The 144,179-nt window shown below is 43.7% G+C and overlaps 4 protein-coding genes across 26 annotated transcripts; 1 reads left to right on the top strand and 3 right to left on the bottom strand.

Moving 5' to 3' along the window:
• Positions 1-24,139: 24,139 nt before the first annotated feature.
• On the bottom strand, positions 24,140-44,935 carry UTP25 (UTP25 small subunit processome component). Its single transcript, XM_083433030.1, has 12 exons — positions 44,424-44,935; positions 42,884-42,923; positions 41,206-41,458; positions 40,914-41,120; positions 39,622-39,710; positions 39,015-39,425; positions 37,665-37,884; positions 32,436-32,638; positions 30,607-30,789; positions 28,729-28,841; positions 26,478-26,723; positions 24,140-24,968 (listed from the first exon to the last, which is right to left on the bottom strand). The coding sequence occupies exons 1-12, from the start codon at positions 44,528-44,530 to the stop codon at positions 24,722-24,724; spliced, it is 2,319 nt and encodes a 772-aa protein (XP_083289156.1). The 5' UTR covers positions 44,531-44,935; the 3' UTR covers positions 24,140-24,721.
• A 124-nt stretch (positions 44,936-45,059) lies between these two features.
• On the top strand, positions 45,060-56,860 carry LOC310674192 (uncharacterized protein). 5 transcript variants are annotated; one of them, XR_014509422.1, is made up of 8 exons: positions 45,060-45,240; positions 48,178-48,269; positions 49,767-49,859; positions 50,482-50,613; positions 51,615-51,746; positions 52,089-53,788; positions 55,450-55,527; positions 56,648-56,860. XR_014509422.1 is itself a non-coding variant. In XM_083433218.1 (6 exons), the coding sequence occupies exons 2-6, from the start codon at positions 48,190-48,192 to the stop codon at positions 53,720-53,722; spliced, it is 447 nt and encodes a 148-aa protein (XP_083289344.1). In that variant the 5' UTR covers positions 45,061-45,240; positions 48,178-48,189; the 3' UTR covers positions 53,723-55,884. The 5 variants fall into 5 exon arrangements, 1 of the variants encoding a protein (XP_083289344.1); XR_014509423.1 differs by having other exon boundaries at positions 52,089-55,527; XR_014509424.1 differs by having other exon boundaries at positions 51,615-51,856; positions 51,898-53,788; positions 55,450-56,860.
• Positions 56,861-59,909: 3,049 nt separating this feature from the next.
• Positions 59,910-64,602, bottom strand: MRPS10 (mitochondrial ribosomal protein S10). Its single transcript, XM_083433196.1, has 7 exons — positions 64,487-64,602; positions 62,951-63,009; positions 62,782-62,854; positions 61,942-62,081; positions 60,791-60,899; positions 60,354-60,443; positions 59,910-60,087 (listed from the first exon to the last, which is right to left on the bottom strand). The coding sequence occupies exons 1-7, from the start codon at positions 64,562-64,564 to the stop codon at positions 60,001-60,003; spliced, it is 636 nt and encodes a 211-aa protein (XP_083289322.1). The 5' UTR covers positions 64,565-64,602; the 3' UTR covers positions 59,910-60,000.
• A 2,264-nt stretch (positions 64,603-66,866) lies between these two features.
• On the bottom strand, positions 66,867-143,386 carry TRERF1 (transcriptional regulating factor 1). Of its 19 annotated transcripts, XM_083432955.1 has the most exons (16): positions 142,621-143,385; positions 110,404-110,502; positions 95,618-97,288; positions 93,336-93,388; positions 92,064-92,217; positions 91,018-91,335; positions 87,413-87,782; positions 84,815-84,881; positions 81,327-81,466; positions 80,164-80,267; positions 78,161-78,236; positions 77,720-77,808; positions 75,895-76,008; positions 75,337-75,534; positions 74,275-74,483; positions 66,867-71,825 (listed from the first exon to the last, which is right to left on the bottom strand). In XM_083432955.1, the coding sequence occupies exons 3-16, from the start codon at positions 97,028-97,030 to the stop codon at positions 71,504-71,506; spliced, it is 3,627 nt and encodes a 1,208-aa protein (XP_083289081.1). In that variant the 5' UTR covers positions 97,031-97,288; positions 110,404-110,502; positions 142,621-143,385; the 3' UTR covers positions 66,867-71,503. The 19 variants fall into 19 exon arrangements, with proteins under 19 accessions (XP_083289081.1, XP_083289087.1, XP_083289070.1 ...); XM_083432961.1 differs by lacking the exon at positions 110,404-110,502 and having other exon boundaries at positions 92,064-92,214; positions 93,336-93,385; positions 142,621-143,386; XM_083432944.1 differs by lacking the exon at positions 110,404-110,502.
• Positions 143,387-144,179: the final 793 nt, after the last annotated feature.

Raw genomic sequence — 144,179 nt, 5'->3', positions numbered from 1 at the left:
GTAGGGCGTGAGCACCGACCTATGGAATACTGGGTGCATTCTGGATCCTTCCGGAAGTGTCAACCGGAAGGCCACCGGATTGATCTGTGCCTCAACCAGGTAAGGTCCTAGCTGCTTATGTCCGAGTTTCTTTTTAGCTAAGGATCTGGTCGGCACTGCGTGGGCCGCTAACCACACCCAGTCTCCCACCTGTATGTCTTCACCAACCCTCCTGTGCTTGTCAGCCTGCAGTTTGTATGCGTGCTTTGCCAGCTCTAACTGCCTCCTAAGCTGCTCGTGGACTTCCTGCAATTCCGCCGCCAAGACTTCCGCTGCCTGTGGCTCCCCCTCCCCCAGTCTCTCCAATCCCGGGAAGGTTCTGGGATGCCTCCCGTTGTTGGCGAAGAACGGCGTCACCCCTGTGGACACGTGCTTCGTGTTGTTGTAAGCGAACTCCGCGAGCGGCAGGTAGTCCACCCATGTCGTCGGCTGTTGATTTGCGTAGCATCTCAGGTACTGCTGCATGACGGCGTTGACGCGTTCCGCTTGTCCATTGGTCTGCGGGTGTCTCGCCGACGCTAGGTTGATCTTGACGTTCAGGAAACCCATCAGCTTCTGCCAGAAGCTCGAAATGAACTGGCGCCCCCTGTCGGACAAGATAGACCGTGGCAGTCCATGCACTCTGAAGACGTGGTCTATGAACAGTTTGGCGGTCTGTTCTGCCGTGGCGACCTTCGCGCACGGAATGAAGTGGGCCATTTTAGTGAACATGTCCACCACCACTAGCACTGCCGTTTTACCCCTTGAGCTGGGTAAATCCGTGACAAAGTCCAGGGCCACCCTCTCCCACGGTTCGCTCGGAGTCTGCAGCGGTTCGAGCAGTCCCGCCGGAGGTTTGTGGACTGACTTGGCCCTTTGGCAGGTGTCGCACCTCGAGACGTACTCCGCGACTTCCCCCCGCATCTTGGGCCACCAAAAATCTCTGGCAACGAGTTCTGCCGTCTTCTCCTTGCCAAAGTGCCCGGCGGTGGGTGCGTCGTGTAACTGCTGCAGTACTTTCGCCCGGAGGTCGTCTCCCGGTACGTAGAGGGCCCCTCTGCGGATGAGCAATCCGTCTCGTACTTGGAACTCGTCGTCCTTCACCGTGCCCTTGTGCACCTCCTCCATCTTGGCTTGTGCAAAGGGGTCCCTCTGCAGTGCTCGACGGACCGCCTCCAAGTCCACGGTTGCTGCAGCGCACGCCCACGCTTTCGGAGCGAAAATGTGCTTGGCCGCTGCTGGTGCCGCCTCTTCGAGGTATTGCGGCTTCCTGGACAGTGCATCCGCCATGATGTTGTTGTCGCCTGGGATGTATTCTATCCTGAAGTCGAAATCCGCGAAAAATTCCGCCCATCTGATGTGCCGCTGGTTCAGGAACCTTGCCGTGCGCCAGTACTCCAGGTTCTTATGATCCGTGCGGACCTGCACGGTGTGCTTGGCCCCGACGAGGAAGTGTCTCCACGCCTTGAATGCTGCATGAATGGCCAGCAACTCCCTGTCCCAGATGGTGTAGTTTTGCTCCGACTTGCTGAGCTTCCTAGAGTAGAAGGCACACGGTCTCCAGTTCCCATGCGGGTCCTCCTGCAACAGTACGGCGCCCACGGCTCTGTCTGAGGCGTCTGTTTCAACCCTCATCGGTTTGCTGGGATTCACATGCAGTAGCTGCCCTTCGGACGAGAAGAGACGCTTAAGGTTCTGAAAGGACTGCTCCGCTTGCTCCGTCCAGATGAACTTCTTTTTCTTAGAGCTGAGCGTGTCAGTAATGGCCGCCGTCTGCATCGCGAACCCCTTGATGAACTTGCGGTAAAAGTTGGCGAACCCCACAAACCGCTGGACCTCCTTCCGATTGCGCGGGCTCTTCCAGTCCAACACTGCGCGAACCTTGGCGCTGTCCATGGCAAGCCCCTTGTCCGACAGCTTGTAGCCTAGGAAATCCACCTCCGTCCTGTCGAACTGGCACTTCTCCAGCTTGGCATACAGCCGATGCTCCTGCAGTCTCTGCAGAACTGCCTTGACGTCACCTTCGTGGGCCTCCTCCGATTCTGAGAATATCAGGATGTCGTCCAAGAAGCAGACGCATGTCTTGTAGAGGAGACCCGCCAGGATGTGATGCATGAAAGCTTGAAAACAGTGGGCGCCATTTTGTAAACCGAAGGGCATAACTCTGTATTCATATGTGCCCAGGGGCGTGAACATGGCAGTCTTCCACTCGTCTCCTTCCCGTATGCGAATCAGGTTGTACGCCCCTCGCAGATCCAACTTCGTAAAAACGCGTCCTTTCCTCGCCGTCGCCAGCAGGTCATCTATCTTGGGCATGGGAAAGGCCGCGGGCTTGGTTCTGGAATTTAAAATTCTGAAGTCTACCACAAGTCTTTTTTGGGGCGTGTCCCTCTTCTTCACAAAGAATACAGGACTGCCCCCCGCTGCCTTCGACTCCCGGATGAAACCGCGCTTCAAGTTGAGGTCTATGAACTCCTTGAGCTCCTGCAGCTCATCCTCAGACATGGAATACAGTTTCCCGGCTGGCAGCGTCGCTCCTGGCAGGAGGTCAATCTTGCAGTCATATGGCCTGTGGGGGGGCAGCTTGTCCGCTTCCTTCTCGCAGAAAACCTCCAAAAACGCTGCATACTTGCGAGGCACTGCTTGCAGCGTTCCTAATTGTAGCTGCGGGTCGTCCCCTCCTTCTTCCGGGCTAGGAAGGATGCAATGTTCCGCGCAATAGGAGGAGCCGAAGGTCAGTTGGCGTTGGTACCACGCCAATGCTGGGCTGTGCCTGTGCAGCCAACTCATGCCGAGGACTACCGGCGTGTCCGACAGGTGTGTGACATTAAAGCTGATGACTTCTTGGTGATTTCCAATCCTCATCACCATTGGTTGCGTTTGTTGCACCACCTGCCCCCCTAACAAGTCTCTGCCATCCACCGTGACAACGTTCAGGGGCAGCGTGGCTGGTAGCAGTGGTATATTGTGCTGCTGAATGAATTCCAGTCCCATAAAGTCAGCGTTGCTGCCGGAGTCAATGGTGATAGGCACCTCCAGAGCGCGTCCATTGGGCAGTTGGAGAGACGCTGTAAGCTGCACCACTGGTTTGGGTGGGAGGGGGTCTGTGGGTTGCAAAAGTGCTGGGGATTGTTTCATTGACTTGTCTGACTGGACCCCAGTGCCTCTTCCTCCAGCCAGACTCTGTCGTTTAACTGTTGCTGCGTTTTCAATTGAGCTGCTTCAGCGACTGTTGCGGAGGCTGCAGTGTGCTTGTGGAGCCTCTGGGGACACTCTTTCGCCATGTGTTGAGCACTGTCGCAGATGTAGCACTTCCTGTTCCCTCTAGGAGGCTTCGTTTTGGCTGCTCCCGGTGTTAGGGCTCTGTTAGCTGACTGAGCCCTGGCACCTCCTATCTCCATCGGCTCTTCTCCCCCTCCCTGCGAGGGTGTGGAGTGCGCACGCGCTGCTTCTCTGGGAAAGAAGGGAGGTGCTCTGGCTGGTGCCCTTCCCCAACGCCCTTCCTCCCTGTTGCAAGGACGTTCTTCCAGATGCACCCCGATCTCCAGAGCCCTCTGGACTACCTGCTGGGTGCTCCTTGGTCTCTCCCCTCTTCCAATCTCCGCTTTTACATCTGCATTCAACCCCTCCCAAAAGAGGTCTCTGACTGGCGCAGAATCTTTTTCCCACCCCAGGGCATGAACCAGTCCGAAAAATCGAGTATGGTACTGCCGCACGCTGGCTTTGCCTTGTTTAAGTCCATGTATGTCCCTCCTGGCAATATCGACGTCTACCTTTGATAAAAAGCATGAGTCCATTGCTTTAATAAAAGCCTTCGCATCTTGGAGCGCTGGATCATTGTCCCTCCATAGATTCCGCAGCCACGTTTTGGCTTCCCCATGCAAATGGGACAAGATAAACCCCACTCTCTCTCTCTCATCTCTAAAGTCTTTGTCAAGTAAATCCAGCGCAAACAGCAGGTCTGCTCTGAAGTTGGGGTACTGCTGCAAACTCCCGTCGAAATGCGATACAAGGCTTCCTCCCCTTCTCCCCAAACCTATGCCTTCTGCCTTGGCTCCCGTTTGCCCCTCTTTGGAAAGCACGTCCAACCTGGCCTGGAGATCCCGGCAGGAGGTAACCATCTCCTCCTCTCTCTTCCTGGATGCAATTACCTCAGTGCTGAGTTGTGTCACCGCTTCTTGCAGGGCTTTTATCTTCTCTTCCGTCGTCATCTTGCCTGAGTTTTGTGAGCTCTGTAAGCACCCCTCCTCTGTCCTCGCTGCGCCGACTCACGTGGCGAGGTTCTCGGTGCCAAAACTTTAAAATTGGAGACAGAGCTTACTGTCAGGGCTGGCTCCGGGTCCCAGCTCACCAAGGACCAACGCTAGCCGATAGTACAGTATCAAAGTCTTTATTGAAGAATAGTCTCCATTTACAAGTCTCAGCGTCCCAGCCCTACTTCTGGACTCTAGACCGGCGAAGCTCTGTCTGGATCTCCACCCCCCGTGCACCAGTTCAAGACTCTAATCTTACTCCACCTCTTCCTTCTCTCTCTCTTCCTCTGGGTCTTACTACCCCCCGGGGTCTCATTCCTCCTGGACTCTTCCGATGCGGAGCTAGACCCCTCTGACTCCTCCCCCTCTCTTCGGCGGGCTTTAGGACCTGGCTCCTTACCCGGGCTGCCCACCTTGCCGCCCTCCTGTACATTTGAACTTGGCGCGCGCGCGCGTTTTACTTTCCGGATGACCGTTTCCTCGCTCCCTGACGAGGGTGTAGCCACTCCTGCCTCACGCTCTCCCTCTGCCTGCGCGCTCCCTGATCCCGATGCCTTGGACTCCTCCCCCCTACTGCACTCTGGGGGGGACGCTGGTCCGGATTTCCAGCTGCTACTCTCTGAGTCCCCTTCTTCCCGAGGTGTCCCCCTGGGCACTCCCCTTGCCCTGACCATGGGGGCCCCTTTCTGTGAATCCTCCGAGTCACTGGAGAGACTCAGAGATCTTGGACTACTGTCGCCGCTGACATTTCCTTCCGACTCCTCCCCCTCGCTCTCTGTTTCTTCCCTCTCCAGTGACTCTGCTCCTGAACCCCTGACAGTTGCTTAAGATTCTTAAGTAGGTTTTTAACAACTCAGAAGGCATTCAAACCAGTAATGTGGAGGTGGTTTTGGTTTATGTCTGTTATTTATTCATTTATTCTGCTGCATTACACCCTACGTTTCAGCCAAAATTGGCTCCCAAAGCCGCTTACGAGTAAAATGCACATGAATGTACAGATATAATAAGAATAAATTGGGATGTGTTCCACAGAATCGTCTGTTCCCTAGCCGTTGATGACAGCCCATGTTCCAGTTTATTTATTTTTTAACGACTTGTAAGTAGGATAGCTGCAGAAAGAGATATTTTATTAATGCGAGGAGGGTTTACAGGTTTGCGGATGGAGTCAAAACATTGCAAAACCTCTTGGAACAGAATTATTGTTTGAGAGAAAAAATGGTGAGTATACTGTAGCAACTATGTTACAGGTAGGTAGCCGTGCTGGTCTGCTGAAGTCGAAATAAAAAATTCCTTCCAGTAGCACCTTAGAGACCAGCTAAGTTTGTTATTGGTCTTAGAAGTGTGCATGCACATGAAAGCTCATGCCAAAAACAAACATGGTCTCTAAGGTGCTACTGGAAGGATTTTTTTATTATTATTTTTTTGTAGCAACTATGGTTTGCTACCTTCAAGTCCCTGAAAAACTCTTCTGACCACAGATTGCTGACCCAAATGCAAGTCATTTAAAAAGCTAACAGCAAGGTCATGGGGTTCTAATAAACAAAACAGACAAAACAATCAAGCTTCAAGGATGTGAGCACAGAGTCAACATAACAAGACATTGTCCTGGTTTGGATGACATGCTGAGCCAAGGATGAGAAAGTTGTGGACTGTTAGCCAAGTTTGTTTGAGCATGGATTCCTCTTTGGCCCACAAGGCTGTTTTCCCCAAACCATGGCCACGTGCTCCATACCTGACATCATATGTGATAGCAGGTACAGAGACATGGCTCAACCAGCTATTCAGCTCTGTGCCCCATGGGGAACTCAATCACACAGCCGATCTCTGCAGAAAGCAGGTTTAAAATCACTCCAAGTAAGCTTGAACTTTGATAATGCTGCTTGCTTATCTGGATGGAGGTTGTGTGTGAGCGTGTGTAAGAGGCTAGCCTATAGTAAAGACATAAATTTTACATGGACTTATGGCCGATCCCTGGCATGTGACCCTTAGAATGCTTCCCAGGGACAAATGTGGCCCTTGTGCTGTAGAAAGGCTCCTCATCCCAGCTATTTACTGGGGAGGAAGCTAGATTGAACTCAGCAGGATTTACTTCTGAGCAGACATGCAAAGGATCACACTGTTAATGAAGGTAAATGTTGAAATGGAAAAGAACAGCACAGGTGGTTTAAATTAGTCTCCTGTGATTTGGAGAGATAAATAAAAATTATCCTTGGAGTCAGCCTCTCACTATTCAGCACTTCTGGTCATGGATGGTATCTCAGTGGTAACACTTTGCATCTTCTATACATCTTATATAGCTTTTACTGTCTCCATAAATCAGAAAAACAGTTACTTGGAGCCAAATGCAAGTATTCAAAAATATGTCCCTAACAACTGAGGGGACCAATGAACTGTGTAAGGGTGTTAGCTTCCTCTGTTCCAGTCAATAGAGAGATAAATGGATGTTCCATTGGGAAGAGGCTGCAGTAGTTCAGCTCTGACAACATTGCCTTGCCTTATCTCTGTTAGGATATTCATGGTTTCTATGTACAAGTAGAAAAATAATACCAAGAGTAGAATAGTTTCATTTATCCATATCCCTCTCTGATTTTTGTAACACTTTTCAATATATGCTTTACAGACATCTCTCTCTCTCTCTCTCTCTCTCTCTCTCTCTCTCTCTCTCTCTTTCTCTCTCTCTCTCTCTTAATACTAGAAGCAAGGGTCATACAAAGTCAAGGGTTGGAAGATTCTGGCCAGACAACAAAAGGTGCTCCTTTTCCCAAGTAAACTATTTGCAACTACAAGATGTGGCCATGGCCACCAATAAGGATGGCTTTAAAAGTGAGGTACGTTAATTAAGAATAAGGCTAGCTGTGATGGTCGTATACTGCCTCTGAATGCTAGTTGTTAGGAATTACTAATTGCAGAGTGCTGTTGTGCTCAGATGAGATCCTGCTCGGTTGGCCACTGTCACAACAGGATGCTGGGCTAGACGGGCCTTTGGTCAGATCCAGCAGGGCTCTTGTTATGTTCTTAGGTTGTTGAGGTAAAGAAAATGCAATGAAAAAAACATCAAAACAGCAGCAGAAAAGATCCCACCGGGGTGCCAACTTGAATAAAATATTGGCTTCATTGGCTCCCAGCACGTTTTCGAGCACAATTCAAAGTGTTGGTGCTGACTTTTAAAGCCCTAAACAGCCTCGGTTCAGTATACCTGAAGGAGCGTCTCTACCACCATCATCCAGCTCGGATACTGAGATCCAGCGCCGAGGGCCATCTGGTGGTTCCCTCACTGCGAGAAGTGAGGTTACAGGGAACCAGGCAGAGGGCCTTCTCGGTAGTGGCGCCTGCCCTGGCGCCAGCAGATGTCAAGGCAATAAACAACTATTTTACTTTTAAAAGGCCCTGTTTAGGGAAGTTTTTTATGTCCGACGCTGTATTGTTTTTGATATTTGGTTGGAAGCTGCCCAGAGTGGCTGGAAAGACCCAGTCAGATGGGCGGGGTATAAATAAGAAATTATTATTATTATATTATTATTAATGTGGGAGCCCAGGTAAGCCCTGCTCCACATAACCAGTCACATGATGCAGTGCACACACACCATTTGAATGGGAATGCCCCTCAACTTTGTGGGGGCCCAGCCCTCTCAAATATTTTACTGTGGGGACCAAAGCCTGCACGGCCCCTAGGAGTTGGCACCGATGTTGGCCATTGTGAGAAGGTGCTGAACTAAATGAGCCATTAGCCTGATCCAACAGGCTCTTCTTGTGCAAAGCATGAGAAAAAATAAGAATGGTTACTTCTTCAGGAATGGGTAAACAAAATGGTATTTGCTTGGGCCTGAGAAGACATAAAGGTACTAGACTAGCCTTCCTTGGAGTTCCATAAATGGGGCACCACATTTATTGCCCCTCCTTCCAGGGGGCGGGTGCTGGAGGGGACAGGAAGAGGAAGTTCCATTGTGTGCACAGAAATCATAGAATCATAGAATCACAGAATCATAGAGTTGGAAGAGACCACAAGGGCCATCGAGTCCAACCCCTCCAAGCAGGAAACACCATCAGAGCACTCCTGACATATGGTTGTCAAGCCTCTGCTTAAAGACCTCCAAAGAAGGAGACTCCACCACACTCCTTGGCAGCAAATTCCACTATCGAACAGCTCTTACTGTCAGGAAGTTCTTCCTAATGTTTAGGTGGAATCTTCTTTCTTGTAGTTTGGATCCATTGCTCCGTGTCCGCTTCTCTGGAGCAGCAGAAAACAACCTTTCTCCCTCCTCTATGTGACATCCCTTCATATATTTGAACATGGCTATCATATCACCCCTTAACCTCCTCTTCTCCAGGCTAAACATGCCCAGCTCCCTTAGCCGTTCCTCATAAGGCATCGTTTCCAGGCCTTTGACCATTTTGGTTCTTTGGTTCAAAAATCCTTTGCACCAACAGAGCTGCAATATTTTCCTCTGTTTCTCATTTTTGCAATCTTAAATTTAGTTTTCCACATATTTGCAGGAATTTGTGAATTTTCTTTTGAAATAATCCTCATGAAAATTCTTCAGCTTTTTCTCTAAGTAAAACACATTTTTGTATCTGGTTTTGATTACTGAACACATGTTTGCCAGCAATTTCTCCCAACAGAATGCATTTTTGTATGTGATTTTCACTAATATATTCATTCTTATGCACATTCTTACCTTACCTAATATATGCATTATTGCAATCATCGTTAGGTTTCAGTTCTCATAGTGTATCAGAAAGTGTTAATTTGATAAATCTGGCTTTAAATGCAAACTGAATCAAATCCCCCCCCCCATCCCTAGGTGAGAGTTGAGCAAGTGTTTTCCATCCTGTTGAATATTCATAGAGTACAGAAAAACAATCATAAAGGAGATTTATTGTAAATCTAATCCTGGCAACGTGAGGAGAAAGTTCAGTTCCTTCAAGACCGCTTGGCATTTTTATGAGTCAGGTCTAAAAATCAATGTGCCCTTTGCAAGCCCAATCTATATCAAGTCTAGATCTTGAAGAGTTTGTTAACCTTTGGGACTGGACTTAAATTATGAAACTATAATTGACTTTCAAATAGACACGGGTGGGGGGGGGAATTATGGCTGTCAGCTAATCCGAAAACTTTTTAGTTCTGCTGAAGAGCTATGACTTGCCTCAGCAGTTATTCATTAGTACCTTAGATCCTTAAAGTCTTTTGCTTTTGAGAAGTCCCACTGAATTCAATATTTGTACTAAGGGGCTTCTGCCAGGTGTGTCCCTCAATAATGCTGAAATAGGATTGTCATATGTCCTGGATTTCCCAGACATATCTGGAATACTGCACTTGGTAGGGGCAGTGCCGTGTGGAAATAGCAGCTCACGTCGGCAATGCAGTTCTTGCCGATTTTCCATAAAAATAGGCATTTTTTGTGATTTTGCCAAAAAAGCTCAACAACTTTGCTTGAAATATGGCAACCCTACTATTGATAGATGCAGTTGTGTGTGTGTGTGCATGTGTGAAATCTTCATAGGGGCTTCTAAACATAAGTTCTGGTTCAGAACTGTCTTCCTGCCAATAATGCTGTTGGATATTATCTATGAATTTTCATCTGTGTGAAGGCAAAGAAAGGATGTTACCTGCTGCTAGTTCGAGCTTTCATGGACAAATCTCCTTTTCTGAATGGTATTCTACTGATGTATAGAAGTGAGAGCTGGACCATAAAGAAGGCTGATCGCTGAAGAATTGATGGTTTTGAATTATGGTGCTGGAGGAGACTCTTAAAAAAAAAAAAAAATTATTAACAGGCCAATCACATCACATTATCCAAATCACATTAGTTCCAAATTATACATCCAAATTTTAAATTTTGTTGGGGGTACCCATACATCGAGCTCCGAACGAGTCCAAAACTCCGAACGAGTCCAAACATCACTTATATTGCTGCTTTAATTAAACAGTTCTATCCAGTTCAATCCAGATAGTCCTTTATTACTTTCTTCCTCTTCTTGTTGTTATCGTATATCCCTTTCTTTGCGATCTCTGATAATTTTCACAAGCAGATTGAAAACAGGCATCCTCTGTGTGGGTTTTGTACTCTCCAAAGATCATATCACTCAGGGACAGCCTCTGTTCAACGCTTCCATAAAAAAACTTAATCTTCGGTCTGTCCTTTACTTTTCTCAGGCTTGCCAAATAAATCAGGAGGCTCTGTCAGGTCAAGATTGCGTTCCTTCTCTTTCCAATGGTCCTTCTTTCTCCTCCCCCTGTCCTTCTTTCTCCAGTAAGCCCGTCTTGGCGAGACACCTTTTTTTAACTGCGTCATAAAAATTTTCCTCTTTCTCACCGTTCACCAATCCTCTCTCCTGTTATAATCCATCCCACACAGTTCTTGAATTCCTGCTTGTGATTAGTAAAAACGCAACGATCTTATTTCTATCTGGGGTGAAGGGTTATTAATATCACATCGTGCAAAGAAAAAAAGTTTTTTCCTCCACCCCCCCTTCATTCCAAACATACAGTCTCCTAGTGGTGATTCATCAGAAGATTTACTTATCCGTGCATCACTCCCGGTCACAGAGATCCATTAATCAGCAGTCTTATCTCTCGAACGTTACTTGATGTATGTGCTTCAGCTTCATTCCAATCGTATGTTTCCAATTATAATTCTGAGCTGAAGCTAACCAGCACGCGCTAATTGGAATCGACGTCAGGAAGATCTGACTTCACTGAGGGCTCGTGCCAAGTGTTCGGCACCCCCATCTCTCGGATCAGGGGGTGCATTGTGAACACCGCTGGCAAGGCAGCCCCCCCCACCTCCTTGGGGGGGGGTAGGAAGACTGCATACTTCCCATAGCAGCCCCTTAATTACCTCGTATGGGTCAGAGAGATGTTATTGTCGGCCATCTTCCAACGCGCCACCTGGTGGGCCCCCGCTGGAGGAGACTCTTGAGAGTCCCATGGACTGCAAGAAGATCAAACGTATCCATTCTTAAGGAAATTAGCCCTGAGTGCTCACTGGAAGGACAGATCCTGAAGCTGAGGCTCCAATACTTTGGCCACCTCATGAGAAGAGAAGACTCCCTGGAAAAGACCCTGATATTGGGAAAGATGGAGGGCACAAGGAGAAGGGGACGACAGAGTACGAGATGGTTGGACAGTGTTCTCAAAGCTACCAGCCTGAGTTCAACCAAGCTGCGGGAGGCAGTGGAAGACAGGAGTGCCTGGCATGCTCTGGTCCATGGGGTCACGAAGAGTCGGACACGACTAAACGACAACAACTAATTAAGACTGTCACCTGATAAAGGATAGCTTTTATCATGGGGCATAGGAAGCTGCCATATCATATCTTATATCCATCTAGCTCAATGTTGTCTACACTGACTGGCAGTGACTCTCCAGGGTTCCAGATAGGAGCCTCTTCCAACCCTACCTAGTGGTGCTTGGGATTGATCCTGGGACCTTCTGCATGCATAGCAGATGCTCTGCAAGGGAGCTGCAGTCCTTCCCGTCGCAGTCCTTCCCATGGCTACTGAGTGTGGGGATGTTAAGGATAGTAGGAGAGAATATATTGATTAAATATTATCATTCCTTCACTCATGCTAGTGAGTCATGTAGATTCCCCTCAATACAGCAGGAAGCTAGTTTGCAGATTCATTTGAATCTCTTTAGTTAAGCAATCCAACCTGGCTTGCCCAGATTGGATTATTCCTGGTAATTACCCCAATGATCCTTCTTAAAAGAATAAAGACACAAGAGTCTTTCCTTAAAGGTAACAAGAAGTTTACTCACATTCAGTTCACAGTATGATCCCTGAATGCAGGCTTTAGCTTGTAATTACAGAACAAAGTGTGAGTTCATCCCATATGGGGACTGAGAGCCAGCAGACAGCAAAATACATTAAGAGAACAGCACCAAGAGAACAAAATGGCTGCAAGAGAGCAGCATGGCAACAAAAGAAAGATGGCTGCGTGACTTGGCTCTTTTATGGAGTCAGTCAGGGTCATGCCCATGTGCCTGGTCACATGCAGGCGAGGACGCTCCAGACCAGTGGAACAGGAAGTTATACTGGTTGGAGTAATACCCCCCTGCCTGTGTCCACTCTACTGAAACAAGGAATGTTGTATTTAACTGCTCCAATGGATTACACCCCACACTGAGAAATTCCACTGAATTCAAAGAGACTTACTTCCAAGTAAGTGCATATAAGATTACAGCATTAGGGAGCAATTCTAAGGCTGGATGGGGCAGAATCTAAAGGAGTATTTCGGTACATATCAGACTGTCACCATCCCTATTGTATTTGTAGTGCCTATTGAAGTTCTTTTCTTACAAGCCTTCTAAGTTGATATCTTTATCTCAAACAGTACGTGTGTTGGATCTGAAATTGCATTTTACATCCCCCCCCCATTGTTATAATTGTTTTTGTATATATGACATTGTGTTAGCGGTTTTGTTGCTGATGTTTTTATTGTGAAATCACTTTGAGGTATTTTATGGGCAGCAATTAATAAATGGAATTAAATAAACAAACAAGCAATAGACCAGGGCTGAACTACAGTTTCCCAGTTCAGGTGCAACAGGAAACTGTGGTTTAAACGTTAAGCAAACCATGACAGAAACACAGAATTTGATGCACAGGGTTAGGAAGAGAGGGGATATGACTGATGATTGTATTGATTTAATAAACTGGGGTTTAAAAACCAAGACAGAACTGGCTCACAACTCTGCAGCATAACGTATGCTACAGATAGCTGTAAGGATGAAATTGGAGTAATGAGGAAATTATCCACACCTTCCTGAATTCTGCATAAAATGTCTAAAATGTTGCACATTTTTTTAAAAAAACTCTACTTTAACACAGTGGTTTCACATGGCAAGTTAAGACTTCAGGTAATATATTATAGGTGGGCTATTTTGAAATCTATGTGGCAATCACTTGTCATAACATATAAGTTTCCATCCGAGGGAAATTCAGCCCCCTGGGCTTCCTCATTAATTATTATTTTAAAAAATCCTCTGAGTATTATAAAATAATGACATGTGAAATTTAAATTGTGTGGAAATTAATGAGCTGCCTCAGTAGCATCTTGCATTAAAAAATTGTGACAGGTTATAACAAATCTGCCCCAATTGTAACACTTTACCTGATAGATTAATAGCCGCTGCTGCTTCCCAGCCAACCTTTGAAAGAGAATCGGAAGTTGTCAGCTTTATTAAGGCAAAACTCCAAGTAATTTCTGTGAGACATTGTCAAATGGTGCCTTGCTCTTTCATCTTCCATTTCGCACTCTAGTTATTCTTCTCATTAGCTTTAAGAAGGTGCTATTTATTAAGTTGTCACAGCACTGAAGGTAAGTTGAACTTGGACTTATGACACCGAGTTGCAGTCAGAATTGCTAGTGAACCTGAATTATCACTGTGAAGATGGAAAATGCAGGGACATCTAGAAATATCTGTGGACATTAAAAAAAACAACAACTAATGAGGTATCAAGTTTAGCTTTACATATGGGAAAATATGGGTTGTAGCCAATGAGGTCATTGTACAAGCAGAACAACTTCTGATTGGCAAGCCCTAGGCTCTGTGATTTAGACTACAGCGCCACCCACTGCATACCCCAATCTTCTAAAGGTGAGAGATTTCAGGGACTCCAGTGTGTGCCCCAAGGAAGGTTTCTTTTGAAGGTCACTGGAGACTTGTGGCATTACTGTAACATAACCTATAGGCTGCCTCCTGAATAAGCTTAGCAGTCATGTAATAAGAGACATCTGCTTGTGGATCTGGTTAAGAAACAGGAAGCAGAGATACACAAAGATTGGTTCTGGGAACCGTACTTTGCAACTTGTTCATAAGTGGTTTAGAGCTAGGGGTGTGTAGTGAGGTAGCCAAATTTGCTGATGATGGTGAATTGTCAGGGCGGTTGAAACAAAAAGGAATTAGCATAAGACTACCAATGGCTACTAGGCTAAAATGATTGGGAGAATAAGAGGAAACTCAAATCAGAGAGTGTGCAGAGACTGGATAATATTTAAAGAATACTTAAAAAAAATATTGTGGAAATGTAAATCTGACAGGTTTAGATTGAATCCTGAAGATTAAAAGGAAAGTGACAAATGTAGATAATTTTAGATATGTAATAGATAGAATAGAAAGTGTGTATAGGTTAAGAATACTTTGAAAGCACAAGGAGGTGAATCAGAAGTCAAAAGAGTGTGTGATGTTAGTTGATGTGTTGTTAGTTAATGTCTAGTGGTGGTGTTGTGTTTTTGTTTTGTTTTGTTGTCCCAACTGTTTTCTTTCTTATTCGTTGTTCTTTTATGTAAATTGTTTTGCAAATAAAATTTAAAAATTTAAAAAAGAAAGAAATTGTAAGTGTGGAGCGTGCTTTTGTGCTTGGTTCCTTCTTGCGTCTGGTTGGCCACTCTGAGGAGAGGAGTCTGGCCTAGATGGGTCATTGGCCTGAACCAGCAGGCTCTTAGGTTTTTTATGTCTAAGAAACAACATCCTTTTGCACAGAATGCTGTGAAAAGAAAAAAGTTGCCCAGGCACCCCACTCACAATATTTGTTCTATGAAACGGACAGTTCCTCCTTGCACAGCACCATCAGGTCTCTTTCGAAGTAGCCCCTGCTGTTGCTTAGGGCGCCATCTAGTGCTTGTGGCTCTCCTAAGCACATCCGGAAATTCTACTCACTGGTGATTCCTGCCGCGATCACATAAAGTGAAGTTGGGGGGAAATGCTTGTGGACAGCTGATACATATGTGGATACACATGTCTGGGATGCCTGGCTGGGCAAAGCATCCCTGAAACATTTCCACATAAAGATGCATACATTTTTATTATTTGCTTATTAAATTTCTGCTCCACCTGCTTTTGGAAAGGCTCCTCCCACTCCAAGGCTGCCTGGATTTTCTGCAGAAAAACCAGTCATATTGTATAGCCTTTCTTTCCATCTGATGCAATAATTATTCATGGGGGGGCATACTATTTCTGCTTTATTAGAATCCCTGTTCACGCATCATATTGGCAAATACGAATTCCTAGATGAGGAGCAAAATCATCCCAGATTTTGGTCTCCCTTTTTATTTTATTCCCTCCCTCTTTTTCGTTTCATCCCTTGTTTTGTTTTTTATTGCTCCCCTCCTTTGACAACGTAAATATTCACCAGGGTCAGGTGATCTATTCCTTGCTGGAAGTCTTCAAGCAGACAGCCATCTGTTGAGGCATCTGGCTTACTAGCTCTGGATTACTTGCTTGAGCAAGAGGTGGACTTCATGGCCTGCAAAGACTTCCTCAGCTCTGTGATTCTATGAATAAGAGTTGCAATACAATCCTGAAAATATTACACGTGCCCTAAAATATTAATAGTCACCAGGGAACTGTGCCTGTCTCTAGCACCAGATCTGCTTGTCTCCCAGGAACCGCAGCCAAGCAATATAAAAATGGCTCGCCTTTGCTTTTCATCATCTGCTAACTTCCCTATAATGAATAGATCCCGTGTACTTTGAAACCAAAATGAAAGCATCTGGAATGTCTTCCCTTTTTGGCTGCCTAGCAAGTGAGCAGCTGCTGGCAGAGACCAAATAGAAGGGAGCAGTCTTGATCAGATTGCAGCCTTGCGCAGGAAAACTGAACAGAAACAGCACAGAATAAAAGCAAACTGGGTCAGATTTATTTCTGGCACCGCTCCACAAAAATCGGTGATGGATTGATCTGTCTATGTTTGTTAGTGGCGGGCAAGCCATCGCCCTAAGGGAAACCAGGTGAGAAATGTGTGTGTGTGTGTATGTGTGTGTGTTTTTAACAGCCACATCATGTTTTATTTCAATGACCGGCACTTGTTGCAGCAACATAGTTGGACAGGTTAATCTTTCTCAGGTGATATGCATACAGAAGATGAGAGCCGATAGCATCCATCTGCATGTGGATCGGACACTATCAGCGGAACAGATTTCTCTTCCCCATGCAACCTCCTGCGCATACCCCAAATCTGCTCCAGAAGGTTGGGGACTCTCTAGAGCCTCCTGGGGGTGGGGCTGCGTGGGAAAGAGAGGATGAAGAAGTACATGAGCCAGTGTCTATTTGCATAGTGTTGGATGTCATCCAATGCCATTAATGTTTCATTATAGCTTGTGTAAGTTTCAGTCTCTTAAGAGACACTTAAGGCAGTTAACATGAGTTGAAATAAAACAATCCAGAACGATGAAACCATTGAAATGTCGGGGTTTGGAGAGGGGCAGAGAGAACAGCAGGTTTTAAATAAACTCTATAAAACCATCAGATCATAATAAAACACCTGCAAACCGAAAGGTTAAATACTTGTTGAAATAAAAAGGTTTTTCTGAGGTAGTGAAATACTATGCAGGAAAGGGATAGGCAGCTGTTCAGCTGTTCTTAGGGAGGGAATTCCACACTCTGTCCAACTACGGGGGGGGGGGGGGGGAGACTCCTTTGAGTCCTGACCAGATGTACCTCTTGATGAGAAACAGGGAAGAACCTCCCCAGCCGATCTTCATATCATGAGATTTTAAGATCATAAAACTTTTCAGCTTTAAAAGTAGCAGCAGAGGAAAGCAAGGGAGACGCAGATTATTAAGAATGCCAAAGTTTATTGAAACCCAACACATTTTGCAAATATATTTCCCTTTCTCGGGCGCAATCACAGTAATCATAAGGGGGGGGGAGTGTTCAGTGTATGTCTTCCATGAATATGGTCTTACCCAGTACCTTTTTTCTTTAAAAATGTTTAGGGCTAATCTCATTTTGACTCAAGAAAATCACCCTTTTATAGTTTGAATCGGGGAAAATAAATACAGTAAATGGACAAAAGGACAAAGAACATGCATCACCTCATCAGTAAAAGACAACACACCCACATTCCACACTGCTTCATATGTTAAACACTCGCTTCCGTCTGAGACTGACTCAGGAAACACCGTGAAGGGAAATGAGGCCGCCATCAGGGGTAGCAACGGAACTGATGGTTCGTCCCATTAGATTCACAAAATGTTTAGGGGTATGCATACCCCTGCGTATACCCCAGAAAAGCACTGGTCTTAACTGTATGTCTGTAAGTGATTATGCAAACACATGTCAGAAGCAAAGATCAACCGTGTGAAAGCAATGATTCTTCAACATCAACTTTGTTGGACTGGTCATGTTGTTCAGAGGAGAGACCAAGCCAATGCAAACAGGAACTGAGCAGGAAGAGCTAACAGTCTCTCAGGCACCGTGGAGTTCTGAAGGGATAGTTACAGAGACATTTTGCAATGCCACTGAAAGTACAAGGAGGACACACTAGGGTGCCCATGCGTGCCATGGCAGTTACTGCTGCTATAAGACCAAGCAAGATCTTAGCTGGTTGGCAATCCTAACTCAGCGTGAGCTCTAGAGCAATGGGTTTTGTTCCTTCAAACAGCACTCTTCAGCATGTGGGATGGAGGGGGTTGCCCTGGCCCTATATATCTTTTTCCCCTCCTCAACAGCTCTGGAATGCAAGATAAGACAAAGAAAAGAGAATTAAGGGATTCATATTATAACTCTTCCAGTTTTGTCAATTTCCTGGAAGAAAAGATGAAAAAGTTTAGAAAGATGAATCTGCGTTCTGCGGTAAAATGGTACAATTGAGAATTTGGTTATTTATGATATGTGAGTTTAAATTGTATTCAAAGCTCTTATCATTTCTTCTCCAAAGTGCTGTAAATAAATGTAAAAGTTTCCGTAAAATATATAAAAAGTGACAAACTGGTAATTTATCTGCCCACTTACACAAAAATGGCTGTCAAGCACCAGAACTGAGAGATCCATTTGGCAAAACATTAAGTTACTGCAGTGCATAAACCTGGCACGCTCATGAATAATCTCAAGAGTCACCATCCAATTTCTTTCCTATGCCAAGTCAAAAGTGGGTGGAGAGACAACTAGCAATGCTTCTTTGCTTTAAATTATTAAGTGAAATTTTCTGAGGAACGATACAGATTTCTCCTTAGCCCTCGTCTATTGACAAGCTGTTGCCGCTTACTGGCAAATGGAGCCAAATGACATAAGAAGAGGTATGTTGGGTCAGGCCAATGGCACATCTAATCTAGCATCTTGCTCTCACAGTGGACAAACAGTCCTGAGCATGACAGCGCTCTTCCCATTCATGATTTCCAACAACTGGTATTCAGAGGCAACACCGTCTCTTGACAGTGGATATGCTTTGGGCTTTGCTCATCAGAGAGGCTCCACAGACACCATCCATTCTCAAAGCACGCCGAGATTATGCCTAGCAGGCTAAAGGGTCTCGGTTGTGTTTGTAGAAATTATTTTCATTTTCAGCAAACCTGTGTGTCCCTGGTTCATGGCACTGGGGCAGTTAGGTGTCTCTTTGGGAAGTTCCACACATATAGGGCTGGCAAAGCCAGGGCTTTTTTTCAGTGGGAACTTACCAGAACTCAGTTCCAGCCCCTCTCAGGTGGGTGCCATTGCAGGGAGGTGTTCGTGGTGAGTTCCGGAACCTCTTTTTCTAGGAAAATAGCACGGGGAAAAGCACTTCCTTCTCCTGCCCCCATCAAGTGACAGGCAGTGGGGAGAAAAAGCATCAGCTGCTAGTGGGACTGGGAGAGAAATATGTGCTTAATAATAATAATAATAATAATAATAATAATTTATTATTTATACCCCGTCCATCTAGCTGGGTTTCCCCAGCCACTCTGGGCAGCTTCCAACAGAATATTAAAATACAATAGTCTATTAAACATTAAAAGCTTCCCTAAACAGGGCTGTCTTCAGATGTCATCTAAAAGTTTGATAGTTATTTTTCTCTTTGACATCTGGTGGGAGGGCGTTCCACAGGGCGGGTGCCACTACCAAGAAGGCCCTCTGCCTGGTTCCCTGTAACTTGGCTTCTCGCAGTGAGGGAACCACCAGAAGGCCCTCGGCGCTGGACCTCAGTGTCCAGGCAGAATGATGAGGGTGGAGACGTTCCTTCAGGTATACTGGACTGAGGCTGTTTAGGGCTTTAAAGCACCAAACATTTGGCTGATGGAAAGGGGGGAAAGGAGCCTGGTAAAAGCCATGCACAACAAGAGAGGGAAGGAGGGAGAAAGATGATGTACTCCATGCCGGTAAGTACCACTACAAAAATAACTGAAGCAGCAGCAGCAACAGCAGCAACTTCAATCTTTAGTCAAAGCGTTTTGTCCCAGAATCCATAAGAACTCTGGGAAACGGACAAGTACTACTCCATATCTTGACTGAGTTATCACAGCCTACCCCTCTGGCCAACTGCTTCAAAACCAATTGTCATGTGGAACAGGTGGTCCCTTGTTGGGATAACTTCCTTGTTCTGTGGATCAGGCCAATGGTATCGTCAAGCAAGTGCTGTTTGTCACAGATACGGTACATATAATAAAGATCTGTCCCAATTACCAAGACTTTGCTCCACACTTTAGAAAAGACGACCACTTGTAAATTCCTCTTCGCTACATTCCCTCACTGTTCCCAGCACGCTTGATATCATCTGGGTGAACAGATGGGCTTTATGGTTCATTTCAAACTGTTCAGTCAGTCAACCAGCACAAATTGCATTAATTCCCTCACAGTTTGAGAACAAAGAGCCAAATATTCTGTGAACGACACACCGTAGGTGGGAATCAGAGATTCCCTGCCATTAATTCAAAGCTGTTTTAAACAAACACACATCTATATCTATATCTATGATCACCAGGGCATCACAGAAATATTATCTACCACAGGAGTGATATTTTTTTTAAAGACTAAGTGCCACATTCCCTCTTGGGCAGCCCTATGGGAGATGCAATGGATGTGACTCTTAAGATTATATTCTAGCCATGCAATAAAGTCAGGTTTCTAGACAGACAGACAGAGACAAGGGTGGGGGAGAAAGATGATTCAGTTCACTTTTAAAGATGAGCCAAAACCACCCTTTCTGAAACAATGTGCAACGCCACTCTCAAATTCATACTTCTTCAAGTTTTGCAATGCATTTCTTCAACCACATAATATATATACCAGGGCAAAGTGCACATGAAAGTGCATATGTTTGTGGAACTACCTTACAAAAATGGACATTTTATTTGTTTGAGGTTTGTTTTCGTGTCTCTCCCCCTGCCCCAATGTTTTAATAACTGGCAAACTTTGAATGAAGTACATCTTAGGCCATAAGAATGATTGCTTTTGGTCACAGCATAGCGCAACAGGAAGCCGTTCTGAATGTCAATGTTGGCATTGTGATCTAGGAGAATTTTGACACAGCTGGACCTTTCGCGGATAATAGCCAGTTGAAGTGGTGTAGTACCTTTGTCACTGAGTGGATCAACCTCAGCCTTGAATTCCAGCAGGAGACGGACAAACGAGTCTCTGCCATAGTGAGCAGCCACATGCAGAGGAGTCCAGCCATCAAAACTGCTTGCAAAAATGCTAATAGTCAACACTGTATGTATACAAAAAAGTGTTTGTTAGTAAAATGTGCACTAAAAGGCTGGTGGATTTTCATGGGGATCACAAAACCAAAAATTGTGGAAATGTTGAGAAGTGAAATTAAGATTAAAAAAATAAAATAGAAAGTTGGAGAACTGAAATCGACAGATATGTCTGTTACTTATCCAGGCAAGCAAGAGACATTACCATGGGGAGGTGTGTGTGTCACAAGAAGTGTGCCAGTCCAGGGCCAAAAGGAGTGGCCCCTGGCCCTGAGGTCCCCCCAAGCCTGATCTACCAAGACCGTGTGTGCAAAAAAGAAGTGATTACATCAGCCTTTCCAAACTGTCCTTGTAGTGCCTAATTGTTTTCAAGCCTAACAGACCCCAAACTTCTTGGGGTGGGGAAATAATGAGATGAGGTTCCTGACTAGCTGTCACAGTGGGGAAATTCCCAGTGGATGAGAGATACTGGATAGCCCATGGAAACAGACAGTATGGCAGCGTAAGAGTGTTCTCATGGGCAATTTGGGTGCAAATGACTATTCAGCCACCCTGGGAACCTTTTGTTGTTGTTGTTTAATTGTTCAGTTGTGTCCGACTCTTCGTGACCGCATGGACCAGAGCACGCCAGGCACTCCTGTCTTCCAGTGCCACCCGCAGTTTGGTCAGATTCATGTTTGTAGCTTCGAGAACACTATCTAACCATCTCACCCTCTGTCGTCCCCTTCTCCTTGTGCCCTCCATCTTTCCCAACATCAGGGTCTTTTCCAGGGAGTCTTCTCTTCTCATGAGGTGGCCAAAGTATTGGAGCCTCAGCTTCACGATCTGTCCTTCCAGTGAGCACTCAGCGCTGATTTCCTTAAGAATGGATGCGTTTGATCTTCTTGCAGTCCATGGGACTCTCAAGAGTCTCCTCCAGCACCATAATTCAAAAGCGTCAATTCTTCGGCGATCAGCCTTCTTTATGGTCCAGCTCTCACTTCCATACATCACTACTGGGAAAACCATAGCTTTTACTATACAGACCTTTGTTGGACACAACTGAACAATTAAACAACAACAAGATGTCTCTACTTTTTAAAATGCTGTCTAGGTTTGTCATTGCTTTCCTCCCAAGAAGCAGGCGTCTCTTAATTTCGTGGCTGCTGTCACCATCTGCAGTGATCGTGGGAACCTTAAATACTTGTTGGTTTTTTACCATTTCAAATTTGTTGTCTTATTATCTGAGAAGCATTTCACTTATCACACAGCTGAGGAATATCCCGCTTGTTCAGATCTGAATGCCATATATATTCCCTTGGGTGCCATCTGGGCCAACACTCGCTAATTTGTCTCCTTTGCTGTAGAGTTGACTATTCAAAGAAAGGAGCATTAATATAGGCCAGGGATGGGGAACCCTCCAGGTGTAGTGGGACTTCATCTCCCATCATCCCTGATCACCGGCTATCCTGGCTAGGGCTGATGACAGCTGTGGTCCAGCAATACCTGGAGAGTCACAGGTTCCCCAATGCTGGCACAAATCACGCTCCTTCCTCTGAATGGCTGTCTTACATTGTCATTGCTTAATGCTTCACAAACATTTAATTCCAATAATGTGTGCTCTCATTCCGGGGATGAGGGATAATTTCTTGGTGGTTTCCCATTAAGTGTTTTGGACCACAATTTATCTGGCTTTCAACAACCAAGAAATTAGCACACAGCCCTTAACGCTGAAAGCTTTTTACACAGGGCATCATCAGCGCTCTAAGAGGAGACAGTTAATATGGTATTACTTAGCTTAATAGGCTCTCAGGAAACAGAGTAAGGTCAAATCAGCTAAGTCAAAGGGGCAGTCCCATTCCAGCTCAAGCGGAACAGTGGCATGAGAAGATACAGGGAAGAGGGATTAGCCTTTTGACATTTTATATGCAGGGATCTCTCTGAGAGTAAAATGGCTCTAGGCCAGTTCTACTCCTCTGCAACTATAAAATGGTATCTGAGACCTGTTTGGGGCGCCAATTTACAGCCGACAGTAATGTATTTTGTGTGGTGGGGATCCAGACCTAAGCAGCGCTGGTTCCCAGAACAATACAAATGACAGTGTGTGAGCAAGGCAAATGAATTTGCTCTGCTCACACAAGATGTCAGTCAAACAGTATCACAAAACCCAGCTCAAAGGCCGCCCACTCTTCTGACCTGGGCCCATCACTTGGGTGATGTAGTGGTTAGGAAGCTACCATTTCTCAAGTTTTCATTTTAAAACCAAAAGTTATGATCTTTTCAAAAAATAAAATTTAAAATCAGCCGTCGTGAACAGGGTGACTTCAATGACATCCCTGTTGTTGCCAAGAAACTAGAAAGCAACATGCTTTATCTTTCCATTGCTCCCCATCTTTGTTATCCTGCTTTAGGTTGCTCAGACACTCATCTCTAATAAATACATCCTGAAGAGAGGGACAGGAGACCTTTAATCTTAATTTAGCAGCTTGCTTTTCTGTCTCTAACCATGAGTCAGCCTGGGAAGCATGTAGAATTTTAGAAATAAAGTAAGTTAGCCTCTCAGTACAAAAACAGGAACATTCCTGTTAAAGGTAACCTTTTCTAAGAAACCAGAGCCAGTGTGGTGTAGTGGTTAAGAGTGGTGGACTTGTAATCTGGGGAACCAGGTTCGCGTCTCCGCTCCTCCACATGCAGCTGCTGGGTGACCTTGGGCCAGTCACACTTCTTTGAAGTCTCTCAGCCCCGCTCACATCACAAGAGTGTTTGTTGTGGAGGAGGAAGGGAAAGGAGAATGTTAGCCGCTTTGAGACTCCTTAAAGGGAGTGAAAGGCAGGATATTAATCCAAACTCCTCTTCTTCTTCTTCTTCTTCTTTTAGGTCTTAGGTGCAGAGATTCCAAATGACCAGAAGAGACTATTTATGTATGTGACTATAGCTGCCCAGACTTTGTTAGGTCAGAGATGGGAAAGAAAGTACAGGCTCTACCAAGGATGAATGGCAGATAAAACTGATGGACCACACTGAAATGGCAAAACTGACCAGAAGAATTAGGAACCAGGAAGAATAAATACTTGTAGTTGAAAGTTGAATTATGATCTGTTTAAAGATTTGATAAAATTGGAGTAATAGAAGAGAAGTAGGAAAAAAAATGTTGGCATAAGGATCCGCAAAAGGGGAGGAGGGAAGCCAAAGGGGATTTACTGATTATATTTTAATTGTTTTCTTTGTTGTTGCTTGTAAACCTGAAAATACAAAAATAAACTCTTACACACACACTCTCTCTCTGTAAAGGAACATTCCTATATCAATGCTGGCTAATTCAGGGATTGAAATGGAATTGCCTCTTTATTGGTGTTTAGTTCCTGCACTAGAGGAATTAGACACAGTTAATCAGCTTAAAACTAAAATAGACAGCAATGCAATGGCGGAGACTAGTGAACCACAGCTCTATAGGCCTATTTTGACATTTAAAGGACACAATCACTATACAAAGATTTTTAAAAGTTTGACAATTTTTTTTTTAAATAAATGCAATGACAAAACACAAATAGACCACTTTTTTTTTTTTAACAAGACATTTCTCACATGTTTGATGTTTATAGTTATCCAAAGGGCGAGTGACTGACTGGCTGTGTTTTTCTGGGCACCACAGTGTTCTGGTCAGCATCTAGCTTTACTGAAGGTCACATCAAGGAACAGGTGGAGAATGATGAACCAGACCCTAAAGAACAGCTGGCAACCACTGGCCACTGTAGGGCTAAAGGGTGCTTGCTAGAGGGGTGGACTGGGGTCTGCTAGTTGCTGATCCCTACTGTAGCTGTATTGTATTAGACAGTGTATTCAAACCAGTTAAAAGCAAATATGGGGGGGAACAACTCTCAGCACCCTTAACTACAGTTCCCAGGATTATTTTGGGGGGGAGGGAGCCATAACTGCTCGTGTGGTATAATCACATTTTAAATGCGTGGTGTGGATGCAGTCTTTCTTTTTCTAACATTTGTTCTGGAAGAAGCACAAGGCCAAAATAATAGGCTGATTCTAAATAGTCCATTCTAAATCTCAGTCCACCACTTATTTCACTCTGTTTCTCCAGTGACGAAAAGGTGCACATTTTTGGAAGACTGAAGCATTTGGGCTGCCCGGTCGACACCCACCACCGCAGCCACCTTTTGAGCATCATATTTTGAGTAAAGCACTGTGCAGGTCAAGGTGGCCTCTTCCTCGCTGCCTGCCAGCTTCATCATATTGCAGACCTCACTGTAGAAATGGGGATAGGTGGGCAGTTCGTAAAAAATAAGGTTCCGGATGCCTCTAATTGAGTACCTGAATAAAGCAAACAAACAAGAGGGCTCAAAATGATTAAGATGCAACCGGGCAGCACAGAAATTCCTTTTTGAAACTTTAACCCTTTATAGATGAAACAGAATACAGCCCCTTTTTAATTTAACGGACCCCGGGGATTTCAACAAGGGAAATGGGAATTCCTGAACCCACCCCCTGGCAGTGAAGCAGGATTAAAAGTTGAATTATGCAGAGAGGTGGAATAGATTCTGTAGACTGCTAGCCACCAAAAAACAGGGTCTCTGGATACCTGAAACCTTCCTGCAGCTATTGTTGAACCTCCTCCCCTCCCCACCTTATTTCTTTATGTTTCACATTTGTTGGATGCCCTATATCATAAAGTTATCTGGTCGACTTTCAGTGAATAAGTAAAAAACAATGCAATGCAAAACAAACTATGAAACTGATATCTACATTAATGCAAACAAAAGCAAACCCCCATTAAAATACAGATATAAATGCTGAGAGGCCCAGCCTTCAAAATTTAAAAGGTTTGGGTGAATCAAAAGGGCTTCAGTTGGTGCCCCAAAGGTGGCATCATTTTTATAAGGAAGCCCCGTGGATTCCTATTCAAAAATCACTCCTCTAGTGGACCAGCAAAGTAACATCCCCTAGGTCCCTTCTCCTCTTGACAAACTGGATCATCTCTATCCACCTTTGTTCTTACCACTTAATTCAGACTTCTGGAACAAGGGAAACTTCCTCATACCAAGTCAGGCCTTTGATCCATCTAGCTCAGCACTGTCTACACAAGGGCTTGCCAACCTGGTCCCTATCGCCCACTAGTGGGCGTTTCAGGGTTCTAGGTGGGTGGTAGGAGGTTCTACGGCACAAGTTGAATCCTTCCATCAAGCACTGGTTCCTGTGGAAGAAGAATCCTTCTTCCATCAAGCACTGGTTGGCGGTAAGGAAATTTTACCATCAAGAAAGATGCATTAGTGGGCGGTAGTTATAAAAAGGCTGACTACCCCTGGTCTACACTGACTAAGAGCAGTCTCAGGGATTTCAGACAGAGGTCTCTTCCAGCCAAATCTGGAGCTGTCAGGCATTAAACTCAAAGCACATTCTCTACCAGTGAGCTATGGCCCTTCCTTGTTATTAAATAAATACGTATTTATTTAAATACGTTTGGTTCAAATGGAAGTATACGTAGCATCACATACTGATCAGCTGGCAATGATTTTCAAGACACATTTTACCTTTCTATGGGAGAAATATGAGCCCAAGAAACATCAGTTATTAACACATTCAGAAATCAAACCAGAAGTGTATTGTCTTTTAGCCTATATTTATGATCTGTGGAGCAGCATCTACATTGATGGTGCTGCATAGGTGATGAAAATAATACATATACAAATCTTCCCGTGCTGTGTGAAAAATTCCACATTTAATCCTAATTACGACACATTATTCATTTTTTGGGGGAGCAAGTATAACCTCATGCACCCTCTTCTACTAAAGACTTGGACTTTAGCGACCACCCCAGCCTACCTTTTATAAAAGTGGAAACGCTCCGTAAAAATCAGAAATTGCTTCACTCCCTTTAGGAAGAATTGTCTCGCTCTGGAAATGCCAGATTTACTGGTGTATTCACAGATGTGCGCAAAACTCAACTCCTCCTTCTTGAAGTAGTTCCGAAGGCGAACGTAATCAAAATAGGACGGGACGTAGATGAGTGTGTGCGACATGACGGCATCGCGATACTCGGGCAACACTTTCTCAATGAAAAAATGAAACCTGCTTAAGGAAACATAAACACGTTATTCTGCTCCAAAAATAAAAAAATTCCCAGCATCTTACTTAAAGCAAATGTAGAACATATATCACACACAAACACTCTCTTAACGTTGTAAATACACGTCTTCCTCAACATATTGCAAAAGGGACCATTTTGAAGGAGCCTAGTTCCAATTTATTTCCTACATAAGCAGAATAAGGGAAAGATGTCGCCCCCTTCTCACTTGGGAGAGGTTTTATTAATGCTGCTTAATACAAAAGGAGGGTCTCCCCCTTAACTGCTATGCACAAATGTGTCTTTATGACTATTTTTTACATGCGCCACAGGCTACCTTATTCTTGATCGTATTTTCTAGCGAAAACAATAAAAATTCTTATTAAAAACATCGTAAATGCATATAAAAATGATTTATACACAGATCACTAGAGTCTTCATAGTAAAAACACTGCAGACAGACCACTAACTGCATCTAACATTGTGTGGAGTCTCCGCATTTTTACTATTATTCATATCCCACTTTTCCTTCAAGGACCGCAGGGTGACATATATGGTTTCTCCTGTCCCATTTATCTACGCAACACCCCTGTGAGGTTGGTTAGGCGGAGAGATGGTGATGGGTCAAAGGACACCCCACAATATTTTGGAGACTGAGTGGGCACTTGGCTCTCAAACTTTCTTGGTGAGCTTTAGTGGGAGCATGGGGAAATTCCACTATGGCAGTGATTACATTGCTCAAGTGATGGGAGATGCAGTCCAAAGCACTTGGGAGGGCATCAGACTGGGGAGGGCTGTTGCAGCTGCAACGCAGAGCACGTAACCAGAAGGAAACGATTGGGAGTCCTCCACAAGGCAAGTGTCTAATGCCCAAGGAAAATAATGGGGACCGGCAACAGAGTTTTTCAGTGCAGAGTTGTTCAGGGTTGCGATCTTCCAGAGTTCTATCCTCTGGTTTTCTATTCTCTCCTGGTATGCCCCGCGGAGGACCTTAAGGTCCATAAATAGCAACACACAATAAGGAAGTCAGATTAGCATCAACCAGAGCCAGGGCCTTTTCAACACTGGCTCTGGCCTGGTGGAACGCTCTGCCTCATGAGACCAGGGCCCTGCAGGATCTGATTTCTTTCCGCAGGGCCTGTAAGACAGAGTTGTTCTGCCTGGCCTTTGGCTTGGAACCAGCCTGATCCCCTTCCCCTCTTTCCTTTTCCTTCTGTGATGGAACCCCTATTTGGGGACTTCCCTGGCTTTTTTCTGGCCCATGTAGGACCAGTCTGGATAGTTGGCCTTGGTAAAGATTTGATGTTTTCATCCCCAAAAAGTTTTTGATTTGAGTTTCTACTGAAATGAGGCTACATTTTAATGTTGTCTTTTAATCTTGTTTTTAAGTTGTATTTTAATCCATTGTTTTTATATCTGGTGTTAGCCGCACTGAGCCCGGTCTTGGCTGGGGAGGGCGGGGTATAAATAATAAATTATTATTATTATTATTATTATTATTATTATTATTATTATTATTATTATTATCATCATCATCATCATCTCCCCACAGTCCTGGTAGGTAGCAATCTTTGCCTACAGAGTGTGCCCAGTCCTCATTGTGCTGTTTCTGGGGTCTGCCCACTAGGCTTCTCTGCCTGCCCCCTGGCTAAAGATTCACTGCACTTTGGCAAGGCTTGAGGTCCCCTGCTGACACCCCCTCCTTGTCTGCAGATGGTGCCGTTTTGCCTGCATAAAGATCAGTGCTTGGAGAAGGAGTTTGCTATTAGTATATAGGATTGAGGTTTCTATAGCACCGCAGGAGGTTAGCCGAAGATTCTGGTGTGCATAATGTTGCCATTCAGCAGGCTGTGTTGGTTTCCTTGGATTTTTAAAATTTATTCCCCCGCCCACTGCCTGCACACACACACACACACACACACACACACACACTTTCCACAATGCTACACTCTACTGAGCACCAAATCTGAACCTGATGTCAGAAGAGCACAGCTGAAACGACCACATTACCTGGCATCTATTGCAGAAATGGAATTTTCTGCTTCCAGCTTGCGAAAAACATGAGGAAGCTGTACTACAACGTGGCTTATAGAGCCCTTCAGAGGTATGTTCCTTACCGCTACCTGCAAGAAGCAAACACAACAGGCAAATGAAGGCAATGTTAGAACAGACAGGTTACATCTGAGATCAACTCTCATGGAAAGGCTAAGAGTTGGCTTGCCGGCTTGGAACAGTTTGGTTCTTCATTCCCTCTATAACCAGCACTCAGGCATGAGTGCCATTTGCTTATGTAACCCAAACGCTCCCTGTGCCCAAGCTTTGCAAATATATAAACAATATTTTCCTTGCTCAGGGGACTAAGAGACGCAAAACAGCCTAATGAGGACTGAGTGTGCTTCACATACCCAGAACGCTGGCTGCCTCTTGGGGTGGAAAAATGGAAAACTACACAGGAGGGGGAAACAGTATGGAACATCCTATTGAGAAAGGGGACACTGAACTGGAGCTGCAACATGTTCCAACCAAAAAATTTACAAAGAGTGGGAGTGCATAAAGGAATACATGGAAAGATTTGGTTTTGGAGCTTAAATTTAACATGCAATAGGTAAAATGCGCAAGGATACAAGACGATGTCATGACATATATGGAACAACAAATACAAACTTTTGTTAACACAACGAGAAAAAATATTAGGTTGAGAAGATCACACATGGGTGAAAGGAAGTAACAGGAACGGGGGGAGGGAGGTACAGGGCAGCATTTGGAAAATTGTTAATGATATATATGTGATTTAAGAGGTTAAGAACAAGGAGTTAAAAGAAGGAGATTAACATGAATGAAAAGCAAAGTCATGTTCTTGTTTGTATTATGGTTTATTTTGGTTGTAAAATCCTCTGGTGTAAAGAGTGTACAATTTTTTAAAAAAATAAAAACTTAAAAAAATAAAAACAAACAACTGCAATTCCCAGGATTCACTGAAGGATGCCATTGCCCTTAAAGCAGAATAAAACCAATATAGAACAGGAACTGCAACATTTTATCGCACGTCCCCCTTGTCTACTTTAGAATCCTGTTCTCAACAGCAACGGACAGCCGGGTGCTCTTAGAAACAAGTAGGGCATGGAGATGACAGCTACCTTCATTATTTAGCTTTAGCAACTGGTAAGTTGCCTGTGAAAAAGGACTCTTCATTCAGCTGTCAAGGTTAGCAGTACTTAATAAGGCCATTTGTCTGTCCTCCACGAACTGGCTTAATCCTTTTTTTAAAAACCCTCTAACTAGTGGCCATCAACTCGTCAAGGAGAGTGGTGAATTTGACAAGTAAATCAAGAATTGTGGGGAAAGGGGACACTTCCTTCTTCCTGTCTTGAATCCAGTGCCAAAGAAACACTTCCTTTTACAGGAAAGTCTCCTGCACGCTATGCTTTCTCTTTGTACCTATAAATTACCATTTAAGGGAGGAAGAGAGACAGAGGGTACTCATCATAGGGTTGTGCTTGGCCCCAGGGATACTAGTTGCCAACCCTTATTTTACATGAACAAAGAAGATTTGTGTTGGTGCAAGGAAGATAGAAATAGGACATTACTGTTGAGGACGATGCCTGTCAAGGTTTATATCTTTAACAGGACAATGGGGGGGGGGATATTATAACAGACAAGCTTCAATATCAGCTTGGCAGCAGGAGACAAATGTAATAACTGGAGGCAGCAATAATCTGAGGTCAGCTTGTCTTGAGACATTAAAACACATCAGGAATGGGAAGATTTATTATCTGTAAGTCCGTAAGCACACACCCTCCCATTGCCCTTTGCTGCAAGGTGATGTTGGAAGGCCAGTAAGCCTTCTTCACTTCTATACAAGGGCTACAGACACATGTGAACACTAACCTGCCCCCTGTAATTGAAGCAGTGCTTATTGAAGATGGAGTTGATCTGTGGATCCTGGAGGGCGCTGAACAGCAGCGTCTGCCGATAATACTTGGACCAGTTGTTCAGATTGAACATTCGCACCCGCGAGAAATCCACCCCATGAGACTCCAAAGGCAACAGGTTAATGTGGTTCATCAGGTGCTGTGAGCAGATTTTAAAAAGAAAAGGAAGATTTCCATCAATCTGGATTGGTTTGCAGGAAGAGGAAAATCAAGGAAAGAGAACCCTGAAAAGTTCACGCATTATACTAAAATGAGCCACGTGAATGCAAACCTGAACTATTAAACTCCTTTCCTGGCTGAAACTGAGCAGCGGATTTGGCTCACTGGTAGTGCCGCACCAGTCTGAATACAGAAGGCCGTAGGTTCAATCCTTGGCATCTCCAGGGAGAGGAAAGTCATGCGTCTGAAAACTTGGGAGAGCCATTGCCAGCCAGTACAGAATTGTTGGTATACTGCCCTTCATCCAAAGACCACAGGGCAGTTCACAACATAAAAATACAACATGAGAACACAAAATAGGTAACAAAACAATCAAATCAATAATGCCCCGTCCCATGAGCACATTTTAAAGGCCATAGATTGTTTAATCAGCCAAAGGCCTGGTTAGAGAGAAACATTCTTGCCTGGCGCCGAGACAATACTGAGCTAGACAGACCAAAGGTCCGGCTCAGTATTTGGCAGCTTCCTTATGTTCCTAACAGCTCTTTGGCTGTTGTTGCTAGGAGGCTTTTGTTGCCTCTCAAGCTCATTTCTGGAAAATCGTTCTGCAGCATCCAAGAGACTGTCAATGATCACTGCAGCAAGTGTTTAGTGAAACGAGGGTCATTCGACACCTGGCTTGCTCTAAGTGTTGTTTGAACCACCCAGTGTTAGCAACCATACAAAACGAAATCTTTTAGTTGGTTCTAATGTTCTCAACTGGCCCACAGGAAATAATATGGTACAAGAAGAGATCACAGGAGCTGCTTAGGCTGCTTTTCATAGTTTCCATGTCTTTGCAACTGATTTGCCCTTAGAAAGAACTCCCCACTATTTTCTAGCATGACATCAGAAGAGCTGGCTGGATCAGGCCAGTGGCCCATTGAGTCCAGCATCCTGTTATCACAGTGCTCAACCAGATGTCCTGCTGGCAGGCTTCTCACAGACATCAGTACAGCTGAACTCTACCAATCTGAAATTTCCAGAAACCGGTACTCAGGGCATAATGCCTCTGACAGTGGAAGTAGAGGATAGCCTTATCCTCCACAGATATGACTACAGTGGCACTTCGGGTTAAGAACTTAATTCGTTCTGGAGGTCAGTTCTTAACCTGAAACTGTTCTTAACCTGAAGCACCACTTTAGCTAATGGGGCCTCCCGCTGCCGCCACGCGATTTCTGTTCTCATCCTGAAGCAAAGTTCTTAACCTGAGGTACTATTTCTGGGTTAGCGGAGTCTGTAACCTGAAGTGTCTGTAACCCGAGGCACCACTGTCATCCTATTTTTAAAGCTGGTGGCCATTGCTACTTGTGGAAGCCTTGCCAGGAGAATTTCTAAGCAATGTGCTACTTCTAGAGGGGAGCCTTGCCTGTTGAAGGCAGTCCAAAAGGAGAATCGGCTTCGCTAAATTTTAAGAATGCATCCGCACTCAGAAACCCAGAACACATGTCTCCATCCCATGAGTTCAAATTAAACACCCGCGTTAAAATTTGCTGGCTGTTTGCTGCATTACCTATCTTGTGAACCCTGTTCGTGAGGCATGATACATGAGTGAAAAGGGTAAGAAGGGGTAAGGAGGTGCCTTACCAAAACATGTTCCCAGTTCTGCATTAGGTAGATGTCGGCCTCATCGATGATAAGAATTTCTATGGACGAGAGGAAATCATAGTCTCTCTTGTTCTCTCCCTCAGCTCCAATAACAGTCCTCAGGCCAAGGGGAGATGCAATGATAATATCGGAGGAGTAAAAAGGCGCGTACAGCCGTATGCTCTTCTGAAGAACAGAAACACCTGCCCAAACACAGACAGGCAAGTCAGTCACCAGTCAGTCACTTCAACAGTCATTATTTCACAGAATCCCAGAACGGTTGTGTATAGTTGTTCCTTTCTCTCTGAACCATCACAACCTACGCACCTGATCACAATGGCTGTGTATGTATGGGTGAGTTGGGTGAGCATGCCAGTGTGCATAGAAACCTCTGAGTGGATGCAGCTTACTCTACAAAAGGCAATGATCACATGTGTCACTCTGCCCAATTTTATCTCTGAGAGCCAGTGTGGTGTAGTGGTTAAGAGTGGTGGACTCGTAATCTGGGGAACCAGGTTCACACCTCCGCTCCTCCACATGCAGCTGCTGGGTGACCTTGGGCCAGTCACACTTCTCTGAAGTCTCTCAGCCCCACTCACCTCACAGAGTGTTTGTTGTGGGGGAGGAAGGGAAAGGAGATTGTTGGTCGCTTTGAGACTCCTTCGGGTAGTGATAAAGCGGGATATCAAATCCAAACTCCTCCTCTTCTTCTTCTTTGGTCCTACCCATTGCTAGCTAGGGTTGCCCATGAGGGAATGCTGCCCTTGGGATAGCCCTAAGTCAGAGATGGGGAACATCCAGCCCATGAGCATATCTTGGCCTGCCAGGCCATCTTCCCCAAACCTATGACCATCAGCTGACATCACTGGTGACACCAGCTGACAGGCAGGTTTTAATCCTGCACTGGTTGCATGATCTTGTTCCCAGCAAAAAATGCACAGCCTAGGCAGCAGAACAAGATCAGCATGAGACTAGCGACTCAAAGAGGAAGGGTGAGGGAAACTCACAAAGGCTCCTCTCCCACTCCCATCAGAGTGAAAGGCATTTTGACAGGTAGGCAGCCCTGCCCACTCGTCAAATTAAGTCTGCAAGGCAGATCCTGATAAAGACCTGGCACATGGAGTAAGAAATGTTCCCCATCCTAAATGGAGGCACAACCCATTTCCATGCAACCACCGCCATGGTGTAAAGCCCACTGGTGGGTCCAAATACATGGAACCAACGACATGAACTGGATAGTAGACCTTCCTCCAATTCCCTTGTTTGAATTGGGATCAGCTGCTTCCCTGATTCCAAACACACCTACAGGGTCAACATTAAGTGACAATGCAGCAACCAGTATCACAAAAATGAATGCACGCCATGTTTGTCACTACGGTGAAGAGAACTTCTCTGCTTCTTTCAGCATGCCTAGTAAGTAGGTAAGACACTTTCGTACAGGGAAGGGAAATCCTGAAGGGAACCATTTGGCAACTGGACTTAATCAAAAGGAAACCATCAGCGGCAGTCATGACGCACTACTTGCATCTCTTGGCTGTATTATTAAGCAGTATCTTTCATGAGACAATACCTTCAAGTAACATTAAGTTTTAAAGCAGCCTTCTCATAGCAAGAGTCCTAGACATCAAGCCACAGGGAAAGACTCTGCATAATGCACCAATAAACCAGCATGAAACTGCAATTTCTGGAAGAGTCTTGACGCTTTCTGTTTAGCCAACATTTGGACTCACTTCACCTGGGGAGAGTACAGCAGGGCTCAGCTGGAAGCCGCAGGCATTCTAGCTGCACAATCACCATTTTGCAGACAAACACAACATCTAGATCATTTACTGAATTTCTGCTTTCTCCAGTCCTCAAGGGCAACAAAGAAGAGTGACGGTTACAACACTGCCATCAGATTCGATTTCGGTTTTCTAGTTTCAGCGCAGTGCAGGGCTCGTTAGGGGTTCAACAACTCCAGAATAACGGCTGCCTCCACCTATGCCTCCACAACGATTATTGCAGCTTCCACACCTTGGCATCCACAATGTTTATTGCACACCATTGCAGCTGCGGTGTGCTTGTGCTGGTGGTAGATTAGCAGGCTGCATGTTCCATACAAAAGCATACAGCTTTGCTCTATGCTTACCGAAGTGTAGAGTTAGAAGGGACCTGGGAATTCACCTAGTCCAACACGCTGCTCAGTGAAGAATCTGCAATGCAGGACGCACTCCTGATAAATGGCTGCCCAGCTTCTGTTTAAACACCTCCAGCAAAATAAAAGTCCACCACTGCCACACAAGGCAGTCTGTTCCATCCTCAGATAGCTCTTTTATCATCTGGCAGCTTCTAAGTCCTGGCTTCAGCAGCAATGGAGAACCCGTCTTCTCCCTTTTCTGTGTGATCACTCTTCAGATATTTTAAGACTGCTGTCAACCCCTTCTGGAGAAGGAACTGGCAAACCATTCCAGTATTATGCCAAGAAAACTCAATGGACATAAAAGAGGAGAAGCTTTGAGAAGAAAGTGAGAGTTTCCAAGGCATGCTCTGGTTCATGGGGTCACAGAGAGTCGAACATGACTAAGACGACTAAACAACAACAAAACCCCTTAATCTTCTCTCCTCCAGGCTTTACATGCCCAACTCTTTCAACTGTTCCTCATAGGTAATGGATTCCAGACCCTTAACTATCCTAGTTTCTCTCTTCCCTGGGCACTTTCCAGTTTGTAAGGAGAAGGCATGGCACAAATTATTATTAATATTATTATTTTTTATTATTATTAGAATTTGTATACCACCCTATACCCAGGGGTCTCATTTTAAAAGGACATAGGATATCAATCAGATCTACCAAAGGCCTGGTTAAAAAGGAACGTTTTTGCCTGGTGCCTAAAGGTGTATAATGAAGGCGCCAGGCGAACTTCCCTGGGGAGAGCATTCCACAGACAGGGAGCCACTGCAGAGAAGGCCCGTTCTCGTGTTGCCACCCTGCGGACCTCTCAAGGAGGAGGCACATAAAGGAAGACCTCAGAAGATGATCTCAAGGGTCTTCCAAAGATCACAGCACTGCCACAGAGGACCAATGGACAGATTTCCTGTTTTGCACTAAGGAAACAACCAGCTGATTGAGAAGAGGGGGACACACTCTCTGTGTCTAAGATTTTGACTCCTGAAATACCAGGGCACGGTTCAACTTTATGCAGGGTAAAGGCACAACTGGACCAAAAGCAGCACAAGACACAGCCGCATTCTGCTTCTGTCCCAGCCAATTTCTCCATATTGAGCATGTCTTCCCATGGTTGTGCAAAGCGTTTTCTTGTGCGCTCCAAATTAGTCCACGTCCACCTCTTCTTCACTTTTGAGGAGGAAGGACAAGTGATGCAGTTGCTAGGCAGCGGTAGGTGGCAGCGAGGAAATACACCAAGGCATCTACTTTTCAACCCTGCACAATGTGGTTGGGCCGGTAGCTGCTGGAGCTATATATCCAGTAGAGCTCTCAGTGCTGATGCTCAGTGAGATTCCAAATTAGCCTGCATCTCCCTACCATCTTTTGTTACCTTAAGTCAATCTTGCAGTAGAGAGACAAGGGAGATCAGAGCAGTTTAAAAGAAACAAAAAGGAGCAGGATATAAGGTCCTCCACTGAGCTGAGTTATGGCCGAATGAGACCACTGGCCCATCTCAGCCAGTACTGTCTACTCCGCTTGGCAGCAATGTCTCAAGCAGAGGAAGGAGAGCATGAAAGACAATTAAGTAGCAGCAGCTTCATCCATAATTCTGAAGCACCAATTGTTTTGAATCACATCCAACCCACACAATGTGGTCCAGCTTGTGCATTTGCCTCCATGTTACAAGCAGGGCCAAGCCTGAGCCCTTTGTTGTTGTTTTAAAAAAATGGTTCTGCAATCAAATTTTCCATGCAAACTGTTTGCAATGCAATGGAATTTTCCATGGAAAAAGAGTGTCCATTTCTGAAAATGCATTGTTCCTCAAAATCACAAATACGCTGGTAGTGAAACTGGGAAAGTTTAAAGGTTGCAATGTACGTTTTTCAGAGTACTATTCGTAAAAAAGCATAAATGCATGCACGCACATACAATATAATTGTACAGCTCTTTTGGCATGCTGAAATTAGCATGCTAACAGTTTTTGGTGTTGTCATTATAATGTCTTAAATATTTTCAAGTATTTCAATAATATCTGTAAGGCTTTGAATGAAACCTCTAAGCTGCATTAATTGCACTTGACTATTTTTTCCCCACTAAGGAAATTGTTCCATACAAATAATTTCGGCAACTGCAGAAAAATTAGAGATAGCTATTCAGTGTATAAAATTTACACTGCATGCTTTGTAAAACGTTATTACAGCATACTAACTAATCAGAAAGCAAACATGCTAAACCACATTTAAATCATTTTTGGGCACTGGAATTGTTTTCCCAGCAAACCCACATCACTGGCAACTGGTAAAAATATTGCAGGTGTGTGTGGGTGTGTATGGTTTGTGGAAGATTATAAACAGAGAGATCTAAAGCAAATGAGATACACAAAGTAGTGGGGTTAGCACTTTGTGCTATCTTTTTCTTTTGAAATCCCTGTTTGCAGCACTACACACCAAACCACACCTGCAACTCCTGCATCTAGAGGAGGAAGAAAGGTTGTTTTCTGCTGCTCCAGAGAAGTGGACACGGAGCAATGGATCCAAACTACAAGAAAGAAGATTCCACCTAAACATTAGGAAGAACTTCCTGACAGTAAGAGCCGTTCGACAGTGGAATTTGCTGCCAAGGAGTGTGGTGGAGTCTCCTTCTTTGGAGGTCTTTAAAAGCAGAGGCTTGACAACCATATGTCAGGAGTGCTCTGATGGTGTTTCCTGCTTGGCAGGGGGTTGGACTCGATGGCCCTTGTGGTCTCTTCCAACTCTATGATTCTATGATTCTATCTGATGAAATGGACTGTACTCCACAAAATATCATAATAAATTTGGTGCCAAGTGACTCTTCGTTGTTTTTCCTATAAATGAAGCAGCCCTAAGGAGTCCAAATGGTAAGAGGGAGAATTACATTTAAAAACAAGGCAGTGTTGGCTTTACCAAGGGGGAAAAAATCTACGCAAAAAATCGAATACTATTTTGAAGATTTGGTGGGCTTCCACTGGGCATTCAAAAAAACAACCCTAAACTTGTACAACATGCTTAATGCTTTGAACTATTTTTTAGAACACAAAATGACTGATCTTAAAATGTCAGTACCTAGCCTGAAGTGGTCATCAATGTTCCCAGCAAAGACAGCTTCATAATCTTCTGGCCTTTTCAGATTGGGCGGTTTCTCTTCTGGATCTGAGCCAAATTCCCCCTTGAACCGCTTTTTGTTACTAACATCAATTTTCTTTTGACTTGTCGATTCAAGGAGGCTGATGAAAATCTGCACCACACGTAAAGCAGATTCCCGGAAGGGCACCACTATCAACACCTATGCAGGGAAATACAGAAGCAAATCTATTTTGAGCAAGAAATATTTTTCAAAAGAAGACACACAGAGAGTGAGATGCTATATTGTAGGTATTTAGGGCTAGCCATTAAAAAAATTATGTGCCCCTCATCTAGCTTTAGCTGACTGACTACTCCTTAAAATACGTATTTATTTGCAGAATTTATATCCTACCCAACCTATAACATAAATTTATCTTTGTACCCAGGGCAGCTAACAAAGTAGAAAGATAGAAAAAAATATTGTAATGAGAATAACTAGCACAACAAACTAAAACAGCAATTGTCTGTTCAAACAGTCCAGTGAAAATGAGAGCTGCTCAAAGTTGTAAGTGTTAAAATTTACCGTTCTAAGAAGCATGGGAAAACAGTAGAAAAAAAATGACTGGTGCCTAAATCACAGTAATAAAGGCATTAGGTCTCCCTGTGGATGGCATTCCAAAGGTGAGGAGCCACCAATGAAATGGTGTTTTCAACTCATTTGACACCCAGACCAGTGGTGTTGGATTGGACAATGGTCTCAGATGATAAGCTCAGTGAGCATGCAGATTGCTGCTGGAGAAGGCAGTTCAGTAAATACCTGGGTCCATATATATGAATGAGAGAGTTCTAGATAACTATACAGAAATAAGGAGCATTCTCCATGGGATATATTGAACCATGTTTGTCATTCATTATCAAACTCCCTGTCCCTGGCATTTGAGCATTAAAATGAAGATCTAACAAACAAAGAAACAAAAAACATACCCAGTGTTATGATACAATAGTTAAACATCCCCAAGGAATAGATCCTGGAGATTCCAATAACATTTTCTACTCAAGTCCAAAAAGAAAATTAGTCCATCATTTGCGACCCAAGAGAAGCAAATATTGGGTGGAATCAATCAAAGTCTTATTGCATGATGATTATGGACTCATGGACAGTTGGCCAAGCATGGGCACCTTACAGTTTCCAAGTTGTAAGAGATTTAATCATTCCCCTACTGGTCAGGGATTCATAGGCTGATTTGAAGGGACGCCTTTACTGTACAATGGCAGCTCTGTTTAGGGAATACCACATACACCAAGGCATGTTTTCCATGCAATGACAACAAATTAAGGAAATCCTTTCACCTTTGGTCTTGTGAGTCCTTGATCTCTGAAGCTATCATCGTCAGTCCCAGGTTTTTGGTCCCTTCGCTTGGCATTATTGCCAAGCACTTGGGCATTTGCCTTCAAGACGTGGTTCAGGGCATGCAGGCAGTAGACTTGACGGACTTCTTCCCCATTGCTTAAAGCAGTCCTCTCAGGGTAGAACAAGTCCTTGTATGAATTCATGATGCAGAAAAGCTCTTTCTGCAGCGAAGTAAATGGCTGATCTTTTGATTTCACCTGCGTGGAAAGGAATGGGCTGTTCACTTTAGGCCAAGCAGATCCTAAAGGCTTGCGAAGATGAAGCCGTTTCAAATCAACTTCTTTGTCTGGCTTAACCATTCCAAACTTCTCCAATTTTGAAGAAAACACTAACTGACCCAGTGCTGGCCACTAGAAAGGAGAAACAAACACAACATAAGGTTAAACACAACTCCTGTTAATAGTCTCAGATACGCTGTAAAATACCCTATTTCTCTTTTTTTACAGAGGACGAGCACAACACATTCAGAGATGAGTCAGCAAGTTTTGAACCAAATAAGGAATAGAAACCAACCACAGTGAATATGAAATAAATGTACGTTATTACCTTGACTTGGCTGGTAGATTTTGAACACGCAAGAATTTTATCTATTTGTTTTTCTTCCAGTTCTTCTTCGACATGACACTTAAATGGATCTGTGTGGAGAGATAAAAACAATGTTATGAAAACTAGACTCTGCTCTACACATTTTTAAAAGAAATCTGATCAGAAGGAGGAAATTGTTATCGCAATTATGAATTGTTAGAGGTCTGTCAGAGATCTCAAATGCTGCATCTAACAGTAAAAGAAGAAGAAAAAGAATGTAATCATAAAAGAATTTTGCATGACAAGGCAACTCTATAGTACAGAAAACAGCAGCATGGCTAAAGGGGAACTTCTGCCTCACCCCAATGTGGTAGGACTCCAGCTCCCATCTGCCTCAGTCAGTGCAGTCCACCTCTGTTCTACAATGAGCATACACATAAGCCTTGTCATTCCTCAAAAAAGGAACACCCATTCTCAAGAGGTTTGGCAAACCCAAGCAGGTTTTGGAAGGAATGGGAAGATTTTTTTCTACTACCAGAGAACTGAACTTAGTGACAATAAAAAACAAATTAGCTATTAGTGTTCAAGTCTGATCTGCACAATTGATGACCTCTTAAGTTAAACGCAGCTCGCCATGGGTGGTTTGCCAGATGCAATGGCAAACTCTTCTTTGTGTAGTTTTAATCAGGCAGCACGAAGAGGAGGTTCATCTGACCTCAGGTGGAAGGCAACGGACGGGTTCTATGGCTCATCAGCTGCTCAGATCTGCTTTAAATCAATTTCTCAAGGTTCTTAGGCTACATTAAGGAATAATGTCGTCCCCTAAGCAGCAACATATGAACTTATAACCAAGACCATCACAGTTACAATTATATAATACAATACAATAATATATATATATATTACATATAAAATATCAAGAATCCAGCAAGCAGTAACCAGGATTATTAAACCTTTTAAAACATAAAGGCATAAAAATGACCAAAATTTCAATAAGCAATTGAAACAAGACTCTAAAAAACAGTAACAACCATAATAAAAATCCTCTTAATTTAAACAGGTACAGATGAGGCCAACCACACATTCCTTGGGAGTTCCATTGGACAGGGGCCACCACTGAACAGGACCTGTTTCTAGTGTCTGCCAGTTTAATTGGCCTTAGTGGCATGCCAATGAACAGGGCCTCCAAATTCAACCACAGGGCTCAGACTGGTCCAAAGAGCTGAAGGCAGTCCTTCGAGATGTCAAGAAGCTTGTATGTAGGTACTCTCCCCCACCCAACAAACATTTAATATAAAGACCATGCATTTTACCTTTTGCAATATCTGCAGAACCACTGCTTTCTTTCCCATCTGCAGAAGGATCACCACACTCTTCTTCTATGAAATTGGTTTCCAGGCTAAACTCAGATTCGTGCTGCACGTCTGTGAATTCTTCAGTAGCTTCATGCTTCAGGTCGCTAGAAGCCTCTGGATCTCCAGGTTCCTCTTGGCTGTTTTTCTGCAGTGGTGCTTCTTGATCTATGCCAGATCAAAAAGAAGAAGAGTCGTAGGTTGTATTCGTACGAGAGCTGTGGTCTACAGAATTTGAGATGCACTGGATTACCTGATTCTGGGGGGTCAGGCGCATTGCTGTCATTGTCTTCGTCCTCCATTTCTCCCTCAACTTCTTCGTACTCATCATCACTGCCCACTTCTGCATCACCTTTGTTGCTTCCTCCTTCTGATTCATCTTCATCATCCTCACTGTCCGAATACGGAGCAGTTTTTAAGGTGGCCAGTAACTTGTGATATACTGAGGCTTGCTCAGAATCATTCTCTGTGTCACTTTCTGAGCTTGACTGCTCAGAACTTTCTGACTAGAAATGGGGAAAAATAACGTATAATGCAAACATACTGATACAGAGTCTGATCACTGGATGCTGAGCCTAGTATTACCTTCTATACTATTCTATCCAAATCCAGCTTTTATATGTCAGCAGCCCTCCAAAGTTCACAGGCCGAGGGGTTTCCTTCTTAACTGGTAATGCCAGTGATTAAACTTAGGATCTCATGCATGTAGACTGTCCTTCTACAACATGGTGCCCTCAAGATGGGCAACTCCTGGCTGTGATCAGCTGTAGCCTGAAACATCTGGAAAGCAACAGGTTGGAGAAGACTGATGCGGACCACTTGCATCCCTTCCAATAGGGATTCAGGCCTCATCATGGGACTTAAACTGCTAATAAATATTTCAAGTTTTGTGTTAAGAAATCCAAGTTATGGGTGAGATTCAATGGCACGCCATGACGGTACTTCTCTTCTTCCCCTGCACCCCTATCTGCTCTAGAGTATCCCTCAACTCATTGGAGCAGATGTTTGGGGCTTGTGGGGAGCTGCAGGAAGGAGGGAAAGGAATTCCCATTTGCAGCAGCAGAAATGTGTTGTGCAAGCGGGATGGGTTGGGGCAGGGATAGAGAATGAGCTGGAGCCAGAGGATGGGACTGCTGAGGTCCTACTCTGTTATTACTGCAAGCTTCTGCAAACCTTCCCCAGCTTTTCCAGATTTGCAAGCTTTTCTCTGAAGTCACAAGTGCTAGGACAGGAATGGGGAACCTGTGGCCTTTCAAATGTTGTTGGATGACAATCCCTACCATGCTCGACCACTGGCTGTGCTTGGCTGAGGGTGATGTGAGTGGAGTCCAACAAGATATGCTGAAGCCTAAATTCTGGGTGAAATACCAGGCGCTAAAGCAGACACACAAAACCATAGAATTGTGGAGTTGGAAGGGACCCTGAGGATCATCCAGCCTGAACTCCTGCAATATAATGCAGCTGTCCTATACAGGAAGCCAGTGTGGTGTAGTGGTTAAGAGCGGTAGTCACGTAATCTGGGTAACCAGGTTCGCGTCTCCGCTCCTCCACATGCAGCTGCTGGGTGACCTTGGGACAGTCACAGTCTCTCAGCCCCACTCACCTCACAGAGTGTTTGTTGTGGGGGAGGAAGGGAAAGGAGAATGTTAGCCGCTTTGAGACTCCTGAAAGGGAGTGAAAGGCGGGATATCAAATCCAAACTCTTCTTCTTCTTCATCGAACCTGCAACATTGCCACTATTAGCACCACACTGAGCTATCGAATTACACTGCAACCAGGGATGGAAACAGCAAAGGCAGCGAGGAGGGATGTGCTATAGAATTTGAACTAACTGTGTTAATACAATTAGTCAGTTTTCATGCATTAGCATTTCCCATTAATTTATCCATATAAAAAGAGGCATGCTTAAAAAAAGGTACGGTCACTCTTACCAGTTCACAGATTTGAGTTGGTTTTTCTTTCCCAGAAACCCTAAAAGGAAACCATTTGAATTTAATTTATCTGTAGCGACTGATACATAGATTGAAAAAAATTTAAAAATAATCAAAATGGTGTGTAGCTTTTAATATTTGGAGAGTTTAGCACAAGAAGACGTGAGCATTACTGCACACAGATGCCCATCACAACTTCTAATGTCCTGATTGGAACCAGAACAACAAGAGATTTCCAAAAGACAATAATATTTTAAGAGTTCCTTAATGCTTGCATCACTCTACCGTGTGCAGCCTTTGCACACCTGTGTGGACACCACCTGGGAGCTGGAAGGAGATCACTGATGGCTCAAAACTGAACTGCACCTTTCGAAAAAGGAAACTTTACAGAAAGCTGTGATCAAACCATCCCAAGTGAGTTGTCCTTTCTGTCCCCCAAATGGCTGAAGGGAAAAAAGCATCAGTCCCAGATTATTATTGCTGCTGCATCACCTAATACATTGTGGAGAATCTGGCATTGAATAATTGGAAAGGAGAGGCCTAGAGATAGTTATACTGGGTACAAGCAATTGCTTTTAATAAGCATGTTTAGTCAGATGTAAGCCCCACTGAGCTCTATAGGGCTTAGTCCCTGGTAAGTGTGCATACAACGGCAGTCTAAAAGAGTTGTGGTGGATCGCACAACCCTTGCCCCAGTGCTCACTCCTGTCAAACTGTAGTGTTTGTGGGGTTTTGAAGCACTACAGAACTATGCAAAACAGTGAACAGAGGCTGAGTGTGGGATAAGTGTGCACAGTATGAGGATCACAACCAGATGTCCATGGGAAGCCAGCAAGTGGTATCTGTTCACAACAGCACTCCTCTCCTGCGGTTCCCAGAGAGAAGAAACACAATGGTGCATCTGCAGCAGCACAGCCGGACGCCTTCATCTGCCCCAACTGCAACAAAACTTATCTCTCCAGTATTGGTTTCTACAGCAGCAGCAGGCTCTGTAACCTTCCAACAGTTTGCTGTCAGCCCCATAGGTGCATTCCTCCATTGTCTCCCGATACAGATGGATGCTGACTGGACTGCCTCTGACTGGGGAGGCGATATCCTCTGCATTCTGGGACAGATAACTAAAAACTTTCTGCTCTCTATCAGTTGTGAGAGATGAAGACACAGGAAGAAAGGAGGCAAAGGCCATTGAAAAATGAAGATGAAGACATATAGTCAGCTATGGATCACTGAAAATGCTGCAGGCGTGGGGAGAAGGGCATTTAGGACAGCCAAAATCCTCGGAGCAGTCTGCCTTAGCAATTCAGTCTTTGTGAGGGATGGGGAAATTGTGGCTCTCCAGACGTCGTTAGACTCCAACTCCCATCACCCTTAGCCGGCAGGGCCAGTTACCAGGGACGATGGGAGTCGTAGTCCGACAACACCAGGAGGGCGCCGACTCAGGGAAGGCTACTGTAGGGAAATCGTCGCAGACAAGAAGCCTCATCAGCAAACAGATCCTTCACCTTTCACCTTAGACGCCATTCAAACGAGCCCCGCTCACCGATCATAGAATGGGTGCTCCTCCCCGAAATCCTTGAGGTGCTTCTTCTGCTTCTTACTCAAGCTGCTGATCAGCTGCTGCTGCCGGCGAGCTTTCCTCTTCCCCATGTTGCCGAACTTCCTGCTCCGCTTCCCACGTGGATTTCCTCCCCTGTCGCTTTACGGCCCCCCAAGTCCGCCGCTTACGACAGTGGGCTGGGCTGGATCTGCTGTGGGTTCCTCGGCTCCTCCTGGAGGAGGAGTGGCTGGTACCTTGCCTGCAAGGGCTTATAGTTAGGTGTGTTTTTTTGCACCTTACGCAGAAGTTTCATGGGGTTTCATTAGGGTTAGGGTTAGTGAGCTTGCTGGTAAGTAAATGTGTTTAGAATCGCAGCCCATATCGGTTATTCCCGCCCCAACCCCGGTTCGTTGAATGCTTTCTTTAATACAAGTATTCTTGAGACAGTTCTAGGGTTCCTTGAGCCTCGCTGGGGATTGTAACTCTGTGAGGGGCGGACTACAGTGCCCAGAATCCTTTGCGGCAATCGCAGCCCGGCCGCTGACGCAACTTGGACGGAGAAGGCGGGGCTTAGCTGCGGCAGCTGCTTCCCGAAACGAAGCCCCGCCCTGCTCCCTGGGCTCCTCCTCCTGGTGGGGGGCGTGGCTTCGCGGCTCGGTCCCTCTCCTGAGACTTTGCCGAGGCGCCATTTTGAAAAGCGTTTTGTTTGTGGGCTGAACCCGAGAGAGACGAGAGGAGGAGAGGCGGCTTTCTCCTCCCACCCCTTTCGGCGCGGCCGCGACGTTGTTTCTGTCAGCCGTTTGGCAAAGCGTCGAGCCGGGTAAGTCCTCCCTCGCTCCGCGGCTTCTGCTCCGTCCTCGTTTTCTCCTCCGCGCGCCTGGAGCATATATTGTATAACCGTCGCCTCGCTGGGTCAGGCATAAAAGGCCTGATCCTGCTGCGTCTTTTCCCTCAGGAGAACCGGCCAGAATTTTTGGACACTACTCTGGTCGGGGACAGAGGGTGACACTAGGGAGGGAAATGTCGTCGCGCCACTCCTTGGTGTGTGGAGTGCCGCAGGGCGCAATTCTCTCCCCGATGCTTTTTAACATCTTTATGCGCCCCCTTGCCCAGATTATCCGGAGCTTTGGGCTGGGCTGTCACCAATATGCTGATGACACTCAGCTCTATCTGTTGATGGATGGCCACACCGACTCTGCCCCGAACACACTGACCAGATGTTTGGAAGCCGTGGCTGGATGGTTTCGTGGGAGCCGACTGAAACTAAATCCTTCGAAGACAGAGGTCCTATGGCTGGGTCGGGATGGCAAGGGGATGAGGGACCAACTCCCTTCTCTTGCGGGGGCCCAGTTAGTGCCATTGCCTTCCGTTAAGAGTTTGGGTGTAATCCTTGACGCCTCCCTTTCCATGGAGGCACAAGTTACAGCAACAGCCAAGGCGACATTTTTCCACCTTCGCCGCATCAAGCAGTTGGTCCCTTACCTTTCCCGCCCCGACCTGGCCACAGTGATCCATGCGACGGTCATCTCCAGGCTTGACTACTGTAATTCGCTCTACGCAGGGCTGCCCTTGAAGCTGTCCCAGAAACTCCAGCGAGTACAGAATGCTGCAGCGAGGCTCCTCACGGGGTCTCTGCCATGGGAGCATATTCACCCAGTGCTTTTCAAGCTGCACTGGCTCCCGGTGGTGTACAGGGTCAGATTTAAGGTGCTGCTTTTGACCTTTAAAGCCCTTCACGGCCTAGGACCCTCGTACCTACGGGACCGCCTCTCCTGGTATGCCCCACGGAGAGCCTCAAGGTCCATAAATAACAACACCCTAGTGGTCCCAGGCCCTAAGGAAGTTAGATTGGCTTCAACCAGAGCCAGGGCCTTTTCAGCTCTGGCTCCGGCCTGGTGGAACGCTCTGCCTCATGAGACCAGGGCCCTGCAGGATCTGATTTCTTTCCGCAGGGCCTGTAAGACAGAGTTGTTCCGCCTGGCCTTTGGCTTGGAGCCAATTTGATTCCCTCCCTCCCTCTCTCTCTTTTTTTTTTTTTTCTTTTCCTTCTCCTCCTGCGATGAGGCTACATTTTAATATTTTAATGTTACATTATTTTCATGTTGTATTTTACTTTTGTTTTTAAGTTGTAATTATCTATCTTGTTTTTATTATTGCTTGTAAGCCGCTCTGAGCCCGGCCATGGCTGGGGAGGGCGGGGTATAAATAAAAATTATTATTATTATTATTATTATTATTATTATTATTATTACTTCTAGCTACCATCCCATCCATTGTATATAGCCAGGCCCTACGTTACAGCCGCATCTGTTCCAACTCTACAGACAGGGACTCTCACCTAAGAGATCTACAGCAAACCTTTTTAGAACTAAAATATCCGCCTTATAAACAATAGATCACCAGAGCCAGACTGATGGGGGGGGGGATTAGTTTGAAACATCAGTCAGAGGTTTACAGCAAGTTATACAAAAAAGGTCATATAATATAAAATACAGCAAAATATGTAACATAGTTTATTTAAAACCCTTTGGCCAGCTCTTCAGCTGAAAAAAGGCTTCCAGATTAGCTTAGAAATGTCAGACTTTTAATTGAAAATAAATGGCACCAAAAAAAAAAAAAAAGGGATGCTGAGGGATGAGGAAACCACAAACTTGTTCTTGGTTAGAGAATTCTTGTACTGACCACTGGAGTGGAAAATTTTAGGGTAACCAAAAGTGCCGACCTCTGCTAATAGGAACCCTGCAAGCCCATTTCTTCTGCTATATTCTTAAGAACAAGAAATTTAATCTGTTTTAAACTTTGCTAAACAACAACAAAATACCTTTAAAGTGTCTTGAACAAAACATAAAGCTTTATTGTTTTAATGTATAATGAGTAAACTCCATTTTCCACCTTCCTACCCTCTTGTACTGCTACTGTTCTAGTCAGTTTCATAACACATGCAATCTTTGAGCAATACTTAATAGAACGCAAAGAATAATTTCTTAAAAGAGAGGTGTGTGGTTCATGTTCCCCTCTTCTCTGATAGGGGACTATTGTTCTCTGATTCTGTGTTACCGATAGTAGTGCCTACACAGTACCTTTCCATGTGTTCACTGAGAGTGGTGGTGGAATTTTCCTGTTGGCTAATGTAAAGTGGCTCATGTCTCATTACGTCTTCCAAGCCTCAGGGTTGACCAGGCCAGTCACATCCACCTTTCTTGTATCTGAGGTCGTGTATGATGTCAGATTTAGGAAAGTTCAAGTAGCAGATGTTGCGATGTTTGTTTTCCTGATTCTTCCTTTACAAGAAAAAACCAGAGCCGTGTTGCTTGTCTGCACTGCAGTTGTTTTCAAGCTGTGGCTGCAAGGGAAGATCTGATTGAATCTACAGATAGAATCACCTGACATCATACAATGTACTGTGATTGATAGGTGGGCAGGGGTGCTCACCAATTAAAGTGGCCTGTGGAGGGCTGGCCCTCTGGCTGGCTGGATGCAGTTCCCCACCCCTGCTGTTGGCCCAGCAGCCTTGCATTTGCCTATTTGTGACATCTTCGTTTTGAAACTGTATTCATAGTTGCATCGTATGGTACAAGGCACAGACTTGGGTAAGATTAGAAGACTTGCTTTGATATTTCTCTTTGTATCAATAAGATGGTGTATCATTGTTGGTAACTATTTTTAACAGACTCTGCTGGAAACCTCCAAAATTACATTAGGGGAAATTTGATTCTTAAACTTTTATGTTGAAACATGACTTTATTTTCCCTTCCAGTATTTCTAATAGATGGAAGAAGGAGCTGAAGACCTAATGGATCAGCCTGAATCTGCTCCAGAAAACATACAAGTGACTGAAACAAAAAAAAGGTGAGACATAATTCCTAAGTTGCTGCTGTTGTTAAATGTCATATTTAAACAACGACAAATGTTTTATAAAAACTACAAAGGGTCTTATGGCAACATGAAGGGTGGTATTGATCTAAGTTTTTCTTAGAGTAGTTCTAATAAAATTCATGGAAATAACTTGGTTGTGTTCATTCAGAGTGGGTCTACTCTGAATAAATTTGGTTGAATACCACCTTAACATATATGTATATTTTCATGTTCATCAGCTTCATTGTGTAATCCTGAGTTGCAAGTACATATGTACTGGGATTGTAAGCAGTCAAGCCCCCCTGTCAACCTGGGTTTGTGTATATTTTTACATATACAGTGGTGCCTCGCAAGACGAAAAGAATCCGTTCCGCGGGTCTTTTCGTCTTGCGGTTTTTTCGTCTTGCGAAGCAAGCCCATTGACGGAGTAGCGCTATTAGCGCTATTGACATTTTAAGGGCTAAAAACGGCTTTTTAAGGGGGGGATTAGCGGTTTTGCTGCTAAAATGCTTTTAGCAGCTTAGCGATTCAAAATAAGTGGTTTTGGAGCAAAAAAAAACAACCCGAAAATTTTCGTCATTTTTCGTCTTGCGAAGCAAGCCCATAGGGAAATTCGTCTTGCGTCTGCAGACGGAAAACCCTTTCGTCTTGCGGGTTTTCCGTCTTGCGAGGCATTCGTCTTGCAGAGCACCACTGTCTGTAATCTGAAACTAAGTGCCCTAGGTCATGTACTAACATAGTGGGTTGTATCCAACTAAATTTTACTTTGAGTATACCAATAGAAATTAATTCACTGAAGTTAACTCTGACTATTACTGTCAGTGGATCTACTCTGAGCATGACTGGTACTAGGCACAATGCAGCATTACCAGGTAAGATCAATTGATGAAAGATTTTGAGTGACATAGGGTTGCCATATTTTGAACTGATTATCTGGAAAGAAAAGTTGTTGAGCTTTTTTCTTTTTGGGGAGGGTGGGGGGCAAATTTGTGAGCTGTTTTTGAGCTAGTTTTATGGGGAAACTGCACTGCCAACATGGGCTGCCATACTTCCATATACAGTATGTTTGGGAAATTCCGGACATATGGCAACCCTAGGTTGACAGCCAATGAAACTCTGCTTCTGTGCATGGTTTAGGGAGGGAGAGCAGGCTCATGTGCCACAGCTATGGGGAAATCACAAATTCAGTGGGTTAAGACTTCTAGTATGGAAATGCAATTCTGCAAAGAACTTCATCCGTGTTGTTAGTTAGTTCTGTGTGGCCCACAGGTTATTTTTGACCCTTGCTAAAGGAGGATACAGCTTTCCATATGACACAAAATACCTGCAAGTTTGATGCAAATTTGTGTTCTCTTTTATGGGTGGGACAGAGGGCCTAATCTACATACAGTGTGGACCTGTTGGCACCTCTAGCCATAGTAATTGGACTGTGGTTCTTAGAACAAAAAAAAAGTGGTCAGAATTTCATATGTCCTCCTTCGTTATGCTCAGAGGTCCAAGAGGTCGGGGAAGAGGCCGAGGTGGCAGAGGCTATACTAGAGGAAAAATGCGAGGCAGATCACTGAATGGCTTTGGGCCGATAAGGTAATCTTTCAATTTTTTACCTAATGTACATTATTTACTTATTGTATAATGTTGTACACATTAACTCCAGGGTGCAAACTTCCTAACTGGTAAAGCTTTAATACACAGTTGCAATTCAAATTGTGATGGTTTTGCATGCTTAAAGGGATGTGCATGCAGGTACGTTTCCCCTACTAAAATGAGTGTTGCACTTGCTTGCAAATGGTCACAGGCCCAACCTCCAGCATTTCCAAGTAGGGCTGGGAAAGGCTCTTTCTGAAACTCCGGAATGTGACTGCCATTCAGGGTGTAGCCAAAATGGGGTCATCCAGGTGTCACTGGACCGTAGCCCCTCTTATTCCTGACCCTTGGTTATGGAATAAGGCAGCTTCATATGTTGAACTGTAACCATGAACGTGGTTAGAACTTAATCATCAGCTTGTGTTCAGAAGATCAGCTAAGCCAGACCTTGACTTACCTCACACATGGCTTAGGAGCAAAAGGGACCGGAAAGGACCAAAATGGCTGCAAGCTCTTTTTCAGGAGTTTGTACATTTGCAAACCTGGACTTTTACCTTTTTATTAAGATTTGCTGAGTTGCTCATGCTTTTAGATTGGTGCTGAAAAGTTCTTGTTTTTGTAGACGTGGAATGGGAAGAATGCGCCCATATTCAGATGTAAGAGGGCGAAGAGGAGGACGAGGCGGACCTCTCTTCTCGCCATCTCTGCCTCGGAGAGGAATGATGAGAGTGCCTTTTCTGCCACCCCCACCATGGTTAGTATTGAAGTTAACTGCAAATATATTTTAAAACAGTGACTGTAGTTTTGGGTTAGTTAGGGCTGTGCTTGGGGGTTGATTCACCTAGCCATATGTTTTATATATGCAATTTGCATTAATTGCAGAATTTGGGGCTTTCTGCAAGCAAAATTCACAAGACCCTGTTTTCTTGTCAAATTCCATAGAATTGGTTGTGTGAGTGTCCACAAAGAAAAAAAAAGTTTCAAGAGCTGGAGATCAGTTTTGGGGATTTTCCACTGAGGAGATGACACTGCAATTGATGTTTTTTTGGAATCTAAGTTATGCAACCGAAAGGTTGTATGTGACTCAATATCAGGAGTGCTTCTTTGGAAAGATTTGGGGTTGTAAAATATACCTCATGATAGCTGATGCTAATCAGACAGTGAAAGTCTAGGACTGAGAGCTACTGAGTTAGATCAAGCACTCCTGTACATACAAGGAGAAATTACCTCTCCCCCCCCCCCCATATATATATATATATGTGTGTGTGTGTATGTATATATAAAATTTTTATTCATTGTGAACCCACACTCACCTGAAATTTGGAGAAAATCTTTTAAAACAGGCAACTATTCCTGGCAACTCTGAAAGCACAATTTTTAGATTAAAAAACATGTTTTATTATCGATATGATTGCTGTCCTGGGCTCCTTTGGGAGGAATGGCAGAATGTAAACTGAATGAGCAAATTCTAATAAAAATCACCATATTTTTCTGTGTATAAGACTAGGTTTTTTCCCTTAAAAATGTCCAAAATGGGGAGGGGGCTCTTATACGCAGGGGCCATCTCCCCCCATTTTCTTAAATAGGAGGCGTCTTATACACTGGGGCGTCTTATAGACAGAGAAATACAGTATGTTTTTATTATTATTTAAAGAAAATGCCTGTTTGAAGCTGGGAAAACAAAACTAATAGTTACATGATATATAACTGGGTTAGTAGTCATATGATGATGGTCAGTTGGGTCTGTCTCTGCAGTTTTGAGCTTCCTCCCCCACCTCCCCCTCCCCCACCACCTGGACCAATGGGCTTCAGAGGAATACCTCCTCCTCCCCCCAGAGGCAGAGGGATGCCGCCATGGCCACGAGGCCGTTTCCCACCTCCAAGCAGGTAAGATTCCTTTCCCACTCCCTTTTTTAGCTCATTTTACTTTACACTTAAAAGAATTTTATGTAACAGTGTTTAAAACTTAAGGAAGGTTAAGTATTCAGAACGAGGCAGTAGAGAGTAGAGAGTATTCAAAGTATTCAGAACAAGGCAGTATTCAGTAGAGACTTAAAAAATCGGAACTTATTGTTAGCATAATATTTAACCACACTGGAAGCTTTCTAAATATGCATGTTGGAAGCATACTCCCAAATTGTAATGTAGGGTTTTAAGCCTGTTGTTTTTAAAAAGTAACTCTTTTGAGAAGGGAAGAAACAACAATTATGATTTTATCCTTTTATACAGCTTTCCCAGTGGACCCGGTGCACCACCTCTTCCGCCACCTGGGCGGGGCCAGAGATGGCCTGGGCCGCCAGGTGGCAGATACTATTAAAGAGGCTTATTCTTTAAATTCAGTAACTGGGATACATCCTTTTTACCTTAAGACCATTTGAAATGGCTGGACTAAGAATTGCCTATAAAGCATTAAAGAAGGCAAAGAAAATAACAGAGTGCTTGATATTCCATATTTTTCCAGCAGCCCTTATGCACCAAGTTGGTAAAAGCCATATATTTTTTAAAAATATCCTAAAGACCTGTGACTCCTTGGACACTTTCAAGAATATCCTTTTGAAGCCTGTTCTTTGTGGACCTTGGCATCTGCACACTAAAAGTTAAAAGAAAGATATCATAAGAATAGGTCAAGCTTTAACTTAATATGCACAATTAAGTTGTGTGCAGCTCTTTTTTTGGAAACACATCTTGATTTGTTTCAGTAACATGTATTTGTTTGTTCTAAATCTTGTGAACTCTGGTTTCAAATGCACTTACATGTGGTAAGAATAAATTCATCAAGATGCTTCTTACTTCAAAGGGGCAATTATTCTGTATCATGTGGGGAAATATAAGCAATGCACAAAATGTAATGGATAAAAGAAACTGTGGGTGTTAATTTAAGAAAAAGAAAAAAATTACAAATGAACAGAAGTTTATGGACTTTGTTTAAATTTTTAATTACTGTTTCTGTTACTCAGCTTGACCTTGGTGTTTAAATTTCTAGCATGTAATAACTACGTGTAGTACATGGCTAAGCATTTGACCTATTGTATAATTACAACTGGTGATGTTATCAAAAACATAAAATGAAAGGCTATATTAAAATCCGCAGTGTGCATATTGTTTTAAATGACAGATTTCTGTACATTACACAATCACTTTAGATTTGATTTTGTTGTGCACTAGAAAAACTTAACAAAAATGGAACATGTAAATCTTTTTTTGCTTGTTAAAATAACAGATAAAATTGTAAAATTCTGAAACAGTGCTGTTTAATGTCAAGGATGATCACAGTCAGTAAATTTACATTCATTAATACGGTCTGTGTTCTTCTGTGCTGAGGGCTGAATAGAAACTTTTTTTACCAGTCTGGTGCAGTTTGGGACTTTTTAACTTAAGCAGTTCCTACACTGGGTCCAAAGTCTACAAGCAAAGTTTTAAAAAAATGAAGAAAAGCAATAAATCGAGGTATGAAAGCATATATAGATGTCTATATTCTACTCTTAACACTTGGCTTCCAGTTAATTGGTATCTTAACAAAATGTATTAACCTTAGCTTTGATAAAACAAAACAAAAACCCGACTTAGATTGATACTTGATCAGAACCTCAACGTTCCCAATAAATCACGAAAGCTAATATTTAGCCTTCACAACTTATTCTTTAAAAGTGAAAAAAATCAGCTGTGTATAACATATTAGAAAATACTTTATTCTATTCATTTGGTTAAATCATTATACTGCAACGATGCTTTGTTTTGACTTTGTGTTGGTTCATTATGTTGGTTTAAAAACACAGTATTGACTGCAACTTTTTAAAAAGTAATTTAATGTTGCCCAATGGTGAAAGAATGATGCTGTTGTTATCTTCTGAAGGGTAACATAGTCACCCTTTGAGGCCAGTGGGAGATGGCATGCAGACCTTTGGGAGAGCTTTCATCAAGGCCTTGAGGTGAGACAGTATTTAAACATTTTCCCCACTCACTTTCTTTTTCTTTGAGTGAAGTGCACATTCATCCGAGTTTGATTCATGTCTGAAGTGGGGCACATACACAACACACAGTCTCGATTCTGTTCCACTCAGAACATTAGCGGCCAATATACAGAGTTACCTCCTAGTGGAACCCAGTCATACAAAAGGGATTCATCAGGTTCAGTTGGAGAAACCGAGTTGCCGAGCACATGGTGGTGGGTCAACCAGGCGTGTGTCCAATGAAGCTGGGCTTTATGCAGATCTTTACCGAAAAGGTTACTGTCAGAAATTACTAAGCAATACACAAATTCTGTTACTTGGAATAACATTTGAACATATAAAGCCATGTTTACACTGAATTGGAACATTCCTCTGTCCAGTCCAGGGGTGGGGAATGATCTAGCTACCAGGCTATATCCTTATCTCTGCAACACAGAGACACATAATAGATCCACTTTGTGAGGTGGGTGGGGTTGGCCATCTGTCAGTCACCTGACCTCATGATGTCAGATGACCCGTTTTTGGCTGTGTGGTTCAAGCGCCATGCTTATTATTGGGGCTTGCAAAAGGTTGGCTGTGCACTGGGCTTTGCAGGCGCTTGCAAACCCACTTTTGGCACAGATGCATCTTTACCTAACCCACAGTTGAGACTGCATGTAGGGCAGGCTCGTGTGGCTTAGCCCAAAGGGCCTCATAGGTTTCCTGCTGATCCAGCCTAGTAATGCCTGTTCTTACTGACCATGGATCTCCTCTAAGATTTTCCCCAGCCTTGTTTTCTGAGATAGCTGTAACTTGGTGCTTCCAGAATTGAAGCTGGCCTTCTGCTTGCAGATACCACTGAGTGTGGCCCATCTTGTTAAAGGAACCACATGCCCTTGATTTCCCCCTTAAACTGAACTAGTATTTGCTGTTCTCCATTCAATGTGTTTGAAAATGCAAGGAGAAAAGGATTAGTATGTTCGGTCTCCTATATTATTCTATACCAACTGCTGACAAGAGTAATGAACAAGCAAAGCAAAGCTGCTTTGGTAATAGTAAATCAGTACTAGCCTGTACATTTAGTAGCAGGAATATATTGCTGAATTTTATCTGTTGATATGGAGAGAAATTGAACCCAAGCATAAGAGAGAATGCAAACACTTTTAGTGCTCTACTATGGCAATTCACCTACATGATGGGCAGAGCAATCCAAAATGATAAGGTAGCATGGTATGGCATATCTACCACTACATCCCAAGTCCTGCTAGCTCATGCCAGCCAGGGTAGGTGGTGTGGGTGTTCTCTGTCAGTATACCAGTTCAGGCTGGCATAGCTGAGGGATGGAAGGGGAATGGAACAGCTTTGATGCTGTTACATAGTCAGCTTGGCTTTGCCCTCTGCTTGCACCCCATTTCAGAGGCGTAGTACCTCAGTTGTCTCTTAATCCCATTCAGCACTAAAGATCTGGGGCTTGGAATTCCTCTTTTCTTTTTCCTTTCTTTTACTATAAGCTGCATGAGATTACTGTTCAGAAATTTAAAATACAGTAGGCTGACTTAACACATATTTCTGATTTTGAATGTTCATGGAGAAGCAATCAGTTTGGAAGCTTGCAATCACACAAATGTTTGTATAGACTGAGAATTAATTGTCCTTTCTAGTGTATTAAAGTTGCTGCAGCCATCTGAATTGTGTATAAGCATACTACTCTGCAGGAAGATTTCAACTCTATTGTTAAGGTAACACTTGCTTTCATTATTGCCTTCTTTTTAAAAAATGGTGATGCTGCTGCTTTGACAGTGAAACTGTTTTTCTGACCTTCTTTATTTCTGTGGGGAACATCCATTGCAGATGTGGACTTAAGTTAACAGCCTGTGAAGCAGTGTGTATCGATGCAGCTATTTTAACTTTTCAGGAAGATTAGGTTGAGGACCCGTCTCCCTTTCCCGTGAGACTGCAAGGTCTCTGGAATGTAAACAGAGTCCTGTGACTCCCAGCAGCTGCTCAGTGAGAAACAGAAACTAACACTCTCCTCCTTTTGATAAAATTCTACTTGTACTGAATTGCAACTGAGTGCAGAAAGAGCTAGTGTCTAGTGCCTGCTTGGCTCTCCTTCCTTAACTTAAGAAGTCCTCAGTGGGAAGTGTTGGTCATGATGGTGTACAGGATAGTCAAAGGCTGACACTAGTAAAGACAAAGCAAGGATGAGGGCAAAACACGCTACTTGAATTATCTTAGCATCATTTGCTGAATCCAGACTTACCTGGGAGTAAGGCCAATTGGCAACATTTCGATGTCTGAACACATAATTTATAATCATCTTCCCCCCACCCCTATTTGTTGTAACTTTTTTTAAAAAAACCAGCCTGAAGAGGCATGTGTACGATTATTCAGACTTACTCATTACTAAAGTAAGCTAACTAACACTAATCTTACACTTGTTTATTCAGAGGTTAGTCCCACTGGATTTATATAGGATTGCAGAATTAGTCCAGATTAAATTCCATGGTATTTATGTTTCTCATACTATACTTGAATTGTATTGTGAGAAGCTTTTGTAAGTTGCTCTGAGAGTCTATTGCCCTATTAGGAAGGCCATTGTATTGTTATTTTAGCCACAATCTGGATGTTTTAAGAACCATAAGCAGAGCATGAATGTGGTAGGTTGCTCCAGGGACCCAGCGTTCAGAGATACTGTTTCTGTTACCAGGAAGAATAGTCATTGATAGATCTCTCATCTTTGGTATTTTTGCACTGATCCTGTTAATTTCAACGGGGTCTCTGCAGAGGAAATTCCTGCTGAATTATTCCCCTTGTCAGTAACTCTGCAAGTACATTTAACTCAAATTTTTTCCATAGGGACCATTTCACAGACCTTGAGAGAAACACGGTAGATAAATCTTTCACAGTAGCCTGATCTTGATTCAAGCTTGAGCCAAGGGGTGTGTGTAATATATTAGGAATGTTTTGCCTATTGCAATAAATTACATCCCAAGATCAACTCATTTTAATGACAAAAATGTATTTTGTGGTCTATGAATGAGAAACTAATAAAGTATCTAAGCACTGTGATTGTTGTGTGATGGAAGTATTTACAAGGTGTAAACAGTACATAAACACTACTCTTATGTCTAGCATCATTGGGAAGAAGGAAATGGCTCATATGAATATATACATTATTTACTGCATGCTTTCTTCCATGCTGCAACTCGCAGTGGTGGATATAAAGTTTCCTGTCTGACCTGAGATGAATTGGATGAATAGGTCTACAGAATAATCCTAGTTGTATTCCTACTGAACAAACCCCTTTAAATGAACAACTGCTACTCAAGATGACATTATGCTCTTGTCTATGGCCCTATTCATCTTCTCTTGCACTCAAGCTGCTTATGTCAGATGGTTTGCTTAGGTCCAATGGAGCTCCTGTTAAACTGGCACAAGATACATAGCTGGCTTATTTTGCCCTGGCACTATTATTGCTGCTGAGAAGATATGTAGCACTTTTAACTTTCTGGCTAAAGTCATCAATATGGGGTGGAGTAACAGTAACCCCACCATTAACTAAACATGACTGGTAATTCAGTCTCCCTGCTGTAGTTTCTTGAGAGCCTAACCACATGGGGAGCTCTCAGTACAAATAGATACCTAGCTAGACACTCACTGCTTTTATAGCAGTAGGATCATGTACGGACCAATCCCTGTATCAGGCATCTTTTTTGTGCTCTGGCAGAGTAGAAACCTTTTTCCCTTTGTATTTTCTGTATCCTAGCTACCTTGAGTCTAGTTGCTAAGAGACAGCCTATACCTAGGAAAGCGTTGGCTATTTGTGATTTTCTTTTTCTTAGGAAGACAACTTTCTTTGAAACACTTTCACTAAAGAAAAAATACTATTCAAATGTTGCTCAAAGCAATAATGGAAAAAAAATTTGATTCCCTGAGCTAAACAGAAAAAGGGGACAGATGCAGTTCTCAAAATTATCCATTTTGCGTATTTAAAAAAAAACAAATTTTTAATTAAAAAACAAACAAACCCCTGAGTGAGATTAACAATGCAGTCCTTTATGGAAATTGGTATGTTAAATGAAGCTTGTTCATAGGTTGGTGAATATCTTTTCCAGGAATGCCAATAACTACTATGGGGTTAGAGCATTCTGGGTTTGGTTCCAAGAGATCGAAATGCTTTAGCAAACTGAGTGATTTCACTGATTTGTAAAACAAGAATTTGGTTGCTGGGCGATTGAGATATTTGGGGTGGAGGTGAAGATTAACATATCAAATTATTAAGTGTGTTTATGGGAGAAACAGATTGGCTTGTGCCCCAATTAAAAATATTTCTGTAGGCTTTTGATTGTTTCCTAAACATCCTGTGGTTATTAGTAAGCTCTATGTGGGAGATTAGCATCTGCTCAGGGCTGGCCTAATTAAGACAAGCTCTTTGGCACAGCTTGGTCTTACACTTCCTCTTTAGCAGCAACAACAAAAAAGCTAAGAAGGAAAAATCAGCTTAAGATTACTGTTCCAGCAGTATGCCCAATCCTCCAAGAATAGCTGACACTATGGATCAGAACTAACAGCAATTGAGGAAAGTCATAAATCTTGCAAAATCATCCTTGGGCGTGTGAAATTGAAGCTCTGTCTCAAGCAATTAGGCATTTTGCATCTCAAGCTGACTAGTTATCTCGTTTTCAAAAAAGCGGTCACTTTTCTTTTTAGAAGTGGTTATTACACATTAAGTACTTGGGAATTTGGTGCCTATTAAGTAACAGGTTAACAGGGTAATTTTTTATCCACTACAATTAATGTTCATTTGGTAATAAAAGAAGCACCTTTGCACTGAAATTGAGATTTTTTTTCTTCAGTCGAAGCAATTGAACCATGTCTCTATAGGACTGCAACCTTGTTTTAATCATCTTAGAGTAAGCTGCATTGAACTCTGTCTTCTGAGTAGACACAGGATTTCACTATACATCTACAGTTGCCCAGTGTTTTTTGCAGAGAAGCAGGACATATTTCTATGATTGTTTAAACACTAACATGAGGCTGCTTCAGGCTTCTTTCATGAATCATAGTGCCCATCCACAGCTAATTTCGTATGTTGTGAATGTAGCAGCAAACATCCATCCATCAGTGGGGGTAGAGGGGAAGCTGTGGCAGACATGGGTCCTTAGCTGTATTTGGCACTAAGAACTATCGATATCTGGCACCACACACCTGCTCCTTCTAGCTGATGTTACCTTCCATTTCTTATCAGTGGCACACATAAAAGATTCATATGTAGAACACAGTGACTTCTAATAAGATCCCTATTGTGAACAAAATACAGTCGTACCTTGGATCCCAAATGCCTTGTGAGTCAAACATTTTGGCTCCTGAACGCTGCAAACCTGGAAGTGAGCGTTCCGGTTTGCAAACGTTCTTTGGAACCCAAACATCCAATGCTGGTTCCGTGGCTTGCGATTGGCTGCAGGAGCTTCCTGCAGCCAACTGGAAGCTGTGCCTTGCTTTCCAAACATTTGGGAAGTCAAACGGACTTTTGGAATGGATTCTGTTCAACTTCCGAGGTGCCATTGTATTCTGTTAAAACCTTTTCTAAGAGTTATATAGAGGGAAGTACAGGTTATTAATACAGTTGGTTGCAGATGGTTTACAAATTCAACAGTATTCTGCTAAGGCCTCTTTATATTATGCTGTTCATACTGAAGTAAATATTCTGATTATAAGCAACAGTGTCAGTAGCATAATTTAAAACCTTTTTTCTACATACAGTCATACCTCGGGTTGCAGACACTTCAGCTTGCGTTTTTTCAGGTTACAGACCCACCAAAACCCAGAAGTACCGGAACGAGTTACTTCTGGGTTTTGGCGGTGGCGCATGCGCAGAAATGCCAAATCGCAGCCCGTGTGTGTGCAGACGCAGCACTGCGGGTTGCAAACGTGCCTCCCACACGGATCACATTAACAACCTGAGCGTGCACTGTACAGCAAGACATGATACACAAACAACAGATAACACAACTTCTGTCAAGTGTCTGTCATCCACAATCTCTTCCGAAACATGAGTGTTTTTTTGAGAATTAATCTGGTCGAAAAGCAGGCTCATTAAAAACTAGTTCATTACAGGTCCATTTAAGAAATTGTATATTTCTCTCTAACAGAATGACATTGTTACATTTAATTTCAACTCTAGAGGGTGGGGTCTTCAGACCAGGCATTTAGGATTTACTTGTTGATTCTTCTACTTGAGGCAGTGTGTCCCAGACAGGTCTCTGGATATGTTCAGGAAGTCTTTCTAGTCTTGTCTAAAAAGAAAGTATCAAAAACGAGGTTAAAAAAATCATGCATGTGCAATAGCCATTTTTATGCTAGAACAATCCTAGCACGTTTCTGTGATACTTATATGATTTCTGTGTTTCTATAAGTTTCTGTGATACTTATATTCCTAAAATTCAACACATGTATGACATGCAGATAGGCTACCAAGTGGCAAAAATCCCATTTTGTCCGATAAATGATAAAACTACAGAACAGTTTATACTACAGAAGCAAGAACAAAGTTAACTAATACCTTTTTTACTTCCATAGCAACCCCTTCAGGTAGGTTTCGTTGAATGTATTCCAAGTAAACATTGGCTGTGCTGCCGGTTAAATGCTTTAACTGAAACAAAAACAGTATTTTAGTTCTCACATAGCAATGAATAAGACATGTGCTAAAGGAAACCAATCTGTAGGCTGTATCTGGCTTGCTTTCCCCCAGCTTTTGCAGCCCTACTTGGACCAATATAGATACCACTGTTATGACCATTCTAGGTCAAACATTAGAGGCTTGAATATGGCTCTCAAGCTATTCACCACCTATTACGTTTAATGTTTTACACACGAGTATGTATGTGCATGTGTATGATGAAAGAGGGGGTAGACAGCTGTTATTTCCTGAATAATAATAAAAATGTTAATCTGTTTGCTAAGTACGTCTCTTATTTAAACATACAGCTCTTCACTCACCTGCACGTGGCGGTAATGCGTCCTCATTTCATACTGAACTCTGTGCTTCTTGAATATGTGTACTGATTTTAGAAGTGTGAATCGTTCTATCTTCTTTGGAGGTTCTTCTCTAAGAGATACAGTAGTTTTCATAGAATCATTGGTCATTTTAGTATATTCATTTATTTCTGAACTTACAGCCACTCCACTGACAGCTTTCAATAATGAAGCTGCCTGGCAAGCAGTGGGGAGCAGGGAGAGAAACAACTGAGCCTCCAACTCAACTGATTGGCCTTTGTGGCTGTATGCAAAGAGATGCACGTAACCTAAGGTTTTTTTTGGGGGGGGGCATGGAAATGGGCAAGGGAAAACCTCATTAAACTAAAGTCAGTGGCAAAACTCTTGCTGACTTCAAGAACTTTTGTCAACAGTTTAAATATGACAAACTTTTTTTATAAAAAATCTTAACAGTAATACTGCTAGTTAAAATCATACTTTTGAGTAAATATGCATTGCCTAAAACACAAGGTTACTTCTACCTTCAGAAACATTGAACTGTTGTTCAATATGATAGATTTCTTAGCAACAGCAGCCACAAGATGTTGTACTTCTGGACTGTAAATTTGCATGAAAGTGTCTTGCATAATTTACTAGTCCTTAAGCAAATTATCTAATAGTCCATATTCCAAAGTTAGAATCAATGAGCCCAACTGTCTGTTTATGACTACAGTCATATCCCATCTTAACTCCAATGAGTTCAAACTGTCATATGTGGTTCAGCCCTCCATATTTTATCCTTACAACAACTCTGTGATGTGGTTGGCTGAAGGTCAACCAGTGAACTTTGTAGCTGAATGAGGATTTTGAACTTTAATCTCACAGACCCTTGTCTCTAACCACTGCACCACACTTGCCCTCAACATTATATAAGGGTAGTAATTTGATATCCTGGATTCTTTCCAATCAATAAAACAGTTTTAGTGTGCTTTATGCATTCTCTCTTGTTTTTCAAATGTCAATGAAACCATTAGATTTGAAAGCATTAAGCTAAGATGCAATTTTGCTAAGTCTTTTATCTACAATTATCCAGCTATAGTTGGATAATTGGTTGGACCAATTAGAAAATGAGATTCTAGAATTACTGAGTAACTACAATGGATAATTGTACTTACACTTTTTCTATGGAGATACCAAGTTCTTTAGCTGCAAGCACCATGAAATACTGATAACTGTCCAACACCATTCTGTCATGACCTTTCACCAAAACAGACAGTTTCTTATATAACACGTCTGGTTCATCTGAAATAGATACCTGGATGTAAAAACAATGAGAAATAAGCAAAGAAGCGCTTATATTTTAAGGCTTGGCAACCTTAATGTATGGTTCATTAAAGTCTTGTTTTAAATCATTGAGTTCAAATTAAGTTGTTATATGCATTTTTTGTGCACCAACATTGTTTAAACCTTATCAATATACAGTGGTACCTTGGTTCTTCCAGGAGTCCATTTGACTCATGAAACCATTCAAAAACCAAGGTGCGGCTTCCAATTGGCTGCTGGAGCTTCCTGCACTCAAGCGGAAGCCCCATCTGACATTCGGCTTCCGAAAAATGTTTGCAAACCGGAATACTTCCAGGTTTGCGGCGTTCAGGAGCCAATTTGTTTGGGAACCCAGCCGTTCGAGTACCAAGGTACCACTGTATAAAGATGACTCTGAACTTACATGGGGGTTACATTCTGGGGATAGCGCATAAAGCCAAAAGTGCACGTAGCCAAAACACATAGGAATAAATGGCAGGTGGGAAAACCAATGTATTTTTTTCCAGGATGCCCGCCCCCTTTCCATCCCCTTTTTTATTTTTTTAAATTTGCCAAGTACGTAAAGCTGAATGTGCACAAGTTCAATATGCATAAGTTTAAAGTACCTGTACTCCCAATCTAGAGGTTAATATTTTTCAGAACATTTTATTAGTTACTGGCAAGAAATAAGAAGTTCAAAACTCAAGACTTACCAGGGGTTTTTCCTTGCACTGCTGAATATTGGTGTGCACGCCTGAAAACTGAAACCACATCAAGTGATTGTTGCTGAAATAGGAAAAAGGGTGTGTGTGATAATATCACGACAGGTGCAATATAAGAAAATGAGTGTTTTAAGAATTTAGCTGAAAGTGATAAACTTACTGAAGAAAGCTACATTGCTTTAGTGGAACTCTTCTTGTTAAAAGGCAAGCCTCTGGTCCCTGAGAACATAATATAGGATTGGTATGTTAAGATAGCAATGTTGCTACATTGTTGGTCAGCTACTTCAGCTTTCCAGATTTATTTAGTCAAATAAGAAAATAAATACCTAGATGCCCACCCCCATCTAAAATACATTCGAAAAAGTGGGCAGTTGATGAGAAAGGAGACTTTATATAGAACATTATTCATACAAAAGGCAGTCCACAATTACAAACTATCACAGAAGTTCTTTCTAGATTCCTCACGTATTCTGTAACTGTCGTAACTGGATCTTCTACACACAATCCCAATTCCCCTTCAAGGCCTTCGTGTTTAAATGGGTTGCAGCTCATCCATTGAGGCCAAACCTGCCCCTGCATAAGCACAGCATTTCCCACTCATTGCTTCCTGACTGCTTTTGGGATTTCTTAGCAGTAGATTCGGAGCCTAATGTAGTAAAAGCTGTAAAGGGCAGCAATGTAACAGGAGGGGGGAAAGGGCAATAGCATAGCTACTTCCCTTGCCATCCTGCAATGACATCTATGTCCCATGGAAGCATCTATGTCCCATGCAGCTCTATGAGATACGCACATCAGTCCATAAGCAGCCACCAATAAAGTTTGCCACTGCGATTCTGGGAGTATTATACATTCTAAAAGCTATGAGAAAAGCGAAACCACAGCAAATAGATCTTGTTCCAGTGTGAAGGTGGTCACTGGGAAAACTGCTTTGAATGTTGCCTGATAAAAGACAGATAAAGGCACTGGAGACTTACTAAGAGGAAAGGGACAATGGCTATTTTTCTCTTTTGTTGACTATGTCAACTGAGATGAATGGCAAACCTACTCAAAGGGTTTTAGAGATCACCATTTAAGCAACAGACCGTTGCTTTAGTGTTTAATCCAGTAACATAGAGCCATTGCCAGTAAAAGCTTTTAACAATTTTCCATTGCAAAGACTCGAATGCAACCCTGCAAAGTAGGCTAGGTTAGCAGTGTCTGGCCCAAGGTCACTGTGTGAATTTTGTGGCTCAGTAGGCATTTGAACCCGGGTCTCCTAGTTTGCACATGCGTATTTACAGCATGCATTGCCATTTATTACAGCTGCAGTAACCTCGGAATGCTGATCTTTCCAATGCAGCTTACAGAAAAACCATCACACCACAGCAAACGATATCAACGTATGACGCTTTCTCGCGGGGCCCTGTGGTGGGGAAGGGATAAAATCCTGCGGGAGCAGACTCATCGCTGAGGTGGTCCTTGCCACAGGAAAGGTGGCAGCGAGACATAAAAGCCCAGCTCTGAGGTGATCATCTTCGCCAGCCTCCCTCTCCTGGCACATCCCTCCCGCTCAGATATATATTATCCAAAGGCAGCTCCGATGTCGGCATTTTAAGATTATCACCCTATATTTAGCGGCTTAGACATTAACTTATACCGCCCCGGGGAGCCTCCTCGCTGCTCAGCCGAACCCTGCCCCTAGGGACGCCACAATCACCTTCCACAGCCGGCACAAGAAGCTCATTCCCCTCCGCGCCGCCATCTTGCCCTTCCTCAAGCAACTTCCTACGGCCATGACATCATAGAGCTCAACTTCCTGTAGGGCCTGAGCGGCGGCGTCGATCTCTATGGCCCTGGGATACAGCTAATCATAGAGTTCTCTAGCCAAAGAAATCATAGAGGCGTCAACAACAAAAGTTCCTCCTCTGGTCGTTCGACTTTCTCGCTAGAGAGGCAAAAGCTGCAGCTGCTCATTATTGCTGCAGTGCCTTTGGCAGCAATGTAACCAATAACTACCAGGGCTAGAAAAAGGGAAGTAGAAGCAGATCTTCCAGTGTGGGGAAAATTTGATTATTACAATTTTATTTTAAGAATTGCGGCATTTTATTCATCATCATCATCATTATCTTAATGACCTGCAAATTCTCCCTGCTCCAGGAAGGAAAAAACAAAACCATCTAAAATTTCCTTTAATATTGCGAAAGAATGGTTAATGCCCATATTCCAGAGTCTTGAGGATGAATTGCGTTTTGGAACTACAATTCCCATCAACCTCAGCATCAAGGATGATGGGAGTTGTAGTCCAACAGCGGATGGGAAAGACGCAGGTTGCCATCCCTGCTCGCAAAAACCCTACCGGTATAGTCAGTGGTTCATAAATGAAGTGTAAATGGCATTCGGAGAGAAACCTTGCGTTGCAGCTCTGGGTTCTAGCTACAATGCTGAGTTGAGAGGGGAAGATGGGGATGCCGAAGAATTTGTTACTATTATTCATTAAATTTCTATACCACCTTTCATCCGCGGATCACAGGACTGCTTACTGTATAAACACACACCACATAACACAATAAACAAAACAATAACTCCTCCTCTTGCCAGTTTAAAAGGCCACAGATTTTTAAAATTTAGCCAAAGGTCTGGGAGAAGAGGAACGTTTTTACCTGGCGCCTAAGAATATGTAATGTACTCCAGGATTTAACTTCTGTCTGGTTGGAGATCGGGGTGGAGTTAAGTTTATTACGGCTTATTATGATCTCCATCTTTCAGAACAGTTGCTACTTAACGCTGCTTTGATAAAGGCTTTAATAAAGAAACATTTTCTTTACCAAACAAAACCACCCCCACCCCAACCCACCCTTTTGTACACACAAGCAGGATTGTTAAATAGTACTTTAAATGGCTGCTAAAGACATGAGTTTTGTAGCATTGATTAATGTTGTATGCTTTAGTCACACCCACTGAAATTAACGGACATGACGGAGGCCGGTTAATTTCAGCAGGTCTAATCTGCACAGAACCACACTATGCTTTGCAGCTCCTTGCATTTGTGTTGTCAACACGATGTTACCCTCAAATAGCACATTATTATTATTATTATTATTATTATTATTATTATTACAGTGGCACCTTAGGTTACATACACTTCAGGTTACAGACTCTGCTAACCCAGAAATAGTACCTTGGGTTAAGAACTTTGCTTCAGGATGAGAACAGAAATTGTGCTCCGGCAGCACGGCAGATCGTGAAGCTGAGGCTCCAATACTTTGGCCATCTCATGAGAAGAGAAGACTCACTGGAAAAGACCCTGATGTTGGGAAAGATGGAGGGCACAAGGAGAAGGGGACGACAGAGGATGAGATGGTTAGACAGTGTTCTCGAAGCTACAAACATGAACCTGACCAAACTGCGGGTGGCAGTGGAAGACAGGAGTGCCTGGCGTGCTCTGGTCCATGGGGTCACGAAGAGTCGGACACGACTGAACGACTAAACAATAACAACAACAAGCACGGCAGCAGCAGGAGGCCCCATTAGCTAAAGTGGTGCTTCAGGTTACAAATTAAGTACTTAACCCGAGGTACCACTGTATTATTTTTAAAGCAGCAACAATACTGATCTTGATCCTTCCCCCAAGGTCAAAGACAAAAAGCAACACCTACTTGGATGACCAGTAAAGACTGAAATTGCTCCACAAATACCTATGGGTGTGGACTACTCTGCTCTAATTCAAATGTGTGCTGGGGTGGAAGGGGAGGGAGATGAACAACTAAATAATGCTCAAATGCGGTCAGAGCGTTAGCTGGATGCATCCGTCAACAAATTTAATATGAACTTCAGGCATGTGATGAAGTGGGATACAGCCCACAAAACTTCATGCCACAATAAATATGTCAAATCTTTACAGCGTCACAAGTCTCTTGTTTTTGGTACATGAGACAAACACAGATACTCCTCTGGAAATGACAGAAATGTTAGTGTGGCAGTAATGCACACGCCGATTCTTTCTCACGTATGTAGCGGAGCACTACCTCTAAGTTTGGGGGCCCATTTTGGTACAGGAAACTTAGATAAACATCCCAACTTTTAAAAAATGCTACATATTTCAAATGAAGATTAATTTATTTAAAAGAATTCTTTTGTCACGTGAACAAGGAAAAAAAATCAGCAAAGTACATCTTATCAAAAGTATAAAATACTGTTCTGTGGCAGCGTTACGTTGGATCCCTTTGATTTTACAAATACAATAGTCTGTCGATTTAAGAAAAAGCTGAAATATTTCTATATAGTACATAGTGCTCTCATGAACTAACTGGGATTCATGCCCCCTAACAAAAAGGAAAGGGGGAAAAGAAAGAAAGAAAAAACACCATGGCACATCATCGTATGAAATTAAACATTTTAGTGCAAACCTGAATAAAATTACACCCTGAAGTTAAACCACATGCAGTTCAGGTGCAATTAAGCCGTAACAGGCAAAGTTTTCTTTACAAAAATAAAAAGAACTACATTAAAATGTATTATTTTATCCCCAAAGAACATTCTTTACACTACACTGTAACTCTGAAATTATTTACAGCTTTTCTGTAACAATATAACAGCAGTTAAATATGTCTGAAAATAAGATTTCCTCCCCCATAAAATAGATCTTTTCTTTTGTTATGTACATTTTTTCTCTAATTCTCTACTGGAATTATACCACAATAAACATGAAACATTAACAAAAAGGGAAATAAAAGATCAGATTTTCCAGCAAAATGTTGACCATATTTAGATGTTATTTATCACTGCAATTGTCTTAGAAATACAGAACCTATGTATAGACGTTAAACGAGGATCAATATTTCTTCCAGGAATTATTTTGAGATTCTCTTTGGTTATTTTAAGCCACATCATTTGCTCCACAATACTTTTACAAGATGGCAATTTTCCCTGTAACACCTTCCAGTGTGATGTAAGACTACTACTAAATGACAACTTTGTGGTTATAAATCTGAAGGAAAAGCCTATACACTGCAATTTCACATTGGAGAAATCATTGCTCGTTGACAAGAATATGTATCACCCCAAACCTTCCATGTTTTAACAAGTCCTGACCTAGAACAGACACTTGTTACATGGGCTTGCTGGTGTAATGCTGCATCATATAGCCAAATATAAACTCAATGAATCTTTTTGGAAGCAACTATTGTTATATACGCATTAGCCTCCTCTCTTTATGTATTGGTTACAGATTATGCATACGTCATAATAGGCTTCCAAACACTTGCAACCTGATTGCCTAGGACTGTCCAACTGGTTTCAAAGAATAGCTCAGCTGGTCTTTCCTGCGTATTACATTTAGATTCTGTGTCACCCTGTTAAACTGGGAAATGCAAGAAATCTTCGTCCATGTAATCGTACTCTAATGGCAAATGGCAAAAGAATTAGTTAAACTGATTGGTCTAGATTTGCACTACAGGAAAGAATATACATTGGTAAGATTTCAGCTGATGCCCTCTGCTGTGTTAGCCAGGCAATACCACAGCATTATTGCATTTGTGATGAGGAAGCAATGGAAGACAGTCTGTGGTACCTATTTAGTTTGTTCTTGTTTTATCCTAAAGGTACAATGATTCCTTTGCCTACTGAAGGAGTATGTCAACTGGTAAAATCAGCAGAAATAATATTTTTTTCCATTGCAAACAAGATAGAGATCTCTGGAACTGTGGCTATGTTTGCCTTGGCTGCTACAAAACCTTTGACAAAAAAATCTGGATGCTTGTGTAATTAGTTGCCTATATGCTGGATATATTTTGTTTTAGGATGCTCCTCTATTTTTTGTTTTTGATGCATTTTTTTTACTGCAACCACATGGAACTGTTATGGCCAATGGCTAAAACAAATAATCAGCGAGCTGATCAGATACTGACCTACACAACAACACCATTATGCCGACCCCCTGCCAAGCTGCTAACAACAGAATCCGATTAGATTACAGATGGAAAATACACAATCCCTGACTATTGAGAATTCCTAAGGGTCTTTCCCAGTAGATGCCAGTCAATGAAAACTGGGAGGGACATTACATTCCTTTTGAAAATAATACCGAGAGAGAAAAAATATTCTGCTCAGACATGCAGGTACCAGCATCTCACTAAGAACACTGCAAATGTCACTTGCCAGCAAACATTTCATATGAGAGCAGGCATGCTTACAGGTGTCACGTAACTCCCTACATTAGCTAACCCCTCGAAAGGGGTCAACCACACAAGGCTGTCAGTGATCAGCTGGACATATGAGAAACATCTCACACAGCATGCAAGTTGCCAGTTCTCTCCATCAACTATGTCGGGCGATGGCGACAGGTGAAGGCAAATCACACCCCTGGACTGAGATGGGCAGACACACTCAAGAACCATATCCAATTTTCCAAAGACAACCTGGGTGATGCTAGCTATTCCCTGATAAGAACAGATTCTCAGGGAGAAAGCTTGGGGGAAAGAGTAGCTTGAAAGGAACACCCAAATAGTTCCTCTGCGTTTATCAAAATGCTTTCAATGATTATTAAATCGGTCCGCTCATATTGAAAGCCAGTTCATCTTCTCTGAGATTGTCTCCGTGCAGATTCTCAGGGACACGGCCACACAGAGGGTGAGATTCCAACTGGAGATGCAATTTACCTGGAAAACTAGTATCTGACCACGGTTTTTTGGCAGCAATTGAAGTGAACAAAGCAACACATTTCTTTTCAACCCTGAATCACCACTGAGAACTATTGGGTGTAAACTGGGAACACCCTGGGTCAGGTGCTACTTTTTTCTGAAATGCTTGGGGGATGTGCCAAGTGGAGACCATTTCAGTTGTCTAAAGTGGCCCTGGCTTAAGAGGGTCAATCTTCATCTGATTTGGGGGCATCCAAGAGCCACGTCTCACCAGTGTCACCCATGACTGGAGCAGCTTTTGAACCAAGTGGGAGCATGGCTATGAACGGTTTGGCTTTGATTGAGAGAAATAAAGATGTTTCTGACACTTAACTTTTTCTAGGGTTCTGGTCTACATAAGATATAGTAATTGTTTATTTCCCCATCATACTTTGCAACTTTTCCCATCATACTTTGCAACTTTTATAAGCAATAGACCATGCCTGGGGAATGATCCCACTCCTAGCTCTGGGAAGGAGAAAGGTGCAAGCTGCCTGGCCAAGTCATTCCAAAGTTGAACATGCTGACTTCCCTGAACAGGAATGAGGAAGTTGTGGTCTGATAAAAATTTCATATAGAAGAGGTGTGTGTGTGTGTTTATTTATTGCATTTCCATACCCGCCACCCCCTAACCCAAACTGCTAAATGTTTGCTGGGCTTTATCGCTTCCAAGAGCAAACCTATGGCTCCATAAGAGAGTCCTGGCAGGCATAAAACCCCCACTGTGTATATTTATGCTAACATTATCAGCCAAGCTATGTAATTTTTATTTATTTCTTACATACATACATAAACGGCCTCTGTCCACGATGAAAATCTTAACACGCTTAGAAAAAAGGACCGATTTACCTCAAAGTGGAAATCTCCCCCCCCCCCCTCTTCTTTCGGTGAGGAAAGGTCTTGATAAGTACCACTGCCTCTAGGCAGCAAATAATAATAATAATAATTAACAATAATAAATCCCTGCATACTCTCAAGGATAACCTTTTTAAAACAAAAAAGTGATAAAACTTTTGCAAATGGAGGTATTTCAGTGCATTCCTATCACTAATGCACATCCAAGTCCAAGCATACAAGCCAGTAGTCTCCAGTCAAAAGACTTTTGAGATGTGCCTCAGCCTGCGGACTTCCGATTTCACTGTATCCCTCCCTCAATCCTGTTTAACCAGGAGCTCTGAAGTGCACAACGCGAGTAGAGCCCTCAAAGAAACAGATTGCCTCATAAAAGGAAAAGAAGGAAGTGAATGCAGATTCGCAGAGGGCTAATCTAGCTGTTCTCGCTCCTTCCAGGGCCGCTCAAATTTCTTCTGGGTCAAAGTAAAGAGGAATAGGCCGCAGAGCCCATCCATTTCTACAGAGCCAAGTACAAAGCCAGTCTTCTTGTTAAGAAGGAAATCTGAAGGCATCTTGGAAGCCTCCATCCACCACAGAACATTCTGTGCAATGGGAAAGAACTCGCCACAGCTACTTGTCTTATCAGCAGAGAGGCCCTCTAACAGCCCCAGCGACATGTTAGAGCAAAACTTTCAGATGCCAACAATCCAAGTCTCAGCTTCTGTTTATTGCAGAGACAGCATTCTTTGTTGTGGCAGATGTTTTGAGGCCAGAGCTGAAGGCACAAAATGAAACATGTTTTGAAAAGAAAAAGAAACCAAAATCTACTCGTATAGGGGGTGGGGTGGGGTGGGAGGGAAAACAAAAACCCTGAGGTGTTGCAAATTAATTTGGGGACTTGTCACGTAAATGCCTGAAAGGAAACAGTAAGGAAATAAGACTTCTCAGAACCAACTAGTTTGCAAGGTATTTGACAAAAAAATACCTTTCGAATGAGGGGGGAAATGAATCTTTTTGCAATCATAGTTGCAAAAAGTAAAAGGACCAACAGCAATAACCAGATTTATCCCACCCTCCTCCACCCCCGAGTTACAAACAAAAACAAAACATTCAAACTATTCAGATAGTTTAAAATAAAAGGGAAGTAAACACTTAACCCTCCCAGCCGAAGGAAAATAATTCCAACAGGCATCTATAATTTTACAGAATGGCTTTTTCTCTCTCTACAGCTCCACATCATCCTGAAGCAGATCTGTGTCTTCTTCATCCAGTAAGAGGTCAGGGTCTATCACTTCAGTACCGTCCATGACCTCTCCCAATTCCTGAACAACATCGCTGCTGAGGTCGTCGGCTTCCTCAACCTGCTTTATCAAGTCCAAATGATCCAAGGGTATCAAGCTATGCCCAGAGGGCCCCGTGGTCCTTGCAATCGTAGCCGCCATTTCAGCTGCAACAGCCGCCTTCTGGGCTTTCTGCCGCTGCTGCTCTTCCTGCTGCCGGTGTGTTTTCATGTGAGCATTCCGGCTTTTGATTTTGAAAAACATCCTAGCGTGGGGGGGGGGGGGGGGAGGAAGAGAAAGGAATGCACAGAGAGAGAGCAGATTTCAGAAACAATTATTTTGAGTATATGGGGACCTGTGTGCTACTGTGAACATCCAAAAAGTGTAGGTGTTAGTTGAATATACAGTTAAATGCATTTTCAAGCAGGCTGACTTTGGCAATATAATAAAATTATTATTATTATTATTATTATTATTATTATTATTATTATTATTATTATTATTATTATATCCTGCCTATCTGGCTAGTAGTAGTAGTAGCAGCAGCAGTAGTAGCGCTAGTACCTCATGTTACGTCTGCTTCATGTTACGTTCTTTCAGGTTACATCCTGCGGCGACCCAGTAGTACCGGAAAGGGTTACTTCCAGGTTTTGCCGCCCGCGCATGTATAGAAGCGCAAAATTGACGCCATGCGCATGCGCAGAATCGCAACCTGCGTATGAGCAAACGCGTCGCTGCGGGTTGCATTCTTTTCATGTTGTGAACGGGCCTTCAGAATGGATCCCGTTCGCAACCAGAGGTACCACTGTATTACTATTATTATTATTATTATTACTACTACTATTACTACTATTATTTTGCACCCTGTCAGCTCAGCTGCCTGCCTGGGGTAACTGCCCGCACTGCCCTAAATCCAGCACTGTTTCCAAGCATTCACAAGAAGGGAACCAGAATAAACTTAAGGTGTCAGTTAAGCCCTTGAATGATCATTTCAAGGGGGGAAGGAGGCTGCCTTGTTACCAATGGAAGGATACTGGAAGGCGAGGGGAGAACTGGGCTCCAAAAATGGGTGCCCTCTGCTCTCCCAACACCCCTCCGGTCATCAAGGGATGGAGGCAGACCAGGCCCTTTTGCTGCTAGAAGTTCCTTTGTAGAAAAGAACTCTGGGTTGAAATAATGAGCAACAGAGGGTATGCATCCTCAGACACCAATTCCCTCATTCTCCAGGATCCTTTGGGCCAAGCATGTCTCACTGCTGAAAGGGTGGTTGTTACAAGAAGTCCCGGTGGGCACTGACAGTAAAGCCTCGCAGGGATCAGCAGCAAGGAACCATCTGGCCTTCTTCAGACCTGCCAGGCCTCCAGATTTGGACTGTGAGGCTCTTTTGGCCACACCACACACTCACCTGTCCAACCCTTGACATTATATACGATGCCAGGTGTGGGACGGGTAAAAGATGCGGCTGGGTCAAAGGCATAACTTACCAGCTGATCAGCAGTACCTGCAAAACACAGCTGCTCTATACTGATTCAGACCACTGGTCCATCTAGCTCAGGACTGTCTACACTACCTGGAAGCAGCACTCCGGGAATTGAGGCAGGGAATGTTTCTTTTTTTATTTTTTATTTTATAAATATTTTATTAGATTTTACATAGAGAGTAAAACAACAGAAAACAAACAACAACACAAAAGAAATAAAAAATACAATAAAACACTAACACAAAACAGCAAAAGGTGTCAAAAAACAAAAACAAAAATAAAAACAATTTTATCCTCATTATATTCCTTGCATTAACTTATTTCTCCGACCTCCCCAGACCTCCCTTCTCTGTATTCCAAATCATACATTCAGACAACAAATCCCTTCCCTCTGTCTTAATTAATTTTTGTCTTAATTTTAGTGTCTTAATATAACTTAATTTTCTTGTATCTTAGAATATTGGGTCTTTTTTAATTTTTAAACTTTTTACTAATAACCTTTTGCAGGCAGGGAATGTTTCCAGCCCTCCCTGGAGATGCTGCAGTTTGAACCTGGGACGTCCTGCAAGCACAGCCAATTTTCTGCCGCTATGATGCAGACCACCCGAAGATTCATAGTCCAGTGGTACACCATACAAAGTACTTCACAAACAACCACAACCACCTGTTTGTCAGTTCCTGCAAAAAGGCCGGCATGCCACGCGTTACTTTGAAATAGCCGGTTGATTGGTGAAGCTTGCACATTTCAAGCCCCAGGTGGCTCCATCCACCTCTCAAACTTGGTCTACAGCGAGTGGGGGAGATGGGGATCCAGTCCAGTGGCCAGATCTAGTTCCCCACCCTGAAGACATAGAACCCCCTGGTGCAGCCAAGGAGTCTTGCTGTCAGTGCCTATCAGCTGATTGGTGCTGGCAGCAAACTACCCTGGGATTGGCTACATTAAGAAGTTTCCCATCTTCTGTTTAGGTGTCAAAACACTGCAGGTAACCCAAGGAGGGATCGCAGCAGGACCAGCCAAGGGTGTGGTCTGGGAAGGGTGTGTGGCCTCAGTCACATCCCAAAGGCCAGACAGGGAGGCCTGGTGGGGCACATTTTGAACCTGGGCCAAAGGTTCCCTACCCCTGGTTTATACAGTGGTTTATACCATTCTAGGGAGCCCCATTCCTAACATCTCAGTTTATTTCCCCCCCGATGAAACAACTAAGTTCTCTCTGTGTTCCCCACATCTACTCACTTGCCACATTCTTTACAAGGGAAAAGTGTAGTTGGGTCTGTCTCGCCACTTGTCGTACTGTGAGCTGGGGAGCTTTTGGCAGGGCAGTAATCATTCTGGGAGCTGGATTTCTGCTTCGCACCGTGGCTCCCGCCGCGGGTTTTCGTCACAGGGTTTGTACCGCCATGAATGCGAACGTGGCCATTCAGAGCTGGTCTGGAGTTGAACATCTAGGGGGCAAAAGGATAGCTCAGTTGGTAGAGCCCGAGACTCTTAGGGTTGTGGGTTCAAGGCCCATGTTGGGCAAAAGAATCATGCATTGCGGGGGGGTTGGGCAAGAGGGCCCTCGTGGTCCCTTGCAAAGCTACAGTTCTAAGTCACCAAAGTGAAGTGCAATCAAGAGTTTCCCACAGGACACTGTGACAACTGGATATTGCACTACGACGGACCTCTGGCCTGATTCAGCAGGCTCTTCATATGTAATATCAAAGCATTTCTAAACAGGGACTTGTTTTGCTCTCATTCTGGTTGCTTGCTTAAAAACGTAAGGAGAATCCTGCTGGACCAGTTAAAAACTTCCATCTAGCCCAACTTTGTTTTTCTTGACCACCGTCTTAAACAGAAAGGGGAAGGAAGAAAAAAGGGAAGAGACCTCTAGGCACCTAGGAAGAGACTTCTCAGGCCTCGTGTGTTTTGGAATAAATCTTTCTTCAGGGGGACTCTTGAATAACAGTTTGTGACCCAGTCTGTAAAGCACAGCTGCAGCTTGGTTCCTAGAGCACTCAATGAGGAGGATTTTCTCCAAAATGTGTTGGCCTTCATAAACCTTTTCTTGTGTACTTGGGAGATCTCCAACCTTTTTCTTCCTATGATGGCGGTCAGCCAATTCAACAAGCCCTCCCCAAATGTTTTACCCTTTCATCAAAGGCGAGTTGATCCATCTCCCTGACGGTTTTGGGTTGCCCTCTTCTGACCTTTTTCCAGCACTACAATATCCCTTTCTGAGGTGGGGCAACCCAAACTGGACGTAACATTCCAAGCACAGCTGTACCATAGAATTAATATGTTTCCAAGTCCACTTACCGCTCCGCAGTCCGGAATTTCACATGTAAATGAGGTCGCTGGAAGTGTGGGGCTTTGCAAGGAAGGCAGGTTAATAGGTTCAGCAGCAATAATTGAAGGCGGCTCGGGAGAATTCTGAATTTCGGCTTCCTCTTTGACTGACTTCTTGTCCTCCTCTGTCTGCTCCTCTTCCTCTAATTCATCGTCTTCGCCACTAGTCTGAAATTCAAAAGGGATTTTAGGGGAGGTGGGGTGGAGAGCAAGCATGCCTTAAGTAAATGGGAGACAGGAAAGCTCTTCTCTCAGCTCTGAAGGTGGGAGGGGTCGTTCCCCAAGCTGGCTGACCTCTTCCCAGCTTGAAAAATCAAGTTGAACAGCTGGTAAAAGCTGCTTTCACCAACTTGGAGCACCCTGGCTAGCAGTGGCTCTCCAGTTAAGAGGTCTTTCCTATTCCTTGCTATCTGATCCTTTAAACTGGAGATGCCAGGGAATTTCTGAACCTTGGAACAATGTCAGAAATAAATATCTGGAGAGCACAAGTTCACAAGCTAGAAAAATAAAACAGAGGGTGGCTCTTACCAGGCATTCATTTTTCACTTCTGCTAAGCGTGTTCTGTGCTTTCTTCCTAAATGCATGATTTTCTTCCAGGTATAATAGTATTCCACACACTGGGCCACCGTCTTCGACTTCACCTGCGGTCAAACAGTAATTCAGATGTTGCAACATTGATCTACGATTGTGTAGCGTTCAGCACAACACCAAAAACACCACTCACTCGTGTCTTGATCACAGAGAGCGGAAGAAGGCTTGAAAGCATGAATTGGGCTACAGATCTTATGAAAGTATTTTTACCTATGCTCATTTTTATCCTGCCAGTCCATTAGGGAGCACTGGGTGACAGTCCTGTTTAGACTGGGAGCATAGCTGTCAACTTTCAGATTTGAAAATAAGGGATCCGCAGCCTCGAAAATAAGGGACCAGCAGCCTCACCTGTCCTGGGGACAGCCTACAGGATATCTAACAGTCTGGGAAAGTAGCGGGAAGCAGTGGGAAACGGCGCTGGAATAAGGAAATTTCCCGCAAAAAAAAGGGAAGGTTGACAGCTATGACTGGGAGAGGGGCTGGGCTAAGAGGAGGGGCTGGGCTCTATGCTACCAGTGAGATTCATTTACCAAGTAGGGAATATGAACTTGGGTCTCCCCACTTCAACGCAGATGCCCTCTACCCTTCAACATTTCCCCCCCGCCCCCTCTAATTTCAGCAACGAATTCCTGCTCGGTATCACAGACACAGTAAAATAAACTGAATGCTTAGAGGAGTCTCTCATGAGCTAAAATGTATGAATTCCCCCCAACCTGGGGGAATGAGCAATGCTTGGTGGGAGAGTGTGGAAGGAAAGTTAAATGTCCACCATGTGGGTAACAGCACATGATAATGGTGAGCATAAGAAGGAATGATGTGAAACTATTTAGGTATGCAGTGACAGCAGCAAGAATTTTGATGGCCCAGAAATGGAAGCAGGAAGAAATGCCGACCAAGGAAAAATGGAGAATGAAGCTGATGGAATATGCAGAGATGGACAAATTGACTGGGAAAATAAAAAATCAACGCGATCAGAGATTTGCTGAGGACTGGAATAAATTTACAGAATATATCAAAAATTTATGTGAGGAGCAACTAACGCTTGTTGGTTTTCAAGAAGCTTTGTGAAAAAGATTGATTGAAATGTTGCTTGAACGATAGGTTAAGATTAAGAGTGGTAAAGTGCAATATAAATTTAAGAAATGTGAGCTGTAGTGATAATATGGAGAATTGTGAGATAGGCTGAGGGAAGTCCAAAAGATGTATATGTATAAGGCGAATGTTAAATATGGATGGCATGTTTATTGGAAATTGAATAAAAATTAATTATAAAAAAAAAGATAATGGTGAGCATAAGGCCCCTCTGGGTGAGAGCCAGGGAGACGGGGTCTGCGTGGGAGATGGGGTTAGGGTCCTTGGGACGGAGACTGAGTTTCGGAACCAAACAATTAGAAACAGGTGCACTGCATGGAACACGGCAATGTTTTGAATCCTACTATTCTATTTGTGTGTTGACGTTATTGCTTAAATGGAAATACTAAATCTGTTTCACTTTTTTGCATTGTTTTATACGATGCTGTGCGGATCTCTCTTCTTCTTTTTAAACCCATTGATACTCATATTTTCCGGTCATTATATTTATTGTTCATTTGCTACGCTGTGAATCACTTTGGGCCTGGTTTATGCGGGAAAGTGGCAAAGTAAAGCAACAGGGGATGTTGATGATAATGTTCCACTTTCATATGATGAAACTAACTTAGTGGCTGAAAACCAGAAGATCAGGAATGTCAACAAAGCACGAACAAAGACAACAAGCCTTACCATTTTCTGTACCAAAATAAAATCTTTGCCGTATGTGTGTAATGCTTTGCTGAACAGCTTTCTTTCAACGGGTGTCCACTGGTCTGAACCTGAAAGAAACAAACGGATAATAATCGAGGGTGGGGGTGTGCCTGCCCCATGGTACAAAAATAAAACTGCTATCACATTTGCAAAGCTAAGCAGGTTCCGGTATGGTTTCAAATTGGATGGGGAAGCGCATGTTGAGATTCCTGCATTGCAGGGGTCACTTCTAACTCTGCAGTTAGAAGATTCTATGATTTCTGCAAGTAGGTGTGTATGTATACTGTCAGTGGAATAACTATTTTCTCTGAACTTCATCAGTGACACTAGGCAGCTGCATTCCTTCCACGAGTAAAGGACTCACACACAGAACTAGCCTTTATTAGGTAATCCTTTTAACTCATCCGTTCAGGAACTTACCAGCATAGTGATAACTTGCCAGAGGATGCGATTTTGCTCTTGCTGGCTTCAACAAAAGCAGCATCTCCAGAGCGACCTGCAGGACAAAGAGAGGCAAGCAGAATTGTATACAACTTGTTCTTAATTATTATGACTCTATCTTCTTTTAAGACTCTATGACTCTTAATTGTTATGACTCCTTTGCTTCTTATAATAATGTAATAAAATAATAATATTTACATACCATTTGTTCTATGCGCACTAAGAGCTCCTTATACATTATCTCAGCAATCCTTTTTCTTAAAATTTATTTATGATTTCCAGATTTATACATTTCACTATAATTTTACAATCATTTTAACATTTCAAAACTTGCCTTCCTTCCCCCTCTTTCTGCAGTTCCTTAAATTTATTTTTAATACCTTCTGCATATCCAAATTAACTTAATTTGCTCATTTATTCATCTACTTTAAATATATACTCTTATTGCAATAATCCTGCCAATGTTAGATCAGAGCAAAGCCCATCAAGTGCAATGCTCTGCTCTTACAGTGGTTATCTGGATGCCAATGGGAAGCCTACAAACAGGACACAAACTCAGTAACAGCCTCTCTCTTGCACTCCTCAGTGACTGGGACTCAGAGGCACACTGTCTCCAATACCGAGAAAGATATAGTGATGAATAGCCACCAACAGCTTTATCCTCTATGAATTTGTCCAATCCTCATTTAAAGCCTTCCAATTTTCTTCAATAATGTTATCTCTCCAAATTCACTTTCGTTCTCTGCTTTGCATCACTTCCAGATTCATAACCGTCTACGGGCTTCAATTCCCATGAGCCTGTGCTTCCAAAGAGGACCCCATCACTGAGCTATCCTGGTAACATTTAGGAAGCTTAGATGTAGCAAACCAAAATACCATGGTAAATGCAATGCACTGGACAAAAAGACAACAAAGGAAACGTGAAAAGGAATTATAGCTCTCAGAAGGACACAGGTGGTGCTGTGGTCTAAACCACCAAGCCGCTTGAGCTTCCTGATCAGAAGGTTGGCGGATCGAATCCCCACGATGGGGTGGGCTCCCGTTGCTCTGTCCCAGCTCCTGCCTACGTAGAAGTTTGAAAGCACACCAGTGCAAGTAGATAAATAGGTACCGCTGGCCACATGACCCAGAAAGCTGTCTGTGGACAAACGCCGGCTCCCTCGGCCTGAAAGCGAGATGAGCACCACAACCCCATAGTTGCCTTTGACTCGACTTAACCGTCTAGGGGTCCTTTACCTTTTTTACCTTTACAGCAGCTGCACATTAAGAATGTGTGAGAGAGAGATTTAAAAACATGGGCGGCAGGGGAGAATATTAGTTCTGACTCAGCAAGGGATACCCATGTATTCAAACCACCTTAATAGTAGTACATTGCTGATGCACATCCTTATCTGCAAAAGGATGGTTTCTCAAGACACTAATGAACATGTTGGACTATTTTGGGATGGAGATGGTGCTGCACAACCCCATTCTAATGGAACAACCTTTTGCACGAGATACACCTGTTCATTCTCTGACCATTTTTAAATGGACCTCAGACCCAGGATGTTCTGTGTGATTTTAGTTGATGCTGGTTTTGCATTTTGTATTCCACGAGTATGATTTTAACTACTGTTGATTTGGAGTTTTACTGTAATTCTGCCATTTTAGTTTACTGTATTTTAAACAAGCATCATCCAGGGTTTTTTTTTTTTTTTTAACAATCAAACAGTGTATAAACATTATGAAATAAGCAAGTCAACTGACGGTCTTGAATGTTTTTCTAAAGAAAGGCAAGGTATGTGTTTTTTAATGAACAAATAAAAACTAGGAATAATAAAATAAAAGCTTTCTTTTGGGAAATAAAAGTGGTGGGCGCCAGAGTGAGGCTAAATTTTCCCAATTAGTCACTGGAAAAAGCTTGCTTGTGCCCGGTTTCCTCATGAAGCCTGTTACACATATTTTAACACATATTTGGGAGAAGATAAACAAGCTGCTCTTACCATTACGTCTCCTTTAGCCTCAAAGAGAGAATGCAAGCCATACTCAAGGTTGGTTCCCCCACCAGTCAAGACACTTGAACAACACAGATTTAAAAGGCTGGTCACTGTAAGAAAACAATTCAAAACAGCATTGTCAAACCTGTCCAATATTCAGCCTGTAAGCAAAAACATAAATCTGAAAGGGTCATAAAGTCAGCACAACTCTTCTAATTCTTACAAGCTCAGATTTTCATTTTGAGAAAGTTGGAACAGAAAACCAGTGGAACCTTGATTCTCGAACTTAATCCATCCCAGGAGTCTGTTCGACTCCCGAAACTGTTTGAAAACCAAGGCTGCAGGGGCTTCCTGCACTCAAGCGGAAGCCGCGTTGATTGTTTGGCTTCTGAAAAATGTTCGCAAACAGGAACACTTACTTCTGGGTTTGCGGCATTTGGGAGCCTAAACGAGCGAGTAGCAAGGCGTTTGAGTACCAAGCTACGACTGTACCAGACAAGTCTTTCAGAGGGGGTGGCCGGACGCATATATAGGCTGAAATGCAACTACCAGCATTATTTTAAACACTGGGGAATATAATATTGCTTTTACCTGTTTTATGGGTTTTTATATTGTATTTTGTACAGCACTTAGACACTCTTAAATATTAATTAAGCTATTTAGAACAGCTAACAAAATAAAATAAAATAAAAACAGGTGGCAACCGTTTTGCGTGGGGGTTCTGTTCTGAGTGTCCCCCCCCCCCCACACGTGTTGGCAGTCACATGTTGCTTGGATGAATGTAAAATGGTCTCACTGCCTGTATCAGTAATAATTTTTATCAGATTTATATGTTGTCCTACAACCCGCAAGGTTCTCAGGGTCATACGTGACAAAATAAATGTTCAAATAAATATGAAAACTATATAAACTATATAAATAAGGCGAAAAACTCCTATGGGTTGAAGGAAAAGGCACATTTTGAGCTGTGTCGAAGTGGTGATCAGGCTAAAGGACAGCAAGAGGTGTTATTCTGCACAGATACACAACAAGTCATGTGAAGGTCAGTACCCATTTAATGAAGTGATGACTTTTATGCCATAAGACACAGAGGTGGAATGATAAACCGGGACAGGACACTTGGCAGAGATGCTTAGATCAGTTGCAAAGGGGGTTAGAAAACACAGTACCTCTTTGCTGAATATCTTCATCTTCCAGTTCTGGCCCTGGTTTCCAAACTAAAGTTGCCATGTGATCCTCTTCCCCCACCAACGCTCTGTCTTCAAGTTCAGGAATATCGGCTTGGAATCTCGATCCAATATTGATATGCCTGAAAGCATATAAAGAAACTTCATCTCTTCCCCATTTCACCCACTCACCAAAATTTGGCGTTGAGGTTTGGTGGGCAAACTACTGTGGTTAAAGCGTTGGACTAGGGCCTGGAAGACCAGGGTTCAAATCCTCACTTAGCCAGGAAACTCACTGGGTGACCCTGGGCCAGTCACTAACTCTAAACCAAACCTACCTCACAGAGTTGTTGTGAGGATAAAGAGGAGGAGGGGGAACCACGTATGTCACTGTGAGATCCTTGGAGGAAAGATGGAATATACCCATGCCATAGGTAAAGGTAAAGGGACCCCTGACCATTAGGTCCAGTCGTGGCCAACTCTGGGGTTGTGGAGCTCATCTCGCTTTACTGGCTGAGGGAGCCGGCGTACAGCTTCCGGGTCATGTGGCCAGCATGACTAAGCCACTTCTGGCAAACCAGAGCAGCACACGGAAACGCCGTTTACCTTCCCGCCAGAGCAGTACCTATTTATCTACTTGCACTTTGACGTGCTTTCACACTGCTAGGTTGGCAGGAGCAGGGACCGAGCAACCGGAGCTCACCCCATCGTGGGGATTCGAACCGCCGACCTTCTGATCAGCAAGTCCTAGGCTCTGTGGTGTAACCCACAGCGCCACCTGCGTCCCATGCCATATCGGTCTGAAAACAGGATACACTCCGCCCTGCTTAACCTGACTTGTATAAAACCTGAGTGGAGTCTATTGTTGCACTCTTAAAAGTACCATCGTTTAAGAAATCTGCTTTTAGCGGTGTGGACTATATTTGGGGGCAGCTTACATTCAGGCCAATACAGTAATAAACAAACAAACAAACAAACAAACAAACAAACAGGCCCAGACATAGCGTGAAATGTACAATCTGTGAGGAAAAGCAAGGGACCTCTCAAAATGAAACTTCATCTTAACCTAAGTCTTTAAAACTGTGCCCTTGCCCCAACAGAACTGGGTGATTAAATAGTCACGGAATTCAATGGCAAAGCTCTGTCTTGAGAGAAGAGTTAAGGAGCAGAGTTAGGACAATTCAAATGCTAGCAAACAAGGAAGCTTTAAAAACTGAGCTGTTCCAGTTCTTCACTCTCCAGCCCCCATGTGGACTTTTTAAACAGATATAATTGTAACGAAAAACAATATGAATAAAATGCAATTGTGATGTGAGGCGGAAAGGAATTCCCATCTTGGCTATTATCTGCCAAGCAACCAGTTGAAAATGGTTATGTATGCTTAGTTTAGCTGAACGTTGTTCCATTAATAGTTAAGCTGAGTGAGAGAGGGATTTTATTAATGGTTTGAAAAGCTTAAACATGGTGCCCAATGAGTGCGAGGTTTTACGAGCCCTCAAGGAGCAATCTGGGTCTTCGACTACATCAGTTTGCCACACAGAGGGATGGGAAGCGTAAGGGTCACTAAACATGGGAAAGAATACATTCCTCTGGGGTATTTAAAGTGTCAATTCCATATGCTTCATTTTGAGCTTAAAGATACCTCCTCCCCCATCACCTCTGATTGAGCTATTTACAGTGGTACCTCGGGTTACAAACACCTCGGGTTACAAACACTTCGGGTTACAAACTCCGCTAACCCGAAAGTAGTACATTGGGTTAAGAACTTTACCTCAGGATGAGGACAGAAATCATGCGGTGGCGGCGCAGCAGAAGCGGGAGACCCCATTAGCAAAAGCGCACCTCAGGTTAAGAACAGTTTCGGGTTAAGAACGGACCACCGGAACAAATTAAGTTTGTAACTTGAGGTACCACTGTATATTGGTTGAAGAATGCAAAACATTGCACGGGGGTTCTTTTACACGAAAAGTACCACCTCAGAGATCACCCTCTCTGCATGACCAGGGCACCACACCAGATATAATTGTTCTTGAAACTCAGGGGTCCTTCCAGAAGTAGTTTCTGAAGCAACATAAGAAGCTGCAGTTGTTGTTTAAAAAAAATAAATTTTCAAGGCAAACTACTGGCAGCGTTCACATGTCACACTAAGCCATGCTTAGCGGTTTTTACCAAGAACAGGCAGATCGCTTCTGTTTTCCACCTCGCTCAGCAACAAACCCCAATCCCTGGCTTAGTGTTACATCTGAGACAGGGATCATGGTTAGTTTCACTCCCCAACACAGCACAATGTTAAGTGTTAAATCCAAACCAGAAACCAGGGGTCATGGCTTGTTCCTTCCACTAGGGGAAGAAGTGAGGCTGAAGCAACCTCTGCATTCATGGCAAACCATTAACTATGGCTTACTGTGAACATGTGAACTACAGTTGTACCTTGGTTCTCGAATGCTGAAAATCCGGAACTACCGTATTTTTCGCCCTATAGGACGCACTTTTTCCCCTCCAAAAATGAAGGGGAAATGTGTGTGCGTCCTATGGGGCGAATGCAGGCTTTCGCGGAAGCCTGGAGAGTGAGAGGCGTCGGTGCGCACCGACACCTCTCGCTCTCCAGGCTCCAGGAAGCTATCCGCAATCCTTGCGCACCTGGGGGGAGTTCCCCTGGGCGCGCAAGGCTTGCGGGCGGCAGCCTGCAGCGCGGAACACGGGGCGCGCTTCGGAGGACTCCCCGTGCTTCGCGCAAGTGCCGGCAAGCCTCGCGCACCGGGGGAGAACTCCCCCCCGGCGCGCAAGGCTTGCGGGCGGCAGCCTGCAGCGCGGAACACGGGGCGCCCTTCGGAGGACGCCCCGTGCTTCGCGCAAGTGCCAGCAAGCCTCGCGCACCGGGGGAGAACTCCCCCCCGGCGCGCAAGGCTTGCGGGCGGCAGCCTGCAGCGCAGAACACGGGGCGCCCTTCGGAGGACGCCCCGTGCTTCGCGCAAGTGCCGGCAAGCCTCGCGCACCGGGGGAGAACCCGGCGCATGGGGCGCCCTGCAGCAGAGCGCCCTGGCGCCAGGCAGACATCGGCCAGCCCCACAAGGTCGGGGGACAGCGGGGAGGCGCAGCGCCGCCATCCCACTGTTCCCCGACCTGGTTTTGGGGGGGAAATAAAGGGAAAATTTTTTTTCCTTTATTTCCCCCCCAAAAAAGTAGGTGCGTCCTATGGGACGGAGCGTCCTATGGGACGAAAAATACGGTAAGTGTTCCAGTTTTTGAATGCTCTTTGGAACCCGAACATCCGGTGTGGCTTCTGATTGAGTGCAGAAAGCTCCTGCAGCCAATCAGAAGCCGCGTCTCAGTTTTTGAATGTTTTTGGAAGTCGAATGGACTTCTGGAACGGATTACGTTTGAGAACCAAGGTACGACTGTACTAGACCCAAGATGCTTTGGATCACATTCAGCTTATAAAACTACAGTGGCTACCAAGTGATGTCTGAATACATGAGACTAGTTCTTACGGTTCTATGTCAATGGTCTGTTCTCCAGGTCCTGGGGTGATTGGGACACTGACTCCATCAACACTATCTGTAAGAAAAACAAGAATACGTCATTCTGTGTGCAGGCAGGCATTCCCTTCACTAGTACAGATTTGCATCTTTCTGGGGGAAAACTAACAGAAAACAAAACTTATTCGGGACAAAGGGTTGTATCCAACTAAGTAGAAACACTGAAATTAATTGACCCGAGTTAGTCAGAGCCATTGATTTCAATTGGTCTACTCTGAGTAGAACCAGCACTGGATACAACCCACTGACTGCCTGAACCATAGCTCAAGGATAAGAATACGCATTTCCATACAGATACTCCTAGGTTCAATCTCTGGGCTTTCCAATTAAATATAATAAATAATAATAATAATAATAATAATAATAATAATAATAATAAATTTTATTTATATCCCGCCCTCCCCAGCCGAAGCCATGCTCAGGGAGGCTAACAACAATAAAACAGTACAACGCAACAAAACACTCTAAAATCCTTCATTATAAAATTAATTCAAATCAAACCACTGGCAACCATTGGGCCAGGGCTCCGCGAAGATTGCCGAAGGAGTGAGTCAGGCTGTGCCCTGGCCAAAGGCCTGGTGGAACAGCTCTGTCTTGCAGGCCCTGCGGAAAGATGTCAAGTCCCGCATGGATAAAGATAGCAGGGAATGGGGAAAAGCCTCTCCCTGAGATCCATCAAAGTAGACAGGGATGGCAAATCTGTGACCTTCAAGAAGTTACTGGACTAAAACTCCCATCATCCCTGGCTATTGGCCATGCTGGCTGCGGCCGATGGGAGTTGGAGTCCAACAAAATCTGATGGCCACAGGTTCTTAAGAAAGATTTGTATGTTCGGCGGCATCTATATATATGACTAGAATGAACTTCACACTTGAGACTATTTTGTAAAAAAATATTGCGAGTTAAAACTGCTAAAGAAATTACTCAAGGCCACAAGCAAGTAAAATTATTCTGCACTGATGAAATGGGGGGGGGGGGGAGGATTGTTAAACCATTGTGTAACTATGGTGAAAACTGCCCCACTGCAAACTAGTGAAGGTTGTACAAACGGAACAATGTATGTCTGCCCCCTTTGAACATTATCTGCTATCTTCATCTCTGCATGGTACTCCAGAACCCGAGGTCTAAGAACATACACCTTTTTTTGCACACACCTTTCATCCAGACAGTTCTCATGACAAGAACCTAAGTGGAAATGACATCATGGCCCCCATGCTCAAGAAGCCCCACCTGGTCCACAGGGCTGATAAGAGACCAGTGCAAATCCACACCAGGATGGGGAGTTTGAAGAGGCCAAACACAACCATTAACAATTGTACACAATGCATCTTTGTTGCTGGACTATACCACATGAGGTTGCAAGTGAAGGGGCTGGGGTTCAAAAGTTTGAAGGCTCCTTTGTGTAAAAACCTCCCTAGCAGGTCAGAGAGAAGACGAGGCTAGAACCCTTTTTTCTAGAGAAATAGGTGCCAGTACTCATCATGAAGTTGTTACACAAAGAGCCACACCTTTTAACAACAACAAAAAGAGGTGCTGCTGCTGGGTACCCTTGAGTACCCCCTGGGGGGGAAAGCACTGGCTTTGACTAGAAATTCTAGTTTTGTATATGCAAGCTATTTGCTGTTGTTGTTTTTTAGCATGAGTGACCATTTATATATTCTACCTCCCCCCTGAAGCCTCAAGTGGTACAGTTCATCAACAGATATACAGTGGCACCTCGGGTTAAGTACTTAATTCGTTCTAGAGGTCCGTTCTTAACCTGAAACTGCTCTTAATCTGAAGCATCACATTAGCTAATGGGGCCTCCTGCTGCCACTGGAGCACGATTTCTGTTCTCATCCTGAAGCAAAGTTCTTAACCCGAGATACTATTTCTGGCTTAGTGGAGTCTGTAACCTGAAGCATATGTAACCCGAGGTACCACTGTATTATGTGGGGCAAATGATCATGTAGCCCAATCCTAAAATGGATTGGATGGATTCCAGGAGCAAATGGAGGAGTCTTTCAGGGTGGCATGTTCCTGGGGATATTCTACAATCCCTCCTCTTCGGACACGTGTGGGCAAGAGAGAAACTGCTATCCGAGTGACTGCAAAATAAAATGCCGTGTGATTTAAAAACCAGCACTGTGCTATACAGAAGTGAGGCAAAGTCATCAGCATGGAAACTGGGTAAGTTTACAGCAGTGGTTCCTAAACTTTCTCCCCCGTGGACCACTTGAAAATTGCTGGACCACTTGAAAAAATGGCCTTGGCAGAACACTTAATTTCTGCCTGTTGTGGCGACTGCAATGCACTGGGGATAGATACCGTATGATTTTTAACTGTCCTTTAATGGCTTGGCTTACATTTAATTGCATTCCACAGAATCTGCATCGTGATACAGTAAAATGAAATGCAAGAAATAAAACGTACGACAAAACACAGCTAAAAATCAATATGTGTACTCCATATGGACATGTCATGAACCACCTGTAAGCAGCTCACATACCACAGGTGGTCCATGGACCACAGTTTGGGACCCCCTGGTTTACAGTGCATCATCATACTTACTAGATCGACAGAGAAGCATCCGGGGTGTGGGTGTCAAAGGTGTGAGCGGCAGCTGGGGGTGAGACGCACCATGAGCGGATGTGATAACGCTGCTGAAGAGGCCAGATCCATGACGTACCGGGCTGAGCATGGGGGGTGGGGTGTAAGGAGGGGGGTCGTGAAGGCTGTCAATCAGGTGGTCTCCTAGAATGCGGGGAGAGCGAAGCTGGCTTTGGTACAGCGTCGCGCCCAGGTGGGATGCAGCGAGGTTGTAAGAAGGTGGTGGTATGAACAGAGGCTCAGGTCTGTGGCGGTATTTTTTCTTGTCTTGAAACGGTTTGAAGCTTTCTTCAGAGTTGGCCGTGCTCTGGTGCTGTTTTCTGTTGAGGTCCTGAATGGAAGGTTTTCAGCATTCAGACAAGACGTAACATGGGCAAATTGCATCATGCACTTGGGAGTCAAAAACCGGACACAAAAACCTGAACCAACTCATGAGCCTCTATGAACCAGCCTATATTTTGACATCAATGAGGTGACACCCTAAAACAACCTCAACCATTTTTTTTCTTTGGTTGACAGCTAAGAAGTGGGCTTCCACCCACCTTCCCTCAGTTCTTCAATGGTCTGGCAAAGTGTGGGATTTCCCCAGTGGTGAAATGATTAGCAAACTTAAGTTAAAATGGGCCATGCTAAACCAGAGACCTCCATATGTACATTGGCAGCCTGACAGGGATCTTGACAGATCCGCAGAACAGCCCCAGCCATGTATGTATACTCAAAGTCTTGCAATTTCAGTCTCCAACTTATCTTTGATATTTATTTCCACTATCAAATGTGTTCATGAAACCATGCTTCAGCTCATCATTAGTCTTTAACTTGCTTTATTGGCATGTATGATACTGATTTTATGACCTGTGCTGCAGACCTCATTTCCTGCTTATTTTACGTATAGGCTCCAGATGTTTTAACTGATACCATCCTCATTTATTTGCACATATTTCATTATTTAGAGAGAAAAGATGATGAACTACTAAATCAAAGAGCAAACAATTGACCAAAGCATATCTAAAATCCATAAAAACTGAAAGACAAATATACACACAATAATCATCTTTAAAACATGGATAAAAAGAATCAATTTTAAAATAAATCAATACAGGAAACTAAATTGCATTTGGCTGGCTTGTTGATATGAAAAAGCTTTCAGCAAGCACCAAAGTGGTACGCTGCTTATGCTCTAAGTTTGCTTTCCTGAAGATAAATATGTGGGTGTTTTTGTTGTTGTTGTTAAAACTTCCCATTTTCAGAAAAAAAAGTAAGAGTGGAATCCTAACCTCTGCCTGCCCCTAAAACCAATGGAGTCAGGATGGTGTCCTGGTGCATTTCTGCTGACCTCCACATGTGGAGAGAAGCATAAGCAGCTGAGAAACCCCCAGCTATGCAGAGGAGGAGGAGGAGTTTGGATTTGATATCCCGCTTTATCGCTACCCGAAGGAGTCTTAAAGCGGCTAACATTCTCCTTTCCCTTCCTCCCCCACAACAAACACCCTGTGGGGTGAGTGAGGCTGAAAGACTTCAAAGAAGTGTGACTAGCCCAAAGTAAAGCAGTAGCTGCCTGTGGAGGAGCGGGGAAGCGAACCCGGTTCACCAGATTACGAATCAACTGCTCTTAACCACTACATCACACTGGCCACACTGCCAACCATAATCCAGGCAGGCAGAAAATCTATTGCCAGTGGTTTTCTTGCTGGTTTCTGCGGGCAGAAAGCTTCACAGGATTGTTCTGAGGGTAAAATATAGAGGGCGGGAGAACCATGTATGTCACTTTGAGCTCTTTCGGAGGAAAGGAGGGATAAAAATGTGGAAATAAATGAATCCCTCCCACAAGAAGCATTACTCAGGGCAAAATGGGGACGAGAACACTAAGCTCCCTACCCCTCAACCGCTACCCCCCTGCACGAGTTGGAGGTCAAACATCTGAAGCAGGGAGCTTCCAGGACTCAGGGGGGCTCCCTCTGAGATTCAGACAATGCCACGAACTCACAGTGGTTGACAAGCATGGCAACTGAGGGGGACTGAGCTTAGTGCACTCATCCCTGCTCCCCCCACCCACATTCACACTGGGGAGTCGACTCCCCAAAGGTGATTTGTGTCCTTGAGAATTCACACAAAGATATCTACAATCTGCTTTTGGGGGGGGGTGTGATTGTATGTATAGAGAGGAAAGGAAGGAGGAGACTAATTAAGTCCTTCACAATACCTGCTGGAGTATATTATTCTTACAATAATAATTAGGCGATAAAGGCTATTTATCTGCAGGAGACAATATTAGGCAAAATCCCACTCAGCCCTGCTCCCACATTATTAAAGAAGAAAATGGTTTCGAGCAACATTAAAAACAAACAAGCACAAATAACACTGATAGGCAATAAATCCCTCTGCCTTTTTTTGGAGGAGGGAAGTAAAGCTTCCCATTTAGGAATATTGGGACAATCCAGAAAGAAAAGGCTGCTTCTGCCTGAACTGGAAGAGACCAGGGTACCCGTCAGGGCTGGGTGATTTATCATCCAAAACTGAAATCCATATTGTGATATTGGTTTCATAATTTTTGACCTGGCAATATATCACGAATCATGATATGTGTGTGTGTGTGTGTGTGTGTGTGTGTGGGATGAGTAATTACATCAGGCATAGACAAACTCGGCCTTCCAGATGTTCTGGGACTACAACTCCCATCATCCCTGACCACTGGTCCTGTTAGCTAGGGATGATGGGAGCTGTAGTCCCAAAACATCTGGAGGGCCAGGTTTGCCTATGCCTGAAATATATATATATTAGAAGACATCTGAAGGCAGCCCCTTATAAGGAAGGTTTTTACAGTTTGATGTTTTTCTATATTTTAATATATGCTGGAAGCTGCCCAGAGTGGCTGGGGCAACCCAGTTGGATGGGCAGGGTACAAATAATTATATTATTATTCTTGATTATGATGATGATGATGAACATCATCATAAATCACAACATGGAAAAAATTGTGAAGCCAGCCAATACCTCTACATAGCTCCATACATGGCAATGTATCGGTATATCATGACATTTAGCTGGTGATATATCACGATGTTGAAATCCAGGAATCGCCCAGTCCTAGTACCCAGTATTGGGACGCGGGTGGCACTGTGGGTTAAACCACAGAGCCTAGGACTTGCCGATCAGAAGGTCAGCGGTTCAAATCCCTGCAACGGGGTGAGCTCCCGTTGCTCTGTCCCAGCTCCTGCCAACCTAGCAGTTCGAAAGCAGGTCAAAGTGCAAGTAGATAAATATGTACCGCTCTGGTGGGAAGGTAAACGGCATTTCCGTGCGCTGCTCTGGTTTGCCAGAAGCGGCTTAGTCCTGCTGGCCACATGACCCAGAAGCTGTACGCCGGCTCCCTTGGCCAATAAAACGAGATGAGCGACGCAGCCCCAGAGTCGGCCACAACTGGACCTAATGGTCAGGGGTCCCTTTACCCTTACCTAGTATTGCATATGTCCAAACAGGGATGATGTTTAACAGGAAGCACTTTTTTAAAAAATGCAGAGGGATTCACGAGGCACCCCTAGCACAGTTAGTAGGAAGAGAACACTCACAGAGGACAAGCAGGGGCTGGCCACGTTAGGGGAGCATGGCGGAGAGCAAGTCATCCTCACAAGAACGGGCATCTCATCATCTGAGACAGGCTTATCTTTAAGCACGGCGCTGCTGTCAGCGGCCTGCTTGCCGGGATCAGGTGACAGCAGCTTAACGGGTACCGACACAGGCATGACGATGGGGACGAAGCTCTCCGCCTCGGAGGGCAGCTGCTCCTGCTGGTGTTGGCGCTGGGGCTGCGGCAGGCTCTCCCCTTCGTCCTGTGCAGACAACCAAAGGCATTCAGCCTCAACCGTGGACTGCTCCCAACTAGAACACTAAAAGGCAGCACAGACAACAAATAAAAGAGTCTTCTGGTACTCTCAAGGTTAGCCAGCTGATGGAGGCATTGGCCAATGTGGGCTGGAGCCCACTATGTGGCGGATCTGTCAAGTCTCAGTATGCGGCAGGGGGTCAACACCGCAACTTCTCTGGAAAACTTCTCTGGAAACTTCTCTGGAAAACACAGCATGAAATGTGGCACGTGCACATCCCAGGCAGAAGAAACGCCCCAGGACAGAACAGAAAGTATACTCAGGTGAGGCAAGTGGAGAAAATCCCTGTTTTGGGGGCAGGGGTTATTGGTTTGTCGTCATTCTTATTTTTGTTATGTATTTTGTGGGTTTTACATTGTAATTTTATGTTTTGAGTTCTACAAATGAAGGGTGGTATACAAATTTAATAAATAATAATAATAATAATGGTGTCATAAGGCGGCGTCGAGGTGTGTTCACAGCGAGGAGCCCCTGTCACTTGGAGGCTAGCCAAACCTTGCGCCTCAGAATAGCTCTCAGGTCTACATGACATCAGACATTGACAGATCTCCATCGATGGAGAATGAACATACTAGAAAACGAAACTGGAGAAAGACACATTTCCTTGACAATAGCAGGATCAGATTGAGAATCACTGTCTTTTTTTTAAAAAGGAAAATTGCAAAGCAAAGCAAGCAGCGAACTTTAGTAAAAAAGGGTGAAGGCCATACAGCAAAACACCACAGTGTTACCTGTCTGAAGGCAGGAGATGCCCGTATCCCTCCATGAGACCTCATGTGGCCATTTAGGGCTGGCAAACTCTTAAATTCCTTCAAGCATACAGTGCATGTGAGTTTGCTCTTTGTTTCAGATCTCTCACTATGAGTTTCTTTATCGTGAATGCTGCTGCAGAAAGGAAGGAGAGACACGTTTTGATGAGAATGTTCCCAAATACATTTTAATCCAGCCACATACATGTACTCCTAAAAAATAATAATCACAGATTCTCTCTCTGACAGGGCCAGCTCAAGACATTTTGCTGCCTGAAGTGAAGCTCCAGGTCTACTCTAGAGCAGGGGCAGGCAGAAAATAGATGGGGATCTGCTGGCAGATGTTCAGTAGACTGGCATGAGGTTCTGACTCCCAAATGTCTAACAGAAACCTTCCCTGCTGAGTCCTGACCATAAGTTAGGCTGCTGAGAAAAAGAGATTGGTGGGGAAACAGGTGTACATTTATTAACCTGGGCTGAGGGTGTGCTTGTGTTGAATTCTTACTGTGCATCCACCCTTCAGAAGCATTATTTTGCACCTAGCTTTGAATAGTTCTAGTAAACAAAAAAAAGCAGATCCTGCGAGTCTGCCCACCCCTAATCTAAGGAGCCATTTTTTCCTCAGAAAGGAGCCATTTTTTCCTCAGAAAAACATCCACTGTCAGAATCAATTCTGTGAGCAAGTGCTTTTTTTCTTTTTTTTTAAGCAATCTTCTCACAAAAAAACTATTTTTGAGTGAGGATTAATGAAATTTCTCCTTCAAATGCTGAAAGTGCTTGCCGTTTATTACCGTTGTGAGGTTTTAACAGGTTGGCCCTGATCCAATTCACGGCTAGTGAAAAGGTGAAGAGCAGACAAGTGTTAACTCAAGGGTCACTTTTATGCTTTTATGCAAAATGTTCCATCCAGTGCCATTTTCCTAGAAAAAGAGGTGCCAGAATTTACAACGAACACCTCCATTGTTCTCTTAGAATGGCAATGACGCCCACCTGAGAGGTGCCAGAAATGAGTTCCGGAGAGTTCTGGCTGGTTCCATCACTAAATTAGTCCCATGGGCCACAGACTGAGGAAGGAACAGGCACCAAAACCATTACGTCAAAGATTGGTAGAGTAAGTACCTGATGCTTCAGAGCTCTAGAAGATTCCACTACATGGCCAATAAACACACAGGTGGACTTGCATGAGGCTACTATTTGAGGACTTTTGAAAAAACTAAAGTTAAGAATACATATGTAGCTATAGCATAAATATACCTTTGCTCAGGGGAAACTGACTGGCGTCTTCCATCAGGCAGATGGACCTGCTGCTAAAGGAAGAGATGAAAATACTGGTATATATCAGCATGCTGAAGAATCATCTATCTAGACTCACACACATGTAATGACTCATTCAAATAATCATTTAAAGAGTTTCCCGCAACCTCCCCTGCCCATTCACAGATGTGTGAAGGTGAACGATGCTGTTACGCTAGCTGGTCTTATCTAGGGAGATCAGAAGGTCCCAACAGCTATGAAAGTGGAAGTTGCCATTGTGTTTCCTTATTTGCCCCGGGTCCAATGGAAATCAGTCTAGCAAATATGATCAGTACTCACTGTTGCTGTTGCTTTCAGCCCACAAATTACACATAAATGATCACGCCTGCATTGTGTTTCCTTTGCACTGAAATATTTGGGCTGGAATAATTTAGTGACATCCTAATTAATGATGTGAACTGTGTAAGCTATGCTTAATTCCACCACATCAGACAGCAAGACAAGCTGCAGCAGAATGGAAACAGTGCTGCATGCAGTAAGTATAGGGCAGAACAGGGGGGGAAATGCCATCTTACATCCCTAGTTATGTCCCATCCGCAATGATGTGTATATTTGTGAAGCCCCTGACCAGCTGCACATTTGGTGCTAGTGTGAAGGAGCTGTATGCACACACAAATGTACATGAATAGAGAGAACATCCAGGGGGAATCATGTGAAGCATACAGCCGCTTGCCTTGGCTTGGCTTGCAGAGACAGACTGTAGCTGCTGCATGTATTGATGGCGGACTGACCCTGTTCCCCCTTCAACACGTGAGGGGTGCTCATTTGAATATGTATACCTGAAGGAGCGTCTCCATCCCCATCATCCAGCCTGGACACTGAGGTCCAGCGCTGAGGGCCTTCTGGCGGTTCCCTTGCTGCAAGAAGTGAGGTAACAGGGAACCAGACAGAGGGCCTTTTTGGTAGTGGCGCCCACCCTGTGGAATGCCCTCCCAGCAGATGTCAAGGCAATAAACAACTATTTTACTTTAAAAAGACAACTGAAGGCGGCCCTGTTTAGGGAAGTTTTTAATGTCTGACGCTGTATTGTTTTTAATATTCGGTTGGAAGCCGCCCAGAGTGGCTGGGGAAACCCAGCCAGATGGGCGGGGTATAAATAATAAATTATTATTATTACTATTATTAAAAGTTTTTCTAGCATTGCACAAAGAAGCCAGAACCTTTGTAGAAAATTGTTTATGCTTGCAGAGAACTTTCAGCACTCTGCCACCTCCTTTAGCTGCCTGCACAAACCAGGTCTAAATGGGATGCAGTCTGGGACTTGTGAGAGGGGACAAAGCCTGTCTCATACCCCAGACAATGGGTTTACAGGGGCTGCATGGGGAATATTACTGTGGGAGCAAAATGTTCCCCCTTCCACCTGTGGTCGGTTTGGCTTCCACTAACAGAGACCCCATGGTGATAATTAATCTTTGAATGCAGAATGCTGCTGAATTCTCCACTTGGGGAGCTCTGTAATATAATATATATAGACCCTCCACTAATTCATATCCCAGCCATCAGAACTATGGGCATTTTTTCTAGTTTAGCAACATGTTGCCTATTTGGGAGAGGGGTAGGTATACAGTGCTAATGAATGCCAAGTAGTTACCTGACTGACCGCTTCTCCTGAAAAGAACATGCCTGGACCTTGCAAGTGTAATCTGAAGCCCTTCCCTACATGCTACCGCCAAGAGAGGCTCAGAGGGTGGAAACGATGGACAGAGCCTTTTAGTTGTAGCCCCTCTGCCTGTGGGAATGTCCTCCCAAGTGAGGCCTGCTAGCACTGACACCAGGTAAAGACTACCCTCTCTTCACCAGGGCGTTTAATGGAATTTGACACAGCCAGGTCAAGGTTTTCCTGCAGCCAATCAGAAGCTGCAATTTGGTTTTCGAACATTTTGGAAGTCAAATGGACTTCTGGAACGGATTCCGTTCGACTTCCAAGGTACAACTGTAGTTGTTTATTTCCTTGACATCTGATGGGATGTTCCACAGGCAGGTGTCACTACCGAGAAGGCCCTCTGCCTGGTTCCCTGTAGCTTTACTTCTCGCAGTAAGGAAACTGCCAGAAGGCCCTCGTAGCCGGACCTCAGTGGCCAGGCTAATAAGTTGTGGATTCACCAAACTGTTGTGCCAATGGGAGCCTAAAACTTCTGAGGGAATTCCACTTCACACGGCAGAGGCGAATTTGGTTTCTGCTTCTTCCCAAACTCAGATACAGGAAAGAAAGTATTACATACCTGAGGCCACATTGGACCAGGGGACAATGGCTGTGGCCCTTTGCTATCCACGTGGATACCTTCTGGGGGCATCAGAGGTTGCTGAGGGACACCACCAGCGACAGAATTAATGTCCTGCTGAACTGGGCCCTCTGTTCCTTCTGCCAAGGGGAATCCAAGGTGCGAATCCATCAGTGCCTGAGCCTTGTTGTTGCTCTGGTAATGGTTTGGCTGACTGGCATCTCCTGGTGGCGGCTGCTGCTGCTGCTGCTGCTGCTGCTGCAATAAGCTTTGTGAATACAAATGCCTGAAGGGTTGCTGCTGATCTTGATAGAAGTACTGAGGCACTGCTCCCAGCTGAATGAGCTGCACAGAATGACCCCGATCCTGAGAGTACTGATGAGTCTCGTGCAGAGGCTTCTGGTCAGGATCTCTGTGAAAGGCAGGAAGTTGCATTTGCATCTGCTGCTGCTGCTGCAACTGTTGCATCATAGGCTGTATTGAATAATACTGAGCTGTTTGCACTGGGCATTGCCTCTGCTGCTGCTGCTGCTGCTGCTGCTGCTGCTGCTGCTGCAACTCGTGCATTAAAAGCCTATGTTGTCCTTGGTGGGATTGCTGCTGCTGCTGCAGGTAGTATTGATCCTGCTGTAGCTGCTGCGGCAGCAGGTGCTGAGAGTGCATTTGCTGGAAGTGGGCCTGCCCTTGATGCATCGCAGGGTGCATCTGCAGATGGGCTAAATGCTGCTGTTCGTCGTAATAGAGGGGTTGCTGGTGCGCCATCATGTGCATGTGCTGCTTCTGCGGCGTGCCGACAAAACCCTGGTGGACTTGCTGCGGCAGCTGTTGGTATCTCTGCACGGTGGGCTGCTGCTCCACCGCAGGCTTCTGAGACAGCAGCTGCCGAAGGGCGCTGTCGCCAGTGCCGCCCATCGCCGAAGGCTGGATGACCTGAGATACGTTGTTGACTTGGATCCTTAAGTTCTGGTTTGCAAACACTTGGGCAAAGGAGTCCAGCTTATGCAAAACACCACTCGTCATTTTCTGTGGCCTGACCTCGTTGGCTTGGGAACAGAGATGCTCGTATCCGTCAGTTACTTCGCCTTGCCCTGCTGAGCCCCACATGACATTTTGGTTGTTCCTCACTGGGGCGTGGTTCCCAGAACCCAAATGGGCCCAACTGGATTGCCGAGGAGAATCCATCAACCCAAGGGTTTTGGACCCAGCATTCAAAGCTATGTTTTCCCTGGTGTCTTGGGGGAACGATGGGGAGAGCGGAGATTCCTGAGTTGCATCCATGGCTGATGTTCCATAGCTGTGGTTTAACGGTGCAAGGGAATTTAGGTGTTGTTGTTGTTGCTGCTGCTGCTGGTAATACAAGCTTTCGTTGTTGTTGACAACATGGCTCGTTTTGTACATTTGCTGATCTCCCATTTTCTCTCAACAAAAACCATTTAATTTTTTAATTTTTTATTTTTTTAAGAAACCACACACCAAGATCTGTAATCCCTGAGAAATCGTCTGTGAAGTTATTTATTTTTTTGGCTCTTCCATCTGCACTACGGAACTAAATTCTTTCTGAATGGCTGTTCCCCTTTTGAAGCAGAGAATGTTTCATTCCTTCATAAAACGGACTGAAAAAGCATCAGACTTCATTCTAAGAAGATAATATACTCGGCGTACTCTGGACACCTGGGAAGGGAAAGGAAAAAGGTGTAATTGTTTTTATTCTGTTCTGCATACCCTTATCAACTTTCCTTGGGACAAGAGTGCACCTAGCATAGTTAAAACAGAAAAAGGAAAGAAAGAAAGAACACTTGACCCTACGCAAAAGTGCAGGGTTTTTTTAAGAAAAGGTAATTAAATCTGTTATCATTGAGAAAAACATTTCTCTGCTCTTCATTTCTATGCTCTAAATACAACTCCAATGCCACACCCCTAGGATTTCAAATACAATGAATTAGTGGGGTGAGTAGCTGGAATGCGATGAAGAATTCCACTCCCCAAAGGAAATGTCAGGTAATGATCATTGCTCCATCCACTAGCCTTCCCCACCAAAGGATCCCCTTACCTCCCTACGGAATCCCCCAAGAAGCAAGCTATCTGGCTAACAGAATGGAGAGTGCTTCTCCACCTCTTTTCCACAGGGTGTGTCTCAACCTAGAGTTAAGAAAAGCAAACTGCACCCAGCCATCACACTCTCTCCTGCTCCCTCCAGTCTGCCCCAGATTCTGGCTTCCTTCTTCTACCCGTCCCCCACCCCACAATTGTATATGAAGGTCAGAGTAGAGAAGTCTAACATTGCGAAGGCAGTAAGAATGCAAAGGCAGAGAGAGTTAGTGGGGGTGATGTAACATAAAACCTAGAGGTGGTTACAAACATCAGAAGCTGTCTCATGCGGAGTCCACCTAGTTGGTTATCATCTACACTGATTTGCAGTGGCTCTCCTGGGTTTCAGACTGGGGTCTCTCCCAGTCCTACCTGGAGATGATAATGATTCACATTCTGCATGGCAGAGAAGAAACACATTGAAGGTCTACTGGTTAGCTACAGTGTGCAATCTCCAAGAAACCCTTCTGAAGGTTTATTTTTCAAAGAACATTTGGTCTACCATTTGGTCTACCAACTGGCAGACCTTCTTCTGTTGCCCCTGGAAGGTATCCAGAGCAGACACTAGGTCTATCAGCTGGCCACATGGATAAACTTGGTGTCCAAGAAGACCTTACTAAAGTCTGAGTCCAGCTTAGAAACCACACCTATCAATGTGCCCAAAGTTGGCTTTTGGGAAAATCTCTTGCCGCTGTGTGGAGCAGACAACTGGTCTCTCAAATTGTACTGGGCTTACCCTTCTCTCCTTTGAGAAGCTCTCCATTGCTGTTGAAGACCAGAGCTGACACCAACCTATTCACTAGTGGGTAAAGAATGGCCTACAAGAAGCTCTCTGGAAATTTTCCAGATGGGAGACCCACTGAGCCTTATTCTGCAAAGATCAAAGAGTGATGTGCTGAGCCTTGTTCCCTTGTGCCCCAACACCACCACATTTTAACAGGTGCATGCGTGCTAGGCCTCAGCCCGGGATGATCTACTGAAGTCTCCATCACTACCCAGGCCACAGCCTTCTTCTGAAGATACACCCCTCACACAGTGAGGTGGAGAGCAGGAATGAGGCCTTTGGTCCTAACTCTCTCTTGCCACACCCACCAAGGGGGTTCAACTCTCTACTTGTGAAGATTCCTTGCTGCAGATGTTCAGCTCTCACTTTGCAGAGGATGATGGGGACTGGTGATGAGAGACTAACAGAGTGGGAGGGGTCAATGGGCTTCTTCTGCTAATGCATGTCTAATCCTGTGTGTGTGGAAGACTGCAGAGGGCTTGAATGATTCACCAGCACAAACACATTTACAGTGGTGCCCCGCAAGACGAATGCCTCGCAAGACGGAAAACCCGCTAGACGAAAGGGTTTTCCGTTTTGGAGGTGCTTCGCAGGACGAATTTGCTATGGGCTTGCTTCGCAAGACGAAAATGTCTTGCGATTCCTGGGGTTTTCCCCCCGCTCCCTACCCCTTTTATCTAAGGCACTAAGCTGCTAATAGCCTTTTAGCAGCTAACCCGCTAATCCCTTAAGCCTTTAATAGCCGCTAAACCGCTAATAGCGCTAATCCGCTAATGGGCTTGCTTCGCAAGACGAAAAAACCGCTAGACGAAGAGACTCACGGAACGGATTCTTTTCGTCTTGCGAGGCACCACTGTATTTATTTATCCTGCTTATATCCCACCTTCCCTCCAGGAAAGTAGCACACATTGTTCTCCCTCTCCCCATTTTACCCTCAAAATAACCCTGAGAGGTAGGTTAGGCTAAAAGGGTGTGACTAGCCCATGGCCACCCAGTGAGCTTCATGGTTAAGGTAGGATTTGAACCCTGGCCTCCCAGTTCCCAGCCTATAACAGAACCACTATACCACACTGGCTTGCTTAGCAAATCTCAATGTCAAATTTCAGTCCTAAAGCTGGAGTTTTTTTTTGGGGGGGGGGGGAGATTAAATTTAATGTCAGAAGTATTTTCCCTCTTTTAAAGGACCATAGACTACTTCTGACCTCTTCCTTGAAATCAGGCAGTGAGGAAGACTGAAAAGCACAGAGGCTCAGATATTTTCTTGTCTAAGGAATGCTCACTGCAAGAATCTTGAAAACATTTGATTTAGAACAGTTACAGCACTGCAAATGTGATTAAGCTGACGGTCTGAGAAAGAAGGGGAGGAAAAAAATGCAGTTCTTAATATCTTCTTTATTAAAATTTGGGGGGGAAATATTGCTCATCTTCTTTAAATAACCATTGTGGAAACCACAATAAAAGCCCCTCCCTCTACATAAAGGGATAACAGTGTCAAGATATATTTTTTAAAAAACAAAAACCAATGCCATCAATTACTCTGAAATGGGAGGACTATATTAACTTCTCATTAATTACATTTATTCAATTTAATGCAAAAGAGATAATTTCTTATGGACACAATTATTCCCAAAGCAGCCAAGCAATTCTCTTCCATAAATGTCAGCTATTATCTTTTGGCTAAATTGCTTTATTAATTTTTTTTCAAGATACTTCAAATATTTCTCACTGCTGGGAGTCATGCACTAGAGGGGAGAGAAAACTCGGCGCCTGCTTCAAAATGCAAAATGGATTTCGAAAAACGAGGCAAGGTTCAAATTTTAATAGATGCGCAAGATATCAAACATATCGAAAAGGGTATCACAGAGCTGGGAAGGGTGCAGCAATGGGTGACCAAAAGTTATTAAGGAGTTGTAATACCTTCCCTACTAATACTAATAGAGAATACTAATGGGAAGGTTAATACTACTAGTAGTAGCAGTAATATTTGAATTTATATAGCCACCCACCAAACAAATACTCCCTGGCAGCCTATGAACACTACAATGCTCTGTGTGTGTGTGTGATAAGAGTGAAAGAGCGCTTGTCAGACAAAAGTTTCTCTTGTCTTTCCCCTGCACGGTATTTAGGGGTTCCCCCAACCCCCTGCCCAAGCCAATTTTGGGGGCTTGCAGGGGGAAGAGAAGTGGGGGAAGCCCTGCTAGGCCAGCAGAAGTCCTTAATACAAGCTTCTGCTAATAAGACTCATTAGCGGAATCCTGCTCAATAAAAGACGGCCAGGGGTTGGTTGGTTTTTTAATGCTGTTTCTCTTGTAATAAAAAACTGGCTAGATTTCAAAGAAAGGAGAAGAAAAGAAGAACAAATTAAAAGGCCCGAGTGATTGAAAAAGTCTTCATCTGATGCTGAAAGGACACTGGAGAAAGTACTAGGTAACCCTCCCCCTGGGAGGAGGGCATAGCCATGGTACCACTACTGAAACCATCCTCTCCTTGGCTGGCCTCAGGAGCAGGGATTTTGCAGAGGAGCCTAAGACCTACACGGGAGGAGGCAATGTTCCAAGTAACCTGGTCCCAACCTACTTAGGGCTTTATGGGTTAAAACCAGGAAAACCACGGCTTCAAGTCTCGTTATGGCGGAACAAACCACCCGGTTCAGGCATAATGGAAAGCCAGTGTTTCTTGGTTTGCTTATCCCGCACTTGCCACGGAAGGAGCAAATTGGGCAGCGTGCACAAGCGTGCTGTTCATTCTCGACAAACCACAATAAGCCAGAAAGTGTGGCTCATCGTTACATGTGAGCAGAAGAGGTATGCCACTTAAATACCAGTTTTTGAAGGAAACAGTGGGACAGGCCACTGCCTTCGTGCTTGTGGCTTGTGGGCTTCCTGAACGCATCTGGTTAGCCCACGTGGGAAGCAGGAGGCTAGCCAAAATGGGCCTTCAGCAAGGCTATTCCTATGGTTGAAAAAGGAAGTTCGGCATGGTTGATAAAATGCTTAAAGGGTGGGTAGGGAGAGCCTGGCTGATTTTTATTTTTTATTTTTATGTATTTTCATTTAATGAATACAGATGAGTTCAGATTGTCTTTTGGCTTATGTGCCACCTTCCCCTTCATAATATCTAGGCCAATCTCATTACATAGTGTGTTTCTCCACCACTACCATCAACATTAGTGATATGGAGCAAAATCCCCACCATTGTGTGTTCTGGATGCTGAGGAATGGCAAAACCAAGCAGGATGCTAAATACAGTGGTGCCCCGCAAGACGAATGCCTTGCAAGACGGAAAACCCGCAAGACGAAAGGGTTTTCCGTTTTCAGAGGCGCTTCACAAGACGAATTTCCCTATGAGCTTGCTTCGCAAGACGAAAATTTTTGAGTTTTTTTTCCGCTCCCCAACCCCTTTTTCTGAAGCGCTAAGCTGCTAATAGCCTTTTAGCAGCTAAACCGCTAATCCCTTAAGCCTTAAAAAGCCGTTAATAGCCCTTAAACTGCCAATAGTGCCAATAGCGCTAATCCGCTAATGGGCTTGCTTCGCAAGACGAAAAAACCGCAAGACAAAAAGACTCGCGGAACGGATTCTTTTCATCTTGCGAGGCACCACTGTACTGTCTTTGAATCCAACATGGGTGTTTTTTAAATGTAAAACAGCAGGTGCCGCGAGGAACTGATAGTTATTGGAACTGCAGCAGATGAGAATGGTGTTGTTGTTTTTAACAAAATAAAACATCTCCCCCTGCCCCACGCCCCTAGTCCTGACAAAAACTGCTCATCAAAAGTTGCCATTTGCCACTGACAATGGTGATGGATTTCCTCCCAATGCAAATAGCTGCTTCAGATGAGAGATTTTCGTCGGGACCATAGCCGGGGTCAAAAGGCTTAAACTCCTCCATCATTGTCAGGTGAGATCCCAATAATCACCAGCCCCATCCCTTACAAGTGGCTGGTTGTGAGCTTCCGGGGGGAACTGACTGACCATAGCTGGAAAGTAAGGTCATTGTTGTTTCTTTGCCCATGTAGCCCCGGGTGCATCTTGCAATCTGTCTTAGAGCTGGTGGGGCTAATCTAATTGTGTCCTCATAACTCTTTCTGCATCCTGTAGATTGTTGTATAAACTGTCGGCTTTGAGCTAACATCATCACACCTAGTTTCTTCTCCCCTGATGGAAGAGTTCTGGTCAAATCAAAAGCTTCTGATTTTGAGACATTTTGGCTGGTCCTAATAAAGCCATGTGGTTTTTGGATTCTACGTGCACTTCCTGTGGACCAACAATGCCACCTACATTTTTTGTAGGCTAAGGCTGCAATCATAATCACACTTATTAAGGAATAAGCCTCACTGAATACTGCAGAACTTACTTCTAAGCGAACTGGTACTTGTCCTTTTGCTCTGATCCATCAAGTCCATTTTGATGTTCTTATATTCCATTGTTATTTCTAACCATAAGGTGAGAGAACATACCATCTTGTCAAATGAACATTTGCTTAATAGACTCCTTAAACGTGCCATGCTTCATAGTCCAATTATAAATCTGATAAACAACACATAAATCTGTGAAGCAACTCCTGTTTTCAGAAATCTCAATTACTCTGAGGCAATTTGTTCTTTGTAGCATTTTATGTTGTATTCATATGCCCCAAAACGATTCATCTAAGGCACACACAAAAAGCAATTAAATTAAGGTCGTGAGCCTAAGTACACATCGTAAGGAAATAAGGACACCAATAAGGACTTATTGGAAAGAATGACATCAATTGGCCTTATACCCAAGTAGATGCCTTAAGGAACGGTATATAAAATAAATAAAAAAGTAATAAACAATGATAGTTTCACACATTCAAAGGGTAATGCAACCACTATCCAGACTTACAAGTTCCAAAGAATCTTTATAATATATGTTCCTTTACTGTGATGGAAATACATTAACATTGAGGCAAAGCACTGTTATATTTCATTGTACTAGGCCAGCTTCACACATAGTTTACCCACAGTAAACTATGGGTAGGCAAACTAAGGCCCGGTGGCTGGATCTGGTCCAATCGCCTCCTAAACCCGGCCCGCGGATGGTCCGGGAATCAGCGTGTTTTTACATGAGTAGAATGTGTCCTTTTATTTAAAATGCATCTCTGGGTTATTTGTGGGGCATAGGAATCCTTTCTTCTTCTTTTTTTCAAAATATAGTCTGGCTCCCCACAAGGTCTGAGGGACAGTGGACCGGCCCCCTGCTGAAAAAGTTTGCTGACCCCTGCTTTAAACCATACTTAAACTAATGTTTGAAGGTGAATGCACAATGTGCCGGTTCACACAGCTGAAATCACATGCACTGCCCCTCCCTTGTTCCCACTGCCCTGCTACATCCCCATTCTCCCCAGCTGTAACCAAAAAGCTTATGCCATAATAAATTTGTTAGTCTTTAAAGTGCCACAAGGGCTCGGTATTGTTTCTGCTGCAAGACACTAACCCAGCCATCCCTCTGGAAAGTTTTGTAACTAGATTCCAATATCCAAAAGCCACACACACACACACACACACACACACACACACACACTTCCATCAGATATCACAGATGCAATATGTAAGCATCTGCAACAGTCTTGTTTAAAATACATGCCTCTGGAAAAGAACTGGATCTCTGTTTATGCATACTTTATTAAGAAAATGCCCAAATAAAACCAGGTTTCCTATAGGAAAAGGGGCTTTATCAGCCTACTCAAATTGCGGCATCGTGGTTAAACTAAGTGTCACACTTCCTACAGGCAAGAAAGGTACCCCTGCCCGTACAGGCCAGTCGTGTCCGACTCTAGGGTTGTGCGCCCATCTCACTTAAGAGGCTGGGGGCCAGCGCTGTCCAGAGACACTTCCGGGTCACGTGGCCAGCGTGACGAAGCTGCTCTGTCAAGCCAGCACCAGCGCAGCACACGGAAACGCTGTTTACCTTCCCGCTATAAAGCGGTACCTATTTATCTACTTGCACTTAGGGGTGCTTTCGAACTGCTGGGCAGGAGCTGGGACTGAAAGACGGGAGCTCACCCCGCCGCGGGGATTCGAACCGCCGACCACACGACCAGCAAGTCCTAGGCACTGAGGTTTCACCCACAGCGCCACCCGCGCGCATCCCTCCGTTCCGGAGCCCCATTCGTATCTAGAAGCAAACGTAACTAGCGACGACACGTCTGCACATGCACGCGTCGCTTTTCGCCGCTTCTGCACATGACGTCATTTTGAGCATCTGCGCATGCGCAAGCAGCGAAACCCGGAAGTAGCATGCTCTGTTACTACTGGGTTGCCACAGAGCGCAACTCGAACGCACTCAACCCGAAGCACATTCAACCCGAGATATGACTGTATAGTTAAAGACCTGGGAGTATTAAAAGAAATAACTTATTCTGGCCACAAGTGATTCAAGCACATACCATATCTGGTGCAGACTAGGTCCCCTGAAAACCCAACTGTACGCTTTCATACACAGAGTTCATTGCTATGTTTTGTTCTGTTTTGAAAGGCATTCTATTGGAGGAGTTAGTGGGCAGACAAAGGGCATTTCTGCCTATGTCCCAGTTTTCAGAGTTTGAAATTGCATCTGTCATAAAAAAAATAGCTTCATTATCAGATCTGCAGGCATCCTGGCACAGAAGCGGAGAAGGCCGTTTAAAAATAACAATCCTGGTGCACAATTCTTAAGGTCTAAAGCCAAGCAATTTCTGTAACGTTTTCCTGGAAAGAAGGCACGCTAAGAGGGCACGCACATTTTCCCCACCATCAGTTTAATGCTGCAATTAGAAAATGTCTATACTGCTGATATCTGGAAGGCTGCCTTCTTCATTACAAACCTGCCTAGGTTTTAAGATCTTCACAAGATGCCCTTCTTTATATCCTGCCAACATGTGATGCACGTTGTGGACAGACAAGAGGAAGCGCCTTCCTAGTAGATGAAAATCCCAGTGCTTTTCTGCTCAAATCCTGCTGGCTGGCTTGCCATAGGCAACTTGTTCAGCCACTGTGAGTAGAGGATGCTGGACTAGATGGGCCACCGGTCTGATCCAGCACGCTCTTGTTATGCTCTCACATTCCCTAGGCTCTAAAACAGGGATGAGAAACCTCTCCATTCTGAAGTGAATTCCCTTGGGAGTCTTGTTCCTCGGGGAACAGCGAAGATACCATGCTGAGGAAAAGGAGCCCATTTCTTGGCACACACATCCTGCACTGCCAGCTGCTTTCTCAGTGAGAAAGCCAAGAGAGCCAGCAGTGCAGGAAGGGAGCAACTGCTTCCTGCTCAGCCCCACATCTTCCACTGCCCTGGGTCTCTCAGTATTTTCAATGCCATGTAAATGACCATTTGAAATATACTCAGAGTCAATATATTTAGCTCATAGTGGTGAGGAGGAATGGAAGTTTCCCCAAATTATCTGCTTTATATACATTATTTACACAATGGGTCACACGTGATTGGCTAATTCCAGAATGCTCCTGTAGGCCAATCAGGTTGTGGATTCACTTCCATCTGGAGCTGGATTGGGTGGCTCCTGCAGACCAATCATACTGCTGCATTGTTCTAGGACCAATCAGACTGCTGCATTCTGAGTCCTATTGTTCTAGGACCAATCAGACTGCTGCAGTTTGGATCCTATTGTTCTAGGACCAATCAGACTGCTGCATTTTGGATCCTATTCAACTCAGTACACAACACCATTGATGCTGGGATGGTCACGAAGGGAGCGCAACACGGCCAGTGTGTCAGAAAGGAACAAAGGGGTGTGGCCTGCTGATTCTGCCTACAGGCAGAAGGTTCCTAATTCATGCTCCAGAACCTGCTCACTAGGTAAGTCCATCTAGACCAGCCTTTCTCAACCTGTGTGTCGCCAGATGTTATTGAACTACAACTCCCATCACCCCCAGCCAGCAAGGCCAGAGCTCAGGGATGATGGGAGTTGTAGTCCAGCAACATCTGGAAACCCACAGGTTGAGAACTGCTGATTGAGACTGTCTAACGTTGTCAGGCTTCCTGTTCCAAACTTCCTGTATGGAAAGGCTTTTTGGGCTACTAAGCGATTTGTTTCCTCTGTTGCTCATTTTCAGTTGACTGCTTTTTTCTTCTTAATGCTCTGTCTATTTTCATCTGTTCTTGTTTTCCAAATCTGATTTTACTCTGCAACTATTTAGCTTTGTCGTTTGCCATCTTGGATGTTTAATGTGAAAACCAACCTGACACTCTCACCAGTCGGTCTTGCCTTGATAACCATATTGCTATTTCACCTTCCAGCCGCATAGAAGCAACAAGTGGCTTATAACCACTCAACAAGTCTGTGAGGTAGGTGGCTCAAGTGTGATGTCAAAGGTCAGCAGGAAAGTTCATCACAAGTAGAAATTTGATATTTGATCTCAATATGCAACCTACCAAGCTACTACTGTTTAAGCTGCCTGTTGGGGTCACACACAAAAAAGATGATTGTTGAGCATCCCTAAATCATAATATAGAGATCGGGAACCTGTTGCCCTTCAGAAGTTGCTGGACTGCCAACTCCCAGCAGCCCCAGTCAGCATGGCCAGCAGTCAGGAATGGTGGGAGCCGCTACTCAACCAGAAAAAATATTACAGTAGTACCTCAGGTTACAGACGCTTCAGGTTACAGACTCTGCTAACCGAGAAATAGTACGCTGGGTTAAGAACTTCGCTTCAGGATGAGAACAGAAGTTGTGCAGTGGTATTCACAGAGTTCTTAATGGGCTTTTCTGGCAATAGTCAAATTAGGTAGGCTGCTGTTATCCCCATTTTACAAATGGAGAACTGAGGCTGATAAAATTATGACCCCTTGAAGAGCGAGTGCCAGGGCCATGTCCACATACAACATTATAACCCACCTGCATCACCTTGTCCAGGTGCTGAATTGCTGGCAGGCATAGGTTGTATGGAGGTGTGTCTCCCCACGGGGGGGGGGGGTTCATATTTGACCACTGCAATTTATGCAACCATGGAAGGCCTTTTAAAGATGCCCCAATGAGACAAATCCCAAGAGACATGACGAGAGGCTGCTACATGCAACGCCGCAAGATCCCAGCCAGATCTGAAGCCCAATTTTGGGAAGACAGGGTGGGGAGAAGCATCTGAACCACTATAACAGCTTTTCTACATGGAACAACACACACACAGAAGCCACTCCAAATTGCTCCCTCCAATGGATGCCATCACACATCAGACGGTTCACGTGCAGCTGTTCATCACACTAATTGGGCTATTTTCTCCGTGTCGTGAGATTGGAGGCGCGGGAATGTGGTGTGGAGAAAATAATCAGATCCACATGGCGCTTCAACTGCAATTAGTTATGAACAGGCTTAAGGTCTTAATTAATGAATTAATCAGATTGAAAATGTGTATTTTTAGTTGAGGCTGTACCCTGCCAAATGCTCCATGATTAGAGAACAGGCATAAACAATCTGTGTGCATCCTGTGATCTTGGCAACATCTTTTTAAATGCTGTTCCAAGTGATAAATTATTTGTCTGAATTGTTTAGCAAAAGAACTGATGTTGCCATCATTACATATCCTCAAAATGGCCCCTGCCATAATTTGTCTGTGTTGTTTTAGCTAGGAGGCTGTTGCTGTCATTAAATATGCTCAAAATGGCCCACATCAGAAAGAGATCATAGTATCTCTTCTACATTTTTATTATTATTCAAACATAGTGGTCAGGCCCTTAGGTTATGATCCAGCAGAGAGTTCTGGAGTGTTTACTCACCAATGATTTCACTGGGATATACTGGATTCTGGCACATGGATTAATTCAGGCTTGTGAAGTGTCTATTTACCTGGTCACTAGTAAAGAAAGCTTTACAAAAACTGCTTCCAGGCCACAATTGACTAACGAGTAATTTGTTTGCACAGTTGAGTTAAAAACTGGAGCTTCTTGCTTGCTTACTCAAAGATGTTCATAAAAAAAAAAAAAAAAGATTTCCCTTGCAAGGATTCTTCAACAGATCTTTTTATGATTTATATGTAAATTTTTCAGTTTCATTGTGTATTTTTTATGTTTTATTTATTCTTTATGACTATTTTTGTTATGCTGTAATTATGTATTTTTTCATGTTGCGAACCTCCTTGAGCATGGTGTTAAACTGTGGAAAAGTGGCACACAGATAAAACAATGTGTATGCATTGCATGTGTGTATGTATGTGGAAGGCCCACTCGAGTAACATTGGCCTTGGCTTCAATTACTGCACCTAAGGTAGTTCACAACTGTTCTGATGCAACAACATGAAACATAAGCTCATGACTAAAAATGAGCAATGCAATTCTAGATGCATCTACTCAGAACCATGTCCACTAGTTTCAGTGGAACTTAGACCCAGCAAAACAATTATAGGGGTTGTACCTCCAAACACCAAAACATACACCAGCGTGTTTCTTCTCCTGCAAGCCTTGTGCACCGATTTCTAGCCTTTGACGATGCCACCTAGGTTGTAGTATGTGTGTGCCTTTGCATCAAGGCATTCTGAGCTCACAATGCAAGCTGTTGCTTTCTGCTTAGGACTAGGTGAAACAGTTTCCCAGCAAGCCATCAAACATGGCTGGTGGCCTCTGTGTGGTTAGCAGGTCACAAATTTCACAGGCACGGTCTACTTCAATCCTACAACAAGTTTTGCCACATATCCGATAAGGACCCACTTTGTGCAGTGATCTGACGTGGCTCCTCAGGGTAGCAACAAATAAATACTCTTAAATTAAATAAATAAAATTACCAAGGCACAAATGCCAATTAATACAAGAGGAAACTGGTTCTCTGGTGCCATGGCAACCATAACAACATTGTGAATGTGCGCGTACACACACACACACACACACACACAGTCCTTGCGTATGGATTATAAACTCACTATGAGTTGTTAATGCATTACGGACTTTATCAAGCCCTGAAAAAGAACATCTTCAGTAGCATGAACAAAACCACTGCAACCGATGTGAGGAGCTGCCACACACAAAACGTCACATCCCATGGAGGTATAGTCATATGAATGTATGAGAAACAGCTACCATCATACATAAAGTAGCTGAAGATTACCCATAGCTGCTAGTTAAGTACCAAAAGGATGAGGAAGGTATGGCCCTGCAGATGTTGGGAGTACAATTCACATCATCCCTGACCCCTTGTCATGGTGGCTTGAAGCTGATGGAAGTTACAGTCCACAACATCTGGAGGACCACAGGTTCCCCATCTCTAACTTAAGATCTTTACTGAAGACCCGACTCTGAACAAATGCTCCCAACTTCATAGACATTTGGGTTAGAGACTCTTTTGTGGCAGTGCCACACAGGGCCCAGCCCAAGATGTTTTGATGCCGGAGGCAGCAAATCCACACAAACACCGAAGTCATGGGTCAAATGAAAGAAAAACCAAATTTGCTAAACCTTTATGGGTCACTAAAAATCTCTGCAGCTGACAGATTCTACAGTGGTACCTTGGTTCTCAAACTTAATCCGTTCCCGGAAGTCCTTTCCAAAACCAAAGCGTTCCAAAACTAAGGCACGATTTCCCATAGAAAGTAATGCAAAATGCATCGATCCATTCCAGACTTTAAAAAAAAAACCCCTAAAACAGCAATTTAACATGAATTTTACTATCTATTGAGACCATTGATCCATAAAATGAAAGCAATAAACAATTCACTGCAGTCACACAATCAATCAGTAGCTGAACTGGGTCCCACACAGTCACAAAAACAAAACAAAAATAGCCGCAAAAACAAAAACACAAAATAATTAGTAAAAACAGACAGACCTCAGTGTAACACTCAAAACGGAAGTGTGGCACTCAAATAATCAGCGTAACATTCAAAGCAGAAGTGTGGCACTCAAATCGGAAGCGTAACATTCAAATCAGAGCACATTCGGCTTCCAAAAATACTTTGCAAACTGGAACACTTACTTCCGGGTTTTCAGTGTTTGGGTTCCAAGTTGTTTGAGTTCCAAGGCATTTGAGAACCAAGGTACCACTACAGCTGGTTTCATCCTTTGCCATCAAGCACTCAAGAAAAAAAGGGGGAAATAGCCACTATGATCCAGTATTCAGCGTATCCAGTATTTTAAGAGAGTAAAGGGTAACTTAGGGAAGATGTTTCTTCAGATCACTTTAAGTTATAATAATAATTTATTATTTGTACCCCGCCCATCTGGCTGGGTTTCCCCAGCCACTCTAGGCGGCTTCCATAGAAACAAAAAATACAATAAAATATCACAGATTAAAAACTTCCCTGAACAGGGCTGCCTTAAGATGTCTTCTAAATGTCAGGTAGTTATTTATTGCTTTGACATCTACTGGGAGGGCGTTCCACAGGGCGGGCGCCACTACCGAGAAGGCCCTCTACCTGGTTCCCTGTAGCTTTGCTTCTCGCAATGAGGGAACCGCCAGAAGGCCCTCGGAGCTGGACCTCAGTGTCCGGGCAGAACGATGGGGGTGGAGACGCTCCTTCAGGTATACTGGGCCGAGGCCGTTTAGGGCTTTAAAGGTCAACACCAGCACTTTGAATTGTGCTGGGAAACGTACTGGGAGCCAATGTAGGTCTTTCAAGACCGATGTTATGTGGTCTCGGCGGCCGCCCCCAGTCACCAGTCTAGCTGCCGCGTTCTGGATTAGTTGTAGTTTCCGAGTCACCTTCAAAGTTCTCTCTTTATTTCACTTTATTTGACAAAGTGCTAAGTGCACCACCCACAAAATAGTTGCTATGGTGGGGATCATGACATAACACAAGAACGACTGCCATGGGAAGCACAGCATAGCATAGAATTAGAGAGACAGCCACCTTTGACACCCTTATTCTTACCGTAGAAAGTCAGCAGTGTCCTGCTGGTCCTGATTGTGGAAATCACACAATCATGTTTCTCTCACACACACAAACATTGATATTCCTGCTTTCTAACTTGAAGCTTTCCTCAGTACCAGGAAAAATACACAAAACAAAATACCTTACTCTGAAATGACAGAAAACATTTATGAAGTACCTATACATGTTGCCCCATAACTTTCTCACTAGGACGTCTAGGGATCTACTTTTTAAAAAGAAAGGAAGTTCAGAGTCTGTTTTACAACCCCTGGCTTAAGTGACTGCAGAGTGATTGTGATCATGAAAAATCGACCCTCAGTTGGGGAAAAGTCTTGAGTAAGCAAACTTTGGGGAGATCTTCCAGATGAGACTTCTGAGACCTTGCCTGAATTTTTTAGAGGGTCCTATTCTTAAATTTCTCCTGTCCTTATAACAAGCTGTTATTCTGTAAATGGAGGCTGCCATAGGCTGTCATGCCACAAATTAAGAGACTTTCCGAAAATTCTGGAGAGACAGATGGATGAAGCACAAATCTAGGGGGGTTGTGAACCCATTTGCCCTACCCTGGTTACAGAGCTGGCGCCTTATGTTTCTGTCTCTTAGATAAAAGGCCATCTCATTCTGCCACCTTTCCACCTAGCTGGAATTTTTTTCTGCTGCCACTACTTTCTGGTGTGAATTGGTTTGTTTTTCCTTGTTTGAATTTAATCATGGTTTAAATTATTCTTTTTGTTGGTTTTTAACAACGTTGTTATGACCAGGTGCATGAAAAGCACGACTGCTTTTAAAAGAAATAATTAACACACACATATCTGAACACAAACACAACTAAAAAATGTTTTGGTACACATCTAACTACCTTAAATGTGAACCTGAGCAACAAACCTACTGAGGCATTCTGCAAGTCTTTAATTAAAAAAATGCAGTTCTGTAATCTCTGGAAAGCTGCAGCAAACATCTTGTAAATCAGAAAATGTAAATCAGAAAGTGAAATTTAGTATTTATTTTTTTTGTAAGCATAAAGAACATTCAGAAGTTACACCTACAGAAAATCACCTCCAGTAAATCACTAGCAATATACTTAGAATCCTGGTTCTAAAAGTTGTAATAAGCATGCATTGTAAGTAGTAAAAGAGTAAAGAACATAATAACAACACAGCTACCCCACTGGAAATTGGTGCAGTTCAGAACTTTTCCTCGGTAAGAAAATATTGGATGGTCAAAGAGCAGAGTTTTATGACTTGATGTGTCACCTTAAATCTCATTAATGATTAAATGGGCATAAATAATGGTTGTGGTTCCTGACAGTAAGCAATTTACAGCAGGCTACTTATAGTCCACAGAAGGTCATCTACTGTATAAAAACATTTCCACCAATCCACCTAGATCCCAATTATGGTATTTTATAGTACTATGGCGAGGCGACTTACACAACTTTGCCCACCAGCAGCCATAGAATCAGGTACTTGGAAATCACTCTGTTTTTGTTGACCCTGGAAGACAGTAAAACAGCCTCCCCCAGTCCAGATGTGGTTGTAATCCAATCCCCAGTATCTCTAGCCAGCATGATCATTGGTCAGGGATGATGGGAGTTGCAGTCCCACAAGATCTGAGAGACCACCATACATGGCTGGTGAACTGCATTCTGCTCAGAAGCTCACAAACTTAGCAGGCTTTATTTTATAAACCAATGCTTTTAGGAAAAAAAGCTGTTTCTGCTTGTACAGCAATCACATAATTTCCTTCCCTCCTCTTTTATCTCCAATTATCCTCCCAGGCATCTCAGCAACACACAATAGGCTGAGGCTGGAATAACTAGTAACAAACCATGCACCGACAGATGTCGCATTCCAGGATCTGATCCTTGCTTCATATCCTAGTTTGGAGGGAGCTCTTAAACCAGTTTCCCGATTCAGACATCTTGGGAAACTGATTTCAGAAACCAAGACAGCCATTGCTAAAGGTGGGTGCATGAGGAGAGGATGGAGTAAAACACACAGGGAAGAAGTATGTGGGCGCCAGCTCACTGCTGGTCCGGTAAACCATGGTTCATCAGGCTGGGATTATTACATCTGGAAACAATGATTTGCTCATAGCGGACCACGAAATTTCATTGCTATGGAGAGATCTAAATAGCCTAGGGGGAGTTGGGTTTTCTTTGCAGGGAATTGGGGGGTGGGGGTGGAAGGAAACAACTCACTGGCGGAGGAAGAGGAGTGTGGGGGAAGCACACCAGCCCCAGCAGCACAATCCCGGTGGGGTGCCATCGCAGCTGCCCCTCCCCCCCCCCTGTGCTGGGGGACAAACATCAGCCCCGCCCCTGCCTGCTCTCCACCCCCTGGTGCTGGAGCATGAAGCTCCGCCACTGAAACAACTGCCCTGAGACCTGCGGGCAAAGGGCAGTACAGTGGTACCTCTAGTTACGAACTTAATTCATTCCGGAGGTCTGTTCTTAACCTGAAACTGTTCTTAACCTGAAACTATTCTTAACTAGAGGCGTGCTTTCGCTAATGGGACCCCTTGCTGCTGCCGCTGCGCCGCCGGCACACGATTTCCGTTCTCATCCGGGGCAAAGTTCTCAACTCGAGGTAACTCTTCCAGATTAGCTGTTATGTACTAACCTTGGATCCTAGAACAATAGGCAAGTAGGATCCTAGAATGCAACAACTGATTGGCTTGCAGGAGAAGACCAATCAGGCTCCAGGAGGGAAGCAGAATCAGCCAATCAGACGGGACTCATTGTGTAAATAATATATATAAAAGCCTGAGGTTTGGGGGGGCAATTCAATAACTGTTTTACAAGCTGCAATAAAGAGCATGAAATCACTACAGACTCCAAGTATATTTCATTAGCGGAGTCTGTAACCTGAGGCGTTTGTAACTCGAGGTATCACTGTATACAAATTTAATAAATAATAAGAAATAGAGTGACAGAAAAGAACGTGGGGCAAGGCACACTTTTCCACCATTCCCACTCCCCAGGACTTTACATCTCCGAATTGGAAGCAGGGGTGCTCATATCCAATACTGCTCCAAAACTCTGGAAAGAGGTTTTTAAAAGGCATGGAAGAACAGAAAGGGTTTTGCACTGAGATCAGGTTTAAAGGCCGAAAATTATTGGGGGCAAATACCACTACACTGCCAGCCTATTCTCTAAACCAATGTTTTGCTCTGCTCTGAACATACGAAGAAGAGCAGGAGCATATAAGAGTTCCAGAAAGTCTAGATATATCCCTGACCCAGCCAAGACATATTCATTTTGCTTCAGCTTTCTGGCATCAGTTTACACAGCCAGCCTTCATTTCAATCAGCAGAGCCTGGTCACAATCCTATGATTCCATGGCCTGTCCATCTCCTCCTGTCTATGCCTGGAGCAGGGTGGCATGCATGTTCTGTAGTGAACATGGGACAACGTATATGCTTTGCTTCCTCAGATGTCCTGGAGGTCCAAGGAGCTCTACACATCTGTCTCAAAGCAATACAGGTGTAATGCGAGCCCATGAAGGCTTTCAGATTATTTTTTAAAGCATTGTCATTGCTGGCTTGCATAATACATTTAAATGTATGCAAATTTTTTAATTGTCTGCTGCCTAGCATTAAAGTCGAGCTAAAAATAGAGGTATTCAATTAAAGGAAGGAAAATAATGTCAGGGCAGTCAACTTCTAACAATATTTCAATTCCCCGAGTGCCAATAATTTTAGGGTGCTTCCACATTAGATTGTTACTGCGGAACTGTTCCGCTTTTGTGAAACTGCTTTTTGCAGGGCCTCTTATACAATGTTGTTGTTGTCCTTATTGTTATGGTATTTGTACTCTGCCCACCTTACTTGGTTGCCCCAGCCACTCTGGGCAGCTTCCAGCAAATATAAAAACATAATAAAACATCCAATTGTCATTATCAAATTAGGGAGGTTTGTAGCAGAGGCTCTACTTGGCCATATCCCTTGCGCAACAGCTAAGAGGAATGGGAGACACAAGGTGGCAGCTGCAGCAGAGATCAGATCCGTCAGCACCACACAGGTGTATAGCTACTGACTGGCCTGGTGTATACCTGGATGATACATTGACATCGATGGGCTGTTGTAGGATGCTGTAAGTTATTTAGCAGCAGTGCATCTGCAAGGTGCTGATGCATCCCATACCTGCCTCAGATGCTGCCTTGAATCTCCTTCCAGGTATGAGGAAGCAGTGGCCTTTCTAATTTTGCTGGACCACAACTCACATTAGCCCCAGTTAGTGTGGCCAATGGTTGGGGATGATGGAGACTGGAGTGCAGAAATATTCGGAGGGCCACAGGTTCCCTATCGCTGCAGTGAGGGAATGAGACCTCTCCTCCCTCAGTGCCCACTCAGGGCTTGTACACACTTCCACTTGTCCCACCGATTTCCCCTGGGGAAACCCGCTCTGTAACAGTTGAATTGGAGCAAACATCTATCAGGTTTTCAGTGGATTGACGTTTGCTCCCACAAGAGGTAGTGGACTCTCTTTCCTTTGAGGTTTTTTCGGATGGCCATCTGTCATGCATGCTTTAGCTGAGATTCCTGCATTGCAGGGGGTTGGACTACATGACCTGTGGGGTCCCTTCCAACTCTAAGATTCTATGTTTCTATGATCAACAAAATAAATAGGGATGAAAAAGGGTCTATGAGTTGCCGCATTGGCTATTAGGACTCAAATCCGATCATTTTGTGCATTACCCTCTGACAATCATTTTGGGATCTCATGTTATCTTTCCTTTCACGGGTTAAATATTGACTACCAGAAAGAACACAAAACATGCCAAGGAGTTATTGTAAACAAGTTTGTTTCATTTCAGTAAAAATATAGTTGCAATTTTGAAAAAAAACTAATCCCAATTTGTAACCCTCCCTCTCAGAGGACAGTCCTTGAAACACAAATTTAAACATTTCAAAGTCATGCATTTAGACTGTTCACACGCTTTTAGTTCCAGGGAACACCCTCAATTTACGGTCTGATTCAGCAAATTGCACTGAACAAACAAAGCAGCTGGTAGACAAATATTTGGGCAAAATGCTTGAAGATATAGCTGATTCGTGTTAAGGAGTCAATCACTGTAATTTGAGAAAATAAATGAAAACGTAAAAATAAAAGAAACAAAGGAGCACAACCTACATTTGCGTTTAAAAACAAAAAGTTAATGAGACACAGGAAAATATGGTGACAGAATACATATTAAAGATATGCAGTCCCTCTATAGCCTTTGGATTTTATTTTGCAGTGGTGCCCCGCAAGATGAATGCCTCGCAAGACGGAAAACCTGCTAGACGAAAGGGTTTTCCGTTTTGGAGGTGCTTCGCAAAACGAATTTGCTATGGGCTTGCTTCGCCAGACGAAAATGTCTTGCGATTCCTGGGGGTTTTTTCCCCCTCCCCCCCTTTTCCCCAAGCCCCTAAGCCGCTTAAGAGCTGTTCGCTAAGCCGCTTAACAGCTGATCTAAGCCGCTAATAGCCTTTTAGCAGCTAATCCGCTAATCCCTTAAGCCTTTAATAGCCGCTAATAGCCGCTAAACTGCTAATAGCACTAATCCGCTAATGGGCTTGCTTCGCAAGACGAAAAAAACTGCAAGACGAAGAGACTCGCGGAACGGATTCTTTTCGTCTTGCGAGGCACCACTGTATTTTTACAATACAGCAACGGGTTAACCCTTCCTTCCTTCCATCATGAACCTATCTGTGTACTTTAAGGCACTTTGAAAGTTCAGTGAAGCCCCCCTAACATAGGATGGGGATTGGAGGGGATTTTCTCCTGTGAGCATCGTTAAGTTACCCTAAATTGGGATTCAAGCCTGATTCTGGAAGAATCCTCCACCCTTTCTATATTCACATACCACCCATTGTTTTGTCAGCCACCAGTACATTATAAAGAATACCAATCTAGAATATCCAAACCTTTCAGGAGCAAAGGCCAGTTTCCACAAATAGAATCAGCTCTCTATGCCTGGCCTAACATAAACCATCAAAACACATAGGATTAATATTTTAAGATTCACGTTTTATAAAACAAAAGGCTGCTGAGTCAGCAGGCGAGTTGATCTGAAAATGCAGAAAGAGTCGCCGGAGAGGAAGTATTGTTTGGTAACGAATAAAAACAAAGAGCGTAGCAGCTTCAGTCGAAGGCTCGAAGAACATCACATGAAGCTAGAGAATTGGGACTTGGCTCCATTTGACTAAAGCTTCAGAAAGTAGTTCTCATTGAAAGCAATGTTGTTTTCAATATGATAGCCGTTTTATGGCAGCTTCTCCTAACTTGACACTATCTAGTTGTTGCTGGACTACAACTCCCATCAGCCCCACCCTTTGTGCAGCCAGTGGTGAGGGAGAATAGGAGGCACAGTGCAACAACAGCTGGACAATACCAGGGTCTCCACCCCGGTGTATATAAAACCCCTGCTTCCTGGGTTCCCTCTCATTGTCACAGACTAGCACAGGAGTGAGAAACTCCTCTATGTGGCCCCTGATAATCTCCCTCATTAGTCACAGGCTTCTTGGGTGCTTTTGCCGAGTAAAACCTCAGCGCCCAGGACTTGCCGATCGCCAGGTTGGCGGTTCGAATCCCCGCAGTGGGGTGCGCTCCCATTGCTCGGTCCCAGCGCCTGCCAACCTAGCAGTTCGAAAGCATCCCCGGGTGCAAGTAGATAAATAGGGACCGCTTACTAGCGGGAAGGTAAACGGCGTTTCCGTGTACTGCGCTGGCTCGCCAGATGCAGCTTGTCACGCTGGCCATGTGCCCCGGAAGTATCTCCAGACAGCGCTGGCCCCCGGCCTCTTAAGTGAGATGGGCGCACAACCCTAGAGTCGGACACGACTGGCCTGTACGGGCAGGGGTACCTTTACCTTTAATTAATGTGACCTTGTACTCTGGTGATTACTCTTGCTTGCCCAGATGGAGCCAGACAGGAGTGTTTAAGGGTCTTGTCTATAAAATAGCCTACTGTACAAATGTAAAATCTGCATTCACTGTTGTTCACAAGTGGTGTGTTGTCCCGGCCCACAAGGCCCTGATAAATACCCTTAGGCTGGATAATATTCTGCACCCGTGTTCTAGTGTAACTAAGAAAGGGAACCCTATGGCTACTGTTGTTGGTGAGGACTTAGTTCTTAGTGGCTCCCACTGGAGACGCTAAATTCGACGGGAGCTTGCAATCTGGGACATAGTTGAAATACCGTCCCCTTGCTCTCAGACACTGTTGATTTTCAGGCTCTTTCTAATTTTGCTTCTCTTCAAGCCCATCATAGCGACAGGAATTTTGCTAGTATTTACAGGATGAAAAGGATTTGTGGTATTCACACTGACCTGTTTTAACAACTAAATGACTTAATTTGCTTTGCCTCTGTAACTACACAGACCTCACATTTTTCATGTTAAAAACATGTATAATTCTATAAATACAGACAGATGGAAAACAGGCTTTAAGCCAGATACCCACTTCTGATTTGTTTTTTTTAACAAGGCCCAGTAAAATTTGTAGCCTATTAAATTATAAGGCAGTTCGAATGATGTGTAAAATGAGATTTATGCCTTGCTGAATAAATATTGCCGCATCCTAATTTAGAACTTGGCAAATCTAGATTCATGGGCTAAAATAAGAAGTGGGCACTTTGTCATTTCAAAGGAATAGTTGGAATTATTATATTCCTTGATTTCCCCGAACCCCTTTTTATTTACTCTGACAGCATCAGTTTATACAAGATTTCATCCTAAAACTCCTTTTTCCAGTAGCTTATGAACCTTGATTTCCCCGAACCCCTTTTTATTTACTCTGACAGCATTAGTTTATACAAGATTTCATCCTAAAACTCCTTTTTCCAGTAGCTTATGAACCAAAAGAAACCTGTCAATAATACTAGCTAGAATGGATGATAGTTATATACGGCACTCTGATTCTCCAGCGGTTTGACTTTACCCCTGGAGGCACACTCCATTGTCTTTCGAGACAGATGGATGCCAACAAAATAACACACACGGGCAACACTGAATACAACCCATAAAGCAGAAAATTAAGACTGATCCAGTGCCCCAGTCTTAAAAGGGGCGGGGGGGGGGGGAAATAAAGGACCCCTGACAGTTAAGTCCAGTCACGGCGCTCATCTTGCTTTACTGGGCGAGGGAGCCCACAGACAGTTTATCCAGGTCATGTGGCCAGCATGACTAAGCCACTTATTTATCTACTTGCACTTTGAAGTGCTTTCGAACTGCTAGGTTGGCAGGAGCTGGGACTGAGCAACGGGAGCTTACCCCATCGCAGGGATTCGAATCGCTGACCTTCTGATCGGGAAGCCCTAGGCTCAGTGGTTTAGACCACAGCGCCACCAGCGCCCCCTTTAAAAGGGTGAAGATTATGTACATGAAGCTCCTTGAATATTTAAAAGGGTGAAGATTACGCCAAATATTCAAGGAGCTTCATGTACATAAACATTGTCAGTACCCCTATAATGAACTGAACTAATATTAGTCCTGTCTTGTGGATGGAAGAATATGTGTTGAGAGAGAGGAGCTTTCCTAAAGTCACCTAGTTAATTCACTGTAAAATTTTATCTGGTGCCTGCCCAGTGCATGCCCTTAGGATTGCTTTAAATGTGACACTGGTCATGTTAAAAACCAAACACACCTGTCAAGTACATGGAATCACCACAGAAGCCATGCACGAACCAGGTTGCTAGCACTCACACATACAATATGAGTACACCAACAACATCTTATTAAAAATATTATAACTCATTTTCCGTTCAGCATAAGGGTAAAGGTAAAGGGACCCCTGATCAGTGCAACAAATAAAATGACCATGCGCGGGGGGGGGGGGGGGGGAAATCCAACACAACAAATTAAGGCAGCAAAAGCAATCTATAGCAGAGTGGATTAAACAATCAAGAATACAGCTCATAGAAATGCCTGGGCATTGTGTATTCGTAGGCCTGAGCCTCTTGACGTGCTAAGGTTATATGTTCATGCCCCACTGCCAGGTTCACGTGTGATGCAATGCACACTCAGCCCTAAGTTTTGTTCCTTTCAAACATGCCCAGCATCACCCTGAAACCAGACATCACCCGCTACACTAAACTAGCCATCTTTTTCCACAATATACGAATCATAGAGAAACCAAGTTGGTGAGTAAGCAATTTGGTGTGTTTGCTGGTGTACATTGCTGCAAACGAGAGAGAGAAAGAGAGGAGAGATTATGTAGAACAAAATGGCTCTTTGGGACCGAGAGTAAAACAGAGAGTCTTTCACCTTCAACATGCTGATACGAATCTGGATAGCTGTAGGTGGAGACTAGGCTGCAAGCACATTCTGTTTCATCACTTCTCATTTTCCTCACTGGCCTCAAAATAATCTTTTCGCATTTCCAATGCATGCATACTAACTCACTCTCACAACTGCAGACTTTGAGGTTTTAAACATTAAACAAGTGTGCAATATTTTACATTGCTTTTAACTCTACATTTAATAGCATACTTAACATATTTTATTGTTTTATGTGCTCTGTATTCTTATCATCTTCTCTACTGGTTACCGACAGATTTTATTTATACATACACACACACACACACACACAAATTTGTGCCTTCCAAAATCATTTTATGTCATCGAAAAGGGATTGTGCAGGGGTCAGAACAGGAAACAACATGTAAAAGCCACAGGTAACACATGCCTCCACATGTGAACGTCAACGGCAGAAGCTTCAGTCCTGGCGGCGAAACAAGAAAACTCCAGGTGTCTCTAACCAGCCCTCAGAAATCTTCCCAGGTCACAACTCTCACTGACTCCTGCCCACCTAAGTGGGTGACCCCAGTCACTCTAGGAAGCTTCCCACAAAATACAGAGGGGGGGGGGAATGGGGGGGATCAAATATTAAATGCTCCCCGAAACAGGAAAAACATATTCAAATATTTGAAGGACGGTTGTAAATTTGGTTTGTGTTGCTCTAGAGGGTACTTACCTGAACCAAAGTGTTGAAACAACAAAGGGGAGAAGGACTCAAGTCTAAACATTAGGAGGAGCTTCCTAGTGGTAATGGACAGAGAAACAGACTGCCTCAGAAGGCAGTGGATTGTCCCTCACTAGAAGTTTTTAAGTGGAGGCTGGATGGCTACCTATCAGCAATGCCGTAGTAGTCCTGAATCACCAGATGAGTTTTGAGACACTTTCCAGCATTTATTCCACCATGCTTCCACTGTGAGCTAGGCCCCACACCCTTTCCTTCAAATAATGAGAGTTGGGGAACTTGAAAGAGAAGGAGATGCTTACATTGAGTGCCAAGTTCATACATGTTTCCCCCTCTCCCGTTCCATGTTTTCCCCTCCCTTTGATTCCCAATAGCCTCTTTGGACATGGAAGGACACATTGATTTTTGGTGCAGTGCTGTTACACACAGTAGCAGTACTTCCTCTTATTTTCCTTGGGGTGCTGCAAGCTACAAGCCTTACTGAATTCAGCCTTACTTCTCCAATTCCTTTCCACAGAAAGTATATGCACACATTTAGAATTACTGTCAAGAACAACAACAAAAGCGACAAATCTTTATCATAACAGAAGCCAAATAGGTGCATCACAAAAAGCTTCCTGGAGTACCAGTCTTTTTTCTTTTTCTTTTAATTCATCCAATCACACAAAAAGAACTATCCTGTGTTTGTGTTTTCTTTGTTTAGAGTTTGTATTAAACCAGTCTCTCTTTTTAATATTTGATTAACCATTGTATTTCAATATTCTGCTGGAAGCCGCCCAGAGTGGCTGGGGAGTCCCAGCCAGATGGGTGGGGTATAAATAATAAAATCATTATTATTGGTAGTGGTAGTGGTAGTAGTAGTAGTTTTTATTATACCCTACCCTTACTCATACAGAGCCCAGGGCAGCTAACAACTTACAGTGTTAAGAAACTCAAGATATATAAGCTAGGTGCCAAATGGCTCTGTAAACCAGGTTTATAGTTGCCAAAACAGAAAATCTAGTTGCCATTTCCGCAGGCCAGACAGCTCCAAAGTCGTAAAAGTGCACTTTTAGTTCCATACACAAATAAGTACTTGAAGTGCCCAGGCCACAGAACAGATAAATGAAGAGAACCATTTGTAACAGGAGGGGGCCGCTTTCAACCCCAACCCCAGACCTAAGGTTCCCCACCTCTACCTTATAAATGACCCGATAAGCAATGGATTTTGATCTGGGATTTTCATATGCTGTTACGAAAAAGGTTTCGCACCGAAAGCCAGACACCTATCCCCTGCCTGTGCTCTCAGCTTACATATGTGTGGCCAAGTCAAAGAACCCAAATAGCACTTTCTATATTGCAGCTATGTAGAGGTTAAACAAACAGTAGCGCTACACGACTGCCGTGACTTTTCTTCTGCTCTCTTTTGTCTTCAAAATCTGTACATATCAAAGTACTTCCAATTTTGAGTCACTGTGGAGACAACACTTACAGTAAATTACTTCCCAGCATGCATCACTGTGTAGCTCAATCAAGCCATACGTCTGCCAAGCATCGTGAAGATTTACAGTAAGTGATGACCAATATTTACATCATTCGTTGTGAATATGCCAGAAGCTGAGACAAAAAAAAGTGTACTTCATTCACACCAAACTTAAGCGTGTCATCAAAGAAGCCCAGCTCCAAACTTCTGCCTTTTTACATTAAAACCAAAACTGTGCTCATTTCAGTAACTTACATAAAATTAAAGTCCATCCAAGCTACTAGAAATGTTACTGATTTTTAGCCCTTGTTCCACTGAAAAACAGAAGGTCTTATGGTCCACCAGAACAATATAACACCAGTCCTAAAGGATCTCCACTGGCTCCCAGTATGTTTCCGAGCACAATTCAAAGTGTTGGTGCTAACCTTTAAAGCCATAAATGGCCCTGGCCCAGTATACGTGAAGGAGCATCTCCACCCCCATCGTTCAGCCCAGACACTGAAGTCCTCCTCCGAGGATCTTCTGGCAGTTCCTTCACTGAGAGAAGTGAAGTTACAGGGAACCAAGAAGAGGGCATTCTCGGTAGTGGCAACCGCCCTGCTTAATGCCCTCCCATCAGAGGTCAAGGAGATAAATACCGTATTTTTTGCTCTATAAGACTCACTGTTTCCCTCCAAAAAAGTAAGGGGAAATGTGTGTGCATCTTATGGAGCGAATGCAGCCTGCGCAGCTATCCCAGAAGCCAGAACAGCAAGAGGAATTGCTGCTTTCACTGAGCTGTTCTTGCTTCTGCTGTTCTGGCTTCTTGCTGTTCTGGCTTCTGAGATTCAGAATATTTTTTTTTCTTGTTTTCCTCCTCCAAAAACTAGGTGCGTCTTGTGGTCTGGTGCGTCTTATAGAGTGAAATATACGGTAACTATACAACTTTTAGAAGGCGTCTGAAGGCAGCCCTGTATAGGAAAGTTTTCAATAGTGTTTTATTATGCTTCTATATTTGTTGGAAGCTGCCCAGAGTGGCTGGGGCAACCCAATGAGATGGGTGGGGTACAGGTAATAAATAAACTGCACCCTCTTGAGCACATGCTCAGTGGAAAACCTAGGACAGGAATATAAGAAACTGCCTTATACTGAGTCAGAGCACTGTACCATTTACAGGCTCTCTCCCAGTCCTAACTGGAGATGCTGGGGGTTGAAGTTGAGACCTTTAGCATGGAAGGCTTGTGATCTACCACCAAACTGTGGCCTGCTTGAGTTTCCCTGAGCAGGTTCATTGCTGCATAATGCATAAACTTGCCTTACGTTTCACGCCTTCTTTGAAAGCTCTGCAAGGCTCACGCAGCCCCGCAAGCTCCCATACTGATACCCGTCACATCCACTTCAACTGTTCTATAATAGTGGGTGCTCCTAAGCCATGAGTCTGCACTCTCAGATATTTCTGCTGTTCAAGAAAGGTCAGGTCATTTCACATATTTTGTTACACGAGGTTAAGAGTTTAGAGGATTGCTCAACATTTGTCAGGCACAAGAATGCTTGCTGCCCAGGACAGAGAAGGTTTGGTTTTCCTCTTCTAAGCGGAGCTTTGCTTTACAGCTAACCCAGGGCTTCTAATAGAAATAGTCTATGGCAAATGAATTAGCCAACTATTAAAGCATGCAGATACAGATTTGCATTCCACATTGCCTAAAATAAATTGCATGTGTTCTTTTGTTCTGTTTTTCATTTCTCTTGACTTAAAGGATTAGAACTGGAAGGCTCCCCAAAAGAATATAGAAATTTAATTTGACACGCAACAAAAGCTACTATGGTTAAGTGAGGCAAGAGGCTTACCGCTGACAATTGTACTTTTGCAAATTACAATGTGTGCGCATGCATAATTACAAAGTGGGTGATTTTTTCTCCAGATAAAGAAACCACAATTGTAATTATTTTCTTACATAACGGCAGATCTACAATATGAGGACCATCCTGAAACATTTTAGCCTGTGTCCGCAGAGCATCTTCTTCCCACATGCTGACTTAGCACTGCGGTACTATACTAAACCGAGAGTGGTAGAAAAGCGTACATTAAGGAAGGCACACAAACTATGTTCCTGTTTTGAATCATGCAGGTCGCACCTGCCCTGCTTGTGCTAGTCCCACGTCTACAACTCAATTTAGTAGAAGTTCACATGCGGCCTGTACACTGAATTAGAACACCCAGTGTTCAAAAACGCCCTCTGTCTGAAATTAACATCCCTAAGCTGGCGAGAATCATATCCAATGAAGAACATTTTCCAGAAATAAATATAAAAAAGATTTTGCAAAAGGTTTAAATCTTCTGAAGCTAGGAGAAGTAATTTCAAGAATGTAGAACAATATTCACACACACCAGGAAATATCTTCTTTAAACAGCAAACATTTTACAGTCGTTTTTAATATTGCCACATACCCAATAAAAGCAAATTAGAGCACAAAACCATACATTTTTCTACTATGCACCAAGTTAAAATATATAATCATTCTATAAACGAAGCATAGGAACAAACCAGGACACAAAATAAAATTGATAAAACATTTTAACAAACGTTTCACTTGTGCTTTGTCAAATGCAAGTAATAAGTTAAATATGTTCCCTGGACCTATCTTCAATGCACAAGTAGTCCAAAAGCAAAATATCTACTTGACAATCGTAGTTGTTTTTAATAAATCCTCAATAGCTTTTGTTCCTGCTAATTTCCTGTCTAGCCATCAACACAACTCCCACTCCTACCTTCTAGAAAACACAGCTTCTTCACAGCTCCTAATATTAAGGTTCCAAAAGCATAAGGTTTTTTTAAAAAAAAACATTAGCCACACAAACAGAAAATACTGCTGCTTTTTTATTATTTAAAGAAGCCTGTAAGCAGAATCATAGAACTAAGGAACAGAGAATTTGCATCACAATAAACAATAGAGAGTTTTGTCATTTGCAGCACAGCTGAAAATCTTTTTCCAGTGGCATAATATTGCAATCTGAACGGTAAGAAAATGTGCTATCCTGCAATGGAGCTGGGTGTGGGTGTGGGTGAGGGGGCTAGATCTACAGACATTGCGTTTATCATACAGGGAGGAAATGCCTGGAAAGACTGAAATTAATCCTTCCTTTGCCCATGCAGCCAACCTGCAGATTAAAGAACTTCTCAAATCCAGGTGTCCCTATTGCCCCAAATTCACAATGCTTATGTGTGTTCACTTCGTGCAACTGAATTTCTGACTTACTGAGCTGGTCTGGATATCCTTATCTCAGCTTAGTAAATCGACATCTTGCTCACAAAATTTGCTCTTTGTTCTCCCCTTTATGAGAGCCATAACTAAACCAAGAAGCCACTAATTAATTATAGTTTCCTGTTTCATCAACCAGGAAACCATGGTTATCAGGTTCAGAACAAGCCAGGATATCAAACCAACTTTAAACCAAGCCTGGTAACTATAGCTTAAAATTTCAGATAGAACAAGAAACTATGGTGAATTCAGGGTTCAGCTTCTGGGTTTCCTTGCAGCAAAAGTAAAATCAAAATGGCCATGTGAATGGGCATAGGTTTGCTGCATATATCCACTTAGCAAGTCATTACTTAATATGGTCCCCACACAGCACTTGAAAAGGAACATGAATGAATGCTTTAGTAAACATGAAAGGAAGGAGATGGAAGAAAGCAAATCATAGCAGAGAGTCACTCAAGTTAAAGGTACTTTAGATAGAGAACCCAAATGAGTAAGGCCTGATTCACACATTATGCAGTTGCAAACCCACATTTGACACCAAATCCACACACAAAAGTGAGACACAGCTAATTCTAGCTCCTTGGAATGTGTGCCTGAATGATACACATTTGAAAATGTATAAAGCTAAATTTTTTTTAACCCTTATAGAATTCATTTGCATTATACGGTAAATGTATTAAAAGTTATTCACCCTAAGCTACCAGGACAGAAACACAGAAACCAGGTTGATGACTTTGCACGAAAGAAATCAATAACTCTGAAGCGGCTTTAACCCAGACCTTTAAAAACCAACCTGATGTAATAGATCTAAAATGAACACGGGTTTAAAAAAGAAAAAGCTATAAAGGAAGAAAGTGTTTTTAAAAAATGAAAGAAAGAAAAAAGAAAAATAGTAGTGAGTAATGTTTGTATAAAAGTTTCATTTTGTTCAAAGTTTTCACATAAAGATCCTAAAATGAAAAGGTAAATAAAAGCTTAATAAAAAGTTATGGATAAAATAAGATATAATTTTACATTTGAAAAAAGTTTTTAGATTCTATTTAGATGATAGCCAAGTATAATAAACATATAAAAAGGCTAAGAAATAATAATAAGAAGTTTTTAAAGGTTATGTTGTTAATAAGCTGAAGAAAAATAGAATGTATATCCTAATAAAAGTTTAAAAGCAACATTTACAATAAAAGCACTGCTTTCTTTGGGGGGGAATTAACAGGAAAGAATTAAACAAAAAGCACTTCACACCATAATAAGCCTTGAAATATTTTCACACGCCTCGCTTGATTTATCTATTTTCAGAGTATGCAACAGAGGGCTTTGATCTAACCCAACACCAAGAAGCCAAATGAAACAACTGAAATCTTAAAATAGGAAGACTATAGAGATAAACTTAAAAGGATAGCACAAGTAGCATGACATGCCGAGATACTAAGCTTCTCCGTAAGCAGAGAAAAGGACAGAAAATAAATTCTCACCGTTTCCCGATACCTATTCAGTGACGGAGAAAGGTTGGCCTTCTGAGGAAGCAAATCTCAACGACGCTACAGCAGGAGGTGCTATTCTGGCAGAAGAGCAGCAGAAGATCTATTCTACTCCTTATTTTCCTCATCTCTGTACAGCAATTAGCCTTGCTTAAACCAGGGATAGAGGCCTAACTCCAATGGCTGTCGCGCTACTAAGCCCCATCAACCTCGTCAATTAATCTTGATGGATGAGTCTGATGAAAGCTAGAGTCCAACAACATACGGAGGGCCACAGAATCCCCACTATTGTTCTGCACTGTCTGGTCTGAAGACTCAAGTCTTCTTGTTGTTGCTTAGTCGTTTAGTCGTGTCCGACTCTTTGTGTCCGACTCTCGTGTCCGACTCCCATGGACCAGAGCACGCCAGGCACTCCTGTCTGCCACTGCCTCCCACAGCTTGGTCAAAACTCAGTCTTAGACTAATTAAAAAAAAGGTGGGGTGAGCACTGAGAAAAGGAAGGAGGGCAAAATAAACGTGGCAATCACAGAATTGTTATGTCTGCTAGCTGGGCTGAATCCCAGACGGGGGAGACAAGGGATGACCTTCAAGTGAAGATTGCAAGCCAGCTTTGGAGCGAAGTTCCTTTCGGCATGAAATCAGCTGCGGTTGCTTTGTGGGCAACTGTCTTTCTACGACAAGAGATGGGGAACCGTTTTCAGGGCAAGGGACCACATGCCAGTGCACAGTGAAGCAAAAGTAGATGGAGCATCAAATGTCAAGGTTACCTTTGTATTGTACGTAGGCCAGTGTCTACACACTCACACCCCCTCCGTTTCCACCACCCAGCCAAGCAAGAGGCATTAAGAGAGTTCAAGACCACAGAGTGGAAGAGTGCCCTATTTGCTCTCTGTTTTACACACAACACAGGAAACTCACCAAACTAAACCCGCTGCAGCTTGGGACTGTGTGTGTGCCATGCAGCAAACAAGGTGCTGAGCAGGGACACAGCTATGGACAACCCAAGAAAGCTCCATCAATCATGGTGCCTGTCCATAAAAGCAAGCTTAGTGTGAGAGACTAGGGTGGTGTCAGAAGGTTCCAGGAATTCTCTTCGTTGTGAGATTATTTTGTGTGTGTGAGGGGCATGATTCTGTGAGTCTGTTTGGGTCATGGATGAGAGCCAAGAGGCTGGGTGATTGGGAAATTGTGCCAGAAGGAAAAGGAACAGATATCAGTATACATTTATTAGTAATTTGTATTTATCTTTTTATTGTGTCTGTGTTTTTGGTCAGATTTCTGGTTGCTGTTTTAGATTTCTGTGCACTGCTCTCTCTCTAGCAGTACAGTAGTGGTCTAAATAAATTAATAAACATAGATTCCAGTCAGACAAGAACAACTGGGGCAAGATGCAGTGACAGTGCGGGGTTTAGCCTGGGGAGAGTTTAGAGGGGTCCCACCCAGTACAAATGGCCTTTCTTACTTGACTTTATAATGACTTACTTGTGTGTTAAATGCACAGTAGTTACTGAAGAACATACTGCTGCTTAAAATGAAGACACCAACACTCACACTTAAATTATAGCATTTTATCAATGGCAAAATGCAATCTTCCAACAAAAAACATATCCACATAGAATCAGAAGGTAGTCAGTCGATGTAATGGCTGGCAGGCTGCACTGGGAGGTCAGGATTCAAACCTGCACTCTGCCATGAAGCTCCCTGGGTGACGTTGGCCCAGTCACTGGTCTCTTAGCCTAACCTACCTCACAGGGCTGTTGCTATTGTTTTTGTAAGTATATTACAAAACAATATAGATGCAGAAATTGAAAAGAGAAGTGACTAATTTAATCCTCACCCTTGCCGAGAGATTAAGTCTGCATCCAAATCTGAAGCCCACATCATAAATCCTGATTTTCACAGGTTCCTCAAAGGATAACCCAAAAAAATGATCAAAGCAACCTAGAATGCTGATATGAAGTCCTGTATAGTCATTCTTCACTGTATGCTTAATGAAGCAATTTCATTCTACCGCAAAGAAGTCCTTTTGTTTTAAACCTTGTGCCCTTCTAAGTTTATTGGTGAGTTTCTAAACAAGTGCCGATTCCCAGACTTTATTACAACAATCCGTCAGAGGCTCCTTCCATATATCTCCAATACCTAGTTGCAATAAGTCTTCCTGTTAATAATAATACCCAACCATTGGTTTAAAGCATACACTCGCATCTTGATCACATCTTCTTTTAAAAAAGCCAATTCCAGGCATTTAACAAACCTTCCTCCAGTAATTTAGTGGATTTTCATCAAACATTTCATTCCAAGGAGGCCAGCTGGGGAAGTAGTTCGAGTGCTGGACTAGGACTTGGGCCTAATTCCTTCTGTTTATGCCATGAGGACGATGACATGCTAGTGCCTGTGCTGAATGCTGGTAAATAAGCAATGCAACTCCCCCTTCCAACACCATTTTGTGAATTTGATGGTTTGTTTTTTAACCAAGCTATCACAAAGCTCTTTGGAGAAATCTCAGAAGCCACTGTGGTACTGGGGTTACAGCAGCAATGGGCAGACTTTAGGTTTCCTGGATCTCCTTTGATATTTTCTGGAACCCCAATATTTACCAACAGGAGCCAGGAGCTGAATACTGTACACGCAAATATTCAAAAACAAGGGTCCTTCTGAGCATATTCTGAGCCTAAAATTATGCTTTCAGTACCAGATCATGGTCCTCTTGCAGCACCTCTGGTTAGCTCTCATCATTTCAGCAGCTGCATTTAGGTGAGGGAAATGTTTTATTCCTATTTGTGAGTCAGAAACCCTTTCTGGTCTACCCAGATTCCCTTACTGGTCTACCCAGATCCCTGTCTACCTTCTGCTTGACACTGCAAGTGTCAGACAAGAATTAGGGAGACCAAAGTTCAAATCCTCATTCAGCCACAAGCCCCCCCCCCCCCGGGTGACCTGAGACCAGCCACACATTCTCACAGCCTAACTCACCTCACAGGGATGTTGTGAGAGGATATAATAGTGGGGGGGGGGGGCACCTCAAGTTCCTTGGAGGAAAGGTGAACAATTTGTTGGTTTGCTACATTTATATCTCGCCGTTTCAATTTCTGCCCCCTTGCGTTCTTTGCAACGAATTCTTGGATGTTATGTCTGCTCTGTTTCCACAGCAGACATGTACCCCTTTCAAGGTTAAAAGCTATTATTCCACAGAAATTTATTCCTCTGCTTTACACGGTGGGTAAGATATCATCTCACTGGCCCTGGGTATTCAATACTAAGAATAATATAGGCTTTAAGACCAACACACGAAATATCAGAGATCAGGTAATGTTTAAAGCTTTGGCCCTATCTACACTTACGTACCTAGGAACAAGCCCCTTGGGATTCAGTAAGTGCTGACTTCTCAGTAAACATGCTTAGGACTTGACTGCACATCATTTCTGTAGTATTTTAGTCTATAATCGAGTCCAGCAGTAGTAAGTTTTAATAAAAACCGATTAAGTAGTTTAAGCTGCATAGCTAACACTTTGGGTTGTTTTCAGCTTGTGTGCATGCACTTTGCCTCTGCATTATTTTAACGATGCCAACCGCCAAAACTGCACAAGTCCCAACTTGATTTTCTGCAAGCACATTTCAAGCCCTGAACCATATTTGACTTCAAATTGCTACATTAAAGGTCTAAAAAGAAATAACATCGTTTGGATTTGGCTTTTCAATTAGCTCTCATTGCATTATGTTTTAAACCAACGTGTGAATTTGAAAGGAGCCTAAAATTTAACCTAACAGACAAATCCGTAAAAAATAAATAAATACAATTTTATTACTTTGCTATAACTGGAAATCTTAGATCCCATTCTGGAGGGAATTTGCATATCCAGTTAAGTTTGAAGCAAAACCAAGTCAATCCTTTTTTTAAAACCTTCATCACTCAAAAACAACTTTTTTGAGGTAGCACCGCTTTCGTACTTTTCTCGTATACATTTGGTATTCAGCCAAAACATGGGATGTCAACACTTCAGAGGTGACAAAATAGAACAGTGCTTTCTTTTCTATGTCATTAGCAGCTGACTATGTACCACAATATTTATTTTGCTTCCCTATCTTTTCTGCAATTTGAAGTAAACTTTTAGACCCAGCTCCAGAAGGGAGAGCTGGGTGGTATGAACTTGGGACTCCAACTCCTATCAGCCCCAGTTAAAATTACCAAAAAATCATATTAAGAGAAACTGCTTGCAGAAATGTGTACATCAGTCAAAACTACATACAGAAATGCATATAATAATTTTTATTTTTAAAAAGAAAATGCACAAACTGCATTTTGTGCGGGGGGGGGGGGATTAATATTGACAGAATGACAGATCCTTCCATCCCTACTCAGTATAAAGGCAGCTTAAGACAGCATTTCACACCTACTCTAGTGAGTTGTCCTACTTTAGTTCTGTGTTGCCAAGTACAGATGCCCTTACTTTACCAAAATAAAACCCTGGTGCAAGTAAAAGCCTATGAGTTCATTTCTCCTTTCCCGATAATAACCTTTGGAATTCCTTCCCTTCCAAGCTATAATACTGATTATTTTTTATGAGTTGATTTGAATCTAAATAGCAAATCATTAATCAGCTTGGGGAGTCTTAGTCAATAGTAGCTTACGATGCCACAACTGCACAGGGTAACTTCCTAACTTTCATTTTAGTTATTAGCCATTGGACTTACAAACTGAACACTTTGGCTAAACAACCAACCACCAAATTTATTTTATATGCCCACTCACCCGTTCCAAAAAGGGTGTTCAATCTTGCCAGTAATTATTGCAAGGGAAATGTACACTCTATATAGAAAAACATCAGATCAATCAGAAGTAAACCAAAGTGGAATATATGCAGTAAAAGTCAGAGAGTCTAATTGTGTAACTGGCTTTCCTTTTACAGTCAACAGTCAATACACATGTGGAGACTGGCGAAATCCCAGCCGCTGTTCAACTAGAATGGAGCACTCTGCTGTTGTCCACACAAATTTTAAATTTTTGTGTTCCACCACAAAACTCTGCCTCTCATCATACGTAACTTTCAATAAACAGAAACTTCCCTTCGTTAAAACACCGCATAATGAAAATTCCCAACAGCACCAGGGTGAAAAACAAGATTGTAGCAGCAGAACTGCACATCAACTGCAGCATAATCTTAAACATTCGAACAGGCACTTCAAATGCTCACCAGAACACTGAAGTCTTCACCTCGCTCCTGATATCCAATCAAGAGCAGGCCCTGACAAACTTCCCTCAGGAGGTAGTTTCACAACTTCTCTCAAGATTTGCATTCACTTATGCCAAACAGCCTGACAACACACAGCCCTAGCAATACAAGTTAGTGATGCCTTCAATTCTTAAGTAGAGGCTGCACCTGCAACTTTAAAACCTTTTTGTGTGAATGTCAGCTGAGGTGTTTCAAGGTCCCACATCAGACAAAGCAATAAGGAAGCCGGCAGGAATTTTGAAAATAACTACCCTAAGGGGACCATCAATCGCATATGTTATCTCAGTTTGGAGCCTTCTGACAACCTCTTGTGTATCGCTGTGTTTAATACCCTTTGCCTCACAATTCACCACCAACAATGTGTGGTGGAATTTTCCCCCAAGTGATTTATTTTTCCCCATAGAAAATCGTCTGTTTCCTAAGTTCATGACTAACCATGAACGGGTGCCAACTGCAAATACAACACTAGGCAAGCTTAGCAGTTTCAAAGTTTTTAGCTTTGATTACTAAATGCAAGTAAAATCATAGCTGTCAACTTTTCCCTTTTCTTCCGAGGAATCCTATTCAGAATAAGGGAATTTCCCTTTAAAAAAGGGAAACGTTGACAGCTATGAGTAAAATAGAAATGCTAACTTTTTTTGTTACTTGTTGAAGACAAACCAAACCGTCAGTGAACACTCAACATAAACATAAAATATACCTATAACCATCTGTATTACAGAGCAAGTACATCATAAAGATGCTAAATTAATTCCCTCTCTAAGACATCACAAAATTTTCTGATGCAAAATGATTTTTTCCCAAGGCAGCTTACCCTAACATACAGTGGGAAATTTTCCAATTCGAAATTTTCCAGAAAAACCCCCAATACTTCAACTCGCCAAGAATTGCTGCCAAGCTCTTGGAGTTTTCGTATCAATACAAGCTAATTTTGTTCATTTAATTTATAAATTACTTCCTAGAAAACATCCCAAAGTGATTCAAAAATGTGTGTGTTTGTAAAACACACTATTTCTAATCCAATGTAGATGAAAGAGGACAAAAATCTTCACTTAAAAGGTTTGCTGGAAAAGGACAATCTTCAATATGCACCAAAAGACAACAGAGATGGCACCTGTCTGATACACAATTGGAGGGAATTCCAAGACGTAGATGCCACAACACTAAAGGTCCAATTTCTGCATCAAATGGAATGGACCTCCTGATGAAATGGTATCAAAATCAGCACCTTCAACTAAGTCCAGTAGAGGACTGTAGAGGACTGTCCAGTACAAGACTCTCAGCACTACGTAACATGGAGGTGATATTTGGCCCTTGCACTGAGCAGTTGAGCCACTCAATTTTGCACTCGGTGCATCTTCCAGACTGACCTCAGGGGTATCCCCACACAAAGCGCATTTCAGTAGACCAAGATGGAAGTTACTAGGGCATGGAACAACAATGCACACATTCTACACGCAGTGTAGAAACAGGGGTAGAAAACGCAAACAGCAGATAAGAACATATGAACTGCCCATGGTACCTTAGACCAGGCATAGGCAAACTCGGCCCTCCAGATGTTTTTGGGACTACAACTCCCATCATCCCTAGCTAACAGGACCAGTGGTCAGGGATGATGGGAACTGTAGTCTCAAAACATCTGGAGGACCGAGTTTGCCTATGCCTGCCTTAGACTAAGGGTCCATGCAGAGAAGCAGTGGCAAACCAAATGTGGCCCTCTGGACTTCTCGATTTGGCCCTCCTCTCCACACCTCCTCTCCCCAGGCCACACCCCTCTCTGGCCTTGATTATTTTTCCCTGCCTGGATTGTGTCCTTCAACTCTTGGTGTTTGCCTTTTGCTTGCCTGAATGGAGATAGGAGTGCCCACTACATGAAAGCAAAATTTAGAGTCACTGCTCTGCCTGCTTTTGCCTGCGGCTCCACCTACAATTGGCATGTTGCCCTGAGAAGGTTGCTCAGAATAGAATGTCAAAAAAAAAAAGGTTCCCCAATCCTGACGCAGAGCACTGATCCAGCATGAACGATCCATATATTCGTGCCTGCCCACATTCTTCTACATTCCACATTGCAGACTTCCTCAAACGCACACACATAGTCGCATTCTCAAGTGCTTAGCATACTACAACGAAGCAGCAAACTATGTTTAACTTGTGACGCTACATGACATGCCCTTAGCTTGCATGTTCCCTGACTTCCAGTTTTGTGGCAAATTATAGGTTGCCATTACAGTGGTGCCTCGCAAGACGAAATTAATTCGTTCTGCGAGTTTTTTCGTCTTGTGAATTTTTCATCTTGCGAAGCACGGTTTCCCATAGGAAATGCATTGACGGTTTCCCATAGGAATGCATTGACGGTTTTAAGAAAAAGGCGCAAGACGTTTTCGTCTTGCGAAGCAACTCAAAAAACAAAAAACTCTTTTGTCTTGCGAGTTTTTCGTCTTGCGAGGCATTCGTCTTGCGAGGTACCACTGTACATCTGAACTAAGCGAAAACTATGGGGTGTTTTTTTAAAAAAAAATAAAAATCACCATCACCATCACATTTAGATTCCACCTTTCCTCCACAAAGTTCAAGGTGAAGCACATGGTTCTTCCTCTCCCCATCCAAGCTGGTGGCCAGACCATCACTATATCTTACAAGCAGACAAAAATACTGAATTTTTTACAAGACATAAAGTCATAAAATTGTAGCATTTGAAGGCACCGTGAGGATCATCTAGTATTACAGCTGTCAATGCAGCTGTCAAATATGGGGATCGATCTTGCACATGCCAATGCGAACTCCACAAATACAGTTCTTTAAAGACACTCTCTTGAGAATTATATATAGATAAAATCATTTTTGTTAAGGCTGAAATCCTAACCCCACTTCTTGAATTCAATAGCGCTTGTTTCTGAGTATACATTTTTGGATTCCACTACAAACTTTTTCCTCATCTAATTAGCTGCCTTTACTATTGATTTTCTTAGTATAATGAGGTCTCTTGGGCAAATGTACGTTAAATGTCATTATATGGTGTATATTTCTTATATAATTTTAAAGCACTTAAAACTACAGTGGTACCTCGGGTTACAAACAGCTCGGGTTACAAACACTTCAGGTTACAGACTCCGCTAACCTGGAAGTAGTACCTCGGGTTAAGAACTTTACCTCAGGATAAGAACAGAAATCGGGCAACGGTGGGGGGAGGCCCCATTAACTAAGTGATACCTCAGGTTAAGAACAGACTTCCAGGACGAATTAAGTACGTAACCAGAGGTACCACTGTATGGCACAATGAAGGAATACTGTAGACCTAGCCTGAGAAGCAACCCCCAGTACAGCATTATGCAATACTTTGTAGGCCAGGGATGGGGAATCTGTAAGCCTCTTGATGTTGCTGGACTACAACACCCATCATCCTTGACCACTGCCCGTGCGGACTAGGGCTGATGGGAGCTGGGAGTCTAACAACATCAAGAGGGCCACTGGTTCCCCAATGCAAGCTATCTAGCATAGCCTGCTTCATGCAGGAAATCCAAAGCAACAGTAGAGGAGCAAGGACAATTGCAGACCTCAGAATATACCAAGGTGGCTGGGGAAGGCACACTGCAGAGAACCCTACCCTGCCACTACCCAGAGAAGGAAGAGACCTTAAGAGATCGGAAACCTAGGCCCAAGCTAACAAAATGAATTTCAATAGGGACAAATGAAAGGTTTTGCACTTAGGCAGGAAGAACCAGATGCACCAACGTAAGATGGGGGCACCTGGCTTACTGGAAGCACATGTGAAAAGGACATTGGGGTCTTAGTGGACTCCAAGCTGAACCTGAGTCAACAGTGTGATGCAACAACAAAAAAAAGCTAATGCTATTCTAGGCTGCATCAACAGATGTCTATAATCTTTGACAGGCTTCCTCAACCTCGGCCCTCCAGATGTTTTGGGCCTACAATTCCCATGATCCCTAGCTAGCAGGACCAGTGGTCAGGGACGATGGGAATTGTAGCCTCAAAACATCTGAAGGCCCGAGGTTGAGGAAGCCTGATCTTTGAGAATTCTTGGAGACAGGTGAGGTCCCTGCAGACTAGAAGTGGGCTAAAAGATGACCCTTGTGGTCCCTTTCCATCACTACAATTCCATAATTCTACCCAGTTGGGAACATAGGAAATTGCCAAACTGAGTCAGTCCATTGGTCCATCTAGCTCCATACTGTCTAATTTGACTGGCAATGGCTCTCCAGGGTTTCAACCCGACCTGGAGATACACAGGATTTAAGATGGCGTATTCTGCACGCAAGGCAGATGCTCTGCTACTGAGCTACAGGCTTCCATTCCTCTTAGGACATGTATTCCCTACCCCTGACCATCTTTGCTGCCCTCAGTGAACTCATTCCAATTGGATAACACCAGTGGTTCCTAAAGTGAATGATTCCCAATGATTTGGGAATCACTGGTCTATACCTGGATGTGGTGCCCAGAACGGAACACAGGACTCACAATGTCTTCTAATCTTTTCAGCTACAGAACAAGTGAATGTGAAGCCACCCACAACCTGCCTTATTTCAAAGCGAATTAAAATTGCAGAGATGTGCTGAAAAACTACAGTTGAACGATTCATTTTGTCAGACACTCATGAATCTCACAAAATCAAGCGCATCGTTCAGTTTTGCTTTAAATGCAAAATTGAGGGTTTACAAGCAAATGCCTTTGAAATGCACAGTGTCGTTGCTATTATTTTATGTATAAGCTTTTCTTATCATAAACCAGAGACGTATGCTGGGGAAAGACAAAACAACATACAGATAATTCTTCATGAAAACACCACAAACACGGAAAATAAAAAAAGCATTAACTTTTGCACAGGAAAAGCTTTCTCCAAAAAGGGGGAAATCTAGTTCTGCATATATAGGACCTGCATGTGCCATAAGAAGGCTAGGGAATGAAGCAGCCACATCCTTTGCTTACAGTGTGGTTGTGTGCAATGCACAGCAAACACAGTGCCAATGAGACCCCATCTACCATCTTTATCTGCCCAGAGGCATATCGGAGCCATGCTGAGCACACTAAGCATTTTAAGCACTAAGCATTTTAAGTTCCCTGCAGTGCCCCTAACGTCCGATGCTAACACAACACAATGCCTGGGTGTATTACTGAAAACGTTTTCCCCTGAAAACTCAACAATTAAATGAATTTCAATCCAACCAAGTGGCTGGTAATCCATTCCCACACGAGGAAGTGTGTCAAACTTTCAGGTCCTTCAAAGTCTTGGAAGCTTGAGAGAGGCTACTTGGTGGTACCTCTTACACATTCCACCATGTTTTTCTTAAATCTTTACAGAACCTAGAAAGAAGTACACAACTTGAGGTGGTTTCCAATATGGATACCACCTACAGTCAAATAAACAGTTTGTTTAATCAGCTAAACAACATTTAATAAACTTAAAAGGTATCACAGATCAATCACGCAAAACATATTCTTTTAGCAAGCATTGATCATTGTTGCTAGAAGTACTTACGCAAAGGAGAAAATGCCACTTTTAATCTATTAAAAACTCAACTGATTTATCGACTTCCTTTGATCAGATAAGCGCCCTAGATTCCAGTGGTTCAATTCCAAAGAAACAGGTGCAGAAACAGATATTTCTAGAAGCAATGCTCTGTCTCCTAAACTCAAGCCTGTGAGACACTGCACATGCTCAGGGACACTTACAGTGGTACCTCGGGTTAAGTACTTCTTTCGTTCCGGAGGTCCGTACTTAACCTGAAACTGTTCTTAACCTGAAGCACCACTTTAGCTAATGGGGCCTCCCGCTGCCGCCGCGCCGCAGGAGCACGATTTCTGTTCTCATCCAGAAGCAAAGTTCTTAACCTGAGGTACTATTTCTGGGTTAGTGGAGTCTGTAACCTGAAGCGTATGTAACCTGAAGCGTATGTAACTCGAGGTACCACTGTAGTAAGAAAGCTTTTAAGGGTTCAGAGTGCTTCAAGCTCACATTCTCAATAACTATCTCAATATAATGATTGTTTATGAACAGTGCTTATGAAGTATTATCACTGTACTGCAAACGTGGAGACGGACAGAAAAACAGCAGCTTACCCAACGGGGTGGCTGAGAGATAGGAGCTTAGCTTAGGCCATACAACAAGTTTGTGGGTAAGCTACCAGTTGAACCAAAAACTTCCTGCTCATAACTCACTCTTTGCTATCAGTGGTACAGCAGCTCTCATCATTGTTATTTAATTTATTTTTACATTTACAACCGACCATTTCCTCTGAATACCTCGAGATGGCATACATGATTCTCCTCATTTTATGTTCGCCTTTCATAGTGGACGGGGGATTTGAACCTTGGTCTCCCAAGTCCTACTCCAACACTCTAACCACTACACTACACCACCACACTTATTACTTCTCACACTCATACATACACACTCTTTCCAAAGAGGAGTAGTACTCGGGTCAAAGCATGGTGAAGCCTGGCAATTTTCCTACATCCACCCATGCACACAAAAGCAGACCCCCCAAAAGGTGTAGTTGGGCTCATGCCTCAACTGTTAACATCAACACCTTACATTTAAAACAACCTTATATCCTCTCTGACACTAAAGGAAAGTTGGGGACTGTATATTCTTAAAAAACTATAGTTCCCAGGATACTTTCCCGGGACTCTGATTTATATAGCAACCCTGAACATGTTCAGAACATCTACCTTCACCGACTTCCAAATTGCTTCCCAGCCAGATTCAAAATGCTGATTTTGACATAGAAAACCTTAAGATGGCTTGGGACATGAAGAACGCCCCCCCCCCACGCACCTGTACCCATACCCCAAGGTCCTCTACAAAGACCTTTCTCCAAGCGCCCTCTCAAAGAGGGGCTCCAAAGCGGCTGGACCACTGTGTCTGGCGGCGATAGAGAACCATGGAGACCAGAGTAGAGACACATTGCATCTGAACAACTGCTTACCATACAATATGTGAATAAACCTTGCAATACCTCTGCAACAAAACAGTCAGAGCCTGTACTTTTTTCATTTATTATTATTAATTAGTTAAATCTGTATACCACTCTATACCCACAATTCTAAGGGCAGTTACAACATACAATCACAATATAGAATCACAAAATACATAATAAAAATAAAAGCAACCCAATAAACAACCTACAGTGGTACCTCAGGTTAAGTACTTAATTCGTTCCGGAGGTCCGTTTTTAACCTGAAACTGTTCTTAACCTGAAGCACCACTTTAGCTAATGGGGCCTCCCGCTGCTGCTGCGCCGCCAGGGCACGATTTCTGTCCTCATCCTGAAGCAAAGTTCTTAACCCGAGGTAATATTTCTGCGTTAGCGGAGTCTGTAACCTGAAGCGTCTGTAACCTGAAGTGTATGTAACCCGAGGTATCACTGTACTTCCCACTACCTTTTAAAAGGGCATTGGATGTCAATCAGCCAAAGGCCTTCTTAACGAGAAATGTTTACACCTGGCACCTAAAGGTCTGTAACGAAAGCACCAGCAGAACCTCCTTGGGAAGAAAATTCCTTAAACTGAGATCCACTGCAGAAAAGGCCTGTTCTTGTGTTGCCTCCCTCCAGACCTCTCCTGGAGGAGGCACACGACGAAGGGCCTCAGAAGATGATCTCAGGGTCTGGGTAGGTTCATTTGGAAAGCATTTCGTTTCCCTCTAAAACTCAATGCTTAAAATGTCACTCCCTAAAAAGAAAAATGCCCCACCCCAATCACTGGTGCACATGTCTGGTAACCTACCCTGACGATTCATGCAGCTGATGGAAGTAGACTAGTTCCACCAAGACTCAGGCCAGGATGGGGAACCTACCAGGGCCACATTCCCTTCCAGGCTTCCTTTCAGTAGCCCAGAAGCAAAAATGGAAGGGGCGACAAACACAAGTTCTACCTTCTTTGTACAGTAGGCTAGTTTCTCTACACCCAAATCTAGCTTCCATTCAGGCCAATATGAGGCAGGAGTTGAAGGACACCGTTTTCTAGCCACACAAAAATACCTTGGTTTCCGACCTCTGGCTCAGGCCATAATAATAACCTTTAAGGTTAGTCTTGAAGGTGCCACAAGAGTGGGTTGGTCTTGGTCTTCTAAAAATGGAGATCTAGCTCCACGCTCCAATCCTAAACACACTAAGCAGTTAAATCCTATTGATCACAGTGGGACTAACTTCTGAGCAGGGATGCAGGTTTGCTGTTGACCACAATGCTCCACCAGCTTTTTAGTAAACACTGCAGATTATATCACATTGAAAACTACTAGACAGCTGGCAAGAGATTCCAAACCAATTAGGCACATGGTTTTCCCCACATTAATATACTTTAATCTCATAGCCAAGAACCACATTCACACTATGCATCTAGAAACCTACCAACTGACTCTGGAGTATTTTAAACCAGGGCTGACATATGATTAAAGACACCTTAGACGATTAATTAATTAAAAAAAACTGCTTGTGAATTAAAACAAAAGAAAAACAGGCATATTTTGCTTTTAAGCTTAATGCTCATAGGCACAATTCAGGGATGAATATGCAAGAAAAGGACAAGTGGCTTTTCTAACATGGAGCCCAGTTGCCTACAATTTCATACATATTTGTTTTAAAAATAATTAAACATTCTGTTTAAAATAAACTGCTACCAGGTTAACCCAGACAACTTTTGTGGGTGGTCAAAGGGTATTTTTTTAAACTGACTAATTAATGAAAAGTTGCAGATCTCATTTTAACCTCTTGGGTGAAGCTTGTGAATCCTGCATTAACCCAAATTACACAAGCAGATATGGATTCTGTTCATGCAACGCTCTCGGAGTCAAGACTCTGGAAACAAGGAAAATATATATGGTCTCAGTACCGGCCTTGCATATTCCCCTTCTCCGGTTGCTGTATTTTTATATGAAACCCAACCGCAACACACAACCGTATTCATTTATGGGCTTTTTCAGGCACTGACTCATCTCTGTTTTAAAAAAAAAATTGCATCCATCTTACTTTAAGTGCCTCTTTCCTTTTGATGAATGCTAAGCGAACGCTACGGGGAAAGAAAGCAAGGGTGTACGGGATTAGGGAGTGGCCAAGATGCAAATCTCTCGCTTTCTAATTTCCCACCGACTGGGAGCAGGTAGGTAAGGCAGCGTGTGCGATCCGCCGTTGCCAGATCCTCGCATATGGTTCTCTTGCCACACCGCGGGCAGCTCCCTGTACACGCACTCGATTTAAAAGATCACGCTGCCCTCTTCCCGCCCCACCCCCCGCAGTGCGAGGACTCGCCTCGATCCGATTTAAAATAACACGGCCTTGCACCTTACTTAAGGAAGCACGCAGCCAGGGGGACATTTATTTATAATAATAAAATAATAATCATACTAATAGCCAGGCTTAATGATCTCCTTTTTCTCTCTCTCCTTCTGCTGGGATATCTTGCAGGAAGGAGCAGGAGACAGGGAGGGCCTCGCCCACTCAGCCCTACATACCGAAAGTGAGTGAACTTACAAACTTAAAAAAAAGAGAAAAAGTTGAGTTTGCAAGCTCCGTGCAAGAATGGAAGTTGTTAAGCGTTTTGCCTACCTGGTGCAAGTCTGCAACAAGTGCATGCAGGGTCCGTGTGGGCGCAGTTTTTAATACATATAATGGATCTATATTGTGCAGCGACGGGGCAATTGCAATTTTAATTTATTACTGAGCTGCTATTTACTCGGGTCCTACTTTGCTTACAGTACAAGCTCTTGCTGTAAACAAATATCGCTCCGCCAGGAAATATATACTTGCATATCTACACGCAACCCCGCCGCCTCCGCCCCCTCTTCTCCCCCCCACCCACCCCCTGTGCAATGCACCCTCCTCCCCTCCGCGACTGTACAGGGGGGAGACGGGGGGAGAGAGGTGGAAATAACTAATCTTCGCTCTTTCCCAAGCCCACGCCAGGAGGAGAAGCTCAAGGGAGCTGGACTTACCTTGTGCATGAAATTCCTTGCATGCCACTTTAGGGTGGGGGCTCTGCCCCCCCTCTCTCTTAATCTCTGGTGCAAAATCCCCGTGTCAGCAAAACGCTGTCAAATTATTTTCGTGCAAAAGAAGGGGGGGGGAGAGAAAGCAGAAGCAAAAAGGGGAGGAGGCTAGGAGAGAAAATCGAATCACTCCGCCGAGATGGGTCTGGTCCTGAGTTTGCAAACCAGGAAGTAAGGTGTCAGTGGCGGCAGTTAGTAGCAGAGCGCGGAGCCCTGTCTTAAGGAGTGACCTGCGGGCTGGGAGCAAACTCCGGCAATTAAGCGGCGTGTCTTCCTGGGGTTTTCAGTAGGGAGGGTGTTTTCTCTCTCTTTTTCGCACTGCCCCACTCGTTTCCCTTTTCTAAGGGCCGCAGTTTCCATGCAGCAGGTACGGAGGACAAACCCACCTCCCCATGCGCTGCTGCCTGTCCGAGCTTTCGGCGGCGCCCCGGGCCAGATTCCTGGGTGGTGAGCAGCAATTGCACTCGGGGGCCAGAAGATCCCCGGTGACGCTCCAGGCTCGGGGTGTGCAAACATACACACACACCCTGCGTGCATGGCGCGCCGTTTCCTCGTTCCCTGCTTCGTAACTCGGATCTTTCTTGAATCCGAGCAGAGTTGGGCGGAGGGCGGGTTCCATTTCTGCAAAGGAGCCGAGGAGGAGGAGGGTGCGTTTTAAACACATCCTGGAGGAGGCACGCGGCCCGATCCGACGCGTGTTTGCTCGGAAATGAAGCCTGCAGTATTTATCGGGCTTATAAGACTGTGCCCCCCCCCCAACAAACACAAACACACCCGAAGCCCTATATATGGATGTCTTGAGACTAATCCTGGCAGCAAGCCCCATTCACACGGGGACTCGCGAGGAAACGTCCACAGGATCGCGCTGCAAGAAAGCGCCCTGGGGAGTTTGGCTTTGTGCCCGCCCCCTCCCTTGTCGGGGAGACGCAGGAAGACAGTGCCGCTTCGCAGCAGGGTGTGGGCTCCTCGTACTGTACGCTTCCCCGCCGCCCTCCCACCCCTAACGCCATGACTGCAAAACGTGGGGAGGTGGGGGGGGGGGACTCCTCCTGGGAGCGCCCCCCACTGGCTTGTGATTGGCGCAGCGCTCCGACGTGAGCCCGCGGGCGGTGCTCGCTCCCCGCCTCCCTTCCCCAGCACTTCTCAGAAAAGAAACTTGCAGTATTCGTCGCAGTCAGATGCCTCTCCATTTTCAAAATTTTTTGGGGGGCAAGCCGTCGCGGGTTAAAAAGAGCGCTTGCATGCGCAAGACGTTTATTACTGCCTAAGGTTGCCAGCGTCTTCTTCCCCCCCTGTTTAAGGCTCTTGTGCCTTTTGCAGCAGAGTGGCCAGCAGCGCGGTTTTTTTTAAGTGGGGGGAGGGGGAGCTTTGCCTATATGTATTGACATCAGCATGCTGGGGAAGGCTTAGTTCTTGGTTGTCAAGCCTGCCGTTAACGGCACAGGAGCCAAGTTGCGAGGGGAAGTTGGCAACCTTACGGTGTGTTTGCATGACTTAGCCGCCGT

The sequence above is a fragment of the Podarcis tiliguerta genome, assembly GCF_965153285.1.
Source record: "Podarcis tiliguerta genome assembly, chromosome: 3".
NCBI lineage: Eukaryota > Metazoa > Chordata > Lepidosauria > Squamata > Lacertidae > Podarcis > Podarcis tiliguerta.
The sequence above is the reverse complement of the archived record's forward strand: the minus strand, read 5'-3'. Positions and strand labels throughout refer to the sequence as shown.

Excerpts from the sequence above, each read along its gene's own strand:
- MRPS10 (XM_083433196.1), bottom strand. The coding sequence starts at position 64,564 with ATGGCCGTAGGAAGTTGCTTGAGGAAGGGCAAGATGGCGGCGCGGAGG. Across the intron at positions 62,855-62,950 it reads AAGCAATGTAGCTTTCTTCA|CAACAATCACTTGATGTGGT; the intron begins GTAAGTTTATCA and ends TTCCTATTTCAG. Across the intron at positions 60,444-60,790 it reads CGCATTACCGCCACGTGCAG|TTAAAGCATTTAACCGGCAG; the intron begins GTGAGTGAAGAG and ends TTTTTGTTTCAG.
- LOC310674192 (XM_083433218.1), top strand. The coding sequence starts at position 48,190 with ATGGAAGAAGGAGCTGAAGACCTAATGGATCAGCCTGAATCTGCTCCA. Across the intron at positions 48,270-49,766 it reads GTGACTGAAACAAAAAAAAG|AGGTCCAAGAGGTCGGGGAA; the intron begins GTGAGACATAAT and ends CGTTATGCTCAG. Across the intron at positions 50,614-51,614 it reads TTTCTGCCACCCCCACCATG|TTTTGAGCTTCCTCCCCCAC; the intron begins GTTAGTATTGAA and ends CTGTCTCTGCAG.
- TRERF1 (XM_083432955.1), bottom strand. The coding sequence starts at position 97,030 with ATGGGAGATCAGCAAATGTACAAAACGAGCCATGTTGTCAACAACAAC. Across the intron at positions 80,268-81,326 it reads TGAAGATATTCAGCAAAGAG|TGACCAGCCTTTTAAATCTG; the intron begins GTACTGTGTTTT and ends GTTTTCTTACAG. Across the intron at positions 76,009-77,719 it reads TTATTTTGGTACAGAAAATG|GTGAAGTCGAAGACGGTGGC; the intron begins GTAAGGCTTGTT and ends GTTTGACCGCAG.
- UTP25 (XM_083433030.1), bottom strand. The coding sequence starts at position 44,530 with ATGGGGAAGAGGAAAGCTCGCCGGCAGCAGCAGCTGATCAGCAGCTTG. Across the intron at positions 30,790-32,435 it reads AGAACTGGGAACATGTTTTG|CACCTGATGAACCACATTAA; the intron begins GTAAGGCACCTC and ends ATCTGCTCACAG. Across the intron at positions 28,842-30,606 it reads GCTTCAATTACAGGGGGCAG|GTAGCGGTAAGGAACATACC; the intron begins GTTAGTGTTCAC and ends TGCTTCTTGCAG.